We start from the raw sequence: 122,263 nt of genomic DNA on the forward strand, positions 1-122,263 counted from the left end.
GCCTTGAACATATATGTGGGTCCTAAACAAATTACAGTGCACCCATGCCATGTGGGCCAAATGTGGTGCGTGCCCTGTGCAGCACCACAAACATGCACCCCATGGTTTTCAATGTGGTGCAAGCATATGCAGAATTCCCCTTATGCCGGGGGATCCAGAATGGATTACCCGTGTAAGGGAAGGGCCTACTGTATTGTTGTGTGCCTTCAAGTCATTTCCAATTTATGGCAACCCTAAGACCATATCATGGGGTTTTCTTATCAAGATTTATTACTCTCTTTTGCAGTTTTTTTCAGCTTTTAAATCCTATTTTTGCACAGGATTTCCCCCATGCGATAAGCTCCATAGTCAAACACTCAGACTATGCCACATTGGCTCTCTATATAAGCATAAGGACAGTTACGTTTCATTTAAATTCATTTATTTCATCCGGATCTCTGCTCATCTTCAATACATTGTTTAGCCTGAATCCTAGTCTGTGATTACCGATAGGACTTTGTTTTCAGCAGAATATTTTGTTAAAAACCGCAAGTCTCAGATATGGGCAGCTGTGGTTTACTCGTGAATTTGTGGTCTCAGAACAAAAAAAGGGGGGAACTTTTTTCCAAGTTTTGCTTTTCAGCAAGCCACAACACAAACTGGAATAAGGCAGCAGCTGGAGCCAGGCATATTGTGCTGGAAGGGCCTGCTGAAGTTGTATCCCTTGTGACTTCAATGTTTGTGTGACACAGCTGGAGTCCTGCCATACTTTCCGAACCAAAGCAATTTCCCAACATTTCCTGCAGCTCCGAAATCCCAGGCCAAAAAACCCTCAGCTGCGCAGGATAGTTATTTATGTGGCCTCAGGCTGTTCTCAAATTAACTGTTAATTTCATGGCGCTGGGGAAAACCCTGCAGCTTCCGAGAAGAGAGACAGAAACAGATCACCGTAGTTTTAATAATTACAAGGGAAAGAAATGTCACCTCAGCAACCCTCCTGGATGCTCAACTTGGCTGGATGCCCAGGTGCGATGCAGAAGGAAAACATGTTTGGTGAGGAGAAACTTGCTGACAAAGCCGCGCCATTTGCCACGAGGGACCAGTTCAACTTGGCAAACTTTTTATTACAGAAACAGAGAGCAACATATTTTTAACTATCGCAAGGTGCTGTACTTGCAGACAGGGCTGAATTCAGACATGCTGAGGCCATAAACATAACTTTTAAGCATCTCAACAACACTGCCAGAACATTCTTTTATTTTATTTTTATTTTATTTTTTATTAATAAAAGAATTATTCTTTTTACACATTCATATTTCTATTATTACATCTATTATTCATCCCTCCAAAATTTTTACTTTTAAGGATATTCTATAATGACCATTAGTACTACTGCAAGATATATTCAGTCATTGCAAAAGTCATTCTAACAAATAGCTAGGACAACACGTTAATGCCAGTGTTAAAAATTAGTTTGATTGTAGTACCTCTTCTTCAGTCTTTTATTTTCTATTTCTTCTTCTTTTAAGACTTCCACAACATTATTTTATACACGAAAAATTAACACAACTATCCCAGACCCTGAGATTTCAGGCCCAAAACTTGTAATCCAAGGATGACTCCACATGAGGCCATAGTGAGCAACCTCAATAAGCACATTAAGCATTGGTTACGGTTGCACAGCATATGCTATTCATACATCTTTTAAAGAAAAAGTCCAAATAATGAGAAAATACATACACACACACACATCATACAGTAGGCCCTCCCTATAAGCGGGCTTGCCTTCTGTGGCTTTGCGCTTACGTGGAAGGAGGCCCTGGCAGAAGTAATGGGGCGCATACCCACACCATGTGCCCCATGTTCCACCACGAGCACACCCCCCATTATTTTCTATTGGGCTTGAGCATATGCTCTTTTTCCCATATGCGGGGGGGGGGGGGGTCCAGAACGGATCCGCCGTGTATGGGGAGGGCGGACTGTACTTTAAAGACAGTCCTTTCACCCTGAGACTTCTCCCTCTTGTTCTTAGGACCAGTGTTGACAATTTTGGGATTTTTCCCCCCAGAAATTGAGATTTTAAAACTTTTTCCATGTCATTTCTGGGATTGCTAAATTTCCAGGAAGATTATGGGAAATTCAGCCTTCAAGGAAATTCAACCTTCCTGCCCAAAAAAACCAGCCAAAAATACTTTCCCGCCCCCAAAAAACCTCCCAACATTCCTCCTATCCTGGAAGTCTTCCCCCTTTAGCCTTCCCATAGTGCCTTGATGTGCCCTGACCCAGAAGTCCTGCCCCGACCCATTCCAGGAAATTTGGGAGCATTCCGGGAAGCCAATCAGGGAATTTCCTTCGAGGGTGATTGGCAACACTGCTTAGGACAAGAGTAGAGAAACCAGGCACTGAGATCTGGCAACAGTATTTATAGGCCCAGAGCTCACCTTCACAGTAGGATAATCTCTCTAACATGTGCCAGTTTTTACCCACATACTTTTGACAACAAAGGCCAAGACCCTCTTCGATCCACTGGTGGCGCGGTAGTTAAATGCCTGTACTGCAGCTGTTCACCATACGGTTGTGAGTTCGATCCCAGGCCGGGCTCCAGGGTCCACTCAGCCTGGCATCCTTCCATAAATTGCTAAAATTAGTATCCAGCTTCTTGGGGGACATTAGCTTACATATTGTAAACCGCTTAGGGAGTGCTTAAGTGCACTGATAAGCGGTACAGAAATGTACTTGCTATTGCTATTATGGTAATCCATTAAATTCTACTGGATTACTTCTGCTGGAGACTCAGGATGACAACAGCAGATTGATGGGCTATGTGTGTCCTTTCTGGGAACTCTTCACAGCCAATTAGTGGGCAGAGGTACTCTTGCCTGCGGTTGGCGTGGCACCAATCCGGCCAGTAAAGGGGCAGCTGCAGACCACCCCAAAGGGGTGGTCTGTATAGCCCCTTTATGAGTTTGTTTTATGTCACAACTATTGCCATTACATTCAGAGATCTACAAGGATTACAATTTATGAGTAAAATCAGCACCAAAAAAAATTACTAAGGATTCTGTATGGCGTGGTATAGGAGTAAGTCAATGGGGTTACACATAATTAACCATGAGTGATGCCAATACGGGTGATGCCAACCCTGGTGATGCTTGCCCCCCCCCCCCCATTTTTCCTTCAGTTTCCCAGCTTCTAGCATTGCAGAGGGCAAGACGTTAAAGACCACTCACCTCTAGAACTCTCCTCATCTACGCGTTCACTTTCCCTTGATCATTTTTGCCTGACCCTTTGCTTTGGATGCCTGAATTGTATGTGCAAATACTCCAAGTGAAGCTTTACACTACCATCAGTGCTAGAAATTTGAGAAATAAACATTTTATGAGGACGGAATACCCTAACCTGGCTCTCCCTGTAGCTATATCCCTGTTGGTTTGGATAAATGTGTACAAAAACATTGAGAACTAGGGCTGTTCCTTCCAGCTAACCTCAGTCATATATGCCTATTCGTCCAGGGGAATTTTGGGAGAACAGAAGATGTGATTTTTTATATCTTTACCTTGAACAAAAGAGAAAGATGATGGTGATTCTGGGAGATTTTAAACTGTTTGCATTGAAACACTCGCTTCAGCAGCAGTGGGTGGTAGGAGCGTGAAACTGGTCCAGACTTTAAAGTAGTTTTCCAATGGGATCAAACTATTTGAGGGGCTGGTTTCAAAACGCTTTTGAACTAAAAGCATGTGTATAAGACGAGGGGTACATGGCTCAGCAGTACTGTGAAAAGGACCTTGGGGTTATTATTGATCATAAATTGACCATGAGCCAGCAAGTGTCATGCTGCAGCAAAGAAAGCAAATGCCATTTAAGCCTGTATTAATAGACAGAGGGTTTCCAACTTGAGGGAAGTAATAGTCTCACTATATCTTGTGTTGGTCAAGCCTCATCTGGAGGACTACATTCACTTCTGGGCATCTCATTTTAAAAAGGATATAGATATATTGGAGCTAATTCAGAGAAGGGCCACAAGGGTGATAAGAAATATGGAGAGCAAATAATATGATATGAGGAAAGATTGAAGGAACTGGGCTTGTTCAGCCTGGTGAAGAGAAGTCTGCAGGGTGACATGATTTTCCTTTTTAAATACCTCAAGGCTTGTCACAGAGGAAGGGGCAGGGCTGTTCTCTGCTACGCCAGAAAGTACAATCAAGTCTAATGGTTTGAAGTTCCAGGAGCGTAGATGTCAATGGGACATTAGAAGGAACTTCTTGATAGTAAGGCTGCAACTACGCTGCAGAATTAATGCAGTTTGACACAGCCATTGCTCAATGCCAAGGAATTCTGGGATTTGTAGTTTCATGAGATATTTAGCCATCTCTGTGAGAAGGCTCTGGTGCCACAACAAAACTACAAATCCCAGGAGTCCATAGGAAGGAGCCATGACGGCTCGAGCAGTGTCAAACTGTATTAATTCTGCAGTGTGGCAGCAGCCTAGAGTCATTCAGCAACGGTGGTGGTTTCTCCTTTGGACGTCTTCAAAAATAGGGCGAAAGAGGACAACTACCTGCTAGGGATGCTTTAGCTGGAGATGCTGCATTTAGCAGAGGGTTGGAACAGATGGTCCATGGGGCCCCTTCCAATCTTGTGATTCTAAGCCAGAATGAATTTGTTAACTAACACGAATGCCGTCAGCTGCCATTGACCCCCAGGTAAACGAATCACTATTTAGAAACACGGGAAGGAGTATTAACAGATAGACAGAAATCTGGGCCAGACTAGAAGGCAAAGGAAAAGAAACATGTGAGAGGGAGCATTGCCTTGCTGTGACATGTGCCCTCTAAAAATAAAGACCCATCCCCTGCTAGTGCAGGACACGCGTGGCACTTGGGAGACAGAAGCAGAAGTTGGCTTTTGCAAGAGGCCTGACAAACACAAAACAAGTCCAAAAAAGCACAACACCTGACCAGATCTCATCCAGGCGAAAGAGCAATTCTGTTTCTGTAATGATTCCAGGGCCCTGATCCATTTGGTTCCCAGGCCAAATTATATATATAAAGTAGCCCACACTACCCATGAGGAAAGATAATAGATAAATGTAAAAAACTGATGATTTTTTTTTTTATTTCTGCAGTTTTATTTTGTTTTTTCTGTAGGGCACCCTCCAACTGTCCAGATTTGGTAGGGACAGCCCTGGGTTAAATGTCCTGATTTCTTACGTATTCTCCCACTGTTATCCCAGCAGGGTCCATTAGGAACAAAGCATCCTAACATTACAGCACACTGTGTCATTCATCACAAGGTTACCTTTCTGGTACATGCACACTTGGCAAATCACATACATGTATCCCATAGTAATCACTTATTTATTTATTTCGGCTTCATTTGCGCAGTAAGCCTCTACCCAGAGGTGTGCGTTTTAGTATTGTAATGAGATCTCAGTTACAAGAGTTCAGGGATTTTCTGGGTTCTGCTTGCACAGCTAAAAACGTGACAAATGTGCTATCGCCTTTTCTTTCCGCCAGGCCACGTTATCAGCTCTGGTGCATTCTTTTCCCATGGAAAGCCGAAACAGTTCAGGGTTGCAGGGAAAGACTGTTTCTCTGGGGAAGATGGGACTTTCTAACCCATCATGTACTACCTAGCCCATCACCACATTTCTCCTTCACCTTCACCTTGCTTCAGTTGCTTCAAACTGCATTCAAAGTGCAGAAACAGTTGTGTATTCATTCAATTCAAGTTTTGGGATTTTTTGGTGTCTGTGTATGTGTTAATTTTTATTTTTTGATTTAAGAATACCTGCATTGGAATATAAGGAGCTATCTCAGAGATGGGACCAAGTCTCCACGTAAAATCATTTGTTTCATATACATAGCTTGAAGGTCATTTTATACAATTCAGACGGAGTCTTCCTTATGTGTAAAGCTTGGGACCAGAAGTGTTTTGGATTTTGTCACTTGCTATTTGATGTTCTTTTGTTGCCTGTTTTATTGAATCATTTCCTGTATTGCTATGTATTTTATATGTATTATCCTATTATTTCTTAAATTGTACGCCATAGGCAGATTTACTCTTTTATACTTATTGTTTTTATGTACAGCGCTGTGCAAATCTACAGCGCTATATAAATAAATAAATAAATAAATAAATGGAACCCCCCCCCCCCCCCCCCCCGGATAGTGGAATATTTGCATATATATAATCCTGGAGATGGAACCCATTTTTAAACATGAAATTCATTTATGTTTCATCCACACCTGTTAAACATAGCCTGAAGGTAATTTTATGCATACTATTTTTCTTAATTTTGTACATGAAATAAAGTTTGTGTACACTGAAAGCATAGGTGTCACTATCTCAGCCATTTCTCATGAAGAAATGAATGGATACTGCAGATTTCTGGATAAAGGATACTGAGCCTGTGTTTTTAATAATGTTAATATTTTTAAAATAATTTTTTGCATGAGACAAAGTTTGTGAAACCTGAACCATCAGAAAGCAAAGGTGTCACTGCCTTAGCCACCCATGAAAAAAGTTTGGGGTTTGGGGAATATTTTTGGATTTTGGATTATGGATAGAGGAGACTCAGCTTGTAATACCTTTTGCCTCTTTTCGCCTGGACACACGCTGAAGTGGCTTGGCTGTGTGTGTCCCAGTTTTAATCATTGAAACGCTGGAGAGTATGGTAGGCATGACAGAATATATGTTTCTATTTCTCTACTACAAGTTTTGTTAAAAGTCAAGATGCCTCGGTTTTACAGTGTTATAGAAACTGTTTATGCAAGGAATGAATCCCTGGATATATTAACTAGGGTGGCTTAAAGCTTATTGGGGGTGGAGAGAAATGGCTCAGTTTTGTGTTAATTACTGGAGTTATTGTGTTTATGAAGTCTTTGTACTGAAAAGGTGATAAATACTTAAATAAATGAGAAATATAATTGAGAAATAATGTGCATTATACAAAAAAGACCACACTGACTGGAAAGAATCATTATTTATCTTGTCTTCCACAGTCTCCCACTTGTGAACATCTCATGATTATGGAGCAGCTGCAAAGCCTAGGAAAGGCTTTTCTGAGTTTTGAATTGTTTACAACTTTCAGAATCAACCAAGCAGTATTGCAATGTTCACTTTGTGGATTCTGAGAGTTGTAGTTCAAAGGCATAACTTTCTTGAGCCCTTGGTATTTCTGAGCTGAAGCAGTTTTGCGAGCCATATAAAACTCTAGGTCCTTATTCCACCATGACATTGAACCCTGTTTTGAAACTGAGCTCAGAAAGAGGAACTATAGGAATTTATAACTAGGAACTTCTTCGGAAACTTGGTGCATGCATTCAGATGGATACTTACTTTCCCAGCTTTTCCAGAACTGAAACTTGGCTTGCAAGTCAGTGCTGTGGGCCTGATTCCTGCTTAGAGAAGCATATTTTACTCTCAGTGTGCCACAGTGGTTTGAGTGTTGGACTATGACTCTAGAGGCCAGAGTTCAATTCCCAGCTCTGCCATGAAACCCACTGGGTGGCCTTGGGCAAGAAGTCACACTCTCTCAGCCTCAGGGGAGAGCAATGGCAAACCTCTTCTGAGCCAATCTTGCCAAGAAAACCCCACAACATGTTTACCACAGGGTCGCCATAAGTCGGAAACAACTTGAATGCACACAACAACAATCCTGTAGAAAGTTGGGCATATTTTCTGTAACAAACTAAAGCAAGGGCTTTGCTAATGTTAACTGCTGTAAAGCCAAATTCAGTGTATGGAGACCACATGAATGAGTGATCTCCAAGTCACTCTACTGTCAGGAGACCAATTCAGGTCTTGCAGATTCAGGGCTGTGGCTTCCTTGACTGAATCTATCCATCAGTACTATCCCCTTGCTCTTTTTCTATTGTCTTCTGAGTTACTGAGCATGATGGTCTTTTATAGAGAGTTCAGTCTTTTCATGATATGTCCAAAGTATTAGAATTCAAAGATATAGCCATGTCAGTCTGTAGAATCAGTATATGGAGAGATCTTGTAGCTCCTTTGAGACTAACCAAAAAAACCAAAGTTATATACAGAGAAAAAGGAGGGTTTGGTGGGATAGCTTCCAGCTATCTTTCCTGCAGCTATATACTGTTTCCAAACATCATTGTTTGGAAAGTAAAGGTTACACTTCTAGAGATGAGAACTCATACTCATTTTTAGAAACCAATAGTCATCTTATCACCTTCATTCTCAGAAAGTCCATATGAATCTTTATTATTATAATTATTGACTATAGATTGGGATTATTGGGATTCTATTATTATTATTATTATTATTATTATTTTATGTACAGTGCTGTGCAAATCTACAGTGCTATATAAATAATAATAATAATAATAATAATTGGGGTTATATATATTATAGATTGGGGTTAAATAATAATAATAATAATAATATATTTTGTTGTCATAGATTGGGATTATATATTATTATAATATTATATTATTGTTATTATCATTATTATTATTATAGATTGGGATTTAATCACCATCATAATAATATATTGTTGTTGTTATAGATTGGGATTATATATAAAAATATGTTATTGTTGTTGTTATCATTATTATTTTAGATTGGGATTTAATCATAATAATATATTGTTGTTATAGTTTGAGATTATATATAATAATAATGAAACAAATGGAAGCTAGTGACAGATTCAGTCATGCAATGTAAATGATAGTATTAATTTATTATTATTATTAAGCTTTATTTATATAGCGCTGTAAATTTACATTTAATATAATATAATATATATAATATTGTATATAAATATTATATATAAATGTAATATAAATGTAAATTTATATAGCGCTGTAAATTTTGGACTGTGAAGCAAGGTACAATAGAATTATGTTGAGTTGCAAAAGATATATACGTTTATTTAAAATGTAGTAAATTTATAATAATAATAATAATAATAATAATAAAGAAGAAGAAATGTAACTTCTTCTCCTTCTTTCTTCTTCTTCATCACTGACTTCCCTCTTATCAAACTAGATCACAAACTTCTCCACCTCCTCAAACTCCAACACCCAGAATTCAATATCTTTGAGCCAGAAAAAGAGTTAAAGCGATGCCAAACCGGGTTATCCCTCCAGTTTGGATGCAGCCCTGGCTGAGAGCCATCCTCTCCAACAGAAATCTACCCAGCAACTGCTGACGCGGCAGGAGATACCGGTTTTTTTTCCCTCCACCCTATTGGTAGAACGCCCTTGGAGCCAACGCCCAATCAGGAGCCGAGCTCCTGCGAAGAGGGTTCTTTGCCAGTTTGCAGTCGGTGGAAGGAGGCTGAAGGGAGCGGATGGGTCTCTTTCTGCTCCTGGGGGCGGCTGCCTTCCTCCTGCAGGGACCCTCCGGTGAGTAGCCCCTGCTGAGGCCCAGCACTTTCCTGGGGGTGGTTTGCAGGGAGGGACACCTGGGGGTCATCTAGCCTCACCCCCTTTGAGTTGGCTCTGGGGGTCAAGGGCTTGAAAGAAGACCCTGGAGACCCTGGAAGAGGGAGGGGTTACTAAACAACTACAATAAATTGCATGCTTGCCCATAGGGAACCCTTGCAGAATACTTGCCCATAAATGTTTCCGATGTCTTATATGCAGGGACCTCTCCCATTGTATCTCTATGGGCAACTATTCTGCAATGTTCCCTGCAAGTGATTCCCAATATTTCCCTATAGGCAAATGTTATCCAATGTATCGCCATGGGTAAGTACTGCAATGTTTTCCTATAGGCAAGTATTCCCCAATGTATCCCTATGGACAAGTATTCCCCAATGTAGTCCCATGGGCAACTATTCTGCCATGTTTCCCTATAGGCAAGTATCTTCAGCATTCTCTGAAGATGCCAGCCACAGATGCTGGTGAAATGTCAGGAATAAACTCTTCTAGAATGTGACCACATAGCTCAAAAACCCCACAAAAACCTATTCCCCAGTTTATCCCCATGGGCAAGTAATTCCCAGTATTTCCCTATAGGCAAGTGTGGTTTCCCTCATCAAACTGGATTGCTTCTGCAGTATGTTTGCAGCCAGAGAGAGAGAGAGAGAGAGAGAGAGAGAGGTGTAGTGGTTTGAAAGTTGGACCTAGGGCTCTGGGAGACCAGGGTTCAAATCCCTGTTCAGCCATGGAAGCCCACTCTGGAGTGTGTCCAAAGGAGGGCCACCTAAATGGTGAAGGGCCTGGAAACCATGCCTTATGAGGAAAGACTTAGGGAGCTGAGTATGTTTAGCCTGGAGAAGAGAAGGTTAAGAGGTGACATGATAGCCCTGTTTAAATATTTGAAGGGATGTCATATTGAAGAGGGAACAAGCTTGTTTTCTGCTGCTCAAGAGAACGGGACCTGGAACAATGGATGGAAGCTACAGGAAAAGAGACTCCACTTCAACATTAGGAGGAATTTCATGAGAGTAAACCCTGTTTGACAGTGGAACATACTCTGTCAGAGAGCGATGGAGTCTCCCGCCTTGTAGGTCTTTAAACAGAGGCTGGATAGCCATCTGTCAGGGATGCTTTGACTGAGAGTTTCTTCATGGCAGGGGGTTCGACTGGATGGCCCTTGGGGTCTCTTCCAACTCTACGGTTCTGTGATTCTACACTCTCTCAGCCTCATAGGAAGGCAGAGGCAAACCTTGCCAAGAAAACCCCAGGATAGGTTCAGGCAGGGTGGCCATAAGTCAGAAATGACATGTAGAGAAACACCAACAACGTGTGTGTAGAGAGATCTTTGGACATTTAGCCTTCTCTGTGAGAGAGCTCTGGTGCTACAATAACTTACAATTCCCAAGATTCCCTAGCATTGAGCCAGGGCAGTTAAAGTGGTCTAAAACTGGATTATTACTGCAGTGTGTTGTGGACCTGAATTAACTTTCTTGTTGTTGTTGTTGTTGTTGTTGTTGTTGTTGTGTGCCTACAAGTTGTTTCCAACTTGCGGCGACCTGAAGGCAACCCTGTCATGGGGCTTTTCTTGGCAAGATTTGTTCAGAGGAGGTTTGCCATTGCCTTCCCCTGAGGCTGAGAGAGTGTGACTTGCCCAAGGTCACCCAGTGGGTTTCATGGCCAAGTGGGGAATCAAACCATCCAGAGTCATAGTCTAATGCTCAAATCACTACACCTGCTGGCTCTCATTGGGCTGGCTCTGCAGATGCAGAATTTTGAAATTACAGTGGTCCCTCCACATTCCCTGGGGTTAAGGACCCCCGTGAATGTGGGAAAACTACAAATAAAAAAGTCTATTCTTTTTTACCTAAGAGAATACTGTATCTCTCTAGGAATCTCCAGGTTCTTCAGTACAACTCTGTGGTCCACATCTGCCAGAAGTTGATCACAGAATTGTGCCTAGAGAAGTGTTTTCTCTAGGAATGTCTATTTTCTCCAGCACAACTCTGTGGTCAACTTCTGGCGGAACTGCGCTGGAGAATCTTAGAGAGAACAGAACCTCCCATTAATACCAAATTACTGGTCCATTACTGTTTACGGACAGCAGAAGAACGGGATACACCCACCGGGTGTGATAATCTTTCCCCCATTGTGCAATTAACACAGTTTAACGACAAGGAAAGGATGCTTACCTCCTCCGTGTGATAACCTCCTAGGATTTGGAAGGGCAGCTATGAAGGCACTAGACAAAATCTTCAAGTGTCAAGATGTAGCACTGAACACTAAAATTCGGATCGTAGGGATCATTAGTGGTTCCCAAACTTTGGTCCTCCTGGTGTTTTGGTCTTCAACTCCTAGAAGCCCCAGCCAGCTTGGGCAACTGTTGGGAATTCTGGGAGCTGAAATCCAAAACATCTGGAAGACCAAATTTTGGGAATCACTGATTCTAGTCAATTCCCTTTGGCTAGCTCTGGGGATACAGAATTGCAGGCAGCCCTGTCTTTGTGCAATGTAGGTTTTGTGTATGTAGGTATGGCCCATGGAGATGGAAGACCCACTTTCAGGGACAATCTGGATTTGTGTGTTTTGTAAACAGCCCCAAGGCAAAGCACCTTTTCTCTGTCTTGGCTCTGCTGTTCGTAGCATAGGGTTCAAGAGAGACTTCAAGGTGTCCTCTATAGCTGGATGCTTTGAATTCCCTACATGGTTTTGGGGGAAAGAGGTGTTTTGTGAAGGAGTCCTTTGTCTCTGGTTTTTCACCTACTGTCTTCTGGTCACAACGCTGGTGTCAGTTTGTGGTGCTTTGGAAGAAAAGATCCCTTGTGGCAGGTTGTGGGTGCGTTTTGCAAGGAAGGAGAGCTTTTAAAGGTTTACACATGGCTGGTATAGTGGTTTGAGCATTGGACTAGGACTCTTGAGACCAGAGTTCAAATCCCTGCTTGGCCATGGAAACCTACTAGCCTCAGAAGAATGCAACAGCAAACCCTCTCTGAAGAAACTTGACAAGAAAACCTAGTGATAGGGTCACCTTAGGATCACCATAAGTTGGAAATAACTTGAAGGCATACAGCAAAAACAACAAATCATATCAGGGAGGTATGGGATGTGCTCTGTGGCTGTGTCTGCACTGCAGAATTAACCCAGTTTGACACTGCCGTGGCTCAGTGCTATGGAATTCTGGGATTTGTTGTTATGTGAAATGTTCTCTGTCTGAGGACCCTGGTGCCACAACAGACTACAAATCCCAGGATTCCATAGGGTGGAGCCATGAGAGTTAAACAGGTCTCAAGCTGCATTAATTCTGCAGTGTAGCAATAGCCTAATCTAACTTTAATAGCTATGCCATCCTCTGAATGTCTTTGGGAAGATGGGGTACAGAACTTTAAAATTTGGACTAAAATCCAGAATGGAACCAATACCACATTGTTGTGGGAGACACTAATGGCTCAAAGTGATTCCCTTTCCTTCAGAATCATAGAACTGAAGAACTGGATCAGATCCCAAGGGCTATCTAGTCCAGCCCTTTGCTAAATGCAGGAACTGGCAGCTAAAGCAGGCTTGACAGATTGGTTGTTCCTTTAATATTTGGACTGAACCTCAGATTAGCTTCACAGCTCTCCTGACATCAAAGCCACCCCTGAAGAGACCTCTCCACATTCTTTGTAAAATTCCATCTGACCAGGGTTATCTGGTTTCATTCTGGGCATGAGGGAAAGAATAGTGCCACTGTATTCTGCATTGGTCAGATCTCACTTGGAATACTTTTGGTCGCCACAATTCAAAAAGGATGTTTAGAAGCTGAAGTGTGTCCAGAGGAGGATGACCAAAAAGTTGTGAGGTCTAGAGGTCATGCCCTATGAGGAGACACTTAGGGGGCTGGGTATGTTTAGCCTGCGGAAGAGACATTTGACATGATTGTTGTTGTTTTGTGCATTCAAGTTGCTCCTGACTTATGGCAACCCTAAGACAACCCTATCATGGGATTTTCTTGGCAAGATTGCCTTCCCCTGAGACTGAGAACATGTGATTTGCCCAAGGTCATTCAGTGGGTTTCCATGGCCAAGTTGAGAATCAAAACCTGGTCTCCAGAGTCATAATCCAATGCTCAAACCACAACACCATACTGGTTCGTGTTTAAAAATTTGTCTTGTTGACGATGGAGCAAGCTTGTTTTCTGCTGCTGTAGAGACTAGGACCTGGAGCAATGGATTCAAGCTTTAGGAAAAGAGATTCCACCTCATCATTAGGAGGAACTTCCTGACAGTAAGAGCTGCTTGACAGTGGAATATGCTGCTGCCTCGGAAGGTGGTGAAGTTTAAAAATGGGGGCTGGATAGCCATCTGTTGGGGGTGCTTTTATTGCGAGTTCCTGCATGGCAGAATGGGGTTGGACTGAATGGCTTCTTGGGGTCTGCGCCAACTCTATGATTCTATGACCTAGCACACTTTTCTGTACACATCAAGCGTCTGTTGCTATAATATAACAACAACACCAGGAACCCAAATTCCTGAGAAACAATTATAAGTATATCTCAGTTTAACAAAGTAGATGCATTCCTGAGCATGACTTCTTCAACAGAAAGTTTGGTCCTAGAGGCAGAAATAGCATGCAAAGAACAGAGATAGTTTCCTACACCACAAAAAATAACAGTTCAGCATGATTCAACACACTCCCCCATGCCTTGAAGTTACCATATGAAATGAAATGTGAAATTAAAAAAACAACCAGCTCAAGAAAGCCTTGCCTAAGTAAATATAAATATATTTGGAATTTTTCAGAGACCACTCTGAGGCTTCTTCCAACATGTACCCAGGGATTTTTCTTTCTTTCTTTCAACAGTCTCCACTTTTCTTATGATATCCATTTTGGAAGCCAAACCTACCAATCTATGCTTTTTCAGCATGCCAGGATACCTGGTGAGGCAAGCCTATGTGCTCTCCCCTTTTCTTCTTGTTTTGGTCATTACACAACAAAAGAGATTTGTGGGGGCAGCTGCTGTTTACTTTCCCTGTACAAAACTACAGTAGGATCAGCTAGAGAAGAATTGCACTCAACCTTTATTGCATTTTTTACTGCAGACTCGCTGCTGTGGCCCACACTGAAAATCTGTATTTCTCCAGCCCTCCTCCATCATACTCACAATGGGGATGCTGTTAAAAGTTCCAGCTAGACAAAGCTTGAAGAGGAAAGAGGAACTGAGTGGGTCTAAAATGACTTTGTTTAAAAATAGCTATTTTGTCAGAGGCTTTGTTAACCTATGTATGGCTATATTCAAACAGACCAAGGTGTTACTGAAAGACAGATGGGGGGGGGGGAGGACTGGAGGGGTCCCCACTAACTATGAGTGTTACTTAAAACGTTGAGATAGGCCCCATACAGACAGGCCAAAATAAAACTGCTTAGGGTCACTTTGGAGGTATGCTGTTTAAGTGATGCATGTGTCCTAAGAGGCTGGAAACCACATCAAAGCCACCCTCCAGTCCTAAGGACTGGAGTGTGGCTTTGGCACAGCTTCTGGCCTCTTAGGACTCATGCATCATTTAAACAGCATACCTCCAAAATGACCCAAAGCAGCTTTATTTTGGTCTGTCTGTATGGGGCCATAATTAGCTTTTGTAAGAGGCTTGGGTAACCTTTGGACCATTTGCACCTTTTTTACCAGAGAACTCCTGGTATTGGGGTGAGTTAAGAGAGTTTTGGGGTGTGTTAAGAGAGTTAAGAGGCTATGAAAGAACTAGAAGAGATCCTAAATTGCAAAGATACACAACTGAGCACAAAAATTAGAATCATATGAGCCATTGTATTCCCTATTATCATCTATGGATGTGAGAGCTGGACAGTTGAGATAGAAGATAGGAAGAAGATCAGTTCATTTGAGATGTGGCACTGGAGAAGAGTGCTGAGGATCCCATGGAGAGCCAAAAGGACAAACAAATGGGTCCTAGAGCAGATCAAGGCAGAAATTTCCTTGAAAGCCGAGATGATAAACTTTGTCTCATGTTGTGAGAGGAAATGCAGATGACTTGGAGAAAGGAAGGAACACTTAATTCATACATTTAGATCTGATGGTTTCCCTGGATGTACACATGCTTTGGAACATATTTCTTTTCTCCTGGAAACCTGATTGTTTCTCCTGGGAACATAGTGTTCCTGAAAGGCCACCGATCTCTCAAAAGCATGCTATCTTCAGATATGAGATATGAAAGTATGGGGAACCCAAAAATACAGTACAAGGTATGCTAACAAGGGGCAGATTTTAAAAAATTATTTACATTCAAAAGGGATCTTAGTTACACACAATAATGTTCTAGTATAACAAAAGCTGGAAAAAAACATAAGGAGGAAAACTAACCACATTTGTGATAGGCTTCTATAAGAGCTGACCAAATCCATTTGTATATTTTATCTATACAGTACATCATTCTTTAAAATGTTGCAAGCACTGTTAAATTTTGTATCCATTGGGTCACCAGTGGATAAAAATTATCTTTCCAGTAATGAAGTATCAATCTTTTAGCTCCTTGGAATTTTGGCTAAGGTCAGGTGTGGACAACAGGTTGAATTATGCCAAGGCTGACAACTTGTGGCCCTCTGGATCTTGATATAAAAATCCTTTCATCCTTATACTTATCAAATTTGCAGATGACACCAAATTAGGAGGAGTAGCTAATACTCCAGAGGACAGGATCAAACTTCAGATTGACTTTAACAGATTAGAAAGTTGGACCAAAGCTAACAAAATGAATTTCAACACAGAGAAATGTACGGTACTGCACTTAGGGCAGAAAAATGAAATGCAGAGATATAGGATGGGGTACACCTGGCTGAATGAAACTACATGTGAAAGGGATCTGGGAGTCCAAGTAGACCACAAGTTGAACATGAGTCAACAGTGCACTGCGGCAGCTAAAAAGGCCAGTGCAATTTTAGGCTGCATCAATAGAAGTATAGTGTCTAGATCAAGGGAAGTAATAGTCCCACTCTATTCTGCTGTGGTCAGACCTCACCTGGAATATTGTGTTCAGTTCTGGACACCACAATTCAAAAAGGATGTTGAGAAACTGGAGCATGTCCAAAGGAGGGCGACTAAAATTGTGAAGGATCTGTAAACCATGCACTATGAGGAAAGACTTAGGAGCTGTGGATGTTTAGCCTGGAGAATAGAAGGTTAAGAGGTGATATGATAGATAGCCCTGTTTAAATACTTGAAGGGATGTCATATTGAGGAGGGAGGTAGCTTGTTTTCTGCTGCTCCAGAGACTAGAACGTGGAACAATGGATGTAAGTTCCAGGAAAAGAGATTCCACCTCAACATTAGGAAGAACTTCTTGATAGTAAGGGCTGTTCGACAATGGAATGCACTCCCTCGGAGTGTAGTGGCGTCTCCTTCCTTAGAGGTCTTTAAACAGAGGCAGGATGGTCATCTATTGGGGATGCTTTGACTGAGAGTTCCTGCATGGCAGGGGGTTGGACTGGAGGGCCCTTGTGGTCTCTTCCAACTCTATGATGCTATGATTCTATGATTACAGTAAGAGCTGTTTGACAGTGGAACACACTATCTTGGAGTATGATGGGGTCTCCATCTTTGGAGGTTTTTAAACAGAGGCTGGATGGCCATCTGTCGGAGGTGCTTAGATTCTGTGTTCCTGCATGGCAGAATAGAGTCGGACTGGATGGCCTCTTGGGGTATCTTTCAATTTTACGATTCTATGAATATCCTGGGAGTTGAAGCTTCACAACATATGGAGGGCCCCACGCTGCCCTCCCATCTCTTTAACTTTGTGTGGGAGGTGCCAAGGCATAGAGATTTCAAGTCCTTATATAGAAACGCAGAGCATAATAAAAATGTCTCAAAATTTGTATACTGGCATAGCTTTCGGTCCAAAAAGGCACAGGAATCTCTGTGGCTTATTTTAAATGCTCTTATAGTTGAGCAAGGGAGCAGTGTTTCAGAGTTTTGTGCAAATAAGGAATTCGGTACCCACCCACCAAACTGGTTACTGGGGTGGTTGAAAAATGCAGCCAGTAAACAGACTCAATAAACTTTCCATCACATGCTTGTAATTACAGAGTGATTACTCTGTGATTACCCTCCTATCTCTCCCCCCATGCCCACACCTAAACCTAGACCAGATGCTTCCCTCAGAAATGGTCCTTTTCTAAGAACTGTAAGAATTATACAGTTGGGAAGTACTCCAGTGGCCATCTAGTTCACTCCCTGCCAGGGCAAGCGTCTACAGTTAAAGCAGCCCTGAGAGGTATCCATCCACTTTCTGTTTAAAAACCTCTGAGGGAGCCCATCCAGCTGCAGAAAAAGTCTCTTACCGTTAGGAAGGACTTCTTCATGTTTAGAATCATAGAATTGGAAGAGACTCCAAGGGTCATCCAGTCCAACCCCCTGTTATGCAAGAAGATAGAAAGCGCTCTTGAGAGATGACCATCAAGCTGCTCTCTTTAAAACTTCCAAAGAAGGAGACTCTAGGTTGCCAGTTGATGGTTGTCCTAGGCTGGAGGTTTTTCAAGCCAAAATCTGAAATTTAGGGACAGCCCCTGACAATGTCATTAAATGTTAGATATTAAATAACAACCACATTTGCTCACAGCTTGTCATTCAAACAGGGAGAGAAAGAAGATATATTTTCCTGTTTGGAAATTAAGACAGACATCCTATCTAACTCTGGTCCCACATCTGTTCCTCAGAGGGCATACTTATCAAATTTGCAGATGACACCAGATTAGGAGGAGTAGCTAATACCCCAGAGGACAGGATCAAAATTCAAAATGACCTGAATAGATTAGGGGGAGGGGCAACACTAACAAAATAAATTTCAACAGGGAGAAATGTAAAGTACTACACAGTCAGGAGAAATGAAAGGCTTAGATATAGGATGGGTAAGACCTGTCTTGACAACAGTACATGTGAAAGGAATCTGGAAGTCTTAGTAGAACACAAGCTGAATGTGAGTCAACAGTGTGATGCAGCAGCTAAAGAGGTCAATGTGGTTCTAGGCTACATAAATAGAAGTATAGTATCTGTATCAAGGAAAGTAATAGTGCCACTCTATTCTGCTTTGGTTAGACCTCACCTAGAATATTGTTGACAGTTCTGGAAAAAGAGCAGGATACAGATGATGATGATGATGATGATGATGATGATGATGATGATGATGATGATGATGATGATATAATATGATGAATCATTTTTATTTTATTTTATTTTGTGTTGGGGAAAAATGAGTAGTTCTGTCTTGTCATATTAAGTTTAAGGCAGTGATGAAGTATCCATGCTGAGATACTGGAAAGATATTCTGCTTTGGTCAGGCCTTACCTGGAATACTGAGTTCAGTTCTGGGTACCACAATTCAAAAAGGATGTTGAGAAGCTGGGACGTATTCAGAGGAGGATAACCAAAATGGTGGTGATGCCCTATAAGGAGTGTCTTAGGAAGTTTTTCCTAATGCTAAGTGGGCTCTCTTTTCCAGTAGCTTGAATCCATTGCTCTGGGTCCTAGTCTCTGGAACAGCAGAAAATAAGTTTGCTCCATCCTCAATGTGACATCGCTTAAATTTTTAAACATGGTTATCATGTCATCCCTTAATCTTCTCTTCTTCAGGCTAAACATACCCAGCTCTCTAAGCCACTCCTCACAGGGCATAATTTCTAGACCTTTCACTTTTGGACATGGTCCAGCTTGTCAACATCCTTTTTGAATTGTGGTGCCCAGAACTGGACACAACATTCCAAGTGAGGTCTGGCCAGAGCAGAATAGAGTGGCACTATTCCTTCCCCCAATCTAGACACTATACTGCTATTGATATTGATCCAGCCTAGAACTGCATTGGCTTTCTTAGCCACTACATCACATTGGCCTGTGGTCCACTAATACCCCTAAATCCCTTTTGCCTATACTGTTGTCAAGCCAGCCCCCCCCATCCTATACATCTATGCACTGAAGTTTTTCTGCCCAAGTGTAGTACTGTACCTTACATTTCTACCTACTGAAATTCATTTTGCTAGTTTTGGCCCAGCGTTCTAATCTATTAAACTCATTTTGAATTCCCACCCATGTGGACAATTTGGGATTTGGGAATATTTTGGATTTTGGAATTCTGGATAAGGGAGACTCAACCTGTAGATGTGTTACAGAACGGTATTTCTTTAAAAGGAAATTTGCTTCCAGAGGCAGAAATAACATTGAAAGAATAGGGATAGGTTCTTGCACCACAAAAAAGAAGGGCAGTTCAACATGTTTTAGTACAAATTTTATTCAAAATTAACAAAATTATTCAAAATGCACATGGGAAATGAACAAGCTCAGGAAGGTCTTGCATAAGTAAACAGAAACATTTTGAACTTTCTGGAGACAATCTGAAGACTTCTTCCAAATTGCATGCAAGGATGTCTCTACTTTTTTATGAGTTTCATTTTGGAGGACAAATGGATATGTTTTTTCAACATGCTGGAGAAAACTGATGATGCAGTGTGAAGTCAAAGGCTTTCATGGCCAGCATCCATAGTTTTTTGTGGGGTTTTTGGGCTATGTGGCCATGTTCTTGAAGAGTTTCTTCCTGACGTTTTGCCAGCATCTGTGGCTGGCACCTTCAGAGAATTCTCTGAAGATGCCAGCCACAGATGCTGGCGAAACGTCAGGAAGAAACTCTTCCAGAACATGGCCACATAGCCTGAAAAACCCACAAAAAACTACTGATGATGCAAGTTCATCTGCTTTCCTCCTTTTTCAGTTTTGCTGTTTACATATACTTGATAGAGGATTCTAGGAGGCACTCGCTGCTCACCTTGCTTGTTGTAAACAGGCTAGATAAAATCCCACGTGATTCTCTAGCTCTCCTTCACCATCCTACCAATGCTGGTACTGCAGAAAGAAAAATAACTCCATCTAGACAAGAAGGAAAAGGGGTGGTTGGACATGCATAAACAAACTTTGTAAAAACTAGCTTTGTTGCCTTTAGTTACTTGCAGGAGGAGCTTTAAACCAAAAACATGCTGGTATTTTTATTTTTATTTTTGGACGCTTCCACCCCTGAGAACCTCCCTGACATGGACTACTACCCTCAACTGAAAGGGGTTCCTTACCTTTGATGTAGACCCTTTCCAACTGGGCTCTTCTTCCTTCCTTTGCAGGGGGATCTTCCTCGCACACCCTCTACTATTTCCGCACGTACATCTCGGAGGCCATCACGGGGCTGCCGCAGTACGTGGAAGTGGGCTACCTGGATGGGCAGCCCATTGAACGCTACGACAATGTAGTGGGAAAGATGCGGGCCCTGGTTCCCTGGATGAACCAGAGCGTAGGCTTAGTAGAAAAATACTGGGACATTCAGTCCACCCTGGCAAACCTGAACGACGAGGGATTTGGACATTTCCTGGTGGTTTTGGAGAGATACTACAGTAGCTCCGGGGGTGAGTTGAGGCCACCTGGCCTGTCTGTCCATGTCAGGTTTGAACTCAAGGATCGTCCTAGATTGCCTAACTGCCCCAGCGGTGATTGACCACTTCCATGAGAATAGGGTGGTGAATCTGCTCTGGATTTTAGTCCAGTTTTTAAAGGAGCTATCCAAAGCTCTGAACCTTGTGGGGAGAGATAGTCGAGGTTTCTGCAGCTCAGATCTGGGGCTTCTGCAGATTGGGCCATTCACATTTACATGATAAGGAGAATGTATTTTCATACCTGGTTGCTCTTCTGTTGCCCTTCCAAACTGAGGAGGAATCGAATCGAAGGAAGTCACGTGATGTGGATTCAGGGAAAGCGGAGTGAGTGCAAATTGTAGTTCCACACCGGTGCATACCATGGGGATTCAATGATTTGAATTGGGACCCTTGCACATGCTCAGTGGAGCCCTGAAGGCATCCTGAACCTTTGCACTTCCAGGGCTAAGAAGAGAGCCAGGCTCCACTTTCATGCGAATGCTAGCCTCACCTGAATGACAGCTGCCCCTTTTTTCTTCCTCCCTTCTAGTTTCCCTTCCCTGGCAGCCAAATTCAAAGGGTCTTCCGTGTCACAGCCCCGAACCAATTCATCCACATCTATATCTATCTCTATCCCAGTGGCCCCCAAACTATGCCCTTTAAAGGATCCTGGACTTCAGCTCCCAGAAGCCTCAGCCATGCTGGCCAATAGCCTGGGATTCTGGGAGCTGAAGTCCAAAAGCCTGTAAAGAGCTATATCTATATATTATCTACAACCATCCTCCTGTCATTCAGTTGCCTTCTCTTAGGTTGCATCCACACTGGGGAGATGGAATCCAGTTTAACTATCCTGGCTCAGTGCTATGGAATTCTGTGAACTGTAGTGTCCAGAGACATTGAGCCTTCTCTGCCAGAGAGCTTTGGGGTGTGTGTGTGTGTGTGTGTGTATGAGTGTATGTGTGTATGTGTGTATGTATGTATATGTGTGTGTGTGTGTGTGTGTGCGTGAGATAGATGTTGAGATTGACAGGAGGATGGATGTAGATGTGCATGAAATTGACATTGAGCCTTCTCTGCCAGAGAGCTCTGGGGTGTGTGTGTGTGTGTGTGTGTGTATGAGTGTGTATGTATGTGTCTGTATGTATGAGTGAGTGAGTGTGTGTGTATATATATATATATATATATATATATACACACACACATATATATATGCACATATGTGTGTGTGTGTAAGTGAGAGTGTGTGTGTGTGTATATATATATATATATATGAGTGTGTGTGCGTATGTATATGTGTGTGTGTGTGAGATAGATGTTGAGATTGACAGGAGGATGGATGTAGATGTGCATGAAATTGACATTGAGCCTTTTCTGCCAGAGAGCTCTGGTGCCTTGGCCAACTAGTAACCTAAATTATTATTATTATTATTATTATTATTATTATTATTATTATTATTTTAAAATAATAACTTATTATTATTATTATTTTAAAAATAAAGTATTACTATTATGGGAGTTGGAGTTTGTTGTGGGGTCCTTGACTCGAGGCTATGGAATTTTGGGAGTTCCATCTCTCCCTCCATCCTCATGTTTCATTTCCTTCACATCTATTTTGCAAACATTAGTATACATCCTTTGGACAGATGTACATGAGGATGAAATGGATGGGGCTCTGACACAGGATCCCTTTGAATTTGGCTGCCAGGGATATGTGTGTGTGAGAGAGAGAGAGGCAGAGAGGGAGAAAGCACTGCTAGCCTGGCTGCTCTGCCAAAGTTGCATCAGGAGAGAGAGAGCTCCAATGGAGCCCCGGTTGCCTGGAAAGCAAAAAGAGCCACCGGAAGTAAATGGGGCACATTTCAGCAGGGCATCATGGGACATTTGCAACCTGGGGGTCTTGCGATCGTGTTCAGTATTGGGATTTCACACCAGACCAATTCGCAATGAGTTCGAATTGAGCCCCAAAGTGAATTGTGTCAATCCACTTATTTAGCGAACTCTCCAAATTGCCACAAAATGAGGAGTCAGTAAGGATTCAGTTCACAAGTCCCACTGAAGGGGCTCACATTTAAAGCTACCAGGTATGAAAATACATTCTCCTTATCACGTCAATGCGAATGGCCCAATCTGCAGAAGCCCCAGATCTGAGCTGCAGAAACCTTGTCTGATAAACGCCATAGAGAATTCAATTGAGCCCCTGTATTGGGAGAAAGGCAGGATATAAGAAAATACTAATACTAATAATAATACCTGGAATAGCTTTGGAAAAAGGTAAGGGCTAAACACATTGTTTTGTTTATATATTTCTTTGTTTATTTATTGCACTTATATCCCCCCCTTCTCCCAAAATGTGTTTCTACGTAATGTGGGCCCCCTGTAATAGTGGCCTGCGTTATCCAGCAGTTGTTCACCCAGTAATTTATGTACAGTTCTATTTACTAATTAACTATTATGACTCATCTCGGTGACACTGTAAGATGATGTGTTCCATGTGTTTCTTGCGGTGTTGATTTTATACATCTTGTGGGGGAGGTTTTTCCCCCTCCCCTGAATAATTGTATATTAATATTAAAATGTTAAAAATATTAAAATCATCAGGCAGACCAGCAACATCAGGGACTGCCTGAAGGAAGAGGCCCCTCCCTCCTCAACTGTCATCTCGGCCTCAGAGGGAGCCATCAGGCAGACCAGCAACATCAGGGACTGCCTGAAGGAAGAGGCCCCTCCCTCCTCAACTGTCATCTTGGCCTCAGAGGGAGCGATCAGGCAGACCCAGCAACATCTTGGACTGCCTGAAGGACGAGACTTCTCCCTCCTTTAACTGTATTTTGTTTTGTATTACGATTTTACTGTACACCGCTATGATCATCGCGGTATAGCGGTCTATAAATAAAACATATTATTATTATTATTATTATTATTATTATACTTCCAGACCCAAGTTGGTGCTTCTCTGCCCCCATGGCATTATAACATATGTGCCTACAGCTTGCTAAGCTGACCAGCAAGTTGAAGGCACATATGCTACACTGAAGCACTAGATCACGCTGGCTGACAATTCTAAGATCCAGAACACACTGCAGAAAAAATCCAGTTTGAGACTGCTTTAACTGCCCTGGCTCAGTGCCAGGGCAATAAACTACAATAAATTGCAGTTTATTGTGGCTCCAGAGTTCTCTGACAGAGAAGGCTAAATCTCTCACAAAACTACAGTTCCTAGAATTCCCTAGCATTGAGTGAAGGCAGCTACAGTGGTCTCAGACTGGCTTAGTTCTGCAGTGTGTTTTGGACCTATTCCCCCCCCCTCACTAAACTGCAAATCCCAGGATTCCACTGGCTGTTGCCATGTCAGTTCTACGGAAGTCATAGCATTCTTTGTATAGTGTGAAAAAGACCCATGGAGAAAGGGGGGAGGCAAAGAACTAAAACCCAACACTGCTTGCCTTTTCTGCTTCCTTGTAGATGGTAGCAGTGGAAAAGGCACCTGTTTCGCCACCGAGTACCAATGTAAAGACGGGGGCTGTGTTCTGTGGGGTTACATCTGTGACTGGAGCCATGACTGCAAAGACGGTAGTGATGAAAGTCCCTCTCTCTGCAATGTCAAGGGTAAGCAGCTCCTTTCAAAATACATCCCAGGATGATTTTTTTTCTCCCCCAACAGCCTCCACTTTTCTTTGGATTTCCATTTTAGTGGTTAAACATGTAGATCTATGTGTTTTTTTTTAACATGCCAGGGCAGCTGGTGAGGTAGGCTTACTTGCTTCTCTTTTCTCTCATTTTGTTCTTCACACATGCTCAGTTAGTGGTTCTAGCGGCAGTTGTGCTGTTCACCTTGCCTGTTGTATGTAAGCACACCCAGTCACCTAGAGTAGAAACCCATTATTCCCCAGGTCAAGCTTGATTGTGTTGTTTAATGCAGACACGCTGCTACAACCACACTGAATGGCTGTCTTTCTCTAGCCCTCTTTCCTCACCCTCCCAATGCCAATTGTGCAAGAAAACTTCAAGGTAGAAGTCAAGAAAGGGAGTTGGGTGGGCTCGATTCCTGTAAAAACACTTTGTAAAAAAGTGTTTCTTTGTCAGAGACTATGTTAACTGAGACATGTCTATAGTTGGAGAGAATGAAGAGACTGTCCTAAAGATTGCAGGTTCATATGGGGAGCTACATTCATTCAAATATGTATCTGATTGAGTGAGTGAGTGATATTCTGCTTTGATCCCAAATGAGACCTCCCCTTCAGTTTTTAAAAAAAGCTTCAGGCTGATGTTTTATTTTTGTTTTGCCTTCAAACTGGCCAAACAACCCCTAAACCACCCACAAATGTGGTGGTTTGCTTTCCCCAACTCTCCAAAGGCCCTTGGCCCTTCTGAACCCCAAAGAAAGTGTAGAAAGGGCTGAAATAGGTCCAGGTGGTGGTTGGAGTCTGGAAGCAACATCACAACCCTTCCAGTATGCCCTCCCAGGTGAAAGCAAAATTGAAATTAAAGACAACCTCTGTAGTTGTGCACACCTGTTTTAAACAATTCAAGAGAGCTTGCTCTGACTTCAGCATATGTTGCCTTAGGGAGAGTTCAGGTTTGATCTGTTCAAGGACCCTTTTGTTTGTCTTTTTGGCTGTCCACGATATCCTCAGCACTCTTCTCCAGCACCACATCTCAAATGAGTTGATTATCCTTTTATTTGCTTTCTTAAGGGGGGAGTCCCAAAGTGTGGGAGCAGCCATCTCACACATTCCCACCAACTACTGGAGCCTGGGCCCATTGTCTGTTTCTGCTTCCTTCACTCTGTGTCTGTCTCTTTCTCAGGGTTTCACACCTTGCAGTGCATCGACGGCTGTGAGTTAAGTGATGATGGGACAGAGAGTATGTATCACCGGGAGGCTTATGATGGAAAAGAGACAGACGAGTGGGAAGGTGTCTGGGATACATACAGGCATAGGAAAATCTTTTGGGGTCGGACCTGTATTGGATGGCTGCGGAGACACCTGGAGTCCCAAAAAGCGACTCCTCCTCCTGCTCCAGGTGAGGATATAGAGGTTGACGATACACTTCAAATCTCAATACACGATGCAAGTGATGATAGTCCAAGTCCTAGATCAAGGTGGGCAAAGTTTGGCCTGTGGGCTATGTGTGGCATCGGAGATGTGCCATCCTAGGTTGTTTTTATGGCTCATGCCAGGCAACAGTCAGCCAGTGGACTTTTTATTTGCATTTGCTACTTTGGTTTAACTGTGCAAAATTGCTGCTCAACACAAGATTTGTGTAGCACAATCGATGCATAACTCCACATTTGGAGATTTACACTACTCAGTTTTGACTTGTCACAGAAACATGTGAACTTGGACAAGTCATACTCCCTCAGCCTCAGAGGATGGCAATGGTAAATCCTCTCTGAAGAAACATGCCAATAAACCCCCAGTGATAGGGTCACCATAAACCGGAAACAGCTTGAAGACACCACAATAATAACAACACTACCAGTGTGATAGAAGGAGTATATTTTGAGTTGAAACAGTTGAAGGAAGCTATGATACAGATTGAGTCTCCCTTATGAAATGTTTGATACCAGAGTTATTTTTGAGTTGGGGGGATTTTGGCATACAGTGGGCTCTTGGTATCTTTTAGGTTTGGTTCCAGTACCCCCTTGTGCATACCAAAATCTGTGAATGCTCAAGTCCCATTATATACAGTGGCATATTGAAATGCAAGTAAAATGATGTCCCTTATATAAAATAATAAAATCAAGGTTTGCTTTTTGGAATGTATATTTTTTTGGAATATTTTCAAGCTATGGATAGTTGAATCTGTGGATAAGAAATCTGTGGCTGAGGAGGCCTTGACTGTACTAGCATATACATAGTGAGATATCTTGAAGAGACCCAAGTCTACACATGAAATTCATTTATGTTTCATATGCTGATTATATATATAGCTGAAATTAATTTTGTACATAATATTTTCCATATTTTTTTTTGCATGAAACAAAGTTCATGTACACTGAACCATCAGAAAGAAAAGGGGTCACTGTCTAAGCCACCCATGTGGACAGTTTTAGATTTTGGAATTCTGGATAAGGAATATTCAACCTGTAGAGGAATAGAGTCTTAACAAAATGGGAAGAGGGGTGGGACTAATTTTTGCACTACACAATTATAGCACTTCAGCACTTTAACTGGCATGGCTGCACCCTTTGGAACCATTAGATTTGTAGTTTCATGGCAGATTTAGCCTTCTTTTCCAGAGAATAGTTCTTGTGGCTCCACAAATTACAAATTCCAGGATGCTACAGAATGCAGCTGTGGAAGTTGCTATAATTCTGTAGTGTGAAAAAGACCAGAAGTAGACAGGCAACACCTCAGCCAGAACCAGATATAAAAATATACCATTTAATGTGTTCTAGAAGTTGGGAAAGAACCACTTCTCAAGAGGTAATGTTTACACTACACAGTTATAGTACCTCAGTACCACTTTAAGTCTATGCCCAGGCTCCATCCTGTGGAATCCTGGAATTTTCAGTTTGGGGGATGTTCAGACTTGTCTGCCAGAGAGCCCTTAGATCCTCCTAAACTACAAATCTCAGTATTGTGTTGGACAAAACCATAGCAGTTAAAAATGGTATAAATAAGTACTGTAGTGTGAAAGAGAATCAGGAGGGATTGCTTTGGCTCAGGGTAGCAAGGCAATTTCCTAACCCTTCACGCAGACACCATCAACATTCAAGAGCTGATTCCTTTCTCCAAGTTCCAGCCAGTCCTGAGGCACTTATTATCTGCTCCCTCGCAGGAGCCTTGCAGCTCAATATCTTGATGTTTCATCAGTTTCAACTAGGGTGTTCTGGTCCCTTTGATAATGGGTATCGGGTGTGAGTTTTGGAAGCTTACACAAGTCTTTGCTGCTGCTCCTCTCCAATGAGTACTTGTTTCAGAGCTAATACTTTAAACAAGGAGTGGGTAAAGTGTGGTTCTGGATTTCCAGAGATATATGTCATACTCTCCAGCTGACCAGATTTGGCAAGGCCAGTCCTGATGAATCCTCTACCTTACTGCTTTTTCAGCTGTTTTTCAAATGTTATATTATTATTATTATTAAACTTTACTTATAAAGCACTGTAAATTTACACAGCACTGTACAGAATAATCAGTTATTAAAATAATCTGTACAGCGCTGTACAGAATAACCAGATTAATTAAAACAAATAAATAAATAAAACCCTGCAGGAGGTGTATATTCTAGAAACAATTAAAAATTAATATCATCATCATCATCCTGCCTTCCTCCCAGTACAGGGACTCAAGGCAGCTATAAACCAACATAGGTTAAAATGACAAAAGAACTGAGAATTATCTAAATGTCCTAGTTTTGCTTGCCCCCTCCGCCTTCATCTTTGACTTGCTTCAGCTGCTGCACCTTGAGTTCAAAGGTAGTTTGCACATCATTAACTCGGGAAGAGGAAGAAGAGAGGAAGAGGCTGAGTCTAGCCTGTTAGCCAAAGAACTGGTGAGGGGGGACACCAGTGAAGTCAATGATACTTCATATGGTGGGGAAAATAGCTTTGCAAGAGGCTTTGGTAACCTTGGGCACCTATATATACTAATACTAACTAAGAGGACTTTAGGTTCTGTGTGAATTAAGAAGGTTTTTATTTAGAAAATATGCAGAGTGCAATTACACACACAAGATAGTAATCCAAACAAAAACAGCATACAGAGCTAACGAAAATGGAAATATGGAAAAGGGATAGTAGAGTGTTTAAGGGGGTGCAATGGGGCTATAATTAGCTGTCCTAAGAGAAGATTGTGGAAAGCTGGAGTGGCTCAGACTTGTAAGTCTGAGGGTGTGACAGAACATACACAAAGTGCCAGTTTATATGCTGGCTCTGTGCGCAGAGGTTCGGTTTGAAATCATATTTATACCTTAAAATTACTCTAGGCAATAGGCTATCTGGCCAGGTAACAATTGTGCAGTACAGACCGCCTGAAAATGGTGGTCTGCAGGTGCCCATTTTAACTCCGGAGGGATGCCGCAGCCACTAGACCACGCAATATCCTTCTGGAGTTAAAAGAACCTGGTTTTTCTGGGTTCTTTTACTGGTGCCCTAGTTATGTCGCGAGTGCACCAATGGTGCACTAATGACATAACGGATGCACCGCAAAATGCAGACACTATGCGTCCATTACGTGAAAATGGAGGCAGCAGACAACACGTTTGAATCTATTGTCATTGTTGTTGTATGCCTTCAAGTCATTTCTGACTTGTGTGACTCTAAGGCAAACCTATCATGGAGTATTTTTAGCAAGATTTGTTCAGAGGAGGCTGGCCATTGCCTTCCCCTTAGGCTGACAGAAAGTGACTTGTTCAAGTGGGTTTTATACAATTTATATTTATTCTACAATTTCATACAATTTATATTTATTTGACAATTTATAAAGTTAAAGCATTCGACATTACAAATATTAAAATTCAATGGAAGAATACAGTCAGCCCTCCTTATCCACGGATTCTGCATCCATGGCTTGAATAGCATACATATCATACATGGCTTGAATATTTTTTCCTCAAATAGCAAACTTTGATTTTGCCATTTTATGTAAGGGACACCATTTCACTGTGCCAATGTATCAAATGGGACTTGAGCATCCACAGGTTTTGCCTGGAACCAAAACCCATCAGATCCCAATGTCCCACTTCATATACAAACCTTAAACATAGCACCTTAGAGCATGAAAAGTCCAACGCTAGTCAATTTGTAAAAGCCTGGTGACATAAAATGTTCTCTTTCCATCCCTGCCTATGTTGCTTTTGCTACAGAGCCCCCAAAGGTGCTGGTGATAGAGAAGTCAGTCAACAGTACCCTAGAAACTCTCGTCTGCAAAGTGGACGGCTTCTTTCCCAAGGATATAAGGGCAGTTTGGCTAAAGGATGGGGAAATGGTGGAAGATGAACTGCACCATGTTAATGTCGTCCCCAACGCAGACGGAACCTACCAGGCCAAGATTGAGATCCAGGTGGACCCCAGGGAAGCTGAGCACTACGAGTGCCATGTGGACCATGCTGCTTTGCGGGAACCTCTTCACATAGTCTCGAGGTGGTCTGGTGAGATCCTAAGCAGTAGATTGACTCCTGGTTCTGAGTGACAGAGAGGGGCATTGACTCTCATTATGCCTTACCCTGAGCCTGATGGAGTATGACTTGCACAAGGTCACCCAATGGGTTTCCATGGCCACCTGGGGATGTGAACCCTAGTCTACAGTGTCCTAGTCCAATGCTGAAACCACTAAACCATACTAGCTGTCAGGGTGATAGGATGGTTTACATTCCTAGTATTATTCTTTGAGGATCTCCCCTCCAAGAACTGCCATACTATTGGCAGTTCTAAATTGGCCAAATACATTGGGACATCATGGTTTATAGTCCTATAATTACCACCTTTGTTTTCAAAATCCAGATGAGGGACATGACATTTCACATACACACACACACACACACACACACACACTTAAATAAGCCAGCATGGTGTGATTTCACCATTGCATATAACTCTGGAGACCAGGGTTCAAATCCTGGTTCAGCCACGAAAACCCACTGGCCACCTTGGGCAAGTCACACTCTCTCAGCCCCATAGGATGGCAATAACAAGCCTCCTCTGAATAAATCTTGTCGAGAAAATCCCATGATAGGTTCATCTTCGGTTTGCCATAAGTCAGAAAGGACATGAAGGCACAGAACAATAAACAACACAACAATCCCTCTCCTTTCCTGTATTTTTTTGTTCCTCCCAGCAGGATGGGTTTTTTTTTAATGAGTACTGTACATCCAGACTAATTGAAAAGTCCCCAGTTTTGTTCCTGTTCCTTCCAATTTTATACTATGTTAAAAATATCCGATCCGGGGAGCTGGTATAAAATGTCTCTGATTGTACCAGGAGCTGACAGAAAATATTCTGGGATAAAAACAATACATGAATGGATCTCTTAAATACAATCAGAAAGAACAAGAACAAAATCTGGGTTTTTCTGGTCTTCTAATATGGTCTATTAACGTGCCTACTTTGTAGGCTGCCAGCCCTCTCCTTTTCATTTCCTTTACCTGCATGTTTTAGGTTGGACCTGCAGTGCTCTGTGTGTGCCGGCACAAGCAGAGGAGAGAGGAAAAGGGGATGGGAGAAGCAATCATCCCATATCTCGCCCCACTATTTTGCAAAATTGTTCAGATGGGGAGAGAGAGAAGAGAGGTGGGGAAAAGGGGATGAGAGAAAGAAAACCATCAAAATTCCTTGTTCAGTATTTTTTTATTTTACTTTTTAAAATTTCATTAACACATAATAACAAAAAAACCACCCAGAAAAACAGAAAACAAGATTTTGCGGGACCAAAATGAACAAAATGAATTTCAACATGGAAAAATGTAAGGGACTGAAATGCATAGCTATAGGATGGGGACACCTAGATTAACATGACTACATGTGAAAGGGATCTAGGAGTCCTAGTAGACCATGAGTTGAACATGAGTCAACAGTGTGATGCAGCAACTAAAAAGGCCAACAAGATTCTAGGCAGCATCAATAAAAGTATAGTGTCTAGATCAAGGGAAGTAATAGTGCCACTCTATTCTGCTTTGATGAGACCTCACTTGGAATAATATTGTGTCCAGTTCTGGGCAGCACAATTTAAAAAGGATATTGAGAAGCTGGAGCATTTCCAGAGGAGAGCGACCAACATAGTGAAGGGTCTGGAAACCATAAAGCCCTGTGAGGAGAGACTTAGGGAGCTGGGGATGTTTAGCTTGGAGAAGAGATGGTTAAGAAGTGATATGATGGCTCTGTTTAAGTATTTGAAGGGGTGTCATATTGGGGGTGCAGCAAGCTTGTTTTCTGCTGCTCCAGAGACTAGGACCCAGAACAATGGATGCAAGCTGCAGGAAAAGAGATTCCACCTCAACATTAGGAAGAACTTCCTGACAGTAAAAGCTGTTTGACAGTGGAACAAACTGCTCAAGATTGTGGTGGAGTCTTCTGCTTTGGAAGTCTTTAACCAGAGGCTGGATGGCCATCTATCAGGAGTGCTTTGGTTGTGAGTTCCTGGTAGGCAATTGGACTGGATAGCCCTTGTGGTCTCTTCCAACTATATGATTCTATTATTCAAAAACAGAAAATGAAAAGAAAAAACTTACAATAATAAAAACTAAACATATTTCATGGTCAATATATAATGTTGCATTCTGTATCAATTTAATTTTTAAAAAAGAAGAATCAGGTTTCATTACCTTTAGCACTAGCAAGTACATTTCTGTACTGCTTACTGATATACTATGTGGTTTGCAAAGTGTAAGCTCGACTCTGAGCCCCTGGCTGGCATTGAACTCACAATCTTGTGGTGTGTGAGTGAGTGGCTGCAGTACTGGCATTTAACCACTTTGCCACCAGGACTTTTTAATAATACCTTGATTGATTAATTAATACTAAATTAATACTTGGAGTACTAGAGGTTTTAAGGATTACATATACTGTATTACAGTTACTTCCCCTTAGGTCTTTTTGGCTCTAGGTCAGTTCAGACATCATTCTAAAATATTAAGTGACATTTCAGTTTAAGGTGCCAGAAGAATGTCTTGTTGTATGTGGAGTAGGGGTTTGGAGGCAATCTCATTCAGCACAATAAATAATAAGAACAAAACCCTGTGATAGGTTTGCCATAGGGTTACCTTAAATCAGAAACGACTTGAAGGCACATAGCAGCAAGTAGACTATATTTATGTATGTATGTATGCATGCATGTATAGTAAAAGATTGTGTGGATATGGAAACAGGAAGTGATGTTAAGTGTTGCTGATTGAATCTGCACTTAGTTCCCAGTTTGGATGACCCCTATTTCACTTCTAATTCAATGTTAGCAACTCTGACTGGCAGATGTGAATCTCTGGGGTTTTATGTACAATTTCTTTCCTTGCCCTACCTGGGAATCACTGGTATTCCTTGGTGGTCTTCCATCCAAAGGTTCACGAGGTCTGACCTTGCTTAACTTCCAAAATCAGACAAGATCAGTATGCACTGGGTAGCAAAGTGGTTCTTACTTAGCTGATCTAACTATGATCCAAAGAGTTGAGGAGATGAGTTTGTTTCTTCCTATTCAGTTGCTGCAATAAATTTGCTCTTCCTCCTCCCTCTTTCAAATATTGAACTGCCCTCTCTTATAACTGTGAGGGGATTGAGATAGGTTAAGTTCTTCCTTCAACCATTTTTCTTCAATTTCAGGACCAGTGTGGCCCATTGTCGGAAGCGTCGTGGGGGCCATTGCTTTGGGTCTTCTGGTGGTGGCTGGGCTAGTCTTCTACATCAGTAAGTAAAAGGTCCAGAGTTCATGTGTGGAATAGGATCTGGAGGAGCCATTCCATGGGACAAAGTCAAGGAGATCATAGAATCATAGAGTTGGAAGAGACCACAAGGGCCAGCCAGTCCAACCTCCTGCCATGCAGGAAGACAAGTCAAAACACGTCCTGTGACAGATGGCCATCCAGAGTCTGTTTAAAAACCTTCAAAGAAGGAGACTTTACCACCCTCCAAGGAAGTGTGTTCCACTGTCAAACAGCTCTTCCTGTCAGGAAGTTCCTCCTCATGTTTAGGTGGAATTTCTTTTCCATTGTTCCAGGTCCTATTCTATGGAGCAGCAGAAAACAAACGTGCTGCATCCTCAATATGATATCCCATCAAATATTTAAATAGGGTTATCATATCACCTCTTCACATTCTTTGAATGTGGTGCTGCCCATAATCCCCCCCCCCAGTCTCAAACAAGAAGCCCCTCCCTTCTAAAAGGCATTTAGGAGAGTGGCAGAGAAGGACCTCAAGATTTTGACAGATTGAAGAGCTGGACTAAAACTAAGAAAATCAATGTCAACAAGAATAAATGTAAGATACTGCATTATTCTGGAAACCTGGGTTCGATTCCCCACTCAGCCATGGAAACCCAATGGATGACCTTGGGTGAGTCACATACACTCTCAGCCCAAGAAAGCCCCGTGATAGGGTCACCATAAAACGGAAGTGACTTGAAGACACACAACAACAACTACATCTAGGCAAGAAGAAAAGAAATGCACAAATATAGGATGAGTGACATCTGGCTTGAAAGCAGGAGATGTGAAAAGGATCTCAGGGTCTTAGGAAACTCCTAACTGAATGTGAAATTAACAGTGTGATGCAGTGACCAAAAAGTCAAAACAGTTCTGAGCTACATCAACAGGAGCATAGTAAGCAGATTGAGCAAAGTAGTAGCACCACTCTATTCTGCTTTGGTCAAATCTCACCTGGAATACCGTTTCCAGTTCTGGACACCATAATTCAAGAAAGATGTCGACAACCTGAAACATGTCCAAAGGCAAGCAAGATGATCAAAAGTCTGGAAACCAAACCTCATGAAGCATGATTTAGGGAGTTGATTATGTTCAGCTTGGAGAAGAGAAGACCAAGAGGTGACTGCCATCTGAATATCTTAAGTATTCCCTATGTCCCATACCTTATGAGGAGAAACTGGGTATGTTTAGCCTGGAGAAGAGAAGGTTAAGAGGTGATATGATAGGGCTGTTTGAGTATTTGAAGGAGTGTCATACTGAAGATGGGGCAAGCTTTTTTGGCAGCTCCAGAGACTAGAACTGGAGCAATGGATGCAAACTACAGGAAAAGCCATCCCAACTAAGGGTTTGAGCTGGCTGAACTGATACATTTGAATCAGACTACTTCACCTTCTCATTGCTACTTTTTAGTTTGCCCAAAATACAGCAGCCGAACTGCTGACTGGAACCAATCAGATCCCCCCTGGAAAGTCCTAAGCCTATAGTTCCCCAATTTTGGTCTTCCAGATGTTTTAGACATGAGGTCCCAGAATTCCTAATGGTTTACCAAGCTGGCTAGGACTTCTGGGGAGTTGGAAGTCCAAAACACCTAGAGGACCAAAATGCAATAAGCAGAACATCAGAGGAGCCCCCTGCCTCCATCCGTCATGCTGCAGAGGCTAAAGATGCCAGAGAGCCATTATGACCAGGGTAATATGCACAAGTACTTTTTTATTATTTTAATAAACCATCTCAGTGAGTAGCCATTACTGTTTCCTAGCTCTAGTAGGAAAAGAAGACAGCCACCTTTGTAAAACCCAAATAAGGCTGTTAATAACAAAGTGACTTGTAAGTCTGTTCTTCCTGAAGTAACCATCAGTCAAAGCCAAGGACAGCAAATAACAGCAACAACAAAAACTATTTCCTTATGGTTGTGAAACAGAGGGTTCAGCTATGCGTCAGAGTTGCATTGAAGCCAAAAGCCACAGGGCTTGGAAAACTTAACTGTGTTAGACAACAACACAGAAAACCCCCTGGCTAGCATTTCTAGTTGAGGATTCTGGGAGATCTGGTCCTCAAAAGTGACTTTGACAACTTCTGAGCAACTGTAACAGTATGCTAGCTAGAAATGCAATCTAATCTAGGGTCGGGGAATGAGATATCACTAGCTTCCAACTCAAGGCCTACCCAGATTAGCCAATAGTGAGGGATGATGGCAGCTGCAGTTCCAACCCAGCTAAGCAGCACAATCTCCACTGATACTCAATGTGTGCCCTGGAGAGGGCTTTTTTTCTCTTTTCAAAACTGGAAGTGATAAGAAATCACTTCCAGTTTACTTCTGGTTTTAAAAACTCCTTTTGTGGGCCTAGATTAGAATTTCACGGAAGGGGGCAAAATATGGGGAGAATGCCCCAACTTCTAAAGGGCATTTGGGGACATCTTTTGACCCAAGGAGTAGTCCTAGTTCCCACAAAAACAACCTTGGGGCTCCATGTGGCCTGTATGTTGCACTTTGTCTGCCCTTGGTTTATGGACCAGACCCCCATCCTTGGTTCAGAGGGCGGGAGCGGAGGATCTCTGATGGGCTCCTTTTCATTGCTGGCTGTGATCTGTGATTCTGTTTCCAGACAAACCCAGTGTGGTGCCTTCTGAGCAGCCTGCAAATCAAATGTCAAGCGAGTGACGCCTCCCTCTTGAAAATCTGATTTCAGCAGAACAATTGTGGAAGGAATGGAGGAAATCCACAGATTTTGTTCAAGAACAGGAAGGAGGGAGAGAAAAGAAATACTTGACCTGTTCTTGAAACGGAGGGAATATGAGCAGTGGATTCCTTTTAGGACCTGTGTTGGGACTTGTGCTTCACTGACTGGAGTTAAGAGCAATCTGCCAGGTGGGCAGAGTTGTGGATGACACCCAGTTCTTTTGGGTTCTTTAAACAAAAATCAATCTACATGCACCCTGAAAGGATCTCATCCAAACCAGGGGAATGGACATTAAAATAGTGGGTGAAATTCATTGTCAATGAGTGTTTAAAGTGATATACACTGGGCAAAGAATACCAACTTCATCTCTACTCTGATGGGACTCATTGGCCAAGAGAGTGATTGTGAGAGCATGATATAAATGTTGACCCAAACTTGCAGCTCCTATGAAAAAAGGCAAATTCCAACTTTGTGCATAATTAGAAAAGGATTTGAAAATAAAACTCATACTCTTGCAGTGCCATTTGTAAATCCACGAAGCAACCACACTTGCAATCCTGAATACTGTTCTGGCTGGGAAAATCATTATTCACCGTATGTGTTCATTCCCAGCTATGCACAGTGCTGCTTCTGAGGACTTTTGGGGGTACTTGCTGGTTCATGTCACACACAGCCTCTTCCTGGATTGACCCTGAAGCAAAACTAGAGAATCACACAGAAAGAGACACACACACAATGAGCAAAAACTGCAGTTTTTCCAAAAGAAAGCATTAAAATCCAATTCACTTGTGTTATAACCCTTGGGTTGCTCGTAAAAAAAAAATCTGGTTTCCTCTTGAAAGCCGCAAATGTGTGTACCTGGTGTGGTTTAGAGCTGGGGCTAAATTGCTTTTTCTAACCTGTGTAAATTATAAAGCCTCTGTTTTTATCAATAAAGTTGTTCCGCTTGATTCAAATGGCTTGGCTGTGCTGTTCTTGAGAAAGGAGGGATCTCTTTGGCCAAAGATAATTCTTCCTTTCCCGTTGATTCAGGGTCCATCTGCAATCTGTTTTGAACTCAGAGTTTTGTGTGGAAGGTCTGATATTTCAGATGTTGCCTCCCAATATGGCGTTTTAGAAGACTCCTTTGCTCCAAGAAATCAATAGCAAATGTTTCACTCCAGTCCAAGAAGCTGCAAGTAAATTTTAGTTACAACTTAACTCAGCAGCTCTGCAGAGATCTGACAGAGCCTCCCCAGAGTAAGAGAAAGCTGCCTTGAGATCTGTATTTTCCCTTCTTTTTTCCAAAGATCTGTCCAGCTCTTCTTTAAAAACACAGTAATTGTAATATCTGTCCCCCCCTTGCAGAACTATAAAAGCTGTGGTTCCCAATTAGCACAAGAAGATGAAATTTTAGCCCTGAAAAAGAGGACATGCCCAAGGTAACCCTACCAAATAACTCCTGCCTCGCTTAGTCACCTGATGCCTGTTGTTGCCATCTTTCACTTTTGATGAAATGAAAAAAGCTGGTCTTCTTTGAGGTTGAACCAGGAGGAGAGGTCTGGCATGTTATCCATGCCAGATATCCATGTTAACGATCGACAACAGAGGTCTGGCACTGCCTATTCCAAAGATTTGAAATATTACAGAGCATGAGAATAATAATAATAATACTTGGAGCATACTTTTCAGGTTTCCCATGACTTCATCTTAATGACAGTTACATTTAAAAGTATCCATGTTAACAATCGACAACGGCATGTTCATTTTTACTGCAAATGTTAGGCACCATGAGCTAGCAAGTTGTTTTAAAACAGTAACAAGAAATGCCCCAAGCCCTAAGAAACTACTGTTTTGCTATGAGGCACATAAGAAGAATTGGCAAATACCTTGCTTTCTTAAGTAGGTCACGGCTGTCATTCAACCTGGAGTCTGCACTTTGGTTCACTTTAACTGACAGCCTTTAAATACTTTTGATGGTTGTTCACCTGAATGTCCCAATCTCCCTTCCTTGATCAATTCTCTACGTATGCCAGTTTACCTGATAGCCAGCCTGGTGTAGTGATTTCAGCCGTGAAAACCCACTGGGTGACCTTGGGTGAGTCACACACTCTCAGCCCCAAAAACTCCATGACAAGGTCACCATGATTTTGTGCCGTAGTGGTTTAAGCATTAGACTGCGACTCTAGAGAGCAAGGTTCAAATTCCAACTTGGCCATGAATGTTGGAGTGTCAAGGGTTAAAACAGCACACAGGGCTTGATGTGTGTGTGTGTTTGGCCATGAGCATTCAGCAGAAAGACAAGGCTGATTTGCACAGCTGAAGCTCATAGGCTCAAGGACACTGGTGTCTAGGTGCACGTAGCCATGGATGATGAAACAATGTGTCTGGATTACACAGGGGGCACATGTCATGGTTACACACCTGAACTCACTGGGTTTGGGAGACCACATGGTCTGGAGTCTATATAAACCCAGGGGTTTCAAGTGATAGATTGTGGGTTTGTAGTAGGAGTTGGTATGGTATGCGTTTTGGAGATCTGTATCTGTATTATAGCACTGTGAATAAAGAGCACTTCAGGAGACTTGGCTTCTCTGGTCATTTATCAGCAGAAGCCTGGCATCGGTTTGCTCTGTGTCCCTGGAGGTTCCTGCATTGCTTCAGTTCCTGGAAGACATCCAGCTGTTGTTATCTCATCTGGCTCTGGAACCACGTTTCTGCTGAAAATTGCCGGCTTGCTCTGCTCAAAGGTCTAATTTAACCACAGGACTCGTTTGAGTTGCTGACAGTGGTTGTTGGACCCAGCAGTTCTGCTGACAATGAAACCCTCCGGGTGGCCTTGGGCAAGTCATACTCTCTCAGCTTCAGAGGACAGCAATGGCAAACCCCTTCTGAAGAAACTTGCCAAGAAAACCCCATGATGTCGTAAGTCAGAAAATGACTTGAAGGCACACAACAACAAACAACAAAAAGCTGGAAATGATTTGAAGGTGCTCAGCAACAGCAACAACCTGAGCAGCAAAGCTATCAGGTAGGGTCTGCTGTACCTGCATGAACTCTGTCCCAGGTGCTGAACTAGCAAGATAGGGAAGCTGACCAGTTAAAGGGCTTCTCTGTGTTTATAAAGGGCTAGCGTTTAAAGGGCTAACGTAATGGTCACATTTCAGTTTCTGGACAGTATTCCATTAACTCTTTCAGCCACAGAAAGGAGGTGTATCCTGACTTTATATGCCACAAGAGATCACACTTCCAAGAAAATGGAATGCACTGAATGAATGAAGAAGTCCAGAGAATGTAGAATTGCCTCCCATTCTCTTGAAATGTAGTAATGAGAACGGCCGCCCAGGAATGGCACAGCTTGCAAAGAATTATGAATTAGAAACAGTGGCATTTCTTGCCAGGCTGCTCTTCTGAGCAAAATCTCTCAGGGCTGAGCATATAAAAGTAAAAGGAAAATGGGCCTGAAACAAAGGGACTGTGGGAAAGATGGAGAGTTAAAGTAAGGCCAGATTTTCATCTTTGGTCCCTGTGGATTATTTTCATCTTTGCTGATCGCTAATCTTCCAGGATTTCAACCAGAGGCCTTTGTAGGTCACTGAAACCATTTCTTACCTTTAAAAACATGTATTTAAAATGGCTATTTTAAATTGTTTTGACTGTTTTTGAGAGACTATATTTCAATTATTAATTAATTATATTAAATTTCTAATTATGATGGTAATCTTTTGCATAGTTTGCATGATTCTGTCCCTTCCTCTCCTCTTCCCACTGCTGAGTTAACAGAATGCAAGCGACTTTTGCACTTTGAACTCCATTTGCCACAATAATAAAGTAAGCTGAGGGCAAGGGGGAAATGGAACGAAGACAGAAAAACTGACACTTTAAAAGTAGCTGGAAAAATGGGAGAATCAAGGATAAATCAGGACTTTCCCAGCCAAATTGGGACAGTTAGAGGGTATTCTGTTATGTGCACTTGCAGAATAGCTGCTCTAGCGGACTACTTCTCCATGACCTGAGAAAGAGCAAGTGCTTGTGCAATGCTTTCTACACTATTATAATGTCCCAACATAATTCTAGCCATGTGTCTGAGATCTGAACTAAAAAGGTGGACCTGAAATAGTTTCTGTATGTATGAACAACATATTGAGCCCAAATTCCTTACCCAAACAGAGGTTTGATTAAGAATAAATGAGTCCTGCGGAATTGATTTGACTGTATCCTACATAATGAAAAGAACCAGGTTGATTCAGGACTAATTCATATGTATTGAAGGAGGAAAAATTCTCAGATGCCTTTTGCAGCTTTTTAAACAGACTTCTCACTGCTTAGGGTGGGTGAGCATGCAAAACAGAGGACAGCAACCACATCTTGACAAAGTGCAGGCCTATGACTAATATCGTCATTTTTATTTGTTTCCTCCAGTGTGATTATTAACACCTTTGCCTGTGAAGGAGCCAGTGGAGCTTTGAAAGCTTGCAACATGTATAATGTGCATTTTGGTTGGACCAACAAAGGTATCACTGTTTGGTGGCTTTTGGAGGATATTGTACTTTTCTATGTGGCCAATACAGCTACCCCTGGATCTGTTGTCCTCTGTGTAAATGTGTCTCTAAGCTGCAGTATCACATTGTGTCACTAGGTGGCAGATATCAAATTTATGGAGACCCCCCCCCCTACTCTTGAGGAATTTGATATCTGCCACCTGATGACACAATGCGACAGAGAACCTAGAATTTTGGGCCAAATAAATGTAGATCAATATAAATGTTTCTGTAGCCTGCACATTGAGGGCTTCTTAGCTAGGCATTCATCAAACTCCAAATACACTTGCTCAAATGTTCACATGTTTAAAATTAATCACCTCTGAAGGTGCCTGTTTTTTTTAATTCTATTACTTTTCTACTCATGCATGCCCACCATTCCCATTCTGGGCTCACTTTTTTTGCTCAGCTGTCCATCTACTCCATTTCTCCTAAACACACACACGTTCTCAGGGTGACCAGAAAGCCTCCTTTTCCAGGACATGACCTACAGTTCAACCTTTTGTGCAGGAGGAATGCCAAAATGTCTTCCATTTTGAGCATGACTGATAAGCATTCACTTACATTTATATGAGTGTTTTAGTTAGCTTTCTTTTTAATGTCCTACATTTTGTGGTGCCTGGTCTTCCTTTGCAACTAGGACATCTGGACACGCTGCACATTCCTTTCTCTTTCTCTTGCCCACACCCAAGTTGATAGGTCTGCCCTGGCTTTTCTGGGAAATCAAGTGAAAATGAAGAAATTGTTATTTCCCAATTTGGCCTCCAGAGAGCGCTGCTGCTTGTTTGCTAGAATTGATAGTGAGTGAAAGATAAACATGAAAGAAAAATGTCCCGGAGATAAAGATAGGCAAGGTGGGGGGGGGGGGGGGACAGAGAGAGAGATTCTTTCCCCCTTGCCTATCTTTATTTCTTACACATTTTTCTCTCATGTTTATCTTTAATGTTTATCTTTAACAGTGGGACCTTGTTATAGAGTCATAGAGTCATAGTAATAGAATCATAGAGTTGGAAGAGACCACAAGGGCCATCTAGTCCAACCCCCTGCCATGCAGGAATCCCTCGTGGATAACAAAATCCGTGGATGCTCAAGTCCAGGGGTAGGCAAGCTTTTTGAGCCGGGGGCCGGGTTGCTGTCCCTCAGACAACTGGGGGGCCGAAGCCAAAAATTAAATAAGTAAATATTTTTTTAAAAAATTAAATAAATAAACCAGGACCAATGTAGGACAAAATTTTCAAATGGAGGACATTTTTTTTTTAAAATAAATGGAGGACACGCAAAAAAATTTGCTGATTTTAAAAAAATGTTAATATAAATGCATGTTTTGGAGGCTTCTATAGAGAATTGCCCCCCTTGCCTGCCTCCTCCTGATAGGCCAAAGGCCCCATGCCCTGACGTGAGAGGCCAAAGGCTCTGGCGGCAATCGGCAGCAGGACCAGGCGGGGGCCGGTCCCAAGGCCTTGCCGGGCCGCATCCGGCCCGCGGGCCACAGGTTGCCTACCCCTGCTCAAGTCCCATTAAATATGACATAGCAAAATGGTGTCCCTTATAAAAAATGGAAAATCAAGGTTTGATACTTGAAATTTATATTTTTTTGGAACATTTTCAAACCGTGGATGCTTGAATAACAAATCCATTTATAAGAAGGGCTGCTGTATAATATAGTACAATCTGAGGCAATTGTATTATATGTACTATAATATAGTATAATCTAAGAAGCAGGGAATGTTTCTGCTGTGAGTTCCTTGCAGAAAGTCTGGGATGGATCTTAAAATACATGAAAAACTTATTAGTAATCACATATAACCAGTTACACTGGGTAGAAAGTCATTCTTCTCATATTCAGCACCTTTCTCAAGAAACCAGCTCAGAAAGCAGCAATCCTCAGTGGGCAAGTCGGAAGACACAGGGATACTCTGCCACTGTAAACTCTGACCATTCTCTCTCCGCTCACCTGAACAGCCGTATCCCACGCCATCCCTCTTACAATTGGATCTGGAGTCAAGCCTCGTCTTGTGTAAGTATCGCCATTAGTTCAGCACCCAACTATTCCAAGTTAACTCCTGATTTCCTTAGTCCTGGCATGTACTTGCGAGTGAATGTGGATCGATGTGTGATTTTCCTCCTTATTAAAAGAAACATCGAGAAAAATTTGCCTCTACAATGTTGCTTGGGTACTGTTTTCTCTCAGTATACATAAGGGAAATGGTCTTGAAGGTCCTTGTGGATGGCCCAATAAATTAATAAATAAATAAATAAATAAAAATTTTATTTATATGCCGCCCTTCCTTCGATCAGGGCGGCTTACAGCATAAAAACAGACAATTCAAGACACAATTCAATAAAAAATACAATAAAAACACACAAAATACAAAATTACAGAAACTCAAACCCAACAGTAAAAAGCCCCATGGCCCAACCTCTTGGCCACGAAAGAGGAGGGAGGCCCGCAGGATATTTATTCGGGGAATGCCTGTTGGAATAGGAAGGTTTTCAGGTCCTTCCTAAATTGGGCCAGGGTGGTAGACGAGCGGAGCTCTATGGGCAGCGCATTCCAAAGGGCTGGGGCAGCTATGGAAAACGTCCTCCGCGAAGTGGAGGCTAACCTAGCCCCAGGCACCTTCAGTAGCTGCTGCCCAGACGTTCTGAGGGTGCGAGGCGGAATGTACGGGGAGAGGCGGTCCTTTAGGTATCCTGGGCCCAAGCCATTTAGGGCTTTATAGGTAATTACCAACACCTTATATTGAGCTCGGAAGCGAATGGGCAGCCAATGGAGACCTCTTAAAACCGGTGTTATGTGGCTGGTCCTGGGAGCACCAGTGACCAGCCGGGCCGCCATGTTCTGCACCATTTGAAGCTTCCGAGTTTGGTATAAGGGTTGCCCCATGTAGAGTGCGTTGCAGAAATCCAGTCTCGAAGTTACCAGAGCGTGTACAACAGTTTCTAGGTCCCTCTGGGCCAGGTATGGGCGCAGCTGGCGAATCAGCCGAAGCTGATAACAGGTGCTCTTGACCGTCGCATTCACCTGAGCCGTCAGGTGAAGCGACGAATCAAGAAGCACCCCCAGACTGTGCACGGAGTCCTTCACAGGGAGCGTGACCCCGTTCAGGACAGGTGGAGCCACCGCCATTCCTGGACCAGGAGAACCTATTACTAGTACCTCCGTTTTCTCTGGATTCAGCTTGAGTCGGTTTTCCCTCATCCAGCCCATTACTGACTCCAGACAGGCCACGAGAGGAGAGATGCCATCCCCAGTCACTGCATCAGTCGGAGACATAGAGAAAATAATTTGGGTGTCATCAGCGTACTGATAACCCCGCGCCCCATGTCTCCGGATGATCTCTCCCAGCGGTTTCATGTAAATGTTAAATAGCATGGGAGACAGAATGGCTCCTTGAGGGACCCCGGTTTTGAGGGGCCTCTCATCGGAGCACACGTCTCCCAGCTGCACCATCTGGGACCTCCCAGTGAGGTAGGAGCGGAACCACTGGAGCGCAGTGCCCCCGACTCCCACCTCTGCCAGGCGTCCCAGAAGGATACCATGGTCTATGGTATCGAAAGCCGCTGAGATGTCCAAGAGCACCAACAGGGACACGCTTCCCCTGTCGATGCCCAGACGGAGCTAAATAAAGTTCCCCTAGAAAAACAGAAATTGCTGTGGCTTTGGGGGGATTGCAGGGAAGAGTAAAAAAGATGAGAAATTCCAAAAAAGTTACTTATTTGATTTTGGAGATCCATGCACATTGTTTTTATCCCAGAATATTTACTGTCAGCTCCCAGTTCATTCAAAGCCTTTTTACACCAAGGTTGTATTTTAATCCAGTATAAAATCAGAAAGAACAGGAACAAAATCTGGGACTTTTCAGTTAGTCTGGATGTGCCTGAATTGTAATAACTCTATTTATTCAGCCTCACTGATTGCCTGGGGTAGCTTTTATACAGTATTTTTAGGGTTTGATGCTGAAATCAAAAATAATTTCTCATAACACTGAGATGCCTTTGTCTTGTTGCAAGCAAGGTGCACAGTAAATCATTGTAACTGTTTTTCCTTAGACAGAAGATGTAGCATAAATACAACAGGAGTGGACAGAGCTCCATCATTAGATATCATAGAATCATAGAATCATAGAGTTGGAAAAGATCACAAGGGCCATCCAGTTCAACCTCCTGCCATGCAGGAACTCTCAAACAAAGCATCCCCAATAGATGGCAATCCAGACTCTGTTTAAAGACCTCCAAAGAAAGAGACTCTGTCAGCCTCTGAGGGAGTTTGTTCCACTGTTGAACAGCCCTTACTGTCAGGAAGTTCCTTCTAATGTTGAGGTGGAATCTCTTTTCCTGCAACTTGCATCCATTGTTCCAGGTCCTAGTCTCTGGAGCAGCAGAAAACAAGCTTGCTCTCTCCTCAATATGACACCCCTTCAAATATTTAAACAGGGCTATCATATCACCTCTTAACCTTCTCTTCTCCAGGCTAAACATCCCCACCTCCCTAAGTCATAGGGCATGGTTTCCAGACCCTTCATCATTTTTGTCGCCCTCCTTTGGACATGCTCCAGTTTTTCAACATCCTTTTTGAATTGTGGTGCCCAGAACTGGACACAATATTCCAGGTGGGGCCTGACCAGAGCAGAATATAGTGGCACTATTACTTCCCTTGATCTAGACACTATACTTTTATTGATGCAGCCTAAAATTGCATTGGCCTTTTTAGCGGCCACATCACACTGTAGACTCATGTTCAACTTATGGTATACTTGGACTCCTAGATCCCTTTCACATGTAGTTAAATTCAGCCAGGTGTCCCCCATCCTATATCTGTGCATTTCATTTTTCCACCCTAAGTGCAATAAGACTAAGAGCCCTCCCCCTGACCACCATCTTGAGGGGGAGAGACGAGGCCTGACCTGGAAAGACTAAGAGCCCTCCCCCTGACCACCATCTTGAGGGGGAGAGACGAGGCCTGGCCTGGAAAGACTAAGAGCCCTCCCCCCGACCACCATCTTGAGGGGGAGAGAGGCCTTGCAATTTTTTGTATTGTATTGCAATTTTTATTGTACACCGCTATGATCATTACGGAATAGCGGTCTATAAATAAAACTTATTATTATTATTATTATTATTATTATTATTATTATATCTTGTATTTCTCCGTGTTGAATTTCATTTTGTTAGCTTTGGCCCAGCTTTCTAGTGTATTCAGGTAATTTTGAATTTTGATCCAATGTTGCTTGAGTACTGTTTTCTCTTGGCTACATAAACCTCTAATATGGACAGATTGTTGGAGTTTTAAGAATTATTTCATACTGAAATGATCCAATAACATTTTTTTTCAAAAAAAAATTGTATATCCCCTACTGATATTTTTATAGGTAACATGATAAAATGTCAAGGAAACAGAAATATTATAACCAAGAGTAGGGACATTCAGAGCCTTTTTACACCAAGATTGTATTTTAATTCAGTATGAAATCAGAAAGAAGAGGAACAAAATCTGTGACTTTTAAATTAGTCTGGATGTGCCTGAACTGTATTAACTCTATTCAGCCTCACTGTTACTTATTTGAAAAAATGGTATTACTAATTGATTGCCTGGGGTAGCTTTTATACAGTATTTTTAGGGTTTTGTGTTGACATCCAAAATAATTTCTCGTAACACTGAGGTGCCTTTGTCTTATTACAAGCAAGTTGGATAGTAAATCATTGTAACTGTTTTTCCTTAGACAGAAAATGTATCATTTTCTCTAACTAATTAACACAAGAGTGGACATCAAGAGCTCCATCATCAGATACCTGAAGCCTAAACTTGGTCTATTGGACATCATTTTGGAAACTTAAACTGTCCAAAAGTATGACTCCAGGGCAGCTCAGTACTTTGCTCCCAGCAATTATATATAGCATTGTGTGAGAGAAGGGTGTTGTGAACAATAGTTTAGCAATTTGTTTTTAAGGAACACAATAAAAGACGACTCATATTTGAGATCTGTTATGTCTGTTTTGTAGAACAATTCAGACAGATAGCCCTATCTTTAGGCTACGGTTGCCAAGATGGAAACTGGAAAAGTCTCCTGTGCTTTTAACGATTGTGTAAAAGAAGGAATTTCAGAAGGTGTTGTTTGTTACCTGGTTGCATGACAAGCAACACATGATGAAATTCCCTCCTTTGCACCATCATGAAAGGTGTAGGAGCTCTCTCAAATTTTCCCTCTGTCAACCTTAAGATAGCTGCCTCACCCAGTGCTCAAATTAAAACAATTGCTAGGCAAACAACTGCTTTCTCCTCTTATGGCAATCTTAAATCACCAGCTTATCTTAAAAATATTTTTTGAAAGCGTTCAACTCAGCAAACCACTGTCAAAGCAAACAGTGATAACAAAAACTTGGTCGATAGCCTGTCTTCCCCCAGAATCAGGACTCAAAAAGTAGTGTGTGCTATTTTCTGAATGTGTAAGTCTTATGCTGAATTTCAGCCATGGTTTTAAAGTGCATCAAACTTTTTAGCCTGTTGACACTTTTTAAAAATTGCTTAATCTGCATTTACTGGTTTGAGTGTTGGACTTCAATGCTGGAGGCCAAGGTTTGATTACCAGCCCAGCCATGAAATCTACTGGGTGATCTTGGGCAAATCACACTCTCTCAGTTTCACAGGATGGCAAACCTCCGCTGAAGAAATCTTGAAATCCCATGATAGGCTTGCCTTAGGGTCGCCATAAGTCAGAGGCGACTTGAAGGCACACCACAGCAAAAAAAGTCTGTTCAGAGTATTTTTACGGTTGTTGCTAACTGTGCTCAAGTTTACTTCAACTCAAGGCAGCCCTTTGGATGTGACATCTCCAAGCCCGTCTATATTCATTCTCTCTACTCAAGTCCTACAGGCCACGGCCTGTGTTCTTCCTGACTGACTCTAGCCATATGACATGTGGTCTTCATTTCTGCTACCCTCCACCTTTCCTAGAATCATTGTCTTTTCTAATGGTTCATTTTTCTTCATGATGGGGCCAAAGTATGACAGCTTCAATTTCTTGGTTCTCAGAGAGAGACCGGGCTTGATCTGTTCTAGAACCCATTCTTTTGTCTTCTTGGTCATCCATAGTATTTTCAGTACTTTATTCCAGCACCACATTTCAAATGAATCTATTTTCTTCTTATCAACTTTTTTTTTAACTATACAGACCTTACATCTGTACATTGTAATGGGGAACACCAATGGCCTGTGCAATACTCACATTAGTGCAATGTGAGGTAACGTTATACAGTGGACCCTTGTTATACGCTGGGGTTTGGTTCCAAGATCCCCCATGTATAACAAAATCCGTGTATGCTCAAGTCCCATTAAGTATAATGACATAGCAAAATGGTGTCCCTAATAAAAAATGGAACATCAAGGTAAATTTATACTTTTTTGGAACATTTTCAAACCGTGTATGCTTAAATCCGTGTATAAAAAATCCGTGTATAAGAAGGGCCGACTGTAAGTATTGGTTTTAAAATATAGATATTAAAGACAGTTCTTTCAACACATTATTGCAGAAAGCAATATAGTTTAATGAAGATAATATTTGTAAATTTATTTAAAGTTATTGTTAAGGTTATTGAATTCAGAAGGGAATTCATGATAAATAGTAAAGGTACAATTGATGGGAAGTAGAATGTTTTTTGTTGATTGATTGTTGTTGTTGTTATACTTATTTGCATCCCTCCCCCAAAAAAATTAGGACTCAAAACAGCTTACAGTTTAAAAGCACAGTATAATTAAAAACTTACAAATGCAAAAATTAAAATGGAATTAAACTATTACTATTATCATTTGTTTAAAAATAGAATACAATTTAAAAAGATAAAAGCACTTTATAAACCATACACTTTAAAATAATACAACATGCCCAGGACATTCTTGAAAAGTTTTCTGTTATAAACACCTGTCTGAATAAGAAGGTCTTAGCCTGCTGACAGAAGGACAACACAGAGGGGGCCATTTTTGGTCTCCCTGGGAAGGGAGTTCCAGAGTCTGGGGCAGCCACTGAGAAGGCCCTCTCTCACATCCCCAACCATGCTTGCGATGGTGGTGGGACTAAGAGAAGGGCCTCACCCGAAGATCTCAGAGCCCAAGCTGGTTCATACAGGAACATACGGTCTACACAATACCCTGGGCATGAGCCATATAAAGTTGCTGTTGTAGTCTTTTTTCATTTTACAGGGGAGGGTTTATAAATGGGTTGTTAGGATGTTTCTTTGTATGTCTACATAGATTTGTAGGTCTATATATGTTAGTTTGTTTTAATGTCTTCCTTGCTTTCTTTTTTCTTTCTGTATGTGTTGTTGCTTTGTAGGTTTCCAAGATGTTTATTTTAGAATTTCAATAAATATTAATCAAATTATTTTAAAAATCCCTTTTTATATTGGGTTAATGGACCGCAGGATGACCCAATAAATGTGGACCTCTCTACGTAGCTGTGTTGTTGTGTGGCTTCTTTACCCAATTTAGGGTAACTGAAATATTTAATATCCTTTTTTCTAATATGAGATTCTGTTAAGCAAATTATATCTTGTTTAAGTCCATTCTAATAATGGAGTTTTTCTTTTCTTTTCTACTCCATTAATATTCTTTATGATGCACCTCGGATAAATTATCAGGCCAAAAGCTTAGTAAAGTCCACAACACTCGAACATATCTTTTTCTCATCATCTTTATCCTCCCCTTGTTTCCATTCTTCATTTGTCTCGTGCTCCAAAGTAGCTTCTGATTCCTCTTCTCCCAACTCTCCTGTTTCCTCCAATTCTCTTTTATATTTATGCAAAAATTCTTCAGCTTTCTGTATATAATTCACTTGGAATTTGCTCTGTTCAAATGTAAAGGTCATTTCTTTTGATCTTTCCATTCTGAATAAAATCTTCTGCTTCAACTTATCTGCCAGAAAGCCATATTCTTTTCTGCTATGTAAACTTCTCTCCGGTATCTCCTTGATCACAACCATATCCTTAACTTCAATCTTGAGGGTGATTTCATAATGTTGCTGTAGAACTTGATCTCTAGTCTGCTTTCTCACAAAATGAACAATCACATCCCTTGGCAAATTTCTCTGTGTGGTGATGCTTGAATTCATTCTGTAGACCTGACCCACTTCCGAATCCATCTCTGAAATTTGTCTCTCTAGGAAGGTTGTCAATATTTCAATTATTATCCCTCTGATGTTCTCATTAGGCTGCTCTGGAATTGCTCTAAACCTCAGACATGCCTCATTTCCTCTCATCTCTGGTAAGGCAAGAGGAACCAAGTCTCGTTGTCGAGCTCTATCCATTTTGTCAGTCTTTTCCTCCAGTGTCTGGACCTTTTCATTTATCTGCTTTAGTTCTGTTGATATTTGAGCCACTGATTGTTTCATCTCTTTCATTACTGTTCTAAATTCCAGCTTCAGGTCTCTTTCTGTATCATCCTCCTTTTTTGACATCTGTGATTTTAGTGACTGAAGCTCCTCCAATATTTTTTGTGACATATCGGTTGATTTGAAAGGTAACTCAGTTGATCCTTCTCTTTCTTCAGTCACTTTAGTCTTGCATCTAGTGCTAGTGTCTAGGCATGGGGGAGCTGTGCCTGCCTCTTCTTCTGTCCCTCCAAGGCCAGGGCTGTGGCAGTTGGGAAGCAGGGAAGGCCTTCCATCCTTTGGGCCTGGGCATGAAGGAGCTGCCTCTTTTTCTCTTCCTCCAAGGCAATGGCAGTTGGAATGGAGGGAGGGCCTCTCATCTGCAGATGAAACAAAGGTGGGATAGAAATCATATAAACCAGATTTTGTCAAAATGCAGCTTGTGGGCTCCAGGGCTGTTTTTCAGGCCCCAGCTGTTAAAAAGTATTCCCCCCACCATGCCTCAGCAGCTCCTTAGGATATGGGGAGCATTTTTGGGCTATCGTTTTCCTTTTCCTCCTGGCCAACTGAGCCTCAGTAGAGGTCTTTTTTGAAACAGGAAACAAATAAGAAGCGACTTCTGTTCACTTCCTGTTGTTTAAAAGATGTATCCCTTCAGCTTAAAACAGTTTGGGGGCTAAAACATGGCAAAATACTCCCACAATTTCTAGAGGGCATTTGGAGGCCAAAAATGATTATGATTGTTGGTGAGTGGTCAGGGCTGCTCCCCTCAAAATTCTCCAGGGGGCTGAGGGGGCCCCTATCCTTCCACATGTGTTCACTCCTGGTTTAAGCGAACCAACTTGCAAAGCCCAGCCCACTCCTTGACAACTCCAGAGTGACTGTGAGTCACATTCAGAGTCATTCAACATCTAAAATGTCAAATCTAGGATCTTGGTGGTGCATTGTGCTAATAACAAACAGGTGCTTGGCTTACTGTCATATTCATTCTTGTTTCTGTTCTCCTTACTGAACACGTAAATAGCAACTATGGCAGCAACTGCTATAACACCAAAGGTGAAGAACATAATTGCAGCACCTGCAAAGAGAAAGGGAAAAACAACACCAAACTAAGGGCTGCTCAGAGACCTATCTGTCATATTAGCAAGGATCTCTTGTTAACAAGTGGATCCCACTTTTAATTGCCATGGCTCCACCCAATGGAATCCTAGGATTTACCACTTTATAAAGATTTATAGCACAGGTCCATCATGCCTAGGTTCCAAAGAAGATGAAAGGCCCTTCTTCTACCTCAACTCCCATTGTCATGGCTTTTTAACTAAAACCTTTGGAGCATAATTCATTTATTTCAAAAAGTGTAGACACATGACTTTAAACTGTGTTAAGCTTTCTAGCCTGTTTGAACTTTTCAAATTTCTCAATATACTTTTAAACTATTTCTCTGAGCCTGCCCATGTTTTGAAAGGAGCCAGCATGGAGTAGTGATTTAAAAATTGGATGATGATTCTGGAAACTAGGATTCAAATCCCAGCTTGTCTGCCGGGTACTTCTGAAAAAGTTTCTAACTGCAGCAAGGAAGGCAGGAAGAACACCCAGAATCTCTAGTGGTGCTCGGGGTGGTGGTAATGCCAAGCAGGTGGTGAATCCTGTCTGGGTTAAAGTCTGAATTTTAAAGGAGCATTCTAAGGTGCTTGAATCCCTTTGGACAGATAAGGTTCTGCACTGTGAACAGCTCTTCAAAGCTTGGACTAAAACCCAGAGAAGATTTGCCACTCCACTGATTCCACTCCAAGGTCTTTTGGACCAGCAATGCAGGCCCCTAGCTTTCTACAGTTTCCACACCCCCACTCCAAGAAGAGAGTAAGGTGACCCAAAACCAGATGGTAGTTTGAGGCCATGATGCCTGGCACCATCACTTGGATAACCTTTGTATGCATGCCTCACAGCTACAAAATTAGGTCAAAATTACCTTTCCTCCTCTTCTTTTGCTGTTGACTTATGAGGGGGGCTTCAGGGGATGCATGAACTTCCCTCAGCTCCCCTTGCTCTGTTTCAGTCCTCTCCCGCCTGTGGATGCCATGATCTACAGGGATGAAATGGAAAAGGATCAATGGAGGCATGACAACAAGTATGCGCCATGACATTGCTCTGGTTGTAGATCGTAGTTATTGTAGGTGTTCCAGTACAGGTGGCATGCCACTTCATTTAGCTGTGCCTTAGTGAAGCTCACTATGGCAGGAGGCAAGGGGAGATGTATTGCCTGGTGCTGGATGTGCCACTTCCACCACTGCAGCATCCGCCTCCTCCTCTACCACCACAGAGCTTGAATGGCTGCATGACCTATGTCTGATTGGCCTCCTCTGGGCTTGAACTACTGTGGAAACATAACAGAGGGCACTGGTTGCCATCTCCTTGTTGCCTGTAGGTGGATTGCAGGTGCTGCACTCCCTGAGACATGTCACTTCAGGCACTTGTGTAGTACCATAGCTCCCACTCTTGTTTGGAAGTGGAAAGGTTGCCAAGGTGAGTGTGTGTGTGTGTGTGTATGTCTCACCTGCTGATGGACCTGCTCCATCCGTCTGCACCCCACGGCTCAGAAAACTGGACCTACTAGGTCTGGCTGTGCTCCCATGCCCTTGACCCCCTGCGAAGACATAACAGAGGGCACTGGTTGGCATATCCTTGTTGCCTACATGTAGATTGTGGGAGCTGCATTCCCTGAGCCATGCCACTTAAGGCACGTGAGTAGCACAGCAACTCCCACTCTTGCTTGGTAGTGGGAATGTTGTCAAGGTGAATATCTGTATGTCTCACCTGGTGCTGGGCCTGCCCCCTCCGTCTGCTTCCCACGGCTTGGAAAGCTGGGCCAACTAGGTCTGGGTGGGCTCCCATTGCCTCGACCCCCTGCGGAGACATAACAGAGGGCACTGGTTGGCATCTCCTTGCCGCCTGCATGTGGATTGTGGGAGCTGCAGTCCTTAAGACATGCCACTTCAGGCACTTGTGCAGCACTGCAGCTCCCACTTGTTAATGTATAGAGTGTATGAAAATATTCAGATGTAACAAACTTAGAAAATGGTCATTTACTTTGCAGAAGCCTGGAATTGGCTGCAGCTGGAACTGAAACCAGCAGGTGATGTCCAAGGTCACAGTGTGTGCCAGAAGCACATAGCAAGATGTAAATATACTGTGTCATCTTTCCAAGATGCACAGGAACTTGTACAAGAAGGGGCTGGGGAAGGTGGCTGCATGGTAAATGTATATATAAGCCCAGATGTCCATTTGTACAGTTTGTTCGGGTTGTAGTTGGTGGGTGGTGTTGGTGATTGTTCTCGTGTGTGTCTTTGCAACAAATAAACAAAGTGCCTCTTCAGAGATAAGCCAGGCTTCGGTGTGCTTTCATCTAGCAGCTGTTTTCCTGGCATGCTCCAGCAACTTGCAGTTGTTTATCTTCACACAAGCTTCCCAGTTTACTCTGCGCGCCCATGTTTCCATCAACGCCACTCTTGCTTGGTGGTGGGAATGTTGCCAAGGTAAGTGTGTGTGTGTGTGTGTGTGTGTGTGTGTGAGAGGGAGAGAAACCTGGTGCTGTACCTGTCCGCTCTGTCTGCTTCCTGGAACTCCGAAAGCTGGGACTACTAGGTCTGGGTGGGTCCCAATGAACTTGAACATCTGTGGAGATATACCAAAGAGCATTAGTTGGCATCTCTTTGTTGCCTGCATGTGGATTGTGGGAGCTGCAGTTCCTGATACTTGCCACTTTAGGCACTTGTGCAGCACTGCAATGTGGCCTGATGTTGAGTACCCAGAGGAAAGATTGCTGCCAGCCACCTCACTTGTAGAGAGTGGGAGTGGTCTCTGGCATCATCCATTCTTAAATGCAGTCAGCCCTTGGTATCCACTAAGGTTTGGATCCAGGACCTACCACGGATACCAAAATCCTTGGATGCTTATGTCTCATTAAATACAATGGCATAGTGAAATTGTATCCCTTCTTAAAATACATAGGATCTGAAGTCCCATTGTCCCCAATGGTAGCGTATGCATGCAGCCATGCCACCATTAGGGACAACATGACTTCAGGTGAAGTCCATTATCACTAATGGCAGCACAACCACATGCACATGCCACCATTGAGGACAACAGGGGCTTGCCATCCATGGATGCTTAAATCCGTGGTTGGCAGATCCACAGATAATGAGGCCTCACATCATCATCATCATCATCATTCTGCCAACACATCTAGGACAGCCTCCTCTTTGGGGATTTTCTTCATGATTTTCCATTGATCCTCATAGACCAGTGATGGCAAAACTATGGCACATGTGCCAGAGGTGGCACTCAGAGACCTCTCTGTGGGCACATGCACCGTCACCCCAGCACAGAGTTTGTTACTGGAAAGCCAGAGGGACATGGCACTTTTTAATAAATAAATGGGTTTGGGGTGGCAGTTTGGGCACTCGGCCTCTAAAAGATTCACGATCACTGTCATAGACTGTCCAGCATTTACTGGCGTATGCATCCTGAAGTAATTGGAAGCACCTGGTCCCTTGTCTCTCAAATGTTGTAAAAAGTGACACATGCAGTCAACAACCTTGAGTGATCCAGTCAGGAATTGACACTGAGCTTTCAAATGGCCAAATGACCTAGCAACATGTTCCTTGCAAGATTCCGGTTTTTGTTGACTTTTGCCTGTTTCTCTGTTTGCATTCTCAGATCATCAGACACTTTCTTAAGGGGTATGCCTGATCTCTGAGTAGTAGTGGACAAATTTCTCTTCCCACTCAGCTATTGCTGGACTGCCAGGAACAATGACCCCCTTTTGCATAGTCTGATGTATAGCAGAGTTCTGCAAAATGTGAGAATCATTATTTTTCCCTCTCCAACCAATTTCCACATGAATAAAGCATTCTGTGTGATCCATGGCCCTCTGTAGAAGGATGAGGTAAGTGTGCTTTCTGTTTATGAATTCTTTGCCTTGCCTAATTAGAGTAACAATCTGCCATTGGCACCCATCAAAATACCCTCACCACATGCAGAAATCCCAAAAGAGAGAAGCTGTCAATGATCTGCAAATGGAAAAGGAGGGGCTGCAAAAGAAAAAATATGACAACTTATGTGAATATACAAATCTGTGCAAGTAGAATGCAAATTTTGTCCTTATAATTGTTGGAATAGGAACAAGATTTATAACTTTAGCCATTTTAGCTTTTGTGTGTGATCTCTCTCTCGCTCTCTTTCTCTTAGCCTTTTTCCTTTTGCATTACATTTTGGGTTACCCTGCTTCAATGTAGTTTACATTGTTTTATATATTTGCTATTCTGTATTATTTTGCTTGCCATTATTGTTCTTGTTGATTTTTCATCTTTTATATATATATTGGTTTTGAATACTTCTGTTATATACATTGTTTTGTTACTTTTCATGCAGCTATAGAGAAAGCTTATTTATGTTATGTTTTGGTTTTTGGTTTTTCAATCCCTTTGTTATAACAGCAATACACATCTCTCAAGCATTTCTCAGGTAAATGGTAAAAGGCAAAAGCACCAATTCCATAGCCGTGCATACTTCTATAAAAATCTGGCAGCTGTTGAATGACAAGGTCAGACAGATTGTCTACAAGTAATAAGCATAAGAATTTGTAAGCATCCAAACAGTGATGGCCTGTAGCTTTTGTGGGTTTTTCGGGCTATGTAGTTATGCTCTATAAGAGTTTATTCTTGACATTTCACTGGCATCTGTGGCTGGCATCTTCAGAGAATGCTGACCTGAAAGAGAGTGGGTATACCCCCCCCCCACACACACACACACTGTGTCATCCTGGGTGAGGAGAAGTGATTCCAATGTTAATCTGTGTGTTGTTCTTTTCTTGATGGCAGGGCCTCAGGATGGGAGGATATGCAAAGGAGGATTAGTGTCTTTTAATTGGTGATCATTATTTACTGGGAAACCCTCTGACCCTGAGTGGTTTCTCATTTGCATTTGCTGAGTCCTGGTTTGGTGTTCTTCAGGACTGGTAGCCAAACGTTATTTACTTTAAGGGTTTCTTCTTTCTTGTTGAAGTTGTCCAAGTGTTTGTGGATTTCACTGGCTTCCATGTGCATTCTGACCTAATAGTGGTTGACATGGTCCAGAATTTCAGTGTTTTCAAACAGCATTTTGTGCCTAGGATGGTTTGTGGCATCTTCTGCTACTGCTGATTTTTATGGCTGGCCCAGTCTGCAGTGTCTCTCGTGTTCCTTGATTCTTCTTTGGACACTGCGTTCGGTGGTCCCTATGTAGACTTGTCCACAGCTGCATGGTATACAGTAAACCCCTGCGGCTGTAAGGGGGTCTTTCCTGTCCTTTGCTGAGTGCAGCATTTGCTGGCTTTTCTTGGTCGGTTTGTAAACTATTTGGAGGTTATGTTTCCTCACCAGTTTCCCTATTCTGTCTGTGACTCCTTTAACGTATGGTAGAAATACCTTCCCTTTGGGTGGTTGCTTGTCTTCACTCCTCTGGGTTTTTCTGGGACTGACAGCCCTACTGATGTCTGAGCTGGAATTACCATTAGCCTGTAGAGCCCAGTCTAGGTGCTTCAATTCATCTTCCAAGAAGTGGGGTTCGCAGATGCGTTTTGCCTGGTCTACCAGTGTTTTGATTGTGCTTCTTTTTTGGTTGGAGTTCTTGTGCAGGTATCGGTCTGTATGTGTGGGTTTTCGGTATACTGTGTGACCTAAACATTGGTTCAGTTTGTGGATGACTAGGAGATCCAAGAATGGCAGTGTTCCTTCCTTTTCTTTTTCCATAGTGAATTGGATGTTAGGGTGGATGTTGTTCAGATGGTTCAGGAATACAGCCAGGTCTTCTTCTCCATGGCTCCAAATGGTGAAAGTGTCATCCTCATATCGGAACCAAGTTGTGGGCTTTTCTGGTGCTGTTTCCAAGGCTTGCTTTTCCAAGTGTTGCATGTAAAAGTTTGCTATCACAGGGCTTAGAGGGCTTCCCATTTCTACCCCATCTCTCTGCTCATAGAATCCATTTGCATATCCTCCTACCCTGAGGCCTAGCCATCAACAACAGAATATTACACAGATTAACATGGAAATCACTCCTCCTCACCCAGGATCACAGAGTATATATATACCCACTCTCTTCCAGGTCAGCATTCTCTGAAGATGCCAGCCACAAATGCCAGTGAAACGTCAGGAATAAACTCTTATGGAACATGGCCACATAGCCCGAAAAACTCACAAAAAACTGTGGATGCCAGCCATGAAAGCCTTCGACTTCATAAGTGACGACCTTCCTTATGATTGTGTTTTTCTTCTGTATGGTTGGATGAAGTGCATGTACTATGTTGAAAAAGATGGATTGAGACAAATAGAAATTGTTGACCCATTTCTTATCTGACCAGTACATCACAAAAACCTACCATCCCTCAACCCCAACAGAACTGAAAATATCTGGACTCCCAAGGAATGGCCTGCTGCTTCCAAAACTGGGCCCAATAACAAATTTAGGCAATCACTAACATACAAAGGCCTAGCATGGAGTCATAAGAGATGTATCACAATGGCTCTTGCACAGCTACAAAGAGCTACGAAGGCCCTAATGTTGCATTTCATATTGCTGTCTTGGCAGGTGGCCTTTGGGAGGATGATCCGTTCAACTCTTGGGGGACCGACTGCTTCAGCTCAATCTGGCAACATAGTGTTCAGATGACTCATGCCCCTGGATCAGGCTGAAGCTATGATGCAGCCACCTATGGCAGCCCAAACCCAGCCACAAAAACAGCAGGGAGAGGGGGGAATGCACCTTTACAGGATTGTGGCAGCAGCGCAGATGGGGACCAGGTGTGTGTGGTCTTCACAGTCCCACAGCGATCGGGGTGGGAGCTTTTTCTGGCCACTCCTTTTGCCCTATCTGCTTGAGGCCGTAGTCTCCTACACTACTTAGACTTTCTGTTGGCAACAATGGCTGGAACCATTGGGCATTGGTTGTTGGTCATCACAGCAAGAATGGACACTCTGAATCAACTGTAGAATTAGGAGTCAGAACTATGGGGATTGGAGCAGATCCATACCAGAGATCTGGGAATCCTTCTCACCAATAGGATTCAGGCCATAATTTCCTTTAGTCTAAACCAGTGGATCTTACTTGCATCTTCTAGATATTTTTGGATTCATCTCCCAGAAGTGCCAGCCAACATGCCCAATGCTAAAAGATCATGGGAGCCAACCTCTGAGCTAAACAGAAAAGCTGGAGTCCACCTCATCTCCTCAAAGTACCAGCTCAGAAAGGACATAGATGCTTTCAGTCTAATTCTACTGGTATAGTATGGCCTTGAGAGCCAGTGTGGCTTGAACACTGCGAACTCCTGCTCAACCATGGAAACCCACTGGGTGACCTAAGGAAGTCACATTCTTTCAGCCTCAGAGGAAGGAAAAAGCAAACCATCTCTAAACAAAGCCTGCCAAGTACATCCCATGACAAGTTCACCTTAGGGCCATCGTAAGTCAACAAATGACTTGAAGGCACACAATAACAACAACAACAGGATCACTTTTATATGATTCTAGTTCTATGAGTTTCTGGATCTTCATAAAACTTTGAGCACCAGTCAACATTGGCTTACTCCTATCGGAGTTGTAGATTCTGGTAACGATAAATGCAGCACCCACAACTATGACAGCACTACACAAAAGTGGAGCAGTTATCCCAGATGCAGAGACAGTTACAACCTTAGCGGCACCTGCAAAGAGAAAACCGTAATCAGCACCACAAGTAGGGGTCGTACTTTACCCTCAAATTATTATTATTATTATTATTATTATTATTATTATTATTAATATCCCACCCTTTTCCCAAAATTGAGACTCGGAGCGACTCACAACATTAAAAACAATATACAATTAAAGGCATACTAAAACCATGCATTAAAATAGAATTAAATTATTAATATATGAAAACAAATTACATATTAAAACAATAACATTCAATTACAAAGATTAAAATGTTAAAAAATACTTAAAAAAACAATACAACACAACCCCATCCTATGCTTTTAATACTTTCTGTTTTAAAAGCCTGTCTAAACAGATAGGTCCCCAACTGTCCCAATTTGCCTATTAATCTTCTACTATCCCACTTTCTCAACTGTCTTTAAAAGGTTCTGCTTCCCTGTTAGTAGACTATAGCATAACAGTTAAGCACCCACCTCAGCATTTGTCAGCCTTTTTTTTAAAATTACCTTGAGGTTCTTACCTGTGGCAGCTTTCAAGAACGCTGCCTTAATTGCTAGAGATTCCATAACTGGAAGACAAGGATAGTGGGACCACAGATGAGATGTCATTCATAAACTAGATGCCATAGTTGAATTTTTAGGATCCAAACAAGGCACACTTTCTAGATAGTGCTACTTCTGCGAGAGAGACAGGTGAACATCAGTTAGGTACAATGAAGGATGTCCACATTTAAAGCAAAACTTGGAAACATTGGCAAGACATAACTGTGGTGACAGTAATCCATTGCTGTAGCTATGTGTGATGATACCACTTCCCCAAAAAACTATCCTTTCAGCCAGTGTCCCCACTGAAGTCTCTTGGAAGTGTTGCAGGGCTGGGTGTGGGGAAGTGACACCAATTTCAGGGCCCATTGAGACAGGCCATTGGAGGCCTGAGGTTCCAACTGCAACTACTTGTCTCAATGCACAAACACACACACATGACTGCGAAACTGCCGTAGAGGTCATTTCCCAGCACCCCAATGTTAGCAAGATTGGGTTTTTACAAAAACACCCCTAAAATCCCCACATCTAAAGTGCATTGGCAGAGGTAATTGGATGCCACCACCCTAGCATTACGTGAACATAGAAGCCCCTAAGAGAGCCTTAACGTGCCTAGTGTGAAGGTATTCCTCCTTATAACCCTATACAGAAGGACATGATGGGAAATGACCATAGTCCCACATAAGAGCAAAGCAGACACCCCACATACACAGCAGTTGCCAACAGGAAGGATCTTTTCACACTTTTGGCCAGATTTATGACCCTAAGGTATTATGCAGAGCACAGCTATTCCAGCCTTAATGACCCTTCCCATCAAAGAGGCTGACTAGAGATCAAGCAATGTGTAAATTCAGTTTTACTTTGAAGTAGGAAAACAACCTCCACTGAAGGCAGGGCAAAACCCTATTTGAAGTCCTGCAAATCTTTTGTTCTCTCTTCTGCATTGGAATCCAGATAGACTTCTTGTCCATTTGGGTTTTGATACAGTCCCAATCCAATTACTCTTCTCCTTATCCTCTGTGTTGCTTACTTGCTGTTCACCGCTATGATCTTTAGAATAGCGGTATATAAATAAAACAAATTATTATTATTTAATTATCTCCTTGGATCGCCAAAGGATACCATCGAGGCGAGTATAGCCCTAGTGATGCCTCATGTCCTCTACCACTTTTCCTCCCTTTTCTTCTATTAGTCTTGGTGAAAGACTGAATGTATGTCTGTGTATCCTTTCCCCAACAATAAATAGACCTAAATTGCAAACGTCTGCCTCTGCGATGTTTTCCTTGGAATTGTCTGGTCATTCTATAAACACTCTGGGATTTGATCTAAAAGAGTACTTGTAAGAAGTCCTACCTCTCCGCAAACTGATCTAATCAAAATTCTCTATAGAGCAATCATTCTTACACCAATCTGCAACACCTCAGAAACCCTTCTGTTGAGTTGCTGACTGACTGAGAAGTTAGGCGGGTTACACACCGCCATGAAAGTACAGAGTCAGTCCATACTAGGGTTAGGAAGGTGCGGTGCTTCCGCACCCCCTAACCCTAGTACGGACTGAGTCCGTACAAAATGGCAGCTCCCCTTCCACATGGGGGCCGCCATCATGACGTCACGACCACGCCGCCTCTATATGGGGCGGCGCGGACGTGACATCGTCGGTCCGCGCCAGGGCGCTTAGTGCGCCCTTTCTGCGGACCAGGAAGGAGCACCGTTTCGGAGCTCCTTCCTGGTTTGCAGCGCCGCTTTGCTTCGCTGGGCGCAGCCTTCAGATGGCTGCGCCCAGCGAAGCAAGGAAGAAAGGGGCCAAGCGGCCCCTTTCTCCTCCTCCCCACTGCCGCGGGGTGTCCTTGGGGCTTGAAGCCCCAAGGACACCCCTTTTCAGGCTGCGGGGAAGCGGCGTTTTGCCGCTTCCCCGCATCCTGAAAAGCAGCGGATTGGGGCCTCAGCGGCTGCCGTTCTGGCAGCTGAGGCTCCGATACACCGGGGAAAGGGGCGGGTACAGCCCGCCCGAAATGGGTGGTCTGTAACCCGCCTTAGGTTTGGTGGTCATGTTGAGTTGTTAATTACCATAAATATGAATCCCAGAAGTAAAAGATCCTGGGTCCAGCTTGTGATCTCATAACTACAGGCATACACTTTAGTTAGCAGAGTCTTTGGTCACCAAAATGGAGATTCTAAGAAAATGATTTATGATTTAGGAAATGCAGGCTGGTGACAGGGAAAAAAATTATTCTTGGATGCATTTTGGAAAACGTTTTCAGGTAGTCTCTTAAAGTGTGTCTAGAATGTTTTTCTTTACTTATGCAAAGCTTAACTGGCCTTTCGGATCTTGCTCTTAAAGGGTCAGGTTGCCTTAGATTGGCTGCAGAGGTTGGAAGAAAATGAAAGAAATAAACTATCTGTATATTGCAATACAGAAGAGGCAACAGCACAAAGATTCTTATCTGCAAACTCATTTTCAATCCTGTAGCATCTGTGAAAACTAGTCTGATTGTTTGCATTTTTTTTAATGCAATACACAAAATATAGATGATGTTGGAAAATCAGAAGACTCAAGAAGTGACTGAGGAAATAAGAGGATGTTGGCTACGCCTTTTCCCTTTTGCTCTAGATCTCTAGCCATGCCAGAGCCTCCTGGAGTAAGTGAACTGTTGATCATCTGGTCCTGGTCATTGTTTTATTTTATGGTTGTTGTGTTTTGTGTATTTAATAGATTACACAGAGAGAACTCTGGTTAGTGGGCAGCTCAAATGTACAATAAATTAATAAAAATACAGTCAGCCCTCCATATGCATGGATTCCTTATCCACAAATTCAACTATCCACGGTTTGAAGATATTAAAAATATATACAGTCAGCCCTTAGTATCCATGGATTTTTAACCTAAGGATTCAAACATCCACATCTTGAAAATATTCAAATATATATATAAACTCCAAAAGCAAACCTTGTTGTTGCCATTTTATATAAGGGACATATTTCACTATGCCATTCCATTCTATGCCATTGAGTTAATGGGACTTGAGCATCCACAAATTTTGGCATTCACTTTGGAACCAAATCCCAGCAGATAACAAGGGCCCAGTGTATATAAATTCCAAAAAGCAAAACTTGATTTTGCCATTCTATATAAGGACATCATTTTACTATCCATTGTATTGAATAGGACTTGAGCATCCACGGATTTTGGTATCCGCAAGGAGTTGTGGAACCAAACCCCAGCACGTATGGAAGTGTTAGAAAAAGAATTGGACTCTTTCACAAAGGAACTCAAGGCATACAAGATTAAAAAATTTAAACGTGATGAACTTGATTATGTTAATGAAACAGTTTATCCCTGGCTGAAGAGTTCATCCAGTAAGAAAGTACGCTTTGCAGAGAGACCCAGTTTTTCCTCAGATGGGGAATCCTCTGATGAACGAGGTTATTCCACAGATACATCTACTAGAGAGGAACGCTTAGATGAAGGTTTTTTACAAACAGGCCCACGATTACGCAGAACTACACGAACAGGTCCTCGCAATTCCAAATACAATCAAAAAAGAAGGACAAGGACCTAGTGGTAAATTTGTCCTCTTACAATTTGTCCCATGAAGAGCACTTGTTGTTAAATAAAGGACTTTCATTTGTACCCACCCCTAATTATAATTCTTTTCTAACCAGAATAGATATCTTTAAACTTATAAGACAACTTAAGTTGCGATTTTTCTTTGGGGATTCTTCTCAAAATTTCCAACATACTTTCAAACGCCCCTCCAAGTTCATTCCCCCTGTGTGCAATCACAATATAGCTACCTTTGAGGAGGTAGTATTAAGAGATGTTGAAAAATTAGAGGCTTCTTTAAGGAAACCATGGTACAATTTAAGTTATCAGGAACATTGCACCTTACAAAAGTTAGCCTCGAAACAGGAGATAGTAATCAAGCCAGCTGACAAAGGGGGAGCCATAGTACTCTTGGACAAAAAGGATTACTTACAAGAAGTACTTCGTCAACTTAATGATCACATCAGTTACCAAGCTTTGGACAAAGACCCCACTAGCTCTATTAAATTTGTAATTAAAATTTTAATACAAGAAGCAGAATTGTTGGGATACATAGATTCCACTACAGCATCATTTTTGATACAGGAATATCCCCGTATTCCTATTTTCTACGTATTACCTAAAATTCATAAGGAAGGTTTTCCTCCACCAGGTAGACCTATCATTTCAGGGTCAGGGTCCCTTTTGGAACCTTTATCCCAATATTTGGATTCATTCCTGGCACCATTAGTAATTGAAGCACCTTCTTATATTAAAGATACCCGTCATTTCATACAAAGTATAGAGAGCACAGAGATTAATCCTGAGGGATGTTTGGTCACCTTGGATGTAAATTCTTTATACACTTCCATTCCCCATGCTGAAGCCAGAGATGTTGTAGAACTTTATCTGCACTCTAAAAATGTGAAAAAACCTCCCATTCATTTCTTATTGGATATTCTAGATATTATTTTAGAAAAGAACTATTTCAGGTTTAACACTCAATTTTTCCTTCAAATTAAAGGGGTAGCGATGGGTAGCCCAGCAGCTCCAAGTATTGCCAATTTATATATGGCTCATTTAGAATCTACATATATTACTAATCCAGATAAGAATCCTTTTCATAAATATTTACAATACTATGGAAGATATATTGATGACATTTTTGTCATATTTTCTGACAGATCTAGAGTTGAGAACTTTTTCACCTGGATGAATTCTGTAAGCCAACATATCAAATTTTCATGCCAGTCAAACACCCAGCATATTTCTTTTCTAGATGTAGAAGTTTATATTCATAATCATAAGATTGGAGTCCGTAATTTTCACAAGCCTACGGACCGTAATTCCATGCTACATTTTTCTAGTTGTCATCCTTATCATCTGAAAAAAAACTTACCATATTCACAATTCCTAAGATTAAAAAGAAATTCTTCCATTAACACTCATTATGAAAGGGCAGCTGATCAGTATCAATTAGAATTACAGGATAGAGCTTTTCCTCCTCATATAGTCCAACAGGCTAGACACAGAGCTTCCCTCAAAGATCGCTCCACACTATTTCTTCCTTCAAATAGTACAACTGAGAACAGGATTATAGGATCCTTCACCTTCACTCATGCTGGGCATCATATTAAACACATTATACTAAAACATTGGCATATAGTTCAGAACATTCCAGGCTGTGCACAGGCACCCATTATAACTTTTCGGAGAACTAGAAATCTCAAGGACTCTTTAGTGCATACAGATTTTTATGAACATGCTCAGGAGCTTTCTCATGTAAGAGGACATCATAGATGTGGTCATTGCAGCTGTTGCAAACAATCTCTAAACATAAAATCCTTTATCCATCCCATATCAAAGGAATGTTATGAATTAAACTCATTTACTAATTGTAACTCCCTGAATGTTATTTATGTGATTTTATGCCCTTGTCGGAAGATATATGTGGGACAAACTTCAAGACCTCTAAGAATTAGAATATCTGAACATAAAAGTACCATTCGAAATAAAAGTTTAGATACTTCACTGGTCACACATTGGTCACAATTACATCACTCTCCAGAATCCTTAAAATTCTTTGTAATTGAACAAGTCAAGTTTGGTACTTTTTATAGTGGCAACAAACATACTAAACTCCTACAAAGAGAATCATTTTGGATTCATAAGTTGTCATCAAACATACCCAAGGGTTTAAATGACCGGTTGGATTTAAGTTCTTTTTTATGAAATTGTATACATTGGTTAATATTGAACAAATCAGAGACAGATATGGATATGGGAAGGAAGCCAGGCAGATTACATAGAGCTATATTATGCTCATAATGTATTTAGAATGAGTCTGAGTTGTTAGGTACCTTTCAATTATTATAAGTGTTATTATGCATTCAGCTATGGTTCGGGCTTACTTTATGGGACATGTAGGATAGTATGTCTCTAGAGGATATACCTTTAAGAGAATTCAATGTATCACTCTATCACCTGCAGCCTATTGCTGAGGCAAAGTATATTATGAGTTACTATTCCTGTGAACTTGTACCAGCATCCTTTTTATCAGTCAAGCCAAGCTGTTTAATATTGTGGGTAAGATACAATGATTCAATTTCGTTTGTTAATTATATTATATTTTATATTATGTTACTGATAGTAATTAATACATCTTTGATTGTCAACCTTGTGTATTTAGAAGTATGGAACACACAATGTACTATATTATTCCGGTTATGAAATTAATATGCTGATGAAGACCTTGGTGAGTCGAAACGGTCACACAGGACTCCGGAGGTAGCCGTCCCATCTGAATTCAACTTATAAGGACCCTGCTACCAGCCAATATTATTAGTTCCAACTTCATGTTGATTTGTTCCAAGCATCATCCATCATCATTGCTTTTTAGATTGTGGACTCTAATATTATGTTGCAGCAGTAGAACCTCTTTCACTGCTAAAATCAGCAACATTGTGTACTTGGACTGTTACCACTTCACTCTTCAGATATATATTGGCTATTATTGATGTTTCTTGTAATTATGTATCTTGATATATATATCTTGTGAATAGAAATAGTCTAGTTATTATACATATCTCTTGTTGTTCCCTTTTTGTTCAGTTTGCCTTGCCTGGGCTTCCTGCTTCCTCCTCTGCCAGGTGGGTGTGGCCAGGGCCTTCCCTCACTCCTCTGCTGCTGCTGCTGGCTTCTGCTGGAGCTGGTGTTGCTGCAGGCAGGGCTTTATGGGGCCTTGCCTGGGCTTCCTGCTTCCTCCTCTGCCAGGTGGGTGTGTTTAATTAGTTAGAGACATCTGTGAGGCTTGTCCAAGGTCAAGTATTGGCTTCACAGGCTGATCTGGCCTGGGAAGCTAGAAGAAGGAGGGGTAGGACAGCCCACAGAAAAATTAGGTAGGGGCTGAGTGGTTTTAACCTACTGTTTGAGGCTTGTGTTTCAGTTTCTGCAAAGAAGTCTGTCTGGCTACATCCCTTGTATTCCAATAAACTTCACTGCTTTCTTTTTTTTTTTTTCCAATTTTTTATTTTCTTTTATTCCACATATACAGTTATATTTACATTCATAGTTTGCAGTCTCTCATTGCTCTTCCCTTTCTCCCTTCCCCTCTCCCTCCCTCTCCTCCTCTTCTCCCTCCCCTCCCCCCTTTTCCCTCTCCTAACCCATTCTTTCTATCTTTTAACTTTTCCTCTTTACTTTTTATTCCCTTCTTCCCATTGACCTATTCCAACACTGTTCAATTGTATTCCAAACATCATCATCTTCATCTTCATCATCTTCTTCCTTTCTCTTTATACTTCGGGACATTTTGTCTGCGTCTTTCATTTCCATCACCTTATTAAACCAATCCTCTATAGTTGGTATTTGTGTTGTTTTCCATCTTTGTGCATATAGTAATCTTGCCGTCGAGATCATATACAGAATTATCCTCCAGTATTTCCTCTCTATTTCTTTCTCTATTTTACAAGTCATATTCAGCAAATACAGCTCTGGAATCTTTTTAAATCTTCCCCCTGTTATTTCTTTTATCATATAATGTATCTCGTTCCAGTATTGTCTAGCTTTAGTACATAACCACCACATGTGGTAAAAGGTTCCATCTGCTTTTTTACACTTCCAGCATGTCTTATTTGTGTTTTTATACATTTTAGATATCTTAACCGGCGTAATGTACCACAAGTAAAACATTGTGTAGTAATTTTCTTTTAAATTTTGGGCTAAAGTAAATTTATTCGTTTTTCCCCACGTTCTTTCCCATTCATCCAGATCTATGTTATGCTGCACCATTTGACTCCATTTTGGCATATTCTCCTTTATCCTTTCCTTTTCTAGGTCCCTTTTTAACATCTCCGCATAATACTTGGATATTTTCTTCTTATTCTGTTTTTCAAAGATTATCTTATCTAACTCATTTTTAGGGTTTTCTATTCCCTCTTGTTTTACATCTTTCTTAAGCCTTTCCTCCAATTGTTTATATGGGAACCATTCTATCCTCATATTTTCTTTTTCTAATTTTTCTCTGGATTTCATTTTTAAGTTTCCCTTCTCATCCTCCTCCAATATTTGTTCATATCTTATCCATTGTTCTTTACTCCTTCTAAACTTCCCGAAATGGGCCTCCTGCGGTGACGTCCATCGGGGTATTCTCCTATAAAATTTGCTCTTACAATGTTCCCATATCCTTAATAATCCTTTTCTTATAATGTGGTTTTTGAATTCCTTATCCTCCTTCCATTTCTTATATACTAAATATGCATGCCACCCATGCTTAATATTATGACCTAAACTTCACTGCTTTCTAAGCAAGTTGCTGTGTGGATCCTTGTGGAAGTGCTGGGTCTTACAGGAAGAGAGAGGCACCGTTGGAAATATTTACCTTAGACGTCTTCTCCAAGGAACTGGATGAGATATAGGATGGATAGTGAATCATGGCCACGGGAAAGGGAAAGGAAAGAGCGGCCGTGGTGGCTTAAGAGCTGAGTTCTGGTGGGCAAAGCTAACTTAGAGGCCCGGTGACATTGAGCTTGGCTTCACTCAAGTGATTTCAACAGAGCAAGATGCTCTAGGACAGGGGTAGGCAACCTTTTTGAGCCGGGGGCCAGGTTGCTGTCCCTCAGACAACTGGGGGGCCGAAGCCGGGTAGGTGGAGCTTCCACCCTCTGGGGGCAGGGCCACGTGCCAAGGGTGGAGCTTCCACCCTCTGGGGGTGGAGCTTCCACCGAAGTCCCGCGGGAAGAAGGAGGCGTGTGCCCACCCTCTCCTCCTTGGTCCCTTTCCTCGGCTGAATGGGCTCCAAGGGGCCCTTTCGGCCGAAGGGGAGGGAGGCCAAAGGGAAGGGCTTGGGCACCCGTCCCAGGCCCTTCCCTTCGGCTGAAAGGGCTCCAAGGGCCATGGAGGAGCCCAGGAGGCGGCAGGCCATTTCCGTGGGCCCCTTCTTGGCCCGTGCAGCCCCAGGCCTCCCTCTGGAGAGAGGCCGCAAGATCCGTGGAGGAGCCCGTGGAGGCGGCAGGCTGCTTTTGTGGGCCCCTTCTCTGCCTGTGCGGCCCCAGGCCTCCCTCCGGAGATAGAGGCCTGGGGCCGCAAGGGCCGTGGGGGAGCCCGTGGAGGCGACAGGCCGCTTCCGCGGGCTCCTTTTCGGCCCTTACGGCCCCAGGCCTCCCTCCTGAAAAAGAAGACGAGGAAGAGGGGAAAAAGAGGAGGAAGAGAGGAAGAGGAAAAGAAGGAGGAAAAGAAGAGGAGAAGGAAGAGAAGGAAGAGGGGAAGAAGAAGAGGAGGAGGAAGAGGGGAAGGAAGAAGAAGAAGAGGCAGAGAGGAAGGAGGAGGAAGACAAGAGGGGAAGAAGAAGAGAAGAGAAGAAGAGAAAGAAGGGGAAGAGGGAAAGAAGGAGGAAGAAGAAGAAAAGGAAAGAAGAGCAGGAAGACAAGAGAGAAAGAAGAGGAGGAAGAGAGGAAGAAGAGGAGGAGGAAAAGGGAAAGGAGGAGCCCTCGGACCCCAAGAAGGGAGGGAAGCCTCTCCATGGGAAGGCTTCCTTGCCCCCCCCCCCGGGCTCCAGCCAGGAGCCCAGGCCACCCTGGGAGCCCCGGAGGGCAGGGAAGCCTCTCCATGGGAAGGCTTCCCTGGGCCCCCCTGGGCTCCAGCCAAGGGCCCAGGCCGCCCTGGGAACCCAGGAGGGCAGGGAAGCCTCTCCATGGGAAGGCTTCCCTGGGTCCCCCTGGGCTCCAGCCAAGGGCCCAGGCCGCCCTGGGAGCCCAGGACGGCAGGGAAGCCTCTCCATGGGAAGGCTTCCCTGGGCCCCCCTGGGCTCCAGCCAGGAGCCCAGGCCGCCCTGGGAGCCCAGGAGGGCAGGGAAGCCTCTCCATGGGAAGGCTTCCCTGGGCCCCCCTGGGCTCCAGCCAAGGGCCCAGGCCGCCCTGGGAGCCCAGGAGGGCAGGGAAGCCTCTCCATGGGAAGGCTTCCCTGGGCCCCCCTGGGCTCCAGCCAAGGGCCCAGGCCGCCCTGGGAGCCCTGGAGGGCAGGGAAGCCTCTCCAAGGGAAGGCTTCCTTGCCTTCTTGGCGGCGGCAGGACCGGGCTGGTCCTCCTCCTCTCCGCTGCTCTTAAAGGGCCAGTGGCAGCTTGGAAGCCAAGAGGGCTCCAGGCTGCCCCTGGCCCTTTAATAGCAGCGGAGAGGAGTAAGATGAAGCCAGGCCTCGTCCTCCTCGCTACCGCTGGTCTTAATGGCCAGGGGCAGCCAGGAGCCCTCTTGGCTTCCAAGCTGCCACTGGCCCTTTAAGAGCAGCGGGGGCGAAGAGGACGAGGCTTTCCCTCATCCTCCTTGCCCCCGCCGACAAGGAGGAAGGGCCAGGGGCAGCCTGGAGCCCTCTGGGCCTCCAAGCTGCCCTTGGCCCTTTAAGGGCGGCGGCGAGGAGGAGGATGAAGCCAGGCCTCGTCCTCCTCCTCACCGCTGCACTTAAAAGGGCCAAGGGCAGCTTGGAGGCCCAGAGGAGGAGGATGTGGCTGCGGCAGCAGCAGCGGCGGGGACGGCAGGACTGGGCGGGGGCCGGTCCTACAGCCTCCGGGGGCCGCATATGGCCCGCGGGCCGCAGGTTACCTACCCCTGCTCTAGGAACTCAGGCTCGGAACTGGAAGCTCGACAAGCCCACTGGAGGGTTGGAAACTGGGACCTTATATAGTGCTAAATATATCCTCAGGTGATGCCTGCCTACAAGACAAAGGCGTTGCAGGGACGTAGCCAAGGGAGGGTTCTTGGGGTCCGGACACCCCCTTCCATTAGAAAAATGAATGGTATGTGCTGCTGCGCCACCGCACCCAAGCCCCATTATAATGTTGGCACTTAGTCTGGACCCCCCCTTCCTAAAGTCCTGGCTATGTCCCTGGGCGTTGATGACTTATCTTTGTCTAAGCCTAAGGCTAAACAATGGCTGTACAATGCAAGAGGTCTGGCACTTTTCAGGAGAGCCGATACCTTGATGGCTGAGCCATTAAGTTAATCACTGGCTCATTTAAGAAGGGAGCCACATCTATTGTCTTCCTCTATGTAGGTTTCTGCGAATCTGGTTTTGCAACTCCCAAAGTCTTCCTCTGAAAGGTTTAATTCTACCTTTTTCCTGAGACCATGCCTTGGCAGGGGAGCTGGCTACGTGGTCTGTTCGCCTTTAGGTTAATGGTGGCTTGCTGTGGGGTCAATCAGGGGTCATGGCTTCAGACTGCATGGCACCCAAAATTGTAAATAAATCCATACTCGGTAACACATCCATCACCACCATGAGGAGGTTATGCCTGTCTCAGCAAAGTCAGAAGGGGCATGATTGCCCCATTTCACCCCTCAGCAGGAGGAGGGCCTTACTGGGTACCACCTCTCCTCTGGAGTGTCATCTGGTGTGGTCCACACACCCTGCAGTGCTATTCAACATCTTTATCAGTGATTTGGATGAAAGAATTGGGGGAATACTTATCAAATTTGCAGATGACACCAAATTAGGAGGAGTAGCTAATACCCCAGAGGACAGGATCAAAATTCAAAATGACCTGAATAGACTAGAAAGCTGGGCCAAAGCTAACAAAATGAAATTCAACACAGAGAAATGTATGGTACTGCACTTTGGGCAGAAAAATAAAATGAAAAAGATATAGGATGGGCGACACCTGGCTGAATGAAACTATGTGTGAAAGGGATCTAGGCGTCCAAGTAGACCACAAGTTGAACATGAGTCAATAGTGTGACGCAGCAGCTAAAAAGGCCAATGCAATTTTAGGCTGCATCAATAAAAGTATAATGTCTAGATCAAGGGAAGTAATAGTGCCACTATATTCTGCTTTGGTCAGGCCCCACCTGGAATACTGTGTCCAGTTTGGGGCACCACAATTCAAAAAAGATGTGGAGAAACTGGAGCATGTCCAAAGGAGAGCAACTAAAATGGTGAAGGGTCTGGAAGCCATGCCTTATGAGAAATGACTTAAGGAGCTGAGGATGTTTAGCCTGGAGAAGAGAAGGTTAAGAGGTGATATGATAGCCCTGTTTAAATATTTGAAGGGATGTCATATTGAGGATGGAGGAAGCTTGTTTTCTGCTGCTCCAGAGACTAGGACCCGAAACAATGGATGCAAGCTCCAGGAAAAGAGGTTCCACGTCAACATTAGGAGGAACTTCCTGACAGTAAGGGCTGTTTGACAGTGGAACACACTCCTTCCTCGGAGTGTAGTGGAGTCTCCCTCCTTGGATGTCTTCAAACAGAGGCTGGACAGCCATCTGTCGGGGATGTTTTGATTTGGATTTCCTGCATGGCAGGGGGTTGGACTGGATGGCCCTTGCGGTCTCTTCCAACTCTTTTATTCTATGATTCTTTGATTCTGTGATTCTAAGTGGCACCACTGGTTGGGAGGTGCCAGAATATAACATAAATGCCCATCAGTGCTCATCAGAAGTCTCCAGTTTGCATCAGAAGTTCCCAATGAACATTACAAATACACAATGAGGAGTGCCTGATGTGCATGAGAAGTGTTCAAATGCACATCAGAAGTGGCTGATGCCCATTCGAAGCATCTGATGTGTATCGGAACACTCTGGTCAGTATCCAGATGTGCATCCTTGCAATTCACTAATAGGCATTTGTTACATCTCTGCTACACAGAGACACATTCATAACGTTATGAAATGTAGACAATGATGTAAAATATCAGCCTATTTTATCAGAGATAATGGTGCTGCCAATGAGCAATTTGTTTTGAGCAGCAGCGGAGGCGGCAGCAACCCCAGGGCGAGGCGAGAGCGGCGGAGGAAGCCAGGAACGCCGGGAGGGAGGCCTCAAAAACCCCCTCCCCACCGCACTCACCAGCAGCGGAGGCAGCAGCAACCCCAGGGCGAGGCGAGAGCGGCAGAGGAAGGAAAAAAATAAATAAAAACAAAAATAATAATAATAATTTAAAAAAAAACCCAAACAAAAACAGAACAAAAGTATAGGATGAAGAAATAGTTGAAAGGAAAGCAAAGTAAATAAAGAAATAGGGAATAGGCTGCCAAGAGCATATAGTAAATAGCTGAGGGAAAGTTAAAAAGTAAGGAGGAAGAAAAATAAGCTGTGGTAAAGAAGGTGGCTAAGACCACAGAGCAACCTAGCTTGAACAAGGAGCAGGCTAGGTTGAGAACTAATAGAGGGATTACTGGTTGGAGAAAAGAGAGCAAGACTAATTAAACATTACATTCCATTCTACAGCATCACTATCGCCCAGCAGAAGCATCTAAAACAGAAACTAGCATCTACAGCAATTCCCTTCCCCCCAACCTTTTCCAGCAGACAGAACTAAAACTAAAGCAATTGCTAGCAAGTGAACAGGAACTATGATATTATAGGAACTGTGAACATTGAATGGCAATTGTCTTTGGAGTTCTGACACTTCCTTCCTTTACTCCCCGAACTCACCCCTCCCTTGCTATAGTATTGAGTGTGTGTGTGTGTGTGTGTGTAATCCTTTTTGTTGTGTACCTTTAATAAATGTTCATTGTTTAATTGCACCTCATTGGTATCAAAGTCTCTGTCTCTTGGGGATGGACTAGGCAACCTCTGGTATACACTAAGGGACAAGATCTCGTGCGTGCATTTTTAGGACATGCCTCTCGTAATATTTGAGCTAATTAAAATTCCCCTAATTTGATCCTTCCTAACAGATGGACGGACAAGGCCTGGCTTTGCAGCAGTGCCAATGGTCTCCTCAGGAGAAGACCACCACTGTCATGGTGAAAGAAAAGGCCAAGCACACCTGGCACAGCTTTGTCATGACAGCAACGGGGGAGGGGGGGGGAAAGGACACATTCACTGCCTTTCCTTCACAAGAGTGCACGCCCTCCTCTTCTTCCTTCTGTTTCACTATAGTGGTGCAACCTCCTCCTGAGGATACTGTTGCTGCTGTGGCAAAGCTGGGACAGGTGTGCTCAGCCTTTTCTTTTGTTGTGGTGGCGGCAGCCTCCTCCTAAGGAGTCTGTCACCACCACTGCAAAATTGGGCTGGGCATGCTTGGATTTCTCTTCCACTGTGGCAGCCTGGAGACCACTGTCCGTATACACTCAGGGTGGCCATGGCTGGAACTAATATTGTAATTCTCCCCACTACTTATATGATTATGAAAGCAGTGGTTCTCAATTAGCAGAAAAGAATAACATTTTAGCTCTGAAAAAGGGGGGAAAGGAGGACATACGATAACCCTGCCATATAATTCCTGCCCCAGCATTGCAGGACTGTTGGGTCATGTGCTAAGACAGAACCAGGCAGAGGCTTTTGGCACTACATTTTCCAGGAAATCAGGTGTGAAAGAATAAGAAGCCTTTTTCATCTGGATGACTGTATTATTTGGATTGTGTGTTTAACCTTTGGCATTAATGATAAAACCTCTGGGAGACAAAACAGTGGTGAAAGTAGATGTTGTTGACACAGATATAAATGACAGAGGTTATTAGTGAAACTGCACAGGGTGGAGACTCTAGTAAACAAGCCATTATATTGCTATATGACATGAAGGCACAGGACAACAAGAATGCATATAATACTGGAGACTGTAGCCATCTTGATTGCTAACCACTGATGGCTCCATTCTCCATGAATTCATCTAGTCCTAGCAGACATAGCTAGAATGATGGAACTCCACTGTCATAACTACATCTGGTACTGCTACCCTCCCCCTCAAAGCTACATCTTAAGACAGGCAGCATACCAACTGGGAGAGGCAGTATTGTATGGTGGTTTGAGCACTGGACTATGACTCTTGAGACCATGATCTGAATTCCACCTTGTTCATGTAAATCCAATGAGAGACCTTGGACAAGTCACACGCTCTCAGACACAGGGATCATAGGATCATAGAACCATAGAGTTGGAAGAGACAAGGACAATCTATTCCAAACCCCTACCATGCAGGTGCACCCCCAACAGATGACCATCCAGTCTCTGTTCAAAAACCTCCAAAGAAGAAGACTCCAATACACTCTCCGAGTCAGCCTTTTCCACAGCTCTTACAGTCAATAGGTTCTTCCTGACATTGGGTGGAATCTCTTTTCCTGTAGTTTGACTCCATTGTTCCGAGTCCTATTCTCTGGAGCTACAGAAAAGAAACTTGCTCCATCCTCGCTATGGTAAAGGTAAAGGTATTCCCTGTTGACAAGTTGTCAAGTTCTGTCTGACCATAGGTGCTCATCTCCATTACTAAACCAAAGAGCTACTCTGTGATCATGTAGCCAGCATGATTGCATAGAACACTGTTTACCTTCCCACCGGAGTGTACCAATTTATCTACTTGCATTCGCATGCTTTTGAACTGCTAGGCTGGCAGAAGCTGGGACTAGTGATGGGAGCTCACCCCATCACGCGGCACCTGGGGCTTGAACTACCAACCTGCTGATCTTGCAATCAACAGAGCAGTTTATCACACGTGAAACTGGAACTCCAATCCAAAGCCAATCCAAAGGGAAGGGGAAGCAGAGTCAATTCGAATCCAAAACAATTGAAGTGATTAATTATCTCACGTGAATAGTGAAATTGTGGTCATTCCTGAGGCAAAGCAAAGCGATTGCAAAATAAATTATCACACCAGTACATACCGTGCGGAGTCACCAATTTGAATTGGCACCCTTGCTCATTGTGAACCTTTGCACTTCCAGGGTGAAGGAGGGGGCCACTTCCTGGTTCCAGTTTCACGTGAATGATAGCTTCACGTTTCTTCTTCCCTTCTGTTTTCCCATCCCTTGTAGTCACATCCAAACGTATCCTCTGTGTCAGAGCCCCATCCCTGGCAGCCACATCCAATGGGGTCCTCCGTGTCAGAGCCCCATGCCTTGCAGCCACATCCAAACGTGTCCTCCGTGTCAGAGCCCCATCCCTGGCAGCCATATCCAAAGGAGTCCTCCATGTCAGAGCCCCATCCCTTGCAGCCACATCCAAACGTGTCCTCCATGTCAGAGCCCCATCCCTTGCAGCCACATCCAAAGGGGGTCCTCCATGTCAGAGCCCCATCCCTTGCAGCCACATCCAAACGTGTCCTCCATGTCAGAGCCCCATCCCTTGCAGCCACATCCAAAGGGGGTCCTCCATGTCAGAGCCCCATCCCTTGCAGCCACATCCAAACGTGTCCTCCATGTCAGAGCCCCATCCCTTGCAGCCACATCCAAATGTGTCCTCCATGTCAGAGCCCCATCCCTTGCAGCCACATCCAAACGTGTCCTCCGTGTCAGAGCCCCATTCTTTGCAGTGACATCCAAACATGTCCTCCGTGTCAGAGCCCCATCCCTGGCAGCAACATCTAAACTGATCCTCCATTCTTGAAGAAGTACCGGAAGTAAATGGAGCAAAATTGCAGCGCTGCATCATGGGAAATTTGCCACCTTGGAGGTTTGGGGAGAGGTGTACCAAGACCAAAACAAAGTTGCATTCCACACTAGACCAATTCGGATTGAAATCGAAGTGAGCTTGGAAACATTTTTTTGTGAATTCACTTGTTACTGAATTCACCTACATCAGGAGTTACTTTGGATTGACTTTGGAACTGCCTTGGAATGACTCCCCATAGAAAGCAATCACGTGTGATAATCCATCACATTTTAATGTAAATTTGCATGGTTGGACCAGGAGTGACTTCGGATTGGAGCTGCAAAACCCGTCGTGTGATATCATCCAGAGTCAGCCTCTTAACCACTTGAGCCACTGCATTCCTTCAATATTAAATATGACATCTTTTCAAATTTTTAAACATGGCTATCATATCACTTCTTAACCTTTTCTTCTCCACGCTAAACATACCCAGCTGCCTAAGTAGCTCCTCTAGGACATGGTTTCCAGATCAATGGCAAATCCCCTCTGAAGAAGCTTGTGGAGAACTTAGGGTCACCATAAGTCAGAACTGACTTGAAGGCACATGACAACAACAAATCGTAACTGGAAAGTTTCTCAGGTGCTGTGTATTGAGGCACCAGGAAATAATGGCTGCTGTGCTCTTCCGGTCATGGAGGGCATTGTGACAGTTTGGAGATACCTGTCAGGGTGCTACAACACCTGCTTGTCTTGGGGAGCCCTGTAACTGGGACAACACTGCAAGCCATAATCTCCAGCACCAGGGCTGGTTCCCGGCTCTAGGTATTTGGCCACCCTAGGCGAGAAATATTTTGGCACCCCCCGGGTGGAAAATGTAGGACACGATATAGGACAAAATGTAGGATGTTCAAGAAAATGGAGGACATGACCAACTAAAAGCCAAAAACATAAATAAAATCAATATAAATTCATGTTTCTCAGTCATGCTAAAAATGGAGGACATTTTGACATATCTATTAGCACAACTCCAAGACCCAAATTCACAACTACTAATTCACTGGGGACAGAAAAAGAGAGAGAAAAACAACAGCACATGCAAGGTAGCCTTGGAGCATTCTGAGCATTGGAGCATTCTCTGAGATCAGAATTCGAATCCTGGCTGAGCCATGCAAACCCATTGGATGACCTTGGTCAAGCCACACTCTCTCAGCCCCAGAGGATGGCAAGGGCAAACCCCCTCTGAAGAAATCTTGCCAAGAAAACCCCAGGATGCAGTTGCCATAAGTTGAAAATGACTTAGAGGCACACAAGAGCAACAAACACAATGTGAGAAGGAAGCCAAGGTCCAAAGTGCACAGCAGAAATTAACCCATTTGAGATCGCTTTAACTGCCCTGGCTCAGTGCTGGGGAATTCTGGGAACTGTAGTTCTGTGAGACATTGAGCCTTCTCTGTCAGAGAGTTCTGGTGCCACAATAAACTACAAATCCCAGAACTCCCTAGCATTGAGGGCAGTTAAAGCAGTCTCAAATTGGATTGTTTCTGCAATGTGTTTTGGACCTTGGCTTTATGTGCTATAGGAGAAATCCTTGCTGCTAGGATTCAGTGTATATATACATATATATAGGATGTGTGTAAATATGCACATAGAGTATATATGTGTGTGTGTATGTGTATTCTTCTAAGGCTTCTTAGGTCCAAAACACACTGCAGAAATAATCCAGTTGGAGACCACTTTAACTGCCCTGGTTCATATAAAGAAATGAACAACAACAACAACAACAGCAAAAATAACGTTGAGAATAGAGTTGCCATAACTGTTAACCTCCAAACCGTGACAAATGTAAAAAAAATGTAGGACAAAATTTAGACCCAAATGTAGGACATATTTTTAGAATGGAGGACACACGAACAACTAAAAAAAATAATAATTTAAAAAGCATTAATATAAATGCATGTTTCTTAGGCATGTTCAAAATGGAGGACATTTAGGCATTATGAATGAATGAATGAATGAGATTTTATTTATATACCGCCGTTCCTTCGATCACGGCGGTTTACAAGATAATAATGAAATACAATACAGCACAAAACAAAATTACAGATAGAAATTAATCCACGAAAACCCCCCATATTAAACCATATAATAGAGTACATCATTAAAAATCCATCATTCATACCTAATAATTAAAACCAGTTAAAATCAATAAACAATCTAATAAAACAACACGCACTATACAGGAGAAGATGACAGTCAGGACATGTGGGGGAAGGCTTGGCGGAATAAGTGAGTCTTGAGGTTTTTCTTAAATGACTCCAGGGAGGGGGCCGAGCGGAGCTCATCAGGGAGAGAGTTCCAAGAAAGTTCCAAGAAAGGAAAGGAAAGGAAAGCTAAATTCTATAAAAAAATTATGCAAAGAGATAAAAGAATTGAAATTTGAAACACTTATATTAATGGGAGATTGGAACGGAGTAATAGACCCTAAGATAGATAGAATATCAACAAAGAAAATAACAGAAAAACAGGGCAAACTGCCAGAAACTTTTTTTGAAATGTTGGATACTTTCTCGCTATTAGATGTGTGGAGATATAGAAATGAAAAAACTAAAGATTATACTTTCTACTCAAACCCGCATAATTCGGCATCCAGGATTGATATGTTCTTAATTTCAAGAGATTTGGCACAAGATGTAAAGGAGGTAAAAATTAAAGTTAACAAAAATTCGGACCATAATCAAATTTTTCTAGAATTAATGAAAAAGGAATTTGACTATAGATGGAGATCAGATGAATCACTCTTGAAGTATAAAAAAATAGAGAAGGAAATCAGACAACAGATCAATTTTTAATTTAAGGAAAATCTGGAAAAGGACACAAACATGAAAATTATATGGGACGCAGCAAAGGCTGTGATAAGAGGACACTTGATGAAAAAAAAATCTGAAAGGAAAAAAAGGTCACAAGATGAGATAAGAGTTATTTCAGAAAAGATTCAGGAGAAAGAGAAAGAAAAACTGAGAAACCCACAGAATAAAAAAATTGATAAAGAAATAAAAATTTTAAATAATCAGTTAAATGTTAAAATGACAGATGAAATAACCAAAAAATTGAAATTTGCTAAACAAAGACAATTTGAATTTGGAAACAAAGCCAGCAAATTCTTGGCTTACAAAGTTAAAAAGATGAAAGAAGAAAGACAGATATTGAAATTAAGAGACAGTCAAAGAATTATCACAGAATAAGCTAAGATGAGAGAAATTTTTCATAAGTATTATAGTAATTTATATGAAAAAAAGATTAGGAAAAAAACTGAGCAGGATAGATTAAGCAAATATATTATGAGAGTGGAGAAAATTGGCATGGAAACAGACATTAGAGAAACGATAAATCAAAGAATCACGAAAGAAGAGATAAGTATGGCAATTAGGAGAGGGAAAAGAGACAGAGCTCCAGGCCCAGACAGATATACACTAAATTTCTACAAAATTTTCGAGGGTGAATTATTAGAACCATTAGAAAAAATATTCAATAATATCTTAACAGAAGGTATACCAGATTCATGGAGGGAGGCGAACATAACCTTAATACCAAAAGAAGGGAAAGAGCAGGACTGCCCACAAAATTTTAGGCCTATTTCTTTATTAAATACAGATTACAACATTTTTACTAATATCTTAGCAGAAAGATTAAAAATTGTTTTGAGAAAATGGATAAAAGAGGATCAATGCGGTTTTTTACCAAATAGGCATATTAAACAAAACATAAGAATTATAATTGACTTAATTGAGTACTATGAGAAAAATCCAGGGAAAGAAGTAGCACTAATATTTCTTGATGCTGAAAAAGCTTTTGACAACTTAGATTGGGATTTCATGATAAGAATAATTAAAAAAATTGGATATAGGACAGAATATGACCAAATGGATCGAAGAAATATATAAGGAACAAAAGGCTAGAATTACTGTAAATGGAATTAGAACTAAAGAATGTATAATAAATAGGGGAACTAGACAGGGATGCCCACTGTCACCATTATTATTTATCACATGTTTGGAAGTGTTATGTAACAAGATTAGAGAAGATAACTCGATAAAGGGATTTAAATGTAAGGGGAAAGAAATTAGACTAAGAGCTTATGCAGACGATGTGGTTCTAATAGTTGAAGAACCCATTGAAAATATCTCAAATGTATTTAAAATAGTAAATGAATTTGGCAAAAATGCAGGACTAAAAATTAATAAAGACAAATCAGCGATGATTACCTGTAATATGACAAAAAGAGACAGGAGATATTATATGGGAAAACAGGGATAAAAATTCAACAAAAAGTTAAATACTTAGGGATTTATATAACAAAGAAAAATAGTGATCTGTTTGATAATAATTACAAAAAGAGTTGTTGAAATAAAAAGCTATAGAAAGATGGAGTCACCTTTGTCAGCCAGAGAGATGGTTTTTGAAATAAAGGCTTGGAGTTGAGAAAAACTAGAGCAAAGGAATAAGGAGTGCATCTTGACCTGGATGGAAGCTGGCACCAGTAAAAAGACATAACATAAACTACTGAGATAAGGACACATAGTTGACATTCAGAAGCAAGGTTAGGAGGAAAGCCACTGAATTCCTACAGGAGGGGGTAAGGAGTGATGATGCAGTTTTAATGTATGCATGTATTTCTGTTCTGATTGTAAGAATTCTGTATGTTTAAATTGTAATTAGCCAATCAGGTGTATTGAAGAAGCTTCTTTGTCTTGAATAATATAAAAAGAGCCATTTTGTCTTGTTCGGGGCCTCAGCTTTTTGGAACTTGAATTCCACTGAGTTCGATGTTTTCCTTTGTCGACAATTGGAAATAAACTTATGGATTTTCAATTACTAGGTCCTCTTGCGAATTCCTTGCTCTGTCAATCCTAGATTTTTAAGTTTCCTGAAATTTCTGTTACAATACAAGGAAAAATATTATACAGAGTTACCAGAGTGGGCTTCTCCTCACAAAGCAATATTAAAGAAGGGCAGAATTGAGGGAAGAGAATGGCTAAAATATAAAGATTATGTAAAGATAATAGAGGGAAAAATTACAATGAAATCTAGGGAAGAAATGTTAAAAGAGGGAATTAAAATAGATTGGTACTTATATTACCAATTAACGGAAAAATATAAAACAGACAGAAAAAATGTTGGTATAACGTTAAAGAAAACAGAATTGGATGTAATATGGATGGATAAGGATAAGAAAAAAATAACAAATTTCTATAATCTAATTTTGAGGCTTGAATTGGAACAAGAACAAATTAAGCATTGTATGATTGTATGGGCACAGAACATAGGGAAGAACATACAGTACGAGGCGTGGAAAAGAGCTTGGGGACAGGATTTAAAATTTACATTGTGTATGGATCTAAAAGAAAATTTTTACAAAATGATGCACAGATGGTATATGACACCGAATAGATTAGCGAAAATATATAAAAATGATAAAGGAAAATGTTGGAAATGTGAACGAACTACGGGAAGTTTTTTTCACATGTGGTGGAGCTGTCCTCTGATTAAGAAATTCTGGAGAGAAGTACACAAGAAAATTGAAATAATTATACAATTGGAATTCCCTCTGGTTCCGGAGCTCTGTCTTTTAAACATAGTAGAAGATAAAGATTTAAGATCGAAATTGAAACCATTATTATATTTAATCACCACTGCCAGAATAACAATTGCCAAAGTCTGGAGAAACAAGGAAGTACCGAAAGTGGAGGATTGGTTAGGAAAGTGTCTAGAAATCATAGAAATGGATACCATAACTTTGAAATTAAAAGATGAAACGCGAGAAGAAGATAATTTAATTTGGTTGAGAATAAGAGAATTGTTTCAAAAGGGAAAGGTTAAATAAGGTAATAAGGAGAGAAGGGAAATCATGTTAGATATGTGATACCGTTGCTGTGTTAGAATTATTGATATAGAGTCAATTATTGTATAACTTAGGATTTAAGCAAAATAGAATGAAAGACGATGAGATAAGGAAGTAAGGATGATAGATTTTTGAGAAATAGAGAGTTTATAGCTAATAAATAAGCAGTAAGTGAAACAGAAAGTGAGGGGGTGGGGTGGGGTTAAGAAATATTAGAATATAGAATTTGGAATGTTTTGGTATTGCCCTTTTTATGTTGCAAATAATTTCAATAAAGATTATATATAAAAAAAAGTTGACCACAGAGTTGCATTCGTGAATAATCAAATCCACAAATATCAAAGTCGCAAATATGGAGGAATGACTGTACTCCTGATTTGCCCCTGACAAAGCGGTATCTCAGATGCATTTAAACCAACTAAAATGGGTTCATGAGTTTTTCACATGAAAAAGCCCAAAATACACATCTTTGTGGTCCCTTATTTACCCATGCCAATTTTCATTTGCTCAGGCTTCACAGGCTTCAAACTATGGCAGACGCGCACACACACAAACACACACTTATTATTCTAGATCAAAGGTGGTCAACTTGTGCTCCTTCAGATGTTCTTGGACAGCACCTCCCAAGAGTCCTCACATTTAGCTGGGAGTTGCAATCCAACATCTGGAGGGCCACAAGCTGCCCACCTCTCTTATAAGGCTTATCCAAACTGGTGCCAATTTAAAGTTTAGATTCAAACCTCATTCGTACATATTACTCATCATCATTACCATCACCATCATCTGTTTGTTTGTTTGTTTGTTTGTTTATTTATTTATAAAGTGCCATCCATTGCACTGTGCTTTACAAACAGAATAATAGGCCCGGTACATACCTATGAAAATATCCAAGCTGCCAGCAGCCTTTTTTCCAGTGAAGGGTAGCCGCGGCCACCAAACCACACAGCTTCTTTCTGCAGGTGTCCTTTTCTGCTGCACCAATTACGTCTGAGTGCACCAATGATGCACTCGTAATATACTGGCGCCATGTGACGTGTGGACGCTATACACGGGGCACTGCCATTGTGATGCCGCCAGTACATGCTAGGGTTAGGGATTGTGCGGTTGCTGCGCAGTCCCATAACCCTAGCATGGCAAGAGCACGGCACTATAGCACTGTCTGTACCAAGCCAAAGATTTACAACTATTTCAATAATACAAAATTATATAATACAGTACTACAGTACTGCCATATAACATCTTTGGAGGCCTTTAAGAAAGCAATACAAATGGATCTCTTCCCAAACTGACCTCCTTGGAATGTTAATTCTCCAGTTTCATAGATGTTCCCACCAGACTGTGATCATGATTGATTTTATTGACTATTTTATTGGGAGCATCTTATTGGAAATTGTTTTTAAACGCTATTTTAGGGTGAGGGGGGAGATAGGAGATTAAGATTTGATATGTTTTGCTATGTTTTTACTTGTGGCTTGTTGTGTTGTATTTTCATTGTTCTTTTGTTTGTTGTTACCCGCCTCGATCCAATACAGGGAGAGGCGGGATACAAATTATTATTATTATTATTATTATTATTATTAAAATGCAATTTAAAAAACCACACAGACTCATACAATGCAGAATAAAACAAAATAATCAGTACAGATAATCTGGTATGCTAAAGATATAAAGCATATTTATATCTTAATGCCTCTTGAAATTCTTGATGCTGCTTGACATTCCCCCATCCAAACACTCTCCTGTCTAATAAAAACTTCAGTAGAAAGATGGCACATTTTGGTTTGCTTGTGGGCATGATGCTTGTGATGTGGATTGTGACATTAGACATAATGTCTAATGGCTAGCATCCTGTTAGTGGTATATTCAGGTGTAAGTTCTTTTTGTTATTGTTGTAGAGATTGGTATCCCTTCCTCCCTGCATGTCAGAATCAGGAAATTCAGGACCTCGGTGCAATCAGTGAGTCATGTATGTTGAAGCAGAACAGAACTTTATTGAAAGTCACAAAGTCAGCAGTTCACCAATTCAAGGTTTCAGCTGAAACTATCTATCAGCTCAAACAATAAATTAAAACTCTATCATTCCCAACTCCACCCACTAACAAAAGGCATGAACTATATTCCCCCACCTACTATTATCATTACCTAACCTCCCTTCAATCAAAAAACAAATCCCTCCTTGTCATCTTCCCAATACCAGGCTATTCTAACCTCCTACCCCATTCCAAAACTCTGAGCTGAAGCCCAAGGTCAAGATAGCAGTCCATCTGCACCGTCCCAGCCGAACCAAACCTTAGTTCTAACCAATCCAATATCTCTAATTAGGCACAATACATGCATATCACAATCCCCATAATTCCCAAACATCTGGTAGAACTACCAAGTTCTAACACTCCACAACTAGCAAAGCTCTTCCCCAAACTCACTGTTTATCCCTGGAGCTCCCTCATCCCACCCTGGCCCTGGCCATCCCATGGTTGTTGGAGTATGAGTGTGTTGGAGAATCATCTAGCTATGTCCCTGTAGGCAGATGCAGATCACTCTGCTACGGGAACATAGCCAGACACTTCTTCAATCCCCCCTCCAACAGCAATGGATCAGAGAATAAAAGAGGTGGAAGGAGCCACAAGGGCCCTTTATTCCAACTCTCTGCCATGCAGAAATACACAACTAAAACACTCTTGAAAGATTTCTGTCCAACCTTTGTTTAAACCTTATCCATCTGGCCTCTTACCTTTTCTTCCACTGCTTGGTCAACCACAACCCACCACTCCCACACTCTCACAGATGTACCCCTCCCGCTATAGCATTGAATGTGTGTGTGCGTGTGTGATCCCTTTTGTTGTGTGGCTTTAATAAATGTTCATATTTTAATTGCACCTCATTGGCATTCTAGTCTCGTTCTCTTGGGGGTGGACTAGGTGACCTCTGGTATACACATAGGGACACAATCCTGCTGTGTGCATTGTTAGGACACGCCTCTCGTATTTGAGCTAATTAAAATTCCCCTAATTCGATCCTTCCTAACAGATTGATACAGTCACCAGGCAAACAACCTCTTTCTCTTTTCCTACTTTCCCTCTTATGACAACTTTTAGTGACTGGCTTATCTTAATTTTTTCCCCAAAACCTTAAACTTAGCAAAACACTGTCAAAGCCAACAACAAAACCTTAACTGATATCCCACTTTCCCCCAAGAATCAGGACTCAAAAACAGTCTGTAAATTAAAGCAGAAACCACATTGATTAAAACATCATCACTGAAATATAATTAAACTATCAAGAAGAGTCAAAACGATTTAAAAACATCCATTTTAAATACATGCTTTTAAAGCTAAGGAATTGTTTCAGTGACCCACAAAGACCTCTGATTGAAATCCTGGAGAACTAGTAGTCAGCAAATAACATAAAGGGACTAAAAAGGAAAACTCAGCCTAACTTTATTTCTCCAGTTTTTCCACAGACACCCCCCCCCCCCCGCTTTATCATACCTTATTCCCACACTTCACCCTACTATTTTAATAGCCTGGCAGGATAAACTGAATTTATACCACTCTGGTCCAATTCATATGATGAAAAAAATCCAGGATGAATCTGGGTTGAATCTGTATTGTTCACATGCATCTGATTAAATTTGGAGGGGCTACTAAAAACCCAACTTAATCCAGGATAATTGATAACAGTTTAGTTTTTAAAAAAGATTTGCATTATCGGTAGTGTGAATAATTGGTACAAATAGAACTGAATAGACCCTGGATAAAACACTGCATGCCTTGAATGTGTTTTGAATACATTCCCAGCATTGACACCATCTTTATTCGAATGCTGGCATGTGTGAGCAATGAAAATTGCAGAAATGTGCATAGATGCAGTTCCATAATGTGAATAACAAACCCAGAATGCATCAGTGAGCTTATTCACACAGTCATGCTTTTAAAAAGAGGTCTGAATGAGCCCAGAGCTACTTCTGCTGTTGCTAACCCCCTACTTCTGCCACAAATCCACCTCTTAAGTCAGGATGTGGCAAAAACACTTTGTATCTTGTGAAGACTTATGCCTTATGCTGATTTCCAGCCATAGTTTTAAACTTTTTCAACCTTTCTATCCTGTTTCACTTCCCTTGATATCCTGCCTTACCCCAGAATCAGGACTCAAAAATAGTTTGCAATTTAAAGCAGAAACAACATAGTTAAGAGATTGTCACTGAAATATAATCAAACTATATAATCAATAACAGTAAAAACATTTTTAAAACATCCATTTTAAATATCTTTTTTAAATGTAAGAAATTATTTCACTGACTCACAAAGACCTCTGAAATCCCTGGAAAACTAGCAGTCAGCAAGATGAAAGTAACCTAAATTAAACCAAGGATGATACCTTGGCTTAACTTTACTCTCCAGATATTCCACAGTCCTTTATTCTCAGCCCCCCCTTTTGTCTTACCTTATCCACACATTTCAGCTGCAATGTCATGTCTTTATCTAAATAACTAGGCTTCGTGGATGCCCAAAACACACTGCACAAATAATCCAGGACTGCTGTAACGGCCCCTGTTCAGTGCTATGGAATTCTGTGAACATGTCTGGAGCAACAATAAACTACCTTTCTCAGGATTCCCTATTAAATACTATTTAATACTGTCTTAAGGGGGGGAGGGATAAATGGTTTTTAATTGTCATATTTTATATTTTACTGTTGTTAACCGCCCGGATTGGTTTGCCAGAGGGTGGTACACAAATAATAATAATGATAATAATAATAATAATAATAATAATTATTATTATTATTATAGCACTGAGCCAGGGCCTAACCCTAACCCTTCCCTTGAGGCTGAGAGAGTGTGACTTGCCCAGTGAGCTTCACAGATGGCACATGTACTAGATTACCTGGATACATATTTCCACCACCCTCCGAAGAAAAGCCAGTGTGTGTGTGTGTGTGTGTGTGTGTGTATATATATATATACATACACACATATACATATACATACATCTATCTAGCCTTTTCTTCTGAGGGTGGGCATATGTGTGTTTGTGAGTGTGTGTGGAAATATACATGGGAATATTAAATCCAGGGAAATATAGATGGGAATATTATATCCAGGGAAAATATAGATGGGAATATTAAATCCAGGGAAATATAGATGGGAATATTATATCCAGATGGAAATATAAATGGGAATATTATATCTAGGGAAAATATAGATGGGAATATTATATCCAGGGAAAATATAGATGGGAATATTAAATCCAGATGGAAATATAAATGGGAATATTATATCTAGGGAAAATATAGATGGGAATATTATATCCAGGGAAAATATAGATGGGAATATTAAATCCAGATGGAAATATAAATGGGAATATTATATCTAGGGAAAATATAGATGGGAATATTATATCCAGGGAAAATATAGATGGGAATATTAAATCCAGGGAAATATAGATGGGAATATTATATCCAGATGGAAATATAAATGGGAATATTATATCTAGGGAAAATATAGATGGGAATATTATATCCAGGGAAAATATAGATGGGAATATTAAATCCAGGGAAATATAGATGGGAATATTATATCCAGATGGAAATATAAATGGGAATATTATATCTAGGGAAAATATAGATGGGAATATTATATCCAGGGAAAATATAGATGGGAATATTAAATCCAGATGGAAATATAAAAGGGAATATTATATCTAGGGAAAATATAGATGGGAATATTATATCCAGGGAAAATATAGATGGGAATATTAAATCCAGGGAAATATAAATGGGAATATTATATCTAGGGAAAATATAGATGGGAATATTATATCCAGGGAAAATATAGATGGGAATATTAAATCCAGGGAAATATAGATGGGAATATTAAATCCAGGGAAATATAGATGGGAATATTATATCCAGATGGAAATATAAATGGGAATATTATATCTAGGGAAAATATAGATGGGAATATTATATCCAGGGAAAATATAGATGGGAATATTAAATCCAGATGGAAATATAAATGGGAATATTATATCTAGGGAAAATATAGATGGGAATATTATATCCAGGGAAAATATAGATGGGAATATTAAATCCAGGGAAATATAGATGGGAATATTATATCCAGATGGAAATATAAATGGGAATATTATATCTAGGGAAAATATAGATGGGAATATTATATCCAGGGAAAATATAGATGGGAATATTAAATCCAGATGGAAATATAGATGGGAATATTATATCCAGATGGAAATATAAATGGGAATATTATATCTAGGGAAAATATAGATGGGAATATTATATCCAGGGAAAATATAGATGGGAATATTAAATCCAGATGGAAATATAAAAGGGAATATTATATCTAGGGAAAATATAGATGGGAATATTATATCCAGGGAAAATATAGATGGGAATATTAAATCCAGGGAAATATAAATGGGAATATTATATCTAGGGAAAATATAGATGGGAATATTATATCCAGGGAAAATATAGATGGGAATATTAAATCCAGGGAAATATAGATGGGAATATTAAATCCAGGGAAATATAGATGGGAATATTATATCCAGATGGAAATATAAATGGGAATATTATATCTAGGGAAAATATAGATGGGAATATTATATCCAGGGAAAATATAGATGGGAATATTAAATCCAGATGGAAATATAAATGGGAATATTATATCTAGGGAAAATATAGATGGGAATATTATATCCAGGGAAAATATAGATGGGAATATTAAATCCAGGGAAATATAGATGGGAATATTATATCCAGATGGAAATATAAATGGGAATATTATATCTAGGGAAAATATAGATGGGAATATTATATCCAGGGAAAATATAGATGGGAATATTAAATCCAGGGAAATATAGATGGGAATATTAAATCCAGATGGAAATATAAATGGGAATATTATATCCAGGGAAAATATAGATGGGAATATTAAATCCAGGGAAATATAGATGGGAATATTATATCCAGATGGAAATATAAATGGGAATATTATATCTAGGGAAAATATAGATGGGAATATTATATCCAGGGAAAATATAGATGGGAATATTAAATCCAGGGAAATATAGATGGGAATATTATATCCAGATGGAAATATAAATGGGAATATTATATCTAGGGAAAATATAGATGGGAATATTATATCCAGGGAAAATATAGATGGGAATATTAAATCCAGATGGAAATATAAAAGGGAATATTATATCTAGGGAAAATATAGATGGGAATATTATATCCAGGGAAAATATAGATGGGAATATTAAATCCAGGGAAATATAAATGGGAATATTATATCTAGGGAAAATATAGATGGGAATATTATATCCAGGGAAAATATAGATGGGAATATTAAATCCAGGGAAATATAGATGGGAATATTAAATCCAGGGAAATATAGATGGGAATATTATATCCAGATGGAAATATAAATGGGAATATTATATCTAGGGAAAATATAGATGGGAATATTTTATCCAGGGAAAATATAGATGGGAATATTAAATCCAGATGGAAATATAAATGGGAATATTATATCTAGGGAAAATATAGATGGGAATATTATATCCAGGGAAAATATAGATGGGAATATTAAATCCAGGGAAATATAGATGGGAATATTATATCCAGATGGAAATATAAATGGGAATATTATATCTAGGGAAAATATAGATGGGAATATTATATCCAGGGAAAATATAGATGGGAATATTAAATCCAGATGGAAATATAAATGGGAATATTATATCTAGGGAAAATATAGATGGGAATATTATATCCAGGGAAAATATAGATGGGAATATTAAATCCAGGGAAATATAGATGGGAATATTATATCCAGGGAAAATATAGATGGGAATATTATATCCAGGGAAAATATAAATGGGAATATTATATCCAGGGAAAATATAAATGGGAATATTATATCCAGGGAAAATATAGATGGGAATATTAAATCCAGGGAAATATAAATGGGAATATCCAGGGAAAATATAGATGGGAATATTATATCCAGATGGAAATATAAATGGGAATATTAAATCCAGGGAAATATAGATGGGAATATTATATCCAGGGAAAATATAGATGGGAATATTCAGGGAAAATATAGATGGGAATATTAAATCCAGGGAAATATAGATGAGAATATTAAATCCAGGGAAAATATAGATGGGAATATTATATCCAGGGAAAATATAGATGGGAATATTAAATCCAGGGAAAATATAGATGGGAATATTAAATCCAGGGAAATATAGATGGGAATATTATATCCAGGGAAAATATAGATGGGAATATTAAATCCAGGGAAATATAGATGGGAATATTATATCCAGGGAAAATATAGATGGGAATATTAAATCCAGATGGAAATATAAATGGGAATATTATATCCAGGGAAAATATAGATGGGAATATTATATCCAGGGAAAATATAGATGGGAATATTATATCCAGATGGAAATATAAATGGGAATATTATATCCAGGGAAAATATAGATGGGAATATTAAATCCAGGGAAATATAAATGGGAATATTCAGGGAAAATATAGATGGGAATATTAAATCCAGGGAAATATAAATGGGAATATTAAATCCAGGGAAATATAGATGGGAATATTATATCCAGGGAAAATATAGATGGGAATATTAAATCCAGGGAAAATATAGATGGGAATATTAAATCCAGATGGAAATATAAATGGGAATATTATATCTAGGGAAAATATAGATGGGAATATTAAATCCAGGGAAATATAGATGGGAATATTATATCCAGGGAAAATATAGATGGGAATATTATATCCAGGGAAAATATAAATGGGAATATTATATCCAGGGAAAATATAGATGGGAATATTAAATCCAGGGAAAATATAGATGGGAATATTAAATCCAGGGAAATATAGATGGGAATATTATATCCAGGGAAATATAGATGAGAATATTAAATCCAGGGAAAATATAGATGGGAATATTAAATCCAGGTTAATATAGATGGGAATATTATATCCAGGGAAATATAGATGGGAATATTACATACAGGGAATATTAAATCCAGATGGAAATATAAAAGGGAATATTACATCCAGGGAATATTAAATCCAGATGGAAATATAAATGGCAATATTATATCCAGGGAAAATATAGATGGGAATATTAAATCCAGGGAAATATAGATGGGAATATTATATCCAGGGAAATATAGATGGGAATATTACATCCAGGGAATATTAAATCCAGATGGAAATATAAAAGGGAATATTACATCCAGGGAATATTAAATCCAGATGGAAATATAAATGGGAATATTATATCCAGGGAAAATATAGATGGGAATATTAAATCCAGGGAAATATAGATGGGAATATTATATCCAGGGAATATTAAATCCAGATGGAAATATAAACTCCCTCTCTAATGACAGTGTTCTTGGCAACTTTCAAATATCTGCCATTGAATTGGCCTTTCCATCGTGGATGCCCAGCTCAGTAACAAACATGGTTTTTTTAGAGGCATGCATGATCTTCCATGCAGGAATTCCCTCTCTAGTGACATTTTGCAAGGTGGCAGTCCAGCTGCTCCCTTGGAATCTGCCATGCACTACTTCCTGCAGGACAATAGGAAGGATGGCAAGCCTCTCATGGTCAGCAGTCTAGCCACCCCAGGGGACTCGCTTTTAGTGAGTGACCTTAGAATGCAGGAACATGGTTTTGTTAGAGGCATGCATGATCTTCCATGCAGGAATTCCCTCTCTAGTGACATTTTGCAAGCCTGAAATAACCCATACATCAGATAAGCCAAGACTGGGGAAAAGTTCTGATAGTGTGTGTTTCCATGCAGGAATTCACTGTCTAAAGAAATTTTTTTCTGCTTATTTCAGCAACTGACCCTGCCCGCAAAATTGCATCTTTGAAGCCTTTTGAAAGCAGGAAACGACTAGTTGCGAGAAATTGTGCGAACAATAATGATCGACTGAGGAAAGAGATGCAGTGGAATAAAATGTTTTTGGATAAAACTAATTCAAATTTTATGGAGCTTATTTCTGTTCTGAAAGATCTCTCGTCAACCTATAAGGAGGCTTGTTCAAAATTGCAAACTAAAGAAATCAGGGTAGTGAGACACAAGCAGGATTTGATTGAGCTTGGTGATAAAAAATGTGTGGTGCACATTGATGGGAATGACCCAGGTACTAGTAGCATTATGGTACCAGCGTCCAAAGTAAGGTCACAAAGAATTATTCGGAAACCTGTTCCCTTTTCTCCATAATATTCTATTCAGCAGTAAAGATAGGGTTAGTAACAGATACTGTATGTGTTAAATATTAGCAATTTGTAACCCTTAAGAATGTATGCGAAATGTAGTCTTAAAATAGTATCACATTGTGTAAACTAGTGTAGTGCTTATGTACATCTGCCAAATATTTGACCTAATTCTATTTTGTGGAGTTAACAATTTATGGGCAGAAGTGGAATTATGCTATGAATAATAAAAAGTTATTATTTCTAAACAATATGAAAAGCAACATTTATTTCTTAATAAAAACCATTTTCTTAATAGCATGCACATAGAAATACCAGCTTTACACAAATCCTTGGAAAACCCTTGCAAACTTCTGGGAATATTAAATCCAGAGGGAAATATAAATGGAAATATAAATCCCATCGCTGCCTTCGGTTTGGGGAACAAGGAGTGAAACAGAAACCTCCCTTGCAAACTTCTCCTTCCCTTCTTCCCTCCTGAGAAGTGATGGGAATATAAATCCCATCGCTGCCTTCGTACAGGTTGGGCTGTTGAAAGCCTGCAGCCAGCAAACTATCACAAAGGGATGATGGGACCTGTAATCCCCTAACTATGTTAGCTCCACTCAGCTGGCATTCCAAGGGTTAAGATCTGCCTTGCCCAGCCTCAGGACTTGCTGTGCTACAAAGGAATTCAGGGCTGACCAGCCAGTGAAAGAGAAACAAGACGTAGTTTCCTTCTAAGTACCACTAAGTACAGATGCTAACTTAAAGAAATGCTAAAGTTTCTTTGTCTACAGGGTTTGTGCACCCTAAAGAAACCAAACTATGTGTTGTCCCTTCTAAAATAGCACCACTATTCTCAGATTTGGGACAAAGGAAGAAAACTATAAAACTACAAGCAAAAGCCAATCCACAACTCTGTCACAAAATGTGTCAACAGGACTTGGAACAAAGTAAGACTTCTGAGCTATCTCCTTTCCAAGGAGGAGGGCTCTTTTAAACTACCTGCCACAAAACAGAACAGAATCAGACAAATTCACAACTGGCAGTTCAGGCCAATCCTGAACTGATTTTATAGGGAGAGCTTTGTTTGCCTGGTGGTGAGGACTGATAAGAGCTGAGACAGTGTGACCTGTCTCTTGGTCCTTTCCAGTGGCTGCATCGTCCAGTACCATCCCAGTTTAGACCTCTTCTGTCATTTCAGGGCTGGGAAGGATGCATGGCTGGTTGGAAAGGTTTCCAAGGCTTGGGTTCTTTTCCCCAGGGAAAAGGGGGGCATTTCTGTTCTTGTGCATTGGGCTTTCTGTCTAACTCCTGTCTGCTAAATCCTAGTGTACGAAGCTGCTTCCAGATGGTGTTTCGCAACTCTCGAAGCAATTCTCTGAGAGGCTTTGGCTTTTTCTGGGGGTTTGAGGGTTTGTTTTCCTGCACTGGTTGGGAGTGGATTGGGTCTCTCTCCTTATCTGCGTTCTTCATGACAGGCTGGACTGGAGCATGTAATCCTGCAGCACCAATGGCTGCCGGCTGACATCCTCCTCCATGCCCTTCTTGACTCTCCTGCCATGGGGGATTGTATGGAGGTTGATTCCTGGCTTCCCCTGACAGGGAGTGAAACAGAAACCTCCCTTGCAAACTTCTCCTTCTCTCCTGAGACCCAAGGCATCGCTGCTAATCATGGTAAAAATATGTTGTAGGTCGCCTCGAGGGTCCATGGCTAGGAAGCACTAGCACAAGAGAGAGAGTGAACTGCGCGGGGGGGGGGGCAGACTTTTAAAGGCAGAAGCGCTCATGACGTTTCACAACTTAAGCGCTGCCTTATTGGTCCATTCAAAAAAAAAAAGCGCCAAAAAAAAAAAAAGTAGATAACGGTTGGATAAATGGGAACGAAGATCGAACATACATCGGGTTATGTTAACCCGGGTTAATACTACATCATCAATGACGAAGATTGATTGACAGCCACAAAACCGGTTTATATGCAAATTCGGCTTCTAAATACATCGATCTATTTCTTAAATGGGAACGATCAGTAACATTAAAACCGGTTTATAGGGATGAATGGGAACGAAAAATAACCCGATTCGGAAAGCGGGGTAAATAGCGTGGTATTTTACATCGGTTTTAATACAATCGGTGTATTATATAGCGATTTAAAAGTTAAGTGGGAACACCCCCTTTTAGTCTCAAAGGGGCTACTAGATCTCTCTACATATTGTTGTTGTTGTTGTTGCATCTAAATGCATCTGAAGAAGTAGACTGTCTTCAAAAGCTTATGCTGTCAGTTTCTTTCAGTGAGTCCCAAAGGTGCTGCAAGATCTCTCTACATATTATTATTATTATTCCATCTAAATGCATCTGAGGAAGTAGATTGAAGTCTAGGTGTGGCTGTGCTTTCTCTCTCTCCCTCTTTTGCTCTATTTGGCGTACTCTCCCTCCCTCTCCCTCTCCCTTCCCTGCCCCCCTCCACATGCAGGTTGCCCTCCAGAGAGCCGAGGACAAGGCAGGACCCCCCCCCCCAAAAAAAAGGGACCATGCCCTGGTTGCTGTTCCTGCTTCAGCCAGAGCTCCCTGCGCATTTGGGGTTTGGGGAAGGCGCCAGGGCAGCAGGAGCCCTGAGAGGAGGATGCCAGGGAGCAAGTCCTCTTTTCTCTTTTTCCTCCCCTTCCCTTCACTCCAAGGACAAACTTCCCTGCCCCGGGTTGTTTTATTGTTCCTTCCTGCAAAAGACAGCTCTCTTGCCTCTCCTTTCCCCTGAATGAACCTGAGGATGTGAGGAGCCTTTGGCAATGGCACGGAAGTGGAGCAGCTCCCTCCCCTTCTTCTCCTCTTCCCCCTTCCTGAGGTAAAGGCTCGACCCTCTTTCTGTGTGTGTGGGGCTTTTAGCCCTTCAAAATGGTGGCACTTAGTCTGGACCCCCCCTTCTCAAAATCCTGGCTACGCCCCTGCTGGGTTTAGCTGTGGGAATGCGAATGGGAACTGCCAACATAAGCAGTGTTGCCAACAAGCCTCGGAGATAATTCCCGGAAATGTTTGTCCAAAACCCGCTGAATCCCCCCAGATCACACGGAATATTCAGTCACAATTCCCGGAAAATTCCCATAATGTTCAAATGGCGGATGTTTTGCAAATAAACGTAAACATAATTGAATAAAAATAATTGTAACTTATTTCAACCCTCAAAATCACCACTGAACCAAACAAAGAATGTTTTAGTCCTTTTAAGATCTTTATTTTGACATGAAGGGGGTTCAGGAAGCTTTGTGCCAAATAGAAATGTGTTAGGCTGCAACCGCACTGTAGAAATAAATCCAGTTTGACACCTTTTTAATTGCCATGGCTCAGTGCTAGGGAATCCTGGGAATTCTAGTTTTGGGAGACATTTAACCTTCTCTCTCAGCAAACTCTGGTGTGACAACAAACTACAATTCCCAGGATTTCATAGCACTGGGCTATGAAACCGGATTGTCTCTGGAGTCTGGAGTGAAGATGCAGCCTGAGTTGGGTCCAAGACACACTGCAGAAATAATCCAGTTTGAGACTGCTTTAACTGCCCTGGCTCAGTGCTAGGGAACCCTGGGAATTGTAGTTTTGTGAGAAAGAGCTCTGGTGCCACAATGAACTACAATTCCCAGGATTCCCTAGCACTGAGCCAGGAGAGTTAAAGCGGTCACAAACTGGATTATTTCTGCAGTGTTTTGGACCTTCGTTATTAAAAATGCTCAAGGTCCAATCCATATTGCAGAAATAATCCAGTTTGAGACCACTTTAACTGCCCTGGCTCAGTGCTAGGGAACCCTGGGAATTGTAGTTCTGTGAGAAAGAGCTCTGGTGCCACAATGAACTACAATTCCCATGCATCTGAGGAAATACGCTTAAGTCTAGGAAAGCTCATGCTGCCAACTTTTCTTACAGTGAGACTCAAAGGTGCTACAAGATCTCTCTATCATCATCACCATTATTATTATTATTATTATCATTATTATTATTATTATCATGATTAAATCCAAATGCAGCTGAAGAAGTGGACTTAAACTGGCAACACCGATATCCTGTAGACTCATTCTCTGGGGCTGGGATCTGGAAGCGTGGAGGCAATTCCCTTGTTCAACCAGGGAATCCTGGGAATTGTAGTTTGTTGTGACATGTTGAGACACTGCTTTTACCGGCAGCCAGGGCTCCATGCATGAAATTCTGGGCTTGGTGGTTTGTTGTGCCCAGAATCCCATCATCGCAGGGAGCCTTGCAGTTAGAAGCAGTGCCAAACTGGATTATTTCTGCAGTATGGATGGCAATGGAAAAGGGAACGAAAAAGAGATACACAAAACAAAATTCTTGGAAGATAGGGCAGGGATGCCAACTTACCAGGTGCTCTGCCCATGCTCAGAGGCATATTTAATCACTAACACACACACACACACTCAGGGACATCACATTCACATCACACAACCCAAATGGTCCTCCTCACAGTACAACAACGACCCTGAGAGGTAGGCTTGGGGCACTCTGCCCAAGCTCAGGAATTCAGAAATTCAAATGTCACTCTCAGGCAGACACAGAAGTCCACAACATCAAGCCATGAGACCATGATCAAGTATTGCCTTTGTGTGCCTTAAAACTTATGTCTTACTTGGAAATCCCAGGCAATTGGGATTAAGCCAGCCCAGATCCCTCACTCCCTGCCTCTCTCCAGCCCTGCAGCCACTGTGCTTTGCCCCTGGAGCCTGAGAATGCCTGGGGGGGGGGGGGTGTCATGCCCAGCCTGGAGGACGGCTTGGAGGACTCAGAGGATGAGCTAGAGCCCCTGGGACCTGAACCTGTAATGGAGGAGCCAGAGGCTGGCCCTAGTTCTGCTGGAGCAGAGTCTATGGCCCCTCCAGAGGTTCAGCAGTCAAGTTTGCCTGGTGCCGAGGCTGTGGACACGGAGGAGGATCTGGGCAGTGTGCCTACCTTCAATGAGCGTCGAACAGAAAGAGAGGGCCTTCGAAGATCTCGGAGGCTTTATCAGAAGCGTCTTCGTAATCAGACACAGCTGAAGGCCAGCTCCTTGCCTTCTTAAGCACCTGGAGCATGTGTGGTTCTTTGCCAGTGGATATCTGACTCTTTTAGAGGAAAGACTCTGTCTCTGGCTCCTTGGCTTCTTGTCTTGACTACCTGGAAACCCTGACCTTGGACTGCTTTATCGACCTGCCTATCTGTTGCCCTGAACCTCGGACCGTCTGACAATTCTCTTGGTAATCCCTTTTGGTAGAACTACTGTGAATCTCCAGGACTGTGTAGCTCACACTGACTTTGCTGTGCTGGGAGGGGCTTTGTTTGTTTGAGAACTAGCTGCCTTATCAGCCCTTTGGCTGCTTTCCCGGACAGGGGGGGCAATCACTGTCCTCTCTCTGATTGGCTGAACTATTCCTCCAAACAGTTGGGGTTGGTTGGGCTTGCTCCGTCCTGGCTCTCAGAGGGAGTCATTAGAGAGAGAGAGAGAGAGAGTTTTTTCTCCAGCCCTCTTGGCTGAAAACTGTTATACTCCAAAGGGTTGGTTGCTCTGCAGAAGGCTGGAGCTGAAAGGGCCAAAGTTGCCGAAAAGGCACTGAAACAGAGCTAGGCGCGAAAATCAAACGAAAAGCTCTGAAAAGTCCCCGTTTTCGCGTGAAAGTCGCGAAATTGGCAACACTGTTGAACAGGCACTGCCCCCGCTTCAAGGTTACGTTCCTCCCTCCTTCTCTCTCTCTCTCTCTCTCTCTCTCTGAGCCTCCCTGCTCCCTGAGACTTTTTCCCCCTTTCCCTCTCCATCCAAGTCCGTGCTTTTGATGGAGGGGAGGAGGAGGGGATGGAAGGAGCTTGAACATCCCCATTCTTGATGGGGGGGGGGGTCCGGACCCCCCAACCCCCCCCCCCCTTAGCTACGTCCCTGAACCCAGTACCTGCTAATAACAAGAACAACACTACACCTAGCGATTGTTGTTCGTGTGCCTTCAAGCCATTTCTGACTTATGGAGATTATAGCACCTAAAAATCCCACCGTGATAGACGTGAGATTGAAAAGTCAAACACAGGTGTTATCACATGCAGCCACAGACAAGCGAGTGTAACCCCTATGCAGCTAAGACCCCAGCCGCGCTTATGCAGTGGGTTTTCAAAAACGGGAGCTTGCCATTCTTGATAAGCATAGGACTACATAGGAGTTCCTTTGACCTGGCCAAAACTGCATGTGATAACACCTATGTTTGACTTTTCAATCACACATCTATCCTGGGAGGATTTCTAGGTGCTATAATCTCCATTGACCCTAAGCCTGAGGGTTTTCTTGGCAAGAGTTTGTCAGAGGAGAGGTTGCCATTGCTTTCCCCTGAGGCTAAGAACGCATAATTTGTTCAAGGTCATCCAGTGGGTTTCATGGTGGAGCCAGGAATTGAACCCTGGTCTCCAGAGTCGTAGTCCAACACTCAAATTACTTCACCACTCTGGCTCTCTATAACAATCATGACAGCGAGACCTAGCATAGGAGACCCTGATATCAATCCAGTTAGTTTGCAGCCTGATAGGAAATACTGAATTTATACCACTATGTCAACACAGCTATTTCAGCTGTTGTCAGTCTAGTCCTTTGCTGGATTTCAGCCATGGTTGTAAACTGTCTTAACCTTTTTAGCCTGCTTAACACTTGTTGAATTAATATGCATTTAGTCTATTTCAACTGTTTTTATGGTATTTCCCCATATATGCCTGCTTGTTGTCTTAAGATCCTCTGGGGTGGTCCTACTGTCTCTTTGTCCCACCACTCTCATGGAGACATCTCCTAAGTGTAAGTATTAGCATACACTCCCACACCAAATAAGAGTTTTCATATTATCATATTTCGATATCTGGAGTCAGGTATGTTTTGAAGAGGCCATGATGACTTTTGGAGTAGTAGGAAGTCACATGGGAAGGGCACACTGACCCAAAGACATATAGGAGATGTAGAATTTTACCGCATTAAAGTTGGAATAGTCCTGCAGCATTCCAAACTGGACCGTTCTGGGACGGGAGGTGGTGGGGAATGCAGTTTACTGCACAGCAGGAACAGCACCACCCCCAAGCATCCCCATCCCATTCTGGAAGTGTTCCCCAGGGCTGATTTTCAGGAACGCTTCTCAAGCGTTCCCGAAAATCAGCCCCTCTGGAACACTTCCGGAACAGGTTGAGAACACTCGGCGGCAGCGGCGGCATTCCCACTGTGTATTAAAATGCATTCCCCGCCACCTCCCATCCCCAGAACGGCCTGGTTTGGAACACTGCAGGATCATTCCAACTTTAATGTGGTAAAGTTCGTAGACAGTAATAAATAGAGGTTAAATGGGTTTGCTGATCACTACATCCTCCCCCAGACTCTCTGCCTGTCGTCTCACAATAGAGATTGAGTAAATTCCATTGCTAAGTAGTTAAAAATCATATTTCCTTCTCATCCTAGGGTGAGGTTGAGACCTTTCCCATCTAACCAACCAGGGGTTGTCCAGGGACGTAGCCAAGGGGGGGTTCTTGGGGTCCGGACCCCACTTCCATTAGAAAAATGAATGGTGTGTGCTGCTGCGCCACCGCACTCAAGCCCCATTATAATGGTGGCACTTAGTCTGGACCCCCCCCCCCCCCACTTCCTAAAATCCTAGCTACGTCCCTGGATTGTCTCAAATCTCTGTGTTCAAACTCTGTGATCATAGGAACGGCGGTATATAAATAAATTTTCAATCAATCAATCAATCAATCAATTTTGTCAGCTTTGGCCGAGCTTTCTAATATATTAAGGTCATTTTGAATTTTGATCCTGTCCTCAGGGGTATTAGTTATTCCTCCTAATTTGGTGTCATCTGCAAATTTGATAAGCATGCCCTCTATCCCTTCATTCAAGTCATTGATAAAGATGTTGAATAGCACTGGTCCCAGGACAGAACCCTGTGGGACCCCACTGGTCACTTCTCACCAGGATGAAGAGGACCCATTGCTTCAATTCCACCTAGGGGCTAATCGGGACCTCTGCGCTTCCACAGTTACCCAATTATCCCTGATTTAAGCATTTAAAAAACCTTGAAAATCCTAGCCCACCCTTTGACTGCTCCAGAGTGAATCAATTTTAGGATAATTCAGCAACTGCTACAATACCAAGGACAAGCGCACGTGGCTATGGTGTTTGCTGGCATAGTTGCAGCACCTGCAAAGAGAAAGCAAAAAACACCACCACACTAAGTGTTGCTCAGAGAGCCATCTGTCATATTAACAAGGATTTCTTCCACACAATGTGTTCACACCACTTTCATACCATTTTAGAATAAAATAGAATCACAAAGTTGGAAGAGACCACAAGGGCCATCCAGTCCAACCCCTGCCATGCAGGAAGTCACAATTAAAACATCCCCACCATGGCTCAATCCAATGGAATCCTGGGATTTATATTTTCATTGGGTATTTAGAATTCTCAGTCGGAACGCTCCAGTGACTCATGAAACTACAAACCCCAAGATTACATAGGAGACATGAAAAAGACCTGACATTGCCCTAACCTATGGAATAAGACAAAAGGGGGAAAGGCAGTGTGACAAGACCTCCATCCGCATTGCCAGGTATTACCTAGAGAGGGAGGGCTTTTCTGTGCAGGAACAATACATTTCATCTCACCTGACCTCTTTCTGCCTACCTGTAGATCCTCCCTCCTCCTCTTGGTATAGTGTCATTTTTGTCCCCTTTTTGTTTGCACTTTGTGAGCCATGATAGCGGTTTGTAACAATGCCAGTATAGCATATTATATAGCATATATGAGATGGGATCCATCTCAAATGAATAAAATCCATTTACTTTCATGACATCCATGTCATTTGAAAAGAAACAAATTTATAAAGAAGAATGTGATGATAACAAAATGGAAAACACGGCAACATAAGCGTAATTATGTGGATACGCATCATTTGACATACAGCCCCCCCCAAAGCAAGATATTACTCTGCATCTGTTGTACACATTTTGAATACATCTGCAGCACAGACATCATTTATTGTGACATCATCTCATAGCTGTTGTGAGATTTTCCCAGGTTTATGGGATTCCCATAAGATTTCAGATCTCAAGAAGTGAATATATATATCAACTCGATTCTCTGTGTGATAGAAACTAGATGCCTCATTGTGTCAACTCTGCAGAACACATGTGCACAGGAGGGAAAAACAAACTCATAATCAGTCTCAGCTTTAATTACCAATAGCCTATGTTGTCATAAAATCAAAAATAGAGCTCATTATACACACCAGAATTACAAACTATGGGCAAATTTAATCAGCGTGACAAATCCTGGTGATTAAAACAGGACAGCTCATTGAAAGCAATGTGGTATTAGGATTCTGATCTTGTTCGTGTCAGATGTCATCCCATCATGTGCCATGGGCTGTTCAGTAATACTCTGAAAAGCAAGCAAACAAACAACAGAGAATGAAGGAGTGATTTAGAGTCAGTTAAGTCTGAATTTAAGTGGTTGAGCTCTATATTCTATTAATAGGGTGGGGTGGGGAAAATGTCTTTTTGTGGACCTCAATCCACAAATTCCTGAAGCTGCACTTTTCCAGGAAAGAAAGAAAGAAAGAAAGAAAGAAAGAAAGAAAGATACAAACATTACAGAACTGCCCAATTCTAATTCCTGCAGATTTGTAAGATCCCTTAGGAATGCCAGAAAATCAAGAGTGTGGAGTGGAACAAAAATCGGAAGTGGTTCAAAATCCATTTCTACTTTGAAAAGCAAGTTTACTTCTGTTATGAGATTAAGCAGGATGTGGGGAGGCTGCAGCCCATTTATGTGAAAGACCAATATGAGCCTGCCCAAGTTTTAAGATCTTCAGGGGTGGGCCTTCTCTGTGTCCTACCATCATCACAGGGATGTTTCAAAAGGACATGACAGAAGGCCTTCTTGGTGGCTGCTCTCAGGCTATGGCAATCCCTCCCATGGGATGCCCAGTTGGGTCCGTCTTTGTTCTCTTTCCATTAACAGTCAAAAACCTATTTTATTTAGACAGGCTTTGGGTTGTGTCAGAAGAGTGATTCAGTGGGGTGTGCTATATTTTTTATCAACTTTAATATGTTTTAAATGTCTTTTTACAGTGTTCTGAATTACTGGGGACAAAAATCTTTGTAAGTAGACTTACTTCTGCAAGAAATAGAATTCATAGAATCATTGAGTTGGAAGAGATCCCAAGGGCCATTCAGTCCAACCCCTGCCATGCAGGAACTCTCAATCAAAGCATACCCGACAGATGGCCATCCAGCCTCTGCTTAAAGACCTCCAAGGAAGGAGACTCCACTACCCTCCTAGAGAGTTTGTTCTACTGTCAAACAGCCCTTACTGTCAGGAAGGTCCTCCTAATGTTGAGGTGGAATCTCTTTTCCTGTAGCTTGCATCCATTGTTCCATGTTCTTGTCTCTGGAGTATCAGAAAACAAACTTGCTCCCTCCTCAATATGACATCCTTTCAAATATTTAAACAGAGCTATCATATCACCTCTTAACCTTCTTTTCTCCAGGCTAAACATCCACAGCTCCCTAAGGCATTCCTCATAGGGCATGGTTTCCAGACCCTTTACCATTTTAGTCGCTCTCTTTTGGACATGTTCCAGTTTCTCAATGTCCTTTTTGAATTGTGGCGCCCAGAACTGGACACAGTATTCCAGGTGGGGCCTGACCAGAGCAGAATAGAGTGGCACTATTACTTCCCTTGATCTAGACACTATACTTCTATTGATGCAGCCTAAAATTGCATTGGCCTTGTTAGCTGCTGCATCGCACTGTTGACTAGTGTTCAACTTGTGGTCTACTTGGACTCCCAGATCCCTTTCACACTTAGTTTCATTCAGCCAGGTGTCCCCCATCCTATATCTGTGCATTTCATTTTTCTGCCCTAAGTGCAGTACCTTACATTTCTCCATGTTGAAATTAATTTTGTTAGCTTTGGCCCAACTTTCTAATCTATTAAGGTCATTTTGATTTTTTTGATTTTCTTTATGTTCAATAATAGGCCTGCCTTTGCACTTTCTTCCTTGATCTTTCTTAGTAGTTCTTCCAGGTCTGGGAGGTTTTCTGCTAGTATTATGGTGTCATCTGCATATCATAGATTGTTGATATTCCTTCCTCCTATTTTCACTCCTCATTCTTTTTTCTCCAAGCCTGCTTTTCTTACAATATGTTCTGCATATAAGTTGAACAGATAGGGTGATATGATGCACCCTTGCCTGACCCTTTGCCAATTGGGAACCATTCTGTTTCTCCGTGTTCTGTTCTGACAGTAGCTTCTTGTTCTGAGTACAGATCCTTTATCAGGACCATCAGATGTGTTGACACTCCCATGACTTTAAGTGCTATCCAATGTTTTTCATGATCTATGCAGTCAAGGGCTTTGCTATAGTCTATAAAGCACATGCCGATTTTCTTTTGGGATTCCCTGGTAAGCTTCATTATCCATTGTACATTTGCAATGTGGTGCCTAATGCCTCTTCCTTTCTTGAATCCTGATTGGACCTCTGGGATTTCTCTCTCCATGTATGGTTGGAGTCAAATCAAATCAAAAGGTTACAGTGCAGTTATCAGGCAGAAGTCAAAATGTTACATTGCAAACAGGCAGGGCTAGGTAACTCCAGTCCTTATATATATAGTGACAAGGGGCAGGGAAGGTTAGTACCAACCAAAACACTGGCTGATCACTATTGTCCTTGGTCTGCAATAAAGTCTTTTGTTCTTTCACCAAGACTATTGTCTGAGTCCTTGGAACAGAGCTGATTGGTACTGACAATTACAGGATTTTGAGCATGGTTTTGGTTGCATGGGAGATTTGTACTATGGTCCTATATTTGCTGCAGTCTTTGGTGTCTACCTTTTTGTGGATAGAGATATATATTGATCATTCCTAATCTGTTGGCCATCATTTTGTTTTCCATACTTGTTGACTTATGTTGGTTAGCACTACAGTTGACTCTGTCAATGTGGATTGCAGCATTTCGACTGAAATATCTTCTGTTCCTAGCAATTTGTTTTTTTTTGCCATTTCTCTTATTGTAGTTTCCACCTCCCTTTTTAGAATTTGGGTTTCATCTTCATATGGCTCTTTGCCCCATGTGTGCTTCATTTTGTCATCTCTTTTATATAATTCTTCTATGTATTGCATCCAACGTCTTCTTATTCCTTCCTGGTCTTGAATTAAGTTGTTTTTATCATCATAGAACATCCTGGTCCTTGGTTTGAACAGTCCTTTGATTTCCCAGATCTTGTGGAATAGGTCTCTTGTTCTTCCTCTTTTGAGATTGTCTTCTATTTCTCTTCACTGGCCATTGTAGTGGTTTTCTTTATATTTTCGCACTAGTTGTTGTACTGTTGCATTCATGGTTCTTAGTTTGTTCCTATCCCCTTTTTGTTTTGCTTCCTTTCTTTCCTTTATTGTTTGTAGCATTTTATCTGTCATCCATAATTTCTTCTCTTTCTTTTTTGCTCTTGAAATTGTCTGTCTGCATTCTGCATTTATTATGTCCCTGACTTTAGACCATAGTTGTTCTGGTTCTTGATCCATTATGCTAAGTAGCACAAATCTGTTCCTTATATTGTTGATAAATTCTGATGAGATGTTGTTTAGATCATATTTTGGTGTGATGACTGGTTTTGTTTTCTTATTTTTACTCTTATTTTTGATATGAGTAAATCATGATCTGTACCACAGTAAGCCCCTGGTCTAGTTTTGGCTACCAGTATGGAGCTTCACCATCTCGAAATATAATAAATTTAGAATAAATATAACACTGATAAGAACATAGAAAAAGAGGACAAACAAATAAACAAAATTACAGACTTAACAAGCATATATACATAAGATAATTGACATCGGCATCCTTCTATTTTCTTCTTCAACATGTTCCAGCATGTTGTAAACTAATTATTTAGTCCTTGTTGTTGTCCATCTCTTACATCCAATTATATAATCCATTTGGTTTTTGTGTTGGCCATTTGGTGATGTCCATGTGTATAGCTTTCTTTCTGGTTGTATGAAAAATGTGTTAGCAATGAATAGGTTGTTGGCTTCACAAAAATCTATCAGACGCTCACCTACTCCATTTCTTTTCCCTAATCTTAATCTGCCTACTGTTTTTTATTCTTCTTTGCTTCCAACTTTTGCATTCCAATCTCCAATTATCAGCTTGACATCCTGTGTTGGTGTGCTGTCAATTTTCTTCCTGTACTCCTTCATAGAATCTATCAATTTCTTGCTGCTCTGCCTCTGTGGTTGGTGCATATACCAACATGCCTAGTGCTAAAGGATTGTGGAAGCCAAAGACTGACAATCTCTGAGCTAAACAAAAAGGCTGGAGTCTACCCCATCTCCTGAAAGTCCCAGTCCTGAAAGTGGAAGGACATATTTAGTCTAATTCTGTTGGTCCAGTATCACTTGCTGGATCTTTATAACAGTTTCAGCACCAATGGCAATTGACTTACTCTTGTCATTCTTGTGGACTCTGTGCACAATGTATGCAGCACCTGCAACTATAACAGCACCACATAGCAACGGAACAGCAAAGGTGGATGCAGAGACACTTGCACCTGCAACTTCAAGGACACCTGCAAAGAGAAAGCAATAAGGATTATGACATTCCCCCCCCATCTTGTCACCATAATATAATGTGAAATTATATCAGCAGAACTGCACAATCTTGATGTGTGTGTGAATTGTGTAAGAAGCCAAGACATCTTATAAATGTCCATGAAGGGGGCAGACACCAAATTGTGTATTGGACTGAACCCATGACTCTGTATGTATTATGTAATGCCTAATGCCATGTACTGGATGGTTGCATCAGCCAAGTATATATAGGGTTGAATCTAATGTAAACAAATTACGGGTCATTGTAGTTGTGGAGTCTTGGAGAGTCGGTGCAGTTTGTGTTTGTTAGTGAGTGTCCCCAAGAGTTCTTGTATAGCTATGTGCTGCTGAGAGCTGCTTAGGAAGAAGAGAGTGTTTGCTTTCATCCTAGAACTCTGTCCTGCATCTGTAAATAGAGATTCCTTATCATCTGTAAATAAACCCTTCATCTTGAGCTGTCAAGGTTCTGCTTTCTGATTTCAAAGAGTATCTTGAGGTCTGGCAGATATACTGAAAACCACATTCACACCTCAACACAGTGTGGCACATCTGTCTTGATTTGGAAGGTACAGTCTCAATTTATTCTCTGTCATCCTACTGTTCCAACTCTTTTTAAAATTTCTCCTCCCACTTTCCTGCTTTCTTCTCAATTTACTTCAATTGCTGCAAATTTAAGAGATTATTGCATGGACAAATGCTGCCATGATGGATTTGGGATTGTAAAGACCAAACCAGATTTGATCACACACGCCAGTGGTTGGCCAAGTGCAACCTGTCTGTATCCCAGACCTCAGCCGTGCTTATTCCATGGCTTTTCAAAAATGGCACTCTACTTTTTGAAAATCAGCTGGATAAGCATGGCTGAAGCCCAGGATGCAGACAAGTTGCACTTGCCTGACTGCCAGCAACTGTGATACAATCTGGTTTCGTTTTTACAATCCTGAGTCTATTGCAGCAGCATTTGTCCATGCGATAATCTCCTTAGCTCAAAGTGCAAAAGCATTTTGAACTCAGTTCACTCAGGAGGAGTGAGAGGAGAGAAGGGAGCTGAATCTTTCCCTTTTCCCCCAGCCAAAAGCAAACTGCTGCAGCTTGTCTTCACTTGTGTGTTCTTCCTCATTCATAACTTTTGCCATCTTGACCACCCTCTGATGTTGATTGTCCATATGTGTCCTAGTTTTCATTGGTGAAATGTTGGAGGGTATGGTATGAATGCTCATTGTTTTTGGTGATGTGCCTTCAAGTTGACTCTGATTTATGGCAACTCTTTCAGTTGAGTTTCTTGCCAAAATTTATTCAGAGATTTCCCATTGTCTATCTCTTAGACTGAGAGAATGAGTCTATTTCAAGGTCACCAAGTGGGTTTCCAAGGCCAATCGGATTGAAGCCCTAGTCTCCTGGAGTTCTAGTTGAACACTCAAACTACTACATCACACTAGCTCTTAATCATTACTTTCAAAGTGATTCAAATGCTCCTCCGAAGGCTTTAGTTACTGGCAGAAATACAGTTTTTATCTAAAAACCTACTGGTTCTTTTGGAGCAGCCGCATCCACTCCAGAATGTTCACAGCCATGTTAGTGTGGTAATTTGAGTGTTGTATTATGATGCTGAGAGACTAGAGTTTGAGTTCTCACTCAGCCATGGAAAGCCCACTGGGTAATCTTGGGCAAGTCACTCTGGATATTATCACATGTAGCCTGTAAAACACAGTGAAAGTCAGAAAATAGCACCTTTGTGACACCTGTTGCATGATATCGCCTCTGACCCATTGCTGCTGTGTCTCCTAAGTGTAGTTAGAGCATCCTTTTTCATTGACAAGAGAAACCTATCAATAAGCTCCCAATCATGCTGGAGTCCCATTAGTCTTCAGGTGTGAAATGTTGCTACCTCAGCAGTTCCAATATTGGCAGTCACATGGTATCACTGTCTCCTGTCCCACCTTCCTCTCCCTATTCCCAAGCAAGTTGATTTATTTTATTTTTTCTATTTCTTTTCTTTTTACCTAAATTGCATTAGAATAACATTGGAATTGCAAGAAGAGGAAGAAGAAGAAGTAGCAACTCCTACTGCAAAAAAGGCAGGCTAAGTAGGGCCCTGTCCAGACCGGAGAAAAGAGCTGGCCTGTGGGTGAAGCCACGGTGCAGGGTCCACACACTAGACGCTGTGACCCCGCCGGCAGGTCACCATTTTGGCATAATAATAATAATAATAATAATAATAATATTTATTTGTATACCGCCCTCTGGCAAACCAATCCGGGCGGTTAACAACAGTAAAATATAAAATATCACAATTAAAAACACTTTATCCCTCCCCCCCTTAAGACAGTATTAATGTGCCATGATACATCTGCCACTGGTTCCAAATTGTGCAGTGCATCATGCTGCGCGGTGTTGGCTATGGTGCCCCTTTGAGGGCACAAAAAGGAACTGGTTTTTCCAGCTCTTTTTTGTGCTCTACAGAGGCTAGATCGGTGCCATGGCATGCAGTTGCCATGGCACTGGTCCGGCCAGTAAGGGGCGGTCTGTATAGCCCCTAAGGCAGGAGTCGGCAACCTATGGCCCATGGGCCGCATGCGGCCCACTGAGGCCTAGGGACCGGCCCTAGGCCAGCCCTGCCGCAGATTGCCGCCGTGGCCTTTGGCCTCCCATGCAAGCGCGCAGAGCCTTTGCGCGCCGGGCAAGGGGGGCAAGGAGGAGCAAGCAGGGGCAAGCAGCGGGCAAGGGGGCAAGGAGAAGTAAGCGGGGGCAAGTGGCGGGCAAGGGGGGCAAGGAGGAGCAAGTGGGGGCAAGCAGCGGGCCAAGGGGGCAAGGAGGAGCAAGCGGGGGCAAGCGGCGGGCAAGGGGGGCAAGGAGGAGCAAGCGGGGGCAAGCGGCGGGCAAGGGGGGCAGGGAGGAGCAAGCGGGGGCAAGCGGCGGGCAAGGGGGGCAGGGAGGAGCAAGGAGGGGCAAGTGGCGGACAAGGGGGAGCAAGGGGGGTAATTGTCTATAGAAGCCTCAGGAACATGCATTTATATTAATATTTTTTTAAAAATCAGCAGATTTTTTTGTGTGTCCTCCATTTTTCTTTCATTTAAAAGTGTCCTCCATTTTAAATTTTTGTCCTACATTTGTCCCGGTATATTTATTTATTTTTTTAAAAATTATTTATTTATTTTTTGGCTTCGGCCCCCCGAGTTGTCTGAGGGACAGCAACCCGGCCCCTGGGTCAAAAAAGTTGCCTACCCCTGCCCTAAGGTATAGGGCAGAGAGGGAGAATTCTGGGGAACTGCATAAGAGAGCATGATGCCAGAAACAGCCCAGAAACTATTACAGAAACATGTAATAATGGCTGCTCTCAAACCTTTTTGTTTCCATTTTCATAACTAATGTGGGGGGCTTGCGTGGTAATGTCCTCAGAGGAAATCCATGACTAGCCCCTTCTGAACAAAACATGCAAAGAAAATTCTGTCACAAGGTCACCCTTAGGGTCACCATAAGTTGAAAACAACTTGAAGCCACACAACTCCAGAATACTGCCCTCCCAAGAATTTTTCTGAAACTGAGAGGTTGAAAGAATTCCATACACTTGCCATGGATGACAAGTGATGGCTTCCATTTCAGTGGGGTAGTAAAAATTTTCTAGTTTTTGTTATTGTGTGCCTTCAAGTTCTTTGCAACTTATGACAACCCTAAGGTGAACTTATCATGAGGGTTTGGGGCAAGACTTGTTCAGAGAGGATTTGCCTTTGCCTACCTTTGAGGCTGAGTGAGAGAGTGGGACTTCACTTGCCTGATGTGGTTTTCCATGGCCGAGGGAGGTATCCAACTCTGCTCTTCAGAGTCAAACCACTACACCACAATGGCCCTAGTTTTAATCTAAATTAAATACATGTGACCCTGGCATGTAAGTCAGCATCACATAATGAATCCCATCCTTTCATTATCTGACTGAGACTTTGTGAAATACAGAAAGCCTTTAGATGGGGGGGGGGTATCAATTTCCTAGCAGACTGTAACAAAACTCCTGGGTGGTTTACCTGCCTTGTCCTTGCAGACTTTTCAATACAGCATCTTTGGATACGCACCTGAAAGGATTTTTATTGAAATGGTTTTGAATGCCACTGCATTTGACATTTTCACTACAAGGCGTAGCCAAGGGCCTCAGGTTTTCCTGTGGAAGAAAAAAAATAATGTTAACATCTTGATACTTCTTTAGCTGCTTCTTGAGGGTGCAGCAAAGATTTCTCTGTGGCCTGATAAAGAAATAGTTAACATGCATTTTTACACCTCTGAACTGCACCAATAAGGAAGGAGCAGCAGAGTAAGATTTGCTCATGAAATTCACAAATAATTTTGCAGTGTAATTTGTGAGCCACGTTCTCTCCCATATAGCCATACATTGTTTTTTCAGCAATAATGAATAATTTTACCATTTTTATCCCTGCTGAAAGAAAATCATTGAGAATCTACTGATTTTGACAACTATTCATAGTCTGGCAAAAAAAACGCATGGTGTGTGTGTGTGTGCAAGAAACAACATTTTTTTAATGCTGGAATAACCTAACTCTTTCTGCATAAAAAAAAATATGCATTTTGCTGCAAAGTATATCCTGAACTCTGAGCATTCTCACTCATCTAGGATCCTCCTGTCCACAGTTCCTGACCCTTGAAGCTCCCTCCTCTTTTTTTACTATCTTTTGAACCTTTTGAAATATTCTTTCCATTCCTGCTCCCAGATTTGTACCTCTCCCACCTACCAACTTGCAAGATGTGAATAAAAGAAGGGGGTGGACCATACAATGTAACTGCAACAATGCGATATGAAAAATCAAATTTATATAGTATTCTAAATCTATCCTAGATATCACCTGGGAAGAGTTGTCTGCAGGTCAATATTACTCTAGATGGTATGAAGATAATCCTTCTCAGCCCCCTTAAATGTAGACCTAATAAGTACTGTATATACTCAACTATAAGTCGACCTCATGTATAAGTCGAGGCCAGGTTTTCGGACCAAAATTATGGATTTTGATATGACCCCTGGATAAGTCGAGGGTAAAACTTAGGGGCATGCAACAACAAAAAAGCAATGCAAAAGAAGTTACAAAATTCCAGGAAGCATAATTGTTTGTGCTCACACTAATGCCTGGATGGATGATAGAGTAGAGGTGGGTCAGTGCTTCCAGGACAGATTATGTTCTTGCCGTTCACCAGGGGATGGTTCCTTTTTGAATAAAAGTTAAAGTACAATACTTACATTGACCTGTAAATAAGTGGACTCAGGTTTTGTGGGTCAAATTTTTGACTAAAATTTCTAGTCTTATACATGCGTATATAGCAGGGGTAGGCAACCTTTTTGAGCCGGGGGCCGGGTTGCTGTCCCTCAGACAACTGGGGGGCCGAAGCTAAAAAATAAATATTTTTTTAAAAAAATTAAATAAATAAACCGGGACAAATGTAGGACAAAATTTTCAAATGGTGGACACTTTTTTTAAAAAAAACTGGAGGACACGTGAAATAATTTGCTGATTTTTTAAAATATGTTAATATAAATGCATGTTTCTGAGGCTTCTATAGACAATTGCCCCTGCGCGCGAGAGGCCAAAGGCCCCGGCGGCAATCGGCGGCAGGACTGGGCTGGGGCCGGTCCCAAGGCCTCGCCGGGCCGCATCCGGCCCGTGGGCCACAGGTTGCCTACCCCTGGTATATAGAGTACAGAGCGCCTGCTCCATACACGGGTGAGCCATACGCGGCTTCCACTTTATGCGGAAGCCACGCTGCAAAGCAGGGAATGCTTTGTGTGCCTTACACGGAACAGACCCCCGTGTAAGGCAAGGCTGCACTGTACTAATCTAGGTGGCACTAAGGATGGTCTTTCCCACTCTGGTGTTCAGTGCCTTTATATCGGTGCGCCAACACTAGATCTGTCTCTATATTTTGGACTACAGCTCCCCAAATCCCCCCAAGATTTTACTAAAAGTACCTTGTCTTGCATTTTCTTTTAACATTTTTAGTTACTTTAAAGAACACACACACAAACACACACACACAAGAATGGCAGATTGGGATTTGATGTAAAAAATGACAACTACATTATGTTCCTGTAAAATGATCCTGATGCCCATTTCATTCCAATTCTATTAGTCTATGATTCTATTAGTCTGTTCTATTCATTCTATTAGTCTAAGTAAGATAAGGAATTCTTTTAATTGCTTTGTATTTTATTCTGCATTTATATTTAAAATAAATACAACAAATAAATATTATGGTGGGCCCCTGATGTCCACTGAGGTTTGGTTCCAGGACTTCCCATGGATAACAAAATCCATGGATACTCAAGTCCCATTAAATACAATGGCACAGTAAGATGGTGTCCCTTGTATAAAATGGCAAACTCAAGGTTTGCTTTTTTTTGTTTTGTTTTTGGAGTCTATTTTGAAAATATTTTCAGACTGTGGATGTTAGAATCTGTGGATATGAAGGACTGACTGTATTAAGTAGAAACTCTGGAGTTTTGGGTGTCTGAGCAAGCCATGCTGGCTAGGATGATGGGACTTGTGGTTTAACTGATTTGGAGAGCACCATGAAGTCTGCCCCAAACCAAGGGTGGGCTAAATCTATTGAGTCACTAGACTGAGAAACAGTATATTGCCAAACAAAACAGAACTCCTGGCTCACAGGCCATAAGCAGGCTTTGTAGACCTATTTGGCATAAATGTAGCTCTCGTATAATGCCTCGGTCCCACAAACCTTTGTGTATTGATGAAACCCATTCTGTAATCCTTCCATGGCGCCATTTTACACTTTGCTTCTTTCCCTCAAAAGGACAGACATTTTGTGACTGAGTGCAGTTAAATATTGACTTTGGTTTTTTTACTGACCCCAGGGCTGGGTCATGGTACATTGCCAAAAGCTCTTGCTTCACATGCCATTACTAGCTAACTTTACCAATATTGCGTGGCATAAACATATCTCTCAGACCTTCCTCTCTTCTCTCCCCCCCTCCCCACAAACCCAATTTCCCAAGAAATTCCCCACTGCCATTTTGTTCTTTGCTTTTTTCCCCTGAAAAGGGCAGCCATTTTGTCCACATCTGAGGGGCCATTTTATACAGCCTCCCAAACTCTAACCAAACATTGAAACAATCCCAGCAGTGTCCCTATGATGAAGAATGCCAGTTGAAAACACACTTTTTATCTGTAGTCATAGGAAATTCTCTCCACACAGGATTTTTTAAGCACTGAGTCCCACATTCTCTTTCCTTATCACACCTTATAGTTTCGTGCCATAAAAACCATTTTATTAAGACTCTTTCATGGGAATTTATCACACGGGAGAAATCCCGTGCAAAAAATGGGATTTAAAAGGTAGGTAGGGGGGGAAAACACAAAAGCAGGTTGATTTTCACACATGTCGTTGCTAAACCTGTGTTTAAACCTGAACGTAAAATAAACAAAAGCCACTCCTTTTTACTTTCAGGATTTTCCAGTAGTAAAAAGAAGCAGCTTTTGTCTACTTTCACTCCACTTTCCGTTTGGATTAACATTAGTTTAACAATGACGTCATGTGAAAATCAACCTGCTTTTGTAGGTTTTTTCCAATTTAAACTCTTGTTTTTGCACGGGATTTGCCCCATGTAATAAACTCCATACTGACATCACACCTTTGACAAATGCTCCCTCATTTCTCAAGTAGCCAGGACACCCAGTTGGGGGAGGGGGGAAATCATAGGGGAAATGGCCTACTTCTCCCCTAGACAGAAAACAAAATTGAGCCCTGTGAAAATACAGTCGGCCCTCAGTATCCACACACTTGTCATCCATGGATTCAACCATCCGTGGAGAGCAAGGCTGTTTTGTCCCCCATGGTGATGCATGCACATGGCTGCACTGCCATTAGAGATAGCTCCCACTGTCCCCAGTGGCAGCACATGCATGTGGCCAAGCTGCCATTAGAGACAACAAGTCCTGTGGTCTCTAATGGCAGCACGGCCACAAGCATGCACCACCACTGAGGACAACGCGGCTATCTCTAATGGTGGAGTGGCCACATGCATATGCCACCACTTAAATTCCATTGTTCCTAATGGGGGTGCAGCCATGTGCACACACACACACATTGGGGACAACAGAACTCAAGCATCTGCGGGTTTTGGTATCCCTGGAGCCATGACAGATATAGCAGTTTCAAAATACAGTGGGCCCTTGCTATCTGCTGCAGTTTGGTTCCAGGATCCCTCGTGGATAACAAAATTCATGGATGCTTAAGTCCCATTACATATAATGTTAGAGCAAAACGGCATCCCTTATATAAAACAGAAAATCAAGGATTGCTATTTGGAATTTATGCTTTTTTTCAGTATTTTCAAACCATGGATATTTGAATCCGTAGATAAAAAATCCATTGATAAGGAGGGCTAACTGTACATAAGTTCTGCCAGGTAGATGCAGCCAAAGCTGTAAAATTGGCCTGAAGTGGCATAGCTATCATGCGGCTGAGAAGGACAATCCCTTTCCTGGGCATCCACCCAAAGGCTGTCTTCTTCTCACCTTACAGCCTCAGCTCTGGCAGACAAGTTGGTGGCAGTAGCCGGTCCAGGAGGGGGACAATATTTTGTCCCCCTAGCCTCCCTCTCTCAGAAATTGAGTTGCATTTCATTGGTCTGTGCACTTTCACACAAAACACCAATTTGTCTTTAACAACAGCTAAGAGAGACATTTGTGGGTACTATTTGGAACTTGAGGAATCTTTCTGTGGGCAATCATCAATAACATTAGCCAGTGACAGAATTGCTTCCTGGCAGTAAGTGCTGTTGGACAGTGGAATGCTCTGCCTTGGAAAGTGGGGAGTCTCCATCTTTGGAGGTTTTTAAACAGAGGCTGGATGGCCATCTGTTGGGAGTGTTTTGATGGTGTCTTCCTGTGTGGCATGGGGTTGGACTTGATGGCCCTTGGGGTCTCTTCCAACTCTAGGATATGAATGCCTGCTTTGTATATAGAAGATTGCTGGTTTGATCCCCAGAATCTCCATTTAGGGTTGAGGCAATCTGAAACCCCTGGACAATAGCTGTGAAGTATCCTCTTTGGCCTAAGCTTTCCAAAGTTACATTGGCCACAGCCATTCTCCTCTTACCTTATTGGTATGTTCTCGTCCTCCAATTTGAAGTTGAGTCAAATAGCCACTTGGCAAGGGACAACAAAATTTCTACTCTTGGGTAGCTCCACCTTCATCTTCACAAGGGTGGATCACTCCCATACCTCCTGATTGCTGGATTTTGGGAAATGGGAGGGGAGAGACCCCATGCTGGACTTGTCCTTGGTCTCTTCTCCTTAAATGATGGCATCACGTCGGGTAAAAAATAGTTTAAAACTGAATATTGTGTGAGGGGGGGGGGGAGCAAAATAAGTATAGGAAGTTGCCAACAGCAGGACAATTCTTGCTATGAGCACCTAGTGATTCTACCAACCCAAAGATACTGTTCACCTATTCAGACTGTTCCAACAGTGTATCCCCCCATTTGTCCGATTTTTCAGGACCAGTCTTGATTATCCATCTTCTTTTCCAGCGGCTTTTGAAATGTCCTCTTCCCATTTCCTCCTTTGTCCTCAGCTTTACTTCCATTGTTGCAAAGGGCAGAGTGCAAAAGGAGTTTAATTAATTAACCCAACAGAGGAGAGGAAAAAAGGAAATGGTGAACTCTTTCCCTTCCCGTGAGGCTCAGGCAAAAGCAAACTGCTGCAACTTCTAACAGGTTGTGTGTTCTTCCTATTAATAATTTGTGCCGTATTGATCATACCTCTGATATTGCTTATAGAATCATAGAATCATAGAATCATAGAATCGTAGAGTTGGAAGAGACCACTAGGGCCATCCAGTCCAACCCCCTGCCATGCAGGAAATCCAAATCAAAGCATCCCTGACAGATGGCCATCCAGCCTCTGTTTAAAGACCTCCAAGGAAGGAGACTCTATCACCTTCCGAGGAAGTGCATTCCACTGCCGAACAGCCCTTACTGTCAGGAAGTTCAGGTGGAATCTCTTTTCCTGTAGCTTGCATCCATTGTTCCGGGTCCTGTTCTCTGGAGCAGCAGAAAACAAGCTTGCTCCCTCCTCAATATGACATCCTTTCAAATATTTAAACAGGGCTATCATATCACCTCTTAACCTTCTTTTCTCCAGGCTAAACATCCCCAGCTCCCTAAGTCGTTCCTCATAGGGCATGGTCTCCAGACCCTTCACCATTTTTGTCGCCCTCCTTTGGACACGCTCCAGTTTCTCAATGTCCTTTCTGAATTGTGGCGCCCAGAACTAGACACAATATTCTAGGTGGGGCCTGACCAAAGCAGAATACAGTGGCACTATTACTTCTCTTGATCTAGACACTATACTTCTATTGATGCAGCCTAAAATAGCATTGGCCTTTTTAGCTGCCGCATCACACTGTTCACTCATGTTCAACTTGTGGTCTACTTGGACTCCTAGATCCCTTTCACACGTAGTTTCATTCAGCCAGGTGTCACCCATCCTATATCTGTGCATTTTATTTTTCCGCCCTAAGTGCAATACCTTACCAAACATGTCCTGGTTTTCATCTGTAAAATGTTTAAGGGTATGTGATAAGACTTGCAAGAGAACAAAAACAATGAGGACAGTGAAAGAAAAACATACGATTAAATGCTACATCAGTCTTATCTGGAGTTGCCCCACCACAGTCAATTCAGCTTAGTTGCCCTGACTCTTGAGTTGCATTCTTTTTAATGGATCTACTTTTGGGAGGACTGAAACTAAAGGTAGAGTGCCAAAGGGCTGCAAATGGGAGGCTATGAAATCTCTGGATGCAAATATGAACCTGTAAAATTTTATTCATGCAGTGAAAGAATAATAATATCATAATTAAATTTTAAAAAGGCATCCAAATTGATGAAAAGTCCCAGATTTTGTTCCTATTCTTTCCTGTTTTTATGCTGTGTATGTCTGGGGTATACATAGCCAATGTGGTATAGCTGCTTCAGCATTGGACTACAAATCTGAAGATCAGGGTTATATTTCCCGCTCAGCCATGGAAATGACCTTGGGCTAGTCATACACTCTCACCCCCAAAAACTCTGTGAAAGGTGAGTTTTAGAGTCACCATAAATTGGAAATGGCTTTAAGGTGCATAACAATAACACACCTGGGAAACTAGTGTAAAAAGTCTGATCATGCTGAGAGCTGAAAGGAAATATTCTGGGATAAATAAAACATGTACGGATCTTCAAAATAAAATTGGAAAGAAAAGGGGGGGGAGGAATCTGGGACTTTCCATTCTTTTAAATCAGTCTGGATGCAACCTCACATCTGTTTATTCATCTAGCCCAGAAACAGCAAACCTCTGGCCTGGAGAGAGCATTTTTGTTTGATTTATTGTTACCTGATGGTCCCTCTGCTCACAATGAAAAAAGAATGGAGAGAACCAGGAATCACAAGAACTCAGCTGGAGAAGCTCTTGTTATCAGAGCTGAGTAGGTACTAGCATCAAAGAAATACTGTAATTCAGGACAGTGCTTCTGAGCATTGCAGAGTGGAAGCGACTGAAGTATATTCCAGGGGAAAACACACAAGATGAAACAGGCTGCATCGGCTTTGAGTAAATAATGGGTACCTGCATCCGATTTGGATAAATCTCAAGCCATTTGAGGACAATTTTTTGTCCCCTGAGGTACAGCACAGTCTCTCTGGAGTAACCAGAAATGAATCTAGGGCGGGATACAGACGGGCAAAAAGGGGTGTATTCATGACGTCATGAAGGTAGAGCCTTCAGACGGCCCTTACCTGAATGCTGTCATGAACGCGCCGCCCGCACGCCCCAAGCGGGAAGAAGCGGCATTAAAAAGGTGCTGCTTTTTTCCGCTTCTTTTTGATTTGCGGCGTACGTGCGCAGCTCCGTATGTAAGCTGCTGCACCGGTACATCAGAATTGCTATGCCGCAAATATAAGTTGCCCATTTAAAAGCTCCATGTCAGCTGCGTCGCATATTGGGTCGGGGTCCAGGACATGCGTGGTTTGCAGTCAGGCTTTAATTGCAGCGTCCGCTGCCATGCAGCTGTGGAAGCTGCGGCACAGCTGCGGCGCATTTTAAGGCTCGTAACCCTAACCCTAGAGCTCCATGTGCGCATGCGTTGCTGGAACCGTGGGAAGTTGTAAGTTTTGCCGGCGGATGTTTTGGTTGTAGAAAGTGATAAGGGAAAGTTTGGAATTTAAAGTGACCCCCTACACACATTCCTGCGCCATTTTCACCTGGGAACGGGCACAGTTCGGCTGCTCTTGGCACAGCTGTGTGGCGGCTCCCCTTTGCCACCAGGCAGGATGGCTCAGCCATCCACCAGCACCCTGAAAAAAGGCAGGGGGACGTCTTGGTCTCATACTGAGACGGCTGACCTTATAGCTATATGGTCCCAGCCAAACATTTTGCAGAAACTGGAGCAGTCCTACCTGAATGCTGACACATATCGAGAAGTGGAAGAAGCCATGAGAGCTGCTGCACCGGTACACCAGAATTGCTACGCCGCTAATTTAAGTTGCCCATTTAAAAGCTCCGTGTCTGCTGCGTCGCATAATGAGTTGGGGTCTTGGAACATGCGCAGTTTGCAGTCAGGCTTTAATTGCAGCGTCCGCTGCCATGCAGGTGTGGAAGCTGCAGCACAGCTGCAGTGCATTTTAAGACTCCTAACCCTAACTCTAACCCTAACCCTAGAGCAACATGTACGCATGCACTGCTTGGAAAGTTTGGAATTTAAAGTGAACCCCTACACACATTCCTGTGCCATTTTCACCTAACAATAAAAAACGCTAGAACTGTAAATATTTACATATATACAAGGGAGGTGATGGGAGATGGCAGGGGGACAGCGGTGGCACCGGCGACAGCTGTGGCTGTGGATTGCAGCTTCAGGAAGACCAAAGGGAACAAAGGAGAGGAGGCATCCATGATGCCAGTGGTGGCACTCGCAATGCGCAAGCGGGCAAGGATGCCAACACCAGCTGATCACCAGCTGGCAGGAGGCCACCTTTGTTCTTGGGCAGGGCGGGGAAAAAAGTTTTAAAGGGGCTTGGGCGCTTTAAATGTGCCCATAGGCTTTCTGCCGCCGCTGCTTAGCGCTGCAGCTGCGCAGCTGCGCATCCGCCAGCCGGCAAAGGAAAAAAAAGCCGCGGTTTGGGCCGCCCGTCCGGAAGCTGCCCCTTTCTTTGCGGCGTCCTCCGAGGCGGCGGTATAGAAGCTACGGGTCTGAAACGGACCCAGGTGAGGCGTCTTCACTGCCCCCCGTGTGGAAGCCCCGACACCTGAAGCACGTCCCCGGGGCGGGCGGTCTGGAGGTTCCGTATTCAGCAGAATACACCTCCAAGACGTCTTCCCCTGCCCGTCTGTAGCCCGCCCATATCTTCATTCAACTTTGTAGTCAACTCAGGACTTTGGAGGGGAGCACAAAATCAGAGTCCTGTCCTGCCAAAAGGTAAACAATGCTTATCTTAGGTTTCATTTCTTGAAAATGCCTAGAGTCCGGGGAACGAGGGATAGAGTTGAGAGGAATGATTAACAGGTCCACGTGGCATCCGTAGTTGCAGAGATGTGGGGTCAGACACGATAACAGCACTAAGATTTCAAAATTTAGCTGCCATGGTTCCATCCTATCCTGGGGTTTGTAAATGTATGAAATATTTACAATTTTTCAACCAGAGAGCTCTAATACATCATCAAACTACCAATCCCATGATTCCATAGGATGCTGCCCTGGTAGTGAAAGTAAAATCATAGCACTATATCTGTGTAGTGTAAAGGGTACCTGGTTCATCTTCTCCTGATGTTTCTCCAAGGATGCACATTTTTCTTTTACAGTGCATTGTCCCTTGATCCTTCCTATGGATGTCTGACATACAGCTGTTCCTTCAAACCTTATTTCTCTCCGTAGTGGTGGAGATATGAATACAAAACCTTGTCAATGGAAGTTAAAAGACTGGCATTTTGGAACAGTTATGGGGATGCTGATACAAGACAGCAACCAGAATCAGACTGAAGGCAAATATTTCTTGAGAGGGTAACAACTTCTGAATAAATGTTACCAAGTAAATCCTATGAGACGGGGGTCACCATAAGTCAGAGTTGACTTGAAGGCAAGTAACAACAACAAATCCTCTGTGGATAGTTGGAGTGTCAGGTCTCAGGACTGCCACCGAGTCTCCAGTTTTTGTGGGTCATCTCCCAAGAAAGGCAACAGGGCAAATTTGCCAGTTTTGCTGGGATCAGCTCCTGGCAAGAGGAAAGGGCTGTGTGTAAATCTCAAGCTGCTTAGGTATTAGAGCAGCTGCTTGCTACAATTTGCTAGGTTTTATTTCTTGCTGCAGCCTTTTGTGACTCTCTATATGGTCTATGTATTTGTGTTGTTAGTTTCCTCTGTCCCTTCCAGCTGTTGTGGCGGTGGGCTCACCCTCCACTCTGCTCTGCATCAACCATCTGGCCACAGCAAGAAGACTAAATTAAATGTTCCTTATCCTGGCCTGATTCCCACTACCTTTCAAACCGGATCGCAAATTGATTTGAGCCGATTCAAATGACTCTGGTTCCTATTTGAATTGATTCACTGAAGCAATTCAGAGGGGGGTTATGCTCTAGACCCATTTAACCCACATCTTTTTGACGCTGTTTTTTTTCTGCGCCTTTTTTGATAAATCAATTTCACGCAAATGTGAACCAGATGCAGATCAGAATCAGTTTAAATTTGCCTTTTGGTCGGCTGGAGCAGGTCCATTTTGAATCGATTCATTCATCAATGTGAACCACGAGTGGGTTATTTTATCTTATTTTGTAGCAAGAAAATGTGATCAGGGCAAATATAGTGTGAAGCATGCACCAATGTTCAATCAGTCCATTGGATTCGGATTGCACACCGATTTATTTGTAAGTGGGAATGAGACCTCTGTCTCCCTAAATGAGCAGGAATGAGCCCCTTATTTCACTTTGATAAGGGAACAGGCTCTATGATTTTTGTTTTAATATCCCACTAACTCTCTCTGTCTATCTATCTCTATCTCTTGCTCTCTTGCACACACTTTGAGAGTGTGAGGGCATGTAAATGACAAACTGCAATGCTTAAAAAATATCACCAGGAACCATCTCTAGGTCTTAGGTTTTGGCCTAGAAAAATCTAGGCCTGGGACAATCTTAAACTGGCAGCCCGGGGCAGGAGGGAAGGGGGAGGTAGAGCATTGCACTGCACATCAAATTCCTTAATAGAAGATTCCAAAACTGAAAGCTGGAACTTTGCATGTGCCATGTATATATTTTTATTATTGGGATAAACCTCTTTCCATAGACTCTAGAGTCCTAATTGTCGTATACTTATATAAAGGCGGGATACAAACCGCCATAAAGTACGCGCTCCGCGCGTACTAGGGTTAGGAAGGGCCGTATTAGGGTTAGGAAGGTTCTTACCTTCCTGACAGCCCTTCCTCCCAGTACGCGCGGAGCGCGTACTTTTTTGCGGTGCCCATCCACATGGGCGCCGCCATGTTGACGTACTGGACGCTGTGCGTCCAGACGTGTCGCGGCGGAAGTGACGTCGCGAGGACGCACTCCACCCCTCGCAGCGCCACTTCCGCGTTCCAAAAAGGAGCGGCATTTCGCCGCTCCTTTTTTGCTGCGCAGGGAAGCCTCGCGGTCTGGCAGCTGGGGCTTCCCTACGCAGCGAATGGCGGCGGCGGGAAAACGGCCCCTTGAGGGCCGTTTGTATCCCGCCAAAGTCAGCCCAGAATCCAAAAAGGTCTTAATGACAGCTTTCAGAACCCAAAATTCCTTCATCAGGCAAAGATGTTTTTAAAAATTTCAGTGCAAGGATGTGTCACAAGCCAGGGTCAAGATTCAAGATGTACCTAAGAACTGCAGTATTAAAGATATTACCAGTTTATCCTGTTTTTTTTTAATCACTGTAATGCAATTATTTTATATTTAATCTTCTTTATAACTCTGTATTTAAAATGTTGTTTTAATGTATTGCATTGTGTTTTACTTGTTCTATTTTGCTCCCTTCTTGACTGGTAATTGACTAAAATAAATATATGTAATCGAAGAACTGAAGTCATCCCTTGGTGATATCACAGATGGTGGGCCCAAGTGATGCCACTGAGCATAATGCATGATGCTTCAACCATAATTGCTCAGGTAATACCACATCATTTTCCTAGCAGAAATTCTTCAATATTAGGTATTTCATTTCCCCCCCAGAACTTAGCATATACAATTCTTGCTATTGTCACCATATACAACAATATCCTTCATACTGCTTTCCACATTCTTGTCTATTTCATAGGGCAGGGGTAGGCAACCTTTTTGAGCCAGAGGCTGGGTTGCTGTCCCTCAGACAACTGGGGGGCCAAAGACAAAAAATAAATAACTAAATTTTTTAAAAAATTAAATAAATAAATAAACTGGGACAAATGTAGGACAAAAATTTCAAATGGAGGGCACTTTTAAATAAATGGAGGACACGCAAAAAAATTGCTACTTTTTAAAAAAATGTTAATATAAATGCATGTTTCTGAGGCTTCTATAGAAATTGCCCCCCTTGCCCCTGCTTGCCCGCCGCTTGCCCACCGCGTGTCCCCTTGCCCGCCACTTACCCCCGGCTTGCTCCCCCTTGTCTGCCTCCTCCTGATAGGCCAAAGGCCCCTTGCCCTCGCGCGAGAGGCCAAAGGCCCCAGCGGCAATCAGCAGTCATCAAAACATCTCTCATTATGAATTATAGGTATTGTGTGGAAAAGATACATTAGTTTCAGCAAGACGCTAATTTTTATCAACGATATTCTTCCTCGAAAAGAGGTTTGTCATTTTGACCATCTATTAAGGTTACAGAGTTTTCTGCCTGTACCTTGCTGACCACAGTCATTATTCTGGGTAGGCCAGTTTCAATATCAGTGGGGTTTTACCTATAACTGGCATCTTAATGACAAATTATTGCAAAAGTACAAAATACTAGATAAGGTGGAGCAAATATTGAAATGGTATTTTGAAGAAAACTCTGGAAAAGGTCATAGCTAAACAATAGTTTGGAAAGCCTCAAAATCGGTGATGAGGGGTTTTTTATACAACAAAATTATGAATTTTTAAAAATTCAGAAAGAAAAGATACAACATATTATGGATGAAATAAAGAAAAAAGAAGA

At 42.2% G+C, this 122,263-nt stretch overlaps 2 protein-coding genes and 3 long non-coding RNA genes across 9 annotated transcripts; 3 read left to right on the forward strand and 2 right to left on the reverse strand.

The window, feature by feature from the left end:
• The first annotated feature begins 9,269 nt into the window (after positions 1–9,269).
• Positions 9,270–36,780, forward strand: LOC149320443 (major histocompatibility complex class I-related protein 1-like). 3 transcript variants are annotated; one of them, XM_089501945.1, is made up of 7 exons: positions 9,270–9,353; positions 20,511–20,789; positions 24,258–24,401; positions 25,602–25,817; positions 29,604–29,888; positions 33,046–33,129; positions 35,750–36,780. In XM_089501945.1, exons 1-7 carry the CDS (start codon positions 9,299–9,301, stop codon positions 35,803–35,805), a joined length of 1,119 nt encoding a protein of 372 aa, XP_089358071.1. In that variant the 5' UTR covers positions 9,270–9,298; the 3' UTR covers positions 35,806–36,780. The 3 variants fall into 3 exon arrangements, with proteins under 3 accessions (XP_089358071.1, XP_089358072.1, XP_089358073.1); XM_089501946.1 differs by having other exon boundaries at positions 29,604–29,880; XM_089501947.1 differs by lacking the exon at positions 33,046–33,129.
• A 1,774-nt stretch (positions 36,781–38,554) lies between these two features.
• LOC149320444 (uncharacterized) lies at positions 38,555–42,420 on the forward strand. Its single transcript, XR_016278934.1, has 3 exons — positions 38,555–38,834; positions 40,226–40,317; positions 42,191–42,420. It is a non-coding gene; the product is annotated as an uncharacterized LOC149320444 (long non-coding RNA).
• A 5,512-nt stretch (positions 42,421–47,932) lies between these two features.
• LOC149320445 (uncharacterized) lies at positions 47,933–85,651 on the reverse strand. Of its 3 annotated transcripts, XM_089501202.1 has the most exons (9): positions 85,635–85,651; positions 58,953–59,000; positions 58,324–58,440; positions 53,301–53,378; positions 52,521–52,610; positions 52,261–52,350; positions 51,676–51,789; positions 50,683–50,784; positions 47,933–50,086 (listed from the first exon to the last, which is right to left on the reverse strand). In XM_089501202.1, exons 2-9 carry the CDS (start codon positions 58,996–58,998, stop codon positions 48,975–48,977), a joined length of 1,749 nt encoding a protein of 582 aa, XP_089357328.1. In that variant the 5' UTR covers positions 58,999–59,000; positions 85,635–85,651; the 3' UTR covers positions 47,933–48,974. The 3 variants fall into 3 exon arrangements, with proteins under 3 accessions (XP_089357328.1, XP_089357320.1, XP_089357336.1); XM_089501194.1 differs by lacking the exon at positions 85,635–85,651 and having other exon boundaries at positions 58,953–59,248; XM_089501210.1 differs by lacking the exons at positions 53,301–53,378; positions 58,324–58,440; positions 58,953–59,000; positions 85,635–85,651 and adding an exon at positions 52,794–53,267.
• On the forward strand, positions 58,288–65,674 carry LOC149320446 (uncharacterized). The gene is made up of 3 exons (XR_016278923.1): positions 58,288–58,472; positions 61,504–61,613; positions 65,187–65,674. It is a non-coding gene; the product is annotated as an uncharacterized LOC149320446 (long non-coding RNA).
• A 14,745-nt stretch (positions 85,652–100,396) lies between the features above and the next one.
• Positions 100,397–109,311, reverse strand: LOC149320447 (uncharacterized). The gene is made up of 3 exons (XR_016278851.1): positions 109,158–109,311; positions 104,946–105,068; positions 100,397–100,884 (listed from the first exon to the last, which is right to left on the reverse strand). It is a non-coding gene; the product is annotated as an uncharacterized LOC149320447 (long non-coding RNA).
• Positions 109,312–122,263: the final 12,952 nt, after the last annotated feature.

This window comes from Sceloporus occidentalis, unplaced genomic scaffold (genome assembly GCF_023333645.1).
Source record: "Sceloporus occidentalis isolate IW3139 unplaced genomic scaffold, rSceOcc1.0.p SCAF_1, whole genome shotgun sequence".
NCBI classification, from domain to species: domain Eukaryota; kingdom Metazoa; phylum Chordata; class Lepidosauria; order Squamata; family Phrynosomatidae; genus Sceloporus; species Sceloporus occidentalis.

What these genes read in the sequence shown, in the direction of transcription:
- LOC149320443 (XM_089501945.1), top strand. Translation starts at nt 9,299, where the DNA reads ATGGGTCTCTTTCTGCTCCTGGGGGCGGCTGCCTTCCTCCTGCAGGGA. An exon ending in CCTCCTGCAGGGACCCTCCG is followed by an intron (nt 9,354 to 20,510) that starts GTGAGTAGCCCC and finishes CTTCCTTTGCAG; the next exon opens with GGGGATCTTCCTCGCACACC. An exon ending in TGGGCTAGTCTTCTACATCA is followed by an intron (nt 33,130 to 35,749) that starts GTAAGTAAAAGG and finishes TTCTGTTTCCAG; the next exon opens with ACAAACCCAGTGTGGTGCCT.
- LOC149320445 (XM_089501194.1), bottom strand. Translation starts at nt 59,040, where the DNA reads ATGACATCTCATCTGTGGTCCCACTATCCTTGTCTTCCAGTTATGGAA. An exon ending in AATCTACAACTCCGATAGGA is followed by an intron (nt 53,379 to 58,323) that starts GTAAGCCAATGT and finishes ATATCTCCACAG; the next exon opens with ATGTTCAAGTTCATTGGGAC. An exon ending in AAACAAGAATGAATATGACA is followed by an intron (nt 50,087 to 50,682) that starts GTAAGCCAAGCA and finishes TTTCATCTGCAG; the next exon opens with ATGAGAGGCCCTCCCTCCAT.